The sequence below is a fragment of the Hoplias malabaricus genome, chromosome 4, assembly GCF_029633855.1.
Source record: "Hoplias malabaricus isolate fHopMal1 chromosome 4, fHopMal1.hap1, whole genome shotgun sequence".
NCBI lineage: Eukaryota > Metazoa > Chordata > Actinopteri > Characiformes > Erythrinidae > Hoplias > Hoplias malabaricus.
The window spans coordinates 3180217-3324395 of record NC_089803.1 but is presented as its reverse complement, the minus strand read 5'-3'; the positions used below and the strand labels follow the sequence as shown (position 1 = coordinate 3324395).

The following is a 144179-nucleotide window of genomic DNA, read 5'->3' as shown; positions in this document are numbered from 1 at the left end:
AGTTTTCCTCTGTCTGTACTCCACCAACTACAAACAAACACAAACAAACATCACACACCGCTCTGAACTTTCCTCTGTCTGTACTCCACCAACTACAAACAAACACAAACAAACATCACACACTGCTCTGAGCTTTCCTCTGTCTGTACTCCACCAACTACAAACAAACACAAACAAACATCACACACCGCTCTGAGTTTTCCTCTGTCTGTACTCCACCAACTACAAACAAACACAAACAAACATCACACACCGCTCTGAACTTTCTTCTGTCTGTACTCCACCAACTACAAACAAACACAAACAAACATCACACACCGCTCTGAGTTTTCCTCTGTCTGTACTCCACCAACTACAAACAAACACAAACAAACATCACACACCGCTCTGAGCTTTCCTCTTTCTGTACTCCACCAACTACAAACAAACACAAACAAACATCACACACTGCTCTGAGCTTTCTTCTGTCTGTACTCCACCAACTACAAACAAACATCACACACCGCTCTGAGTTTTCCTCTGTCTGTACTCCACCAACTACAAACAAACACAAACAAACATCACACACCGCTCTGAGCTTTCCTCTTTCTGTACTCCACCAACTACAAACAAACACAAACAAACATCACACACTGCTCTGAGCTTTCTTCTGTCTGTACTCCACCAACTACAAACAAACATCACACACCGCTCTGAGCTTTCTTCTGTCTGTACTCCACCAACTACAAACAAACACAAACAAACATCACACACCGCTCTGAGCTTTCCTCTGTCTGTACTCCACCAACTACAAACAAACACAAACAAACATCACACACTGCTCTGAGCTTTCCTCTGTCTGTACTCCACCAACTACAAACAAACATCACACACCGCTCTGAGCTTTCCTCTGTCTGTACTCCACCAACTACAAACAAACACAAACAAACATCACACACCGCTCTGAGCTTTCCTCTGTCTGTACTCCACCAACTACAAACAAACACAAACAAACATCACACACCGCTCTGAGCTTTCCTCTGTCTGTACTCCACCAACTACAAACAAACACAAACAAACATCACACACCTCTCTGAGCTTTCCTCTGTCTGTACTCTACCAACTACAAACAAACATCACACACTGCTCTGAGCTTTCCTCTGTCTGTACTCCACCAACTACAAACAAACACAAACAAACATCACACACCGCTCTGAGCTTTCCTCTGTCTGTACTCCACCAACTACAAACAAACACAAACAAACATCACACACTGCTCTGAGCTTTCCTCTGTCTGTACTCCACCAACTACAAACAAACACAAACAAACATCACACACCACTCTGAGCTTTCCTCTGTCTGTACTCCACCAACTACAAACAAACACAAACATCACACACCGCTCTGAGCTTTCCTCTGTCTGTACTCCACCAACTACAAACAAACACAAACAAACATCACACACTGCTCTGAGCTTTCTTCTGTCTGTACTCCACCAACTACAAACAAACACAAACAAACATCACACACCGCTCTGAGCTTTCCTCTGTCTGTACTCCACCAACTACAAACAAACACAAACAAACATCACACACCGCTCTGAGCTTTCCTCTGTCTGTACTCCACCAACTACAAACAAACACAAACAAACATCACACACCGCTCTGAGCTTTCCTCTGTCTGTACTCCACCAACTACAAACAAACACAAACAAACATCACACACCGCTCTGAGCTTTCCTCTGTCTGTACTCCACCAACTACAAACAAACACAAACAAACATCACACACCTCTCTGAGCTTTCCTCTGTCTGTACTCCACCAACTACAAACAAACACAAACATCACACACCGCTCTGAGCTTTTCTCTGTCTCTACTCCACCAACTACAAACAAACACAAACAAACATCACACACCGCTCTGAGCTTTCTTCTGTCTGTACTCCACCAACTACAAACAAACACAAACAAACATCACACACCGCTCTGAGCTTTCCTCTGTCTGTACTCCACCAACTACAAACAAACACAAACAAACATCACACACCGCTCTGAGCTTTCCTCTGTCTGTACTCCACCAACTACAAACAAACACAAACAAACATCACACACCGCTCTGAGCTTTTCTCTGTCTGTACTCCACCAACTACAAACAAACACAAACAAACATCACACACCGCTCTGAGCTTTCCTCTGTCTGTACTCCACCAACTACAAACAAACACAAACAAACATCACACACCGCTCTGAGCTTTCCTCTGTCTGTACTCCACCAACTACAAACAAACACAAACAAACATCACACACCGCTCTGAGCTTTCCTCTGTCTGTACTCCACCAACTACAAACAAACACAAACAAACATCACACACCGCTCTGAGCTTTCCTCTGTCTGTACTCCACCAACTACAAACAAACACAAACAAACATCACACACCGCTCTGAGCTTTCCTCTGTCTGTACTCCACCAACTACAAACAAACACAAACAAACATCACACACCGCTCTGAGCTTTCCTCTGTCTGTACTCCACCAACTACAAACAAACACAAACAAACATCACACACCGCTCTGAGCTTTCCTCTGTCTGTACTCCACCAACTACAAACAAACACAAACAAACATCACACACCTCTCTGAGCTTTCCTCTGTCTGTACTCCACCAACTACAAACAAACACAAACAAACAAACATCACACACCGCTCTGAGCTTTCCTCTGTCTCTACTCCACCAACTACAAACAAACACAAACAAACATCACACACCGCTCTGAGCTTTCTTCTGTCTGTACTCCACCAACTACAAACAAACACAAACAAACATCACACACCGCTCTGAGCTTTCCTCTGTCTCTACTCCACCAACTACAAACAAACACAAACATCACACACCACTCTGAGCTTTCCTCTGTCTGTACTCCACCAACTACAAACAAACACAAACAAACATCACACACCGCTCTAAGCTTTCTTCTGTCTGTACTCCACCAACTACAAACAAACATCACACACCGCTCTGAGCTTTCCTCTGTCTGTACTCCACCAACTACAAACAAACACAAACAAACATCACACACCGCTCTGAGCTTTCCTCTGACTGTACTCCACCAACTACAAACAAACACAAACAAACATCACACACCGCTCTGAGCTTTTCTCTGTCTGTACTCCACCAACTACAAACAAACACAAACAAACATCACACACCGCTCTGAGCTTTCCTCTGTCTGTACTCCACCAACTACAAACAAACACAAATAAACATCACACACCGCTCTGAGCTTTCCTCTGACTGTACTCCACCAACTACAAACAAACACAAACAAACATCACACACCGCTCTGAGCTTTCCTCTGTCTGTACTCCACCAACTACAAACCAACACAAACAAACATCACACACCGCTCTGAGCTTTCCTCTGTCTGTACTCCACCAACTACAAACAAACACAAACAAACATCACACACTGCTCTGAGCTTTCCTCTGTCTGTACTCCACCAACTACAAACAAACACAAACAAACATCACACACCGCTCTGAGCTTTCCTCTGTCTGTACTCCACCAACTACAAACAAACACAAACAAACATCACACACTGCTCTGAGCTTTCCTCTGTCTGTACTCCACCAACTACAAACAAACACAAACAAACATCACACACCGCTCTGAGCTTTCCTCTGTCTGTACTCCACCAACTACAAACAAACACAAACAAACATCACACACCGCTCTGAGCTTTCCTCTGTCTGTACTCCACCAACTACAAACAAACACAAATAAACATCACACACCGCTCTGAGCTTTCCTCTGACTGTACTCCACCAACTACAAACAAACACAAACAAACATCACACACCGCTCTGAGCTTTCCTCTGTCTGTACTCCACCAACTACAAACAAACACAAACAAACATCACACACCGCTCTGAGCTTTCCTCTGTCTGTACTCCACCAACTACAAACAAACACAAACAAACATCACACACCGCTCTGAGCTTTCCTCTGTCTGTACTCCACCAACTACAAACAAACACAAACAAACATCACACACTGCTCTGAGCTTTCTTCTGTCTGTACTCCACCAACTACAAACAAACATCACACACCGCTCTGAGCTTTCTTCTGTCTGTACTCCACCAACTACAAACAAACACAAACAAACATCACACACCGCTCTGAGCTTTCTTCTGTCTGTACTCCACCAACTACAAACAAACACAAACAAACATCACACACCGCTCTGAGCTTTCCTCTGACTGTACTCCACCAACTACAAACAAACACAAACAAACATCACACACCGCTCTGAGCTTTCCTCTGTCTGTACTCCACCAACTACAAACAAACACAAACAAACATCACACACCGCTCTGAGCTTTCCTCTGTCTGTACTCCACCAACTACAAACAAACACAAACAAACATCACACACCGCTCTGAGCTTTCCTCTGTCTGTACTCCACCAACTACAAACAAACACAAACAAACATCACACACCGCTCTGAGCTTTCCTCTGTCTGTACTCCACCAACTACAAACAAACACAAACAAATATCACACACCGCTCTGAGCTTTCCTCTGTCTGTACTCCACCAACTACAAACAAACACAAACAAACATCACACACCGCTCTGAGCTTTCTTCTGTCTGTACTCCACCAACTACAAACAAACACAAACAAAAATCACACACTGCTCTGAGCTTTCTTCTGTCTGTACTCCACCAACTACAAACAAACACAAACAAACTAATATCTGGTGACCCATCGTGAGGAACGTGGCCAGCAGTGTGAGATCTGAGGGATTTGAGGACCACTCTGCCGAGTCCAGATGGTGACCAGCACTTCCTCTAAGTGAACTCCAGAGTCTAGTTCTAGCCATGAATGCAACCGTGAGCTCCAGACTGCAGCAGAGATCTCAGAATCCCCTCAGACCTCTAGACCCAGGGAGGGCTCTAACTAGAACAGTCCAAACTGTAACCAGGCGGCTGGGGTAGTGGGACCCGTACGGTGAAGCGGTAGAGTTTACTGAAGCCCAGGAGCAGTTTGTCCATGCTGTGTCTCTGAGAATGTGAAGTGTTTCTATGTTTGTGTGTGTGTGTCAGTGTTAACCACGCTGAGCACTAATCTCGCCAACGTGTGCTAACGGGTTTAGCATCACGCCGCTGTGGCGACAGAAGAAAACATGTCTCACAATATGGTCCACAGATGGAGCAAAAGGAGATCAACACACTCCAGCTGCACAAGACTGAGGCTCTTTTAGTGCCTACAGAGTCAACACGCACACAGCTAACGCTACAGCAGACAACCAGGGACCACCACCACCTTCACCTGCTCTACAACAGTCCACCACCACCACCACCTTCACCTGCTCTACAACAGACCACCACCACCACCTTCACCAGCTCTACAACAGACCACCACCACCTTCACCTGCTCTACAACAGACCACCACCACCACCACCTTCACCTGCTCTACAACAGACCACCACCACCACCACCTTCACCTGCTCTACAACAGACCACCACCACCACCACCTTCACCTGCTCTACAACAGACCACCACCACCACATTCACCTGCTCTATAACAGACCACCACCACCACCACCTTCACCTGCTCTACAACAGACCACCACCACCACCACCTTCACCTGCTCTACAACAGACCACCACCACCACCACCTTCACCTGCTCTACAACAGACCACCACCACCACCTTCACCTGCTCTACAACAGACCACCACCATCACCTTCACATGCTCTACAACAGACCACCACCATCACCTTCACCTGCTCTACAACAGACCACCACCATCACCTTCACCTGCTCTACAACAGACCACCACCACCACCCTCATCTGCTCTACAACAGACCACCACCACCACCCTCATCTGCTCTACAACAGACCACCACCACCTTCACCTGCTCTACAACAGACCACCACCACCACCTTCACCTGCTCTACAACAGACCACCACTACCACCTTCACCTGCTCTACAACAGACCACCACCACTACCACCTTCACCTGCTCTACAACAGACCACCACCACCACCTTCACCTGCTCTACAACAGACCACTACCACCACCTTCACCAGCTCTACAACAGACCACTACCACCACCTTCACCAGCTCTACAACAGACCACCACCACCACCTTCACCAGCTCTACAACAGACCACCACTACCACCACCTTCACCAGCTCTACAACAGACCACCACCTTCACCTGCTCTACAACAAACCACCACCACCCTCATCTGCTCTACAACAGACCACCAACAACAACTTCAGCTGCTCTACAACAGACCACAACCACCACCTTCATCTGCTCTACAACAGACCACCAACAATACCTTCACCTGCTCTACAACAGACCACCACCACCACCTTCACCTGCTCTACAACAGACCACAACCACCACTGCCACCTGCTCTACAACAGACCACAACCACCACTGCCACCTGCTCTACAACAGACCACTACCACCACCACCTACTCTACCACCGACCACCTTCACCTGCTCTACAACAGACCACCACCACCTGCTCTACAACAGACCACCACCACCTGCTCTACAACAGACCACCACCACCAGCTCTACAACAGACCACCACCACCACTGCCACCTGCTCTACAACAGACCACTACCACCACCACAGAAAAACAAATCATGGTCTACTAATCGTTCAACCTACACCAAACAATAAGGCCAGTTTCTTCTGCTCTGGAACCATCTACTGGGTTCTGGAGTCACCCTTACACTTTCTTGGGTTCTGCCCAGCACAAAAGTTCCTGGTCTCAGAGACACGTTTCTCCTGAACATTCAAAGTACTACAGAACCATGTGGAACCCTCATCTGAACAGCCTCACTGAGTTTAGGACTAAGTCTAAACCCTGAGAAAGTGTGACCTCAGGAAATAACATGGTTTGTTTAAAGCTGCTGCACAAAGCTGTGTCCAGTCAGCACTGTGGTGTGTCCAGAGGATAAGGACCGGCTGAACCGAGGACAAACAGATGTTCACAGCTTCAGAAAATAAAAAAAAGACAGCCGCAAGCATCCAGATTTCCTCCAGTTCTCACAGAGCTGCAGATACACAGACGGACACAAAGCTTTCAGGAATTTCTTCACCCGTAACCATGGCGATAAAACAAAGAGTCTGACCAGCAATGACCACGCATCCTCCTCAAAAACCTCTCAGCATAAACACATTTACACGAGCACAGCGCCAGGCTGTCCTTCAACAACCTCCACCAAACTGACCATGCTTCAGACAGCCAGGGCTGCCTGGTGACAGCAGACTGGCCTGAACTGTCAGAACAGCCTTCCCTATTATTTCTGACCGGTCTGAACTGTCAAAACAGTCTTCCCTGTTACTGCTGACCGGTCTGAACTGTCAGAACAGTCTTCCCTGTTACTGCTGACCGGTCTGAACTGTCAGAACAGTCTTCCCTGTTACTGCTGACCGGTCTGAACTGTCAGAACAGTCTTCCCTGTTACTGCTGACCGGTCTGAACTGTCAGAACAGTCTTCCCTGTTACTGCTGACCGGTCTGAACTGTCAGAACAGTCTTCCCTGTTACAGCTGACCGGTCTGAACTGTCAGAACAGTCTTCCCTGTTACAGCTGACCGGTCTGAACTGTCAGAACAGTCTTCCCTGTTACAGCTGACCGGTCTGAACTGTCAGAACAGTCTTCCCTGTTACTGCTGACCGGTCTGAACTGTCAGAACAGTCTTCCCTGTTACTGCTGACCGGTCTGAACTGTCAGAACAGTCTTCCCTGTTACTGCTGACCGGTCTGAACTGTCAGAACAGTCTTCCCTGTTACTGCTGACCGGTCTGAACTGTCAGAACAGTCTTCCCTGTTACTGCTGACTAGTCTGAACTGTCAGAACAGTCTTCCCTGTTACTGCTGACCGGTCTGAACTGTCAGAACAGTCTTCCCTGTTACTGCTGACCGGTCTGAACTGTCAGAACAGTCTTCCCTGTTACTGCTGACCGGTCTGAACTGTCAGAACAGTCTTCCCTGTTACTGCTGACCGGTCTGAACTGTCAGAACAGTCTTCCCTGTTACTGCTGACCGGTCTGAACTGTCAGAACAGTCTTCCCTATTACTGCTGACCGGTCTGAACTGTCAGAACAGTCTTCCCTATTACTGCTGACCAATCTGAACTGTCAGAACAGTCTTCCCTGTTACAGCTGACCGGTCTGAACTGTCAGAACAGTCTTCCCTGTTACTGCTGACCGGTCTGAATTATCAGAACAGTCTTCCCTATTACTGCTGACCGGTCTGAACTGTAGAGAACAGTCTTCCCTATTACTGCTGACCGGTCTGAACTGTCAGAACAGTCTTCCCTGTTACTGCTGACCTGTCTGAACTGTCAGAACAGTCTTCCCTGTTACTGCTGACCAATCTGAACTGTCAGAACAGTCTTCCCTGTTACAGCTGATTGGTCTGAACTGTCAGAACAGTCTTCCCTGTTACTGCTGACCGGTCTGAACTGTAGAGAACAGTCTTCCCTGTTTTAGCTGACCGGTCTGAACTGTCAGAACAGTCTTCCCTGTTACTGCTGACCTGTCTGAACTGTCAGAACAGTTTTCCCTGTTATAGCTGACCAGTCTAAACTGTCAGAACAGTTTTCCCTGTTACAGCTGACCGGTCTGAACTGTCTTTGCTAATACAGCAGACCAGTCTAAACAGTCGGAACAGCCTTTCCTGTTTTAGCTGACCAGCCTGAACCGTCAGAAGACTCTTCCCTGTAAGAACTAACCAGTCTGACCAGACAGAGCAGTGTTCCCTGCTACAGCAGACCGGCCTAAATGGTCAGGAGAGTCTTTGCTGCTACAGCTGACTAGTCTGTTTGGTCAGAACACTCTTTCCTGTTACAGGTGACTGGCTTGAACAGTCAGAAAAGTCTTCCTTGTAAGAACTGACCAGTCTTACTAATTACAGCAGATCAACATATGTTCATTTTGAACTGATCTAGAACAGGCAATAAAAGTCAAAGATCAGTCTGAGCTAAACATGAAGAATCGGTGAAATTCTAGGGTCAGTTTTTCCTCATGTAGAACAGTCCACCAATATCTGGGGTCAATTTTTCCTGATCTATAGGAGTCCATCAGGGTCTAATGTTGGTGTTTCAGATGTAGAGCCATCCATGAATGTCTATGGTCAGTTTATCCTGATCCAGAACAGTCCATAAAGGTCTGGGGTCAGTTTTTTCACAATCTAACAGAGCAAATCTAGAAAAAGTATGTCAAGGTCTAGGGTCTGTTTTTCCTGATTTGCCTGCTCTAAAACACTGTCAGTGTCTAGAGTCAGTTTGACCTAATCTAGAACTGTCCTTTAAATTCTAAAGTAAATGTCTCCTGATCTAGAACTGTTCACTGGGTTCTAGTGTCAGTTTTTCCTAGTCTAGAACAGTCTGTCAAAGTGTATTGTGTGTTTTTTTCTGATCTAGAACAACGGTCTGCCAGGGTCAGATTCAGCTGATCAAGAACGACCCATCTGGGACTAAGTAATTTTTTCCAATCTAGAACAGACTGTCCAGGCCTAGGGGCACTTTTCCTGTTCTTTTTGATCAACAACTAAACCAAAACACTGACTGATGTAAACAGCAGAAATGTTGAATTAATTTCTAAACACAACAGTGCTGACCCTAATCTGGACTGCAGTCCATAACACTTCAAAGAGCAGAGGAACAGCCTCAGGTCCTCTCTGTAATCCACCCCTCCACCCACACTCAAAAAGGACATAGGCGTTTAATCTGTGTCCCGCTGACCAGCTGACTGCCAGCTGACCTGGTTGGCACGGCAACTGGAGATCAGACAACATCTGACCTAAGAGCTGAGGTCAATATTTCCTTAGAAAAAATAACTCCACTTGTGAGCAAACACACACACACTGTGTGTGTTCAGAGCAGACTGGGCTTAGAGCAGAGTCAGTCCAGTGTAACTGGGTTTAGAGCAATGTTAGTCCAGTTTAACTGGGTTTAGATCAGAGTCAGTCCGGTTTAACTGGGTTTAGATCAGAGTCAGTCCGGTTAAACTGGGTTTAGATCAGAGTCAGTCCGGTTAAACTGGGTTTAGATCAGAGTCAGTCCGGTTAAACTGGGTTTAGAGCAGTGTCAGTCCGGTTAAACTGGGTTTAGAGCAGTGTCAGTCCGGTTAAACTGGGTTTAGAGCAGTGTTAGTCCAGTTTAACTGGGTTTAGAGCAGTGTTAGTCCCGTTTAACTGGGTTTAGAGCAGTGTTAGTCCAGTTTAACTGGGTTTAGAACAGAGTCAGTCCCGTTAAACTGGGTTTAGAGCAGAGTCAGTCCAGTGTAACTGGGTTTAGAGCAGAGTCAGCCCTGTGTAACTGGGTTTAGAGCAGAGTTAGCCCTGTGTAACTGGGTTTAGAGCAGAGTTAGCCCTGTGTAACTGGGTTTAGAGCAGAGTTAGCCCTGTGTAACTGGGTTTAGAGCAGAGTTAGCCCTGTGTAACTGGGTTTAGAGCAGAGTTAGCCCTGTGTAACTGGGTTTAGAGCAGAGTCAGTCCCGTTTAACTGGGTTTATAGCAGTGTTAGGCCTGTTTAACTGAGTTTATAGCAGCATTAGCCCTGTTTAACTGGGTTTAGAGCAGTGTTAGTCCCGTATAACTGGGTTTAGAGCAGTGCTAGTCCCGTTTAACTGGGTTTAGAGCAGTGCTAGTCCCGTTTAACTGGGTTTAGAGCAGAGTTAGCCCTGTGTAACTGGGTTTAGAGCAGAGTCAGTCCCGTTTAACTGGGTTTATAGCAGTGTTAGCCCTGTTTAACTGAGTTTATAGCAGTGTTAGCCCTGTTTAACTGGGTTTAGAGCAGTGTTAGTCCCGTTTAACTGGGTTTAGAGCAGAATTAGCCCTGTGTAACTGAGTTTAGAGCAGTGTTAATCCCGTTTAACTGGGTTTAGAGCAGTGTTAGCCCTGTTTAACTGGGTTTATAGCAGTGTTAGTCCCGTTTAACTGGGTTTAGAGCAGTGTTAGTCCCGTTTAACTGGGTTTAGAGCAGTGTTAGCCCCGTTTAACTGGGTTTAGAGCAGTGTTAGCCCCGTTTAACTGGGTTTAGAGCAGTGTTAGCCCCGTTTAACTGGGTTTATAGCAGTGTTAGTCCCGTTTAACTGGGTTTAGAGCAGTGTTAGTCCCGTTTAACTGGGTTTAGAGCAGTGCTAGTCCCGTTTAACTGGGTTTAGAGCAGTGCTAGTCCCGTTTAACTGGGTTTAGAGCAGTGCTAGTCCCGTTTAACTGGGTTTAGAGCAGTGCTAGTCCCGTTTAACTGGGTTTAGAGCAGTGTTAGCCCCGTTTAACTGGGTTTAGAGCAGTGTTAGCCCCGTTTAACTGGGTTTAGAGCAGTGTTAGCCCCGTTTAACTGGGTTTAGAGCAGTGTTAGCCCCGTTTAACTGGGCTTAGAGCAGTGCTAGTCCCGTTTAACTGGGTTTATAGCAGTGTTAGCCCCGTTTAACTGGGTTTAGAGCAGTGTTAGCCCCGTTTAACTGGGTTTAGAGCAGTGTTAGCCCCGTTTAACTGGGTTTATAGCAGTGTTAGCCCTGTTTAACTGGGCTTAGAGCAGAATCAGACCAGTTTAACTGGGTTTATTATTGCTAATAAAATAATGTGAAAATCTCATAGTAAACCACATGACGTTAATTAACGCTAATTGATGTGATTAGCAGCATTAGCTCTGTAGCTTTATGACAACAAAGCTAAAGAACAAGAACATCTCATTCGTTGGTTCATTCCTGGGTTGTGTTGACCCTCCCCCTACTCCTCACTGCTGTTAGCCATGTTCCTGAGCTAGCTAATGCATATTCATTATTTTAATGAGGTGTGTAGGTGGGACATAGTGCATTAGTGCATTAACCAAGTCAGAGGTTAAAACCAATTAGCAGTAATGCCAGAAAGAATAAGAGAGGGAGAAAGAGAGAGGCAGAGAGAGAGAGAGAGAACACAGAGAGATAGAACAGAGAGAGAGAGAGAAAGAACAGAGAGAGAGAGAGAACACAGAGAGAGAGAGAGAGAGAGAACAGAGAAAGGACAGAGAGAGAGAGAGAGAACACAGAGAGAGAGAGAGAGAGAACAGAGAAAGGACAGAGAGAGAGAGAGAGAACACAGAGAGAGAGAGAGAGAGAGAGAGAGAGAGAGAAAGGACAGAGAGAGAGAGAGAGAGAGAGAGAGAGAGAGAGAGAGAGAGAACAGAGAAAGGACAGAGAGAGAGAGAGAGAGAGAGAGAACAGAGAAAGGACAGAGAGAGAGAGAGAGAGAGAGAGAGAGAGAACAGAGAAAGGACAGAGAGAGAGAGAGAGAGAGACCTGCTGTTGTTTATTAAGATGAATACAGAGCTGTGTGACTCAGGGTATTCCTGAGTTATCCAGATCGTTTAATCCTGGAGCTGAGGATGGGCAGTTCTGACGTGCTCAGAGAGGAGCGCTGCTCTTTTTCTGAACGCTTTATAATTAGTGTGTGATTAATAAGGACAGAGCGGGAGCTCAGAGGAGCTCAGGCCCAGATCTTCATCAGCGACCCACTATGCAGCATCTCAGAGTCTACAGCAGTGAGGACTGACCCTGTGACCACTCTCAGACACCGGGCACTACCACGTCCTTCACACAACGGACACCAGGCCACGAGGCAGAAGCACACACAGCAGCTAAGGCTCTCTCTCAGCACTCGATACTGCAGTGAAAACAGAGGATCTCTTAGTAATCCTGGATCCTAATCTTTCTGGAGTGAGGACAGGACTGAGAGGGACAGAGGAGCACAGAGTGGCAGACAGAGAGAGAGAGAGAGAGCGAGAGAGAGAGAGCGAGAGAGACTGTCCTGAAGTTACCACGGTGATTGATTTATTGATCACTCTAAAGATTTAAAAAGTATTTCCAAAAAATGTGTCTAAAATTAACAACCCAGGTTTAAGTTATCCACATGCTCTAAGATAATCTCAGCTCCTGGAGCACTCACACATCCTTCATCTGCTGCAGGAAAATCTCAAGGTTGAAAATCCAGCTACACCAGAAAGTCAAGGTTTAACCGGTTGCAAAAGACAGCACAGAAATATGGCTCTTAGAGATAGATAAGACCTCCGCAAGACCTTGCCGAGGACACCCACAAGACCTGCCGAGGACCTACACAAGACCTGCCGAGGACCTACACAAGACCTGCACAAGACCTGCCGAGGACCTGCACAAGACCTGCCGAGGACCTGCACAAGACCTGCCGAGGAGCTGCACAAGACCTGCCGAGGAGCTGCACAAGACCTGCCGAGGACCTGCACAAGACCTGCCGAGGACCTGCACAAGACCTGCCGAGGACCTGCACAAGACCTGCCGAGGAGCTACCCAAGACCTGCCGAGGACCTGCACAAGACCTGCCGAGGACCTGCACAAGACCTGCCGAGGACCTGCACAAGACCTGCCGAGGACCTGCCCAAGACCTGCCGAGGACCTACGCAAGACCTGCCGAGGACCTCCGCAAGACCTGCCGAGGACGCCCACAAGACCTGCCGAGGACCTCCACAAGACCTGCCGAGGACCTGCACAAGACCTGCCGAGGACCTACGCAAGACCTGCCGAGGACCTCCGCAAGACCTGCCGAGGACCTCCGCAAGACCTGCCGAGGACGCCCACAAGACCTTGCCGAGGACCTGCACAAGACCTGCCGAGGACCTGCACAAGACCTGCCGAGGACCTGCACAAGACCTGCCGAGGACCTGCACAAGACCTGCCGAGGACCTGCACAAGACCTGCCGAGGACCTGCACAAGACCTGCCGAGGACAAGCGCAAGACCAGCTGAGGACCTACACGAGACCTGCCGAGGACAACCGCGAGACCTACCGAGGACAACCGCAAGACCTGCCGAGGACCCCCGCGAGACCTGCCGAGGACCCCCGCGAGACCTGCCGAGGACCCCCGCGAGACCTGCCGAGGACCCCCGCGAGACCTGCCGAGGACCCCCGCGAGACCTGCCGAGGACAACCGCGAGACCTGCCGAGGACAACTGCGAGACCTGCCGAGGACAGACACAAGACCTGCCGAGGACCCCCGCGAGACCTGCCGAGGACAGACACAAGACCTGCCAAGGACCCCCGCAAGACCTGCCTAGGACAACCGCAAGACCTGCCGAGGACACCCACGAGACCCCCACACTCCCTGCTTTAAACCTGCAAAACACCTCCACAATGTCTGCATGTCATCTGCGTCAGAGCTGTAGAAGACTATGTTAGACCTACACACATCCTCTATAAACATCTACACTAGACTGTATACGCCACCACAGCACCACCGCAAGTCAAAGAAAACACCAGACCTGCATAACTCTTTAAAAAAAAGGGACACCAGACACTAGTGACTGAATAACATGCAGAAGAGTGTGATAAACACTGCGGAGTGAGGTGGAGCCGTCAGAAAGGACTCAGCCCCTATAGCCCCTATATATTCAGGTGTTGAACATGGTCCAGAGATATGAGACAGTCCAAAAAATGTTCCAGAGACAGAGGCTGTCGTTCGCTGTGATTTCATATTCAGAGCTGTGAAGAACATTAGCATGAGGCTAGTTCTAATGCTAAAGTAAACAAATCTGGGATTCCAGTTACAGAGCCCCAGGTACTGTGACAGAGACACTGTGGAAATAGGAAATATCAAATAATAACTGCAGCATATAAAGGGTTCACTTCATACATGTTTATCATTTTCAAAACCCTTTAAGACAAAAAAGGGAGGTTGTTTATCGAACACATGTCCCATCAACAGAACAGCAGTGGAAATGGAACAACAGGACAATGACAGCTCCTTCACTGACCAAGAATCTCACTGAAACATTCCGTTCCACCTTAAATTTAAGGTGGAATGGAAAAATCTGAATAAGAAGCTGGTGAATTAGGTGATAAGCACAGTGAGGTCTAATCTTGGGTTCTGATTTAAGCCTCAGTCTAATACATAATCCGCTAAGATTACAGCAATCCAGAAGTCAATGGAAGTCCTCACTAGGCCGGTTAAACCAGAGCACGTGTACATTTCTTAAACGTACACTACACCAGGCTACGTTAATATACAAGTCTATGGAGGTCCTCGTTTGACAAGTTAAACCAGAGAGCGTTTGTGTGTGTTTAAGCCCTGGCTAATAAGTGACATTACAAGGACATCAGTGACACAGAACACCATACAGGTCCCCGTAAGTGCGGTTAGACCAGAACGTGTGTGACTGCATCTCCGCGCTTGTAAGCGCCTGTGAAGTGTGTGTAATCGCGCGTGTGTTTTTGTGTCTACCTTGGCTCTGCCGGTCTCGAGCTTCCTCCTCCTCTCCTCGTCCTCCATAGCCGCTGCTTCATAAACACAATAAATCCCACAGACAAGGAAAAAGGTAAACAAGAAAACAAACAAACGGCACGAGCGCTTAAAAGAGAGAGAGTAGGGTGGGCTTCAAACACCACAGACACCCACTCTCCGCGCACTGCTCGCCGCCATGTCACTTCTCCACGTAAACACGGGACCTGCCGGCGTGACGTCACAAGTGTTGACGTCACACCCTTCTTAAAGGGCTCGAGAAGTGTCTTCCGCTACACAGTGTGTTTCAAAGTTGGCATACACTACATTGCCAAGAGTATTCACTCACTAATAGTAATTGAATTTAGGTGTTCCAGTCACTTTCATGGCCACAGGTGTATAAATCCAAGCACCTAAGAATGCAGATTTCCTCTACAAACATTTATGAAAGAATGAGCCTCTCCCAGGAGCTCTGTGAATTGTGGTGTGGTGCCGTGATAGGATGCCACGTGTGCATTAAGTCCAGTTGTGACATTTCCTTGCTACTAAATATTCCACAGTCAACTCTCAGTGGTAATAAAACACATTGGAAGTAACTGGGAACAACAGCAACTCAGCCACAAAGTGCTAGGCCATGTAAAATAACAGAGCATGTCATTGGATACTGAGGTGCATAGTGCACAGAGGTCACCAACTTTCTGCAGGGTCACTTGCTCCAGACCGTCCAGAAGCTTCATGTGGCCTTCATGTGGCTTAATGACATCACCAAATGCAACGCAAAGCGTCGGATTCAGTGGTTTAAAGCACACCGCCACTGGACTCTAGAGCAACAAATTCTAGTTCTCCATTCGGCCATCCAATGGACGAGTCTGGGTTTAGTGGTTTCTGGTCTGATTGCACTGTGCTGAGGGTAAACTTTGGTGGAGGGAGATTATGGTGTGGGGTTGTTTTTCAGGAGCAGGGCTTGGCTCCTTAGTTCCAGTGAAAGGAACTCTTAAAGCTTCAGCACACCAAGAGAGTTTGGACAATTTCATGGCCCCAACTTTGTGGGAACAGTTTGGAGACGATCCCTTCCTGTTCCAGCATGTCTGTGCACCAGTGCACAAAGCAAGGTCCACAGAGACATGAATGAGCGAGTTTGGTGTGGAAGAACTTGACTGACCTCAACCCGATAGAACACCTCTGGAATGAATTAGAGACTGCTTTCCACAGGATTTAGGGGTGTGATTATGGGAATTTGTGACCATTTTTCCAGAATCTCGTTTGTGAGGTCAGACACTGATGTAGGACGAGGCCTGGCTTGGAGTTGAAGCTGTTAAAGCTGCAAAGCATGGGCAGACACCATAATAAACCCTATGGTTTAAGAATGAAAAGTTGCTCAAGTTCATATGTGGGCGAAGGCAGATGAGTGAATACTTTTGGCAATATAGCATATATAATGTGTGTGTGTTTGTGTGTGTGTGTGTGTGTTCCTGTACCTGTGGCAGCAGGTGATGATGGTGTGTGTGTACGACTGACAGGAGCAGAGCAGCTGATGGTCTGGCAGATCTTCAGTTCGACCCATCTCCTCTTAGACATTTCTCTCTTCTCTCTGCAGGTAAACTCAATTTTACTCACCCATTCACACCTTTGCTCACCCTTTCACAATTTTACACACACGTACTCTGTATCAACACACCTGTGCTCAACCCTTATTCACCTGTATACACCTGTACAGTTGGACTCTCTCCTCCTGCCAGTAAACTCACCTTTACTCACCAGTTCATACCTTTACTCACCTGTACTCTTTACCTCCACCCTTATTCACCTGTATAAACCTGTACATATCTGTACCTCTACCCCCATTGTGTATTAGACAATAATTTGCAGGTAAACTCACCATTCAACATTGATACCTGCACATACCTGTACATGCATACTCCTGTTCACACCTAAACACAGACATCTAACTTATCTTCAGTGTTACTGTTGGTAGGTAAACTCACCTTTACTACATCACACCTGTGCACACCTGTACTACCATTCTCCAATGTGTCTGTACTCCTTTACACATGAATAGCTATAATCTCTTTGACCACAGTACCCATTTCCTCTTTCTGCAGGTAGACTCACTTTTACTAAAGTACACCTGTAAACATGTGCTTTCTCCTATACCTGTATAACTATTTTAATACCAATATCACGCTCATTTACACACACCTGTGCTCGCCTGTATTCCTGTACTCCACTATGCCTGTATACCTATCTGCTCTTGTCTCTTTACAGGTAAACTCACCTGTACTGTTCTCCACTCCTTTGTACACACCTATACATCCCTGCTCTTCTACACCTGTGTCTGTGAGCAGCCTGTACTCACCTGTATGCACTAATACACTAAAGCTTAGACTCTCTACTCTGCAAGTAAACTCACCTGTACACCTCTGCTCTTCTACACCCATGTCTGTGAGAGGCAGGTCCACCTGTACTCACCTGTACACACTAATGCACTAAAGCTTAGACTCTCTACTCTGCAGGTAAACTCACCTGTACACTTCTGCTCTTCTACACCTGTGTCTGTGAGCGGCGGGTCCACCTGTACTCACCTGTACACACTAATACACAAAAGCCTAGACTCTCTACTCTGCAGATAAACTCACCTGTACACCTCTGCTCTTCTACACCTGTGTCTGTTAGCGGCGGGTCCACCTGTACTCACCTGTACACACTAATGCACTAAAGCTTAGACTCTCTACTCTGCAGGTAAACTCACCTGTACTCCTCTGCTCTTCTACACCTGTGTCTGTGAGCGGCAGGTCCACCTGTACTCACCTGTACACACTAATGCACTAAAGCTTAGACTCTCTACTCTGCAGGTAAACTCACCTGTACTCCTCTGCTCTTCTACACCCATGTCTGTGAGCGGCGGGTCCACCTGTACTCACCTGTACACACTAATACACTAAAGCTTAGACTCTCTACTCTGCAGGTAAACTCACCTGTACACTTCTGCTCTTCTACACCTGTGTCTGTGAGCGGCGGGTCCACCTGTACTCACCTGTACACACTAATACACAAAAGCCTAGACTCTCTACTCTGCAGATAAACTCACCTGTACTCCTCTGCTCTTCTACACCTGTGTCTGTGAGCGGCGGGTCCACCTGTACTCAGCTGTACACACTAATACACTAAAGCTTAGACTCTCCACTCTGCAGATAAACTCACCTGTACACTTCTGCTCTTCTACACCTGTGTCTGTGAGCGGCGGGTCCACCTGTACTCACCTGTACACACTAATACACAAAAGCCTAGACTCTCTACTCTGCAGGTAAACTCACCTGTACACCTCTGCTCTTCTACACCTGTGTCTGTGAGCGGCGGGTCCACCTGTACTCACCTGTACACACTAGTACACTAAAGCCTAGACTCTCTACTCTGCAGATAAACTCACCTGTACTCCTCTGCTCTTCTACACTTGTGTCTGTGAGCGGCAGGTCCACCTGTACACACTAATGCACTAAAGCTTAGACTCTCTACTCTGCAGGTAAACTCACCTGTACACCTCTGCTCTTCTACGCCTGTGTCTGTGAGCGGCGGGTCCACCTGTACTCACCTGTACACACTAATACACTAAAGCTTAGACTCTCTACTCTGCAGGTAAACTCACCTGTACACTTCTGCTCTTCTACACCTGTGTCTGTGAGCGGCGGGTCCACCTGTACTCACCTGTACACACTAATACACAAAAGCCTAGACTCTCTACTCTGCAGATAAACTCACCTGTACTCCTCTGCTCTTCTACACCTGTGTCTGTGAGCGGCGGGTCCACCTGTACTCAGCTGTACACACTAATACACTAAAGCTTAGACTCTCCACTCTGCAGATAAACTCACCTGTACACTTCTGCTCTTCTACACCTGTGTCTGTGAGCGGCGGGTCCACCTGTACTCACCTGTACACACTAATACACAAAAGCCTAGACTCTCTACTCTGCAGGTAAACTCACCTGTACACCTCTGCTCTTCTACACCTGTGTCTGTGAGCGGCGGGTCCACCTGTACTCACCTGTACACACTAGTACACTAAAGCCTAGACTCTCTACTCTGCAGATAAACTCACCTGTACTCCTCTGCTCTTCTACACTTGTGTCTGTGAGCGGCAGGTCCACCTGTACACACTAATGCACTAAAGCTTAGACTCTCTACTCTGCAGGTAAACTCACCTGTACACCTCTGCTCTTCTACGCCTGTGTCTGTGAGCGGCGGGTCCACCTGTACTCACCTGTACACACTAATACACTAAAGCTTAGACTCTCTACTCTGCAGGTAAACTCACCTGTACTCCTCTGCTCTTCTACACCCGTGTCTGTGAGTGGCAAGTCCACTTCTACTCACCTGTACACACTAATACACAAAAGCTCTCCACTCTGCAGATAAACTCACCTGTACTCCTGTGCTCTTCTACACCTGTGTCTGTGAGCAGCAGGTCCACCTGGAGACTCATGTGTTTAATTATTGAGGGTCAGAGGGTCGTGTATCAGGGACTGTAACTGAAACCACAACAGACTGCAGACTGAGAGCCCATTTATGCTCCAGCTCACCTGAAGTTTTCCTCTCACTAAAATGTCTGTGTCCTGGTGGGGTCTACACATAGACATAAAGTGTATATTCATGTGTTCGTCTCTGTGAAGGAAAGTCCACTGTCCCCTGAAAGAAACACCAACACACACCAACACCTCTGACATATTTATAATACAGGAGCAATCACTCTCTTAACTTTCACTGACAGATAATGAAGTATAATATAATAAACTGTCCACATGTGTGAGTGACTGGGTGAGTGTGTGACACTGTCCACAGGTGTGTGTGTGTGTGTGTGAGAGAGACTGGGTGAGTGTGTGAAACTGTCAATATGTGTGTGTGTGTGTGTGAGAGAGAGAGACTGGGTGAGTGTGTGAAACTGTCAATATGTGTGTGTGTGTGTGAGAGAGACTGGGTGAGTGTGTGAAACTGTCCACAGGTGTGAGTGTGTGTGAGAGACTGGGTGAGTGTGTGAAACTGTCCACAGGTGTGTGTGTGTGTGAGAGAGACTGGGTGAGTGTGTGAAACTGTCCACAGGTGTGAGTGTGTGTGAGAGACTGGGTGAGTGTGTGACACTGTCCATAGGTGTGTGTGTGTATGTGTGAGAGACTGGGTGAGTGTGTGAAACTGTCCATAGGTGTGTGTGTGTGTGAGAGACTGGGTGAGTGTGTGAAACTGTCCACAGGTGTGAGTGTGTGTGAGAGACTGGGTGAGTGTGTGAAACTGTCCATAGGTGTGTGGGTGTGTGTGTGAGAGACTGGGTGAGTGTGTGACACTGTCCATAGGTGTGTGTGAATGTGTGTGAGAGACTGGGTGAGTGTGTGAAACTGTCCACAGGTGTGTGTGTGTGTGAGTGACTGGGTGAGTGTGTGACACTGTCCACAGGTGTGTGTGTGTGTGTGTGACTGGGGGAGTGTGTGACACTGTCCACAGGTGTGTGTGAATGTGTGTGAGAGACTGGGTGAGTGTGTGAAACTGTCCACAGGTGTGTGTGTGTGTGAGTGACTGGGTGAGTGTGTGACACTGTCCACAGGTGTGTGTGTGTGTGTGTGACTGGGGGAGTGTGTGACACTGTCCACAGGTGTGTGTGTGTGTGTGTGTGTGACTGGGTGAGTGTGTGAAACTGTCCACAGGTGTGAGTGTGTGTGTGTGACTGGGGGAGTGTGTGACACTGTCCACAGGTGTGTGTGTGTGTGTGTGTGTGTGATTGGGTGAGTGTGTGACACTGTCCACAGGTGTGTGTGTGTGTGTGTGAGACTGGGTGAGTGTGTGACACTGTCCATAGGTGTGTGTGTGTGTGAGTGACTGGGTGAGTGTGTGACACTGTCCACAGGTGTGTGTGTGTGTGTGTGAGACTGGGTGAGTGTGTGACACTGTCCACAGGTGTGTGTGTGTGTGTGTGAGACTGGGTGAGTGTGTGACACTGTCCACAGGTGTGTGTGTGTGTGTGAGTGACTGGGTGAGTGTGTGACACTGTCCACAGGTGTGTGTGTGTGTGTGTGAGACTGGGTGAGTGTGTGACACTGTCCACAGGTGTGTGTGTGTGTGTGTGAGACTGGGTGAGTGTGTGACACTGTCCACAGGTGTGTGTGTGTGTGTGAGTGACTGGGTGAGTGTGTGACACTGTCCACAGGTGTGTGTGTGTGTGTGAGTGACTGGGTGAGTGTGTGACACTGTCCACAGGTGTGTGTGTGTGTGTGTGTGAGACTGGGTGAGTGTGTGACACTGTCCATAGGTGTGTGTGTGAGTGACTGGGTGAGTGTGTGAGTGACTGGGTGAGTGTGTGAAACTGTCCACAGGTGTGTGTGTGTGTGTGTGTGAGTGTGAGTGTGTAAGTGACTGGTGGAACTGTACTTGATGGAGCTCCTTCACTCCAGAGAACACGTTTCCACTGCTCCTCAGTCCTCAGAGGAGGATTTACACCCTGGAAGACTAGACAGCGAGCATATATCATTCCACTGTCATAAAAAAGCTGTCACACCACTGACTGTAGACCACTGCTGGTCCACCATCGGAGCACTCAGATTACTGTCCTGTACCGGATAGAACTCATTTATAATCTCCTCAAACAGAGTTTACATTCACAGAGACTTTTATTCTGGAAAACACACTAATACAAATATCACCAACAACTGTGAGAGATATAATAATGAGTGTAAGACTGATATAAAATGATTAAATGATAAAAATGTAGACACTGTGCTGATTTAAATGATTTACTGATCTTATTTATAAACAATAACAAAAAGAACCTAATGAAGGAGAAAAATGTAAATCGGACTGTGAATGGAAAAGTGCTAAAATGTGGCGTTTTGTCTAAAAGTCTGTTTAATCAGCAGCGGTCCGCCCAGAAAACGCTGTGTAAAACACTAGTGGACCTCCAGCTCTGCCCTCAGTGGGTCAACAGTGGTCCGCCGTCTCCTTGCTCTCAGGGGTGTAACAGCGCCCCCTGCTGGACCGAAGTGTACCGAGCTCCGTTCCTATAGAGGGCGCTGTGACTCTCTCAGTCCGGCGCTAAGACCCTGAAGGAGAGACTACTACTGCAGTGGTGAGCAACACAACATTTACAATAAGAGCGCATTTCTAACATCGTTAATGATCAGATAAAGTTTAACCTCAGATAAAAACGTCTCCAGACAGAGCCGGGTTTACAACTGAGTCCTGTTGAAACTCAGATAGGCGGCAAAAATCCACTTCCGAGTCCCTGTTCTCTGTGAACTCCTTTACTTTAAATAAAACATCTAATTATTCCAGTTTAAAACTAGAACCAAAGCCCTGTTATGAGCTGTGACTGTCCCAGTGTGTTTACAGAGCTCATCTTTCTCATTAACATTTCACTGCATAAGTATCAATAATGAACTCATTATTTTATTTACATTATTAATTAATATTCATTATTAATCATTATTACTAATTAATTAATAAATAATAGCATGTGAAATAATCATAAAGATGGGTATTATAGTGATTAGTCAAACAGTGTTGACAAAAGGAATGTGTAAAAACTAATTAACTAACAGTATACTGTTAAATATCTTGAATTATCTTGTCGTTATGATCTTTGTTCATCAATCGAGGGGTGTTCCTTAAAGCAGGATTTCTCAGTTTAGCCAGATACGCTAAACCCAAACTCACACCTGTCCAATGGGAAAAGAGCTGCGGGATGATCCTATTGGACAGATTCAGAGTGATTGCTTGGCAACGTTATGATATCCCAGCTGGTTGCTAAGGTGTTGCTGGGCTGTGTTTGTGGTCTCACAGATCGTCTCTAAGGTAATGCTAAGCTGAGTCCTTTACTGTGGGAACAGACATTCAAATAAAGCTTAATACTAGGATTTAAATCAGATTGAGCAAACCGGTTAAATTTAATCCAGAATTGCTGCAAAATCTAAATACTAGGACTACAAGTGTGGTTTAAAATAACACTAATTAAACCAATCCTTACTTAAATGATTCTGATGATTAGTGGGATGAATCTAATAGAGAAACCTTGAGTTAAACCTAATCCCACACTGAATACGAGGACTGACATGAAGCTAAAAACACTTGTGAAGTAACTTTATCTCAGGCGTCCGTTGTGTACTCGTCTGACACACATTGTTTTGTCTTGTTTTCAGACAGAGGTCCAGAGTGAAGAATGAAGAATGGCTTTCCAGAAGATCTTGTCTTTATTAAAACCCCATCTCAACACAATAAACACATTAAGCTCATTAAAGACGTCAGCGCAGGTGAACAAAGGCTGTCCTCAGATACACGCCTCCGTTGGCCTCCACAGATTCTACAGGTCAGATCATTAACAGTCATTATCAGATTTCCGTCGTTGTTAATTCTGTTATTCCTGTTCAGACACAGGGCAGATTTCCTCTGAAGAAGTGTCATCACTCTGTTTACAGCATCATTCATGCTACATGCTACAAGCTAACACTGCTCTGAATCACCAGGGCTGGGTTTTCAAAAGGTATCTGACGAGGTTAAAGCAGTGCAGTTGGAGTAAACGTGAATGTTGGGTTTTTCAGTACAGACGTTTTTGATTCTGAAGGTTTGGATCTGGATTCTTTGATCCAACTTTAAGCCGGATTAAACACTGCTACTACAACTGGGGGCTTCAGACTTTATGCAGATATCTGGGATACATTTGATACCAAATACTAGGATGATTTGTATCCCACACTGAGAGGTAGATTAAAGCTGGATCAAAAGTGAGAAATGACTTGTAATAAATAAGTTTATTTATCATTCTTTTAAAATTGGTCTCGTATAATATTCTAATTGTATGAGATATTCTGAGGTTTGGGTTTTCATTGGCTGTAGCCCATAATCATTTACATTTAAAAGAAGTAAACACTTGAAATGGATCACTTTGTTTGTAAAGAATATATATTAGTTTCACTTTTTGAATTGAATTACTGAAATAAATTAAATTTCAGATGGTTTTCTAATTTATTGAGACACAACTGTAAATTGTTTGGGATTTATAAAACAAAAAATAAAAGTAGCTTGTGTGAAAATATAACTTGTCCAGCAGGGGGCCACACAGAGGTGTTTAAAAAGCTTTGAAAATCCAGATCTAGAAATGGATCAGCTTTATCCAGTCTGAAAATGCTTTGAAAACCCGGGACAAAATCTGAGACTCATTTCCTCAATCCCTTAAAGGAAATGTGTGATTTGATTATCGGGGAAATCTAGACCAGGTTTATAGGGTTTTGAAAAACCAGCCCCAGCTCATTAAGGAGCTCTGTATCAATGATGCTACATGCTATAAATTAACACTGCTCACACTGTTAGCTTGTTAGCATGTAGCATTATTCAAATTTCTTGAATAAGAAAACGACTTAATTTAATTTCTGTCTTAAAGAAATTCAGCTTACACCTGGAACACCTTTATATGGTCATTTTGCCCAAATACTGTATGTCCACACAACTTTGATGATTCATAATGAATATTAACCACATTCTCCTGGTTCTTCAGCACAACACAGACTTCCACAGCACCCCCTGCAGGCTCTGAGAACCACTCCCTGCTGGAGAACCTCAGGGTTCTGGGCGTGGATCTGAAGATGGCCCGGCAGCGACAGCCTGGGGTTCTGCGTAAAAACCAGACGAATGAGCACGGCTTGGCTGAGTTCCTGAGCCAGAAAGGGGCCAGTCGCGAGGTCATCGCCAGCATCATTTCACGGTTCCCCCGGGCAATCACACGTTCCGAAGAGCACCTGGAGGAACGATGGTGTCTGTGGAGGAACATCTTCCAGAACGACACTGAGATCGTCAAGATCCTAGACCGTTCCCCAGAGTCGTTCTTCCGCTCTAGCGACAACGAGAACCTAGAGAAGAACATCCTGTTCCTGACTTCGCTGGGAATCCTGCCCCAGGACCTTTCCAAACTGCTGACCAAGGCTCCGCGAGTGTTCTCCAACAGTCTGGAGCTGAACAGAACCATGGTGGAACTCCTGCAGAGCGTCTGTGTGAGTCTCGGCGGGCAGGACCACGAGGGCTTCGCCAGGAATATCATCACAAGGAACATCTACGTCCTGATCCGAAGCACCAAGAGGGTAACGGCCAACATCCATTTTCTGCTGGAGGCTCTGAGGCTGAATAAGGATGAGGCCCTGAACCTCTTCCAGGGCCATGGAGCCCAGATCCTGGACCTTTCCCACAACAGTCTCCAGAGAAACTTCAAGAGCCTTCAGAACAAGCTGAAGTCTCTAAGCTGCCGCAGGTCTGACCTGAAGAACCTGGTGCTTAACTACTCCCAGGTTCTATTTGTCTCCCCCGAGACGCTCAATGCTAAGCTCGACTGTCTGCTGCAAGGAGGCATCCACCTTAAATGGGTGGTGGAAAAGCCCAAGGTCCTGGATTTCAGTGTCATCACCTTAAAGCAGCGCCTTGAAGACTTGAATGCACTTGGCTACGACTTTGAAAAAAATGGGATCGCCGTTCTGGACATGAGTAAGAAACGCTTCGAGGCCAAGCTGGACAAACTGCAAGTGTCTGGATGCTGATGACTGGACCTTATTGGACAAAACGCTTGGTGGGAGGGGGATATCGTGAAAATATTGTCTCACAAGAAGACGTTTCCAAATTAGAAAGTAAATATGAAATTATTCCATCACAGACACAAAGCACAGGTGCCACATTTAAAACCTGCCTTAAAATACTGTGTACACACTGATCATAATTCAGTTTAATTTAATCCAATTTACCAGCACTAATTCTCTTATGAAACATGGGGGCGGTAGTGCTGATCCATATCCACAGCGCAGCTTTACACTTGTTCTGAACAGTTTCAAATATGGCAGAAATGCAGATACAAGGTTTGGTTTCGACAGTTTTTTTCTAAAATGCACTGGATGAATGCATGTGTATGTAGTAAATGTACAGCCTACTGTGTTGTCTGTATATAAGTGTAAATAAAGTCAGATGTCTAATTTTTTTTAAGTTTAAACAGTGTTAATGCCTCACATTTTGGCAGTGTTTATATTTTAAATGTGCCAAAATTAAGTGACACGCTCTCTACATATTTTAATATTCGCTGTATTTTAATAATCACTGTTTATGGAGTGTGTACAATATTCATGACACCACGTTCAGGTATTTTGCCCGTAATGAACAGTACACTCCCATATTGAGATGTTCTCTGGGAAGAATATGCCACTTATTTTCAGAAATATTTTTCAGAAATTCAGTGAATCTGGAGGATGGACCTGGGGTGAACTCATAGTCTTGCCCTAGTCTGAGTCTCGAGGGAATAAAGATTTTATATATGTTTCAGCTGAAGGCAGATATTCATCAATAGACAGAAAAGACATGTTGTAAGTTGTAATAATGAACAGTGGTCTAAAAGAGAACTCACGAAACATAAAGACTTTTATTTTAGAAAATCTGCGTTTTAAAAAAAGTTATTTTTTTTCTCTCATATGAACGTTTTTTAAACGTTTGTGTTGTTTTCATGAATAAAGCGTGTTTTTCTAACCGTATTAAGGCCGTTTTTTTAAAATGTAAATAAAATACGAATGAGAAAAGTCTTCACATGGAATATATTAACGGTAGGAACTGAAGCGTCGAGGCGGATGTTCCCGCACGAACAGTTTGGAGTGTGACACGGCCGGAGTGTCAAGCGCGTGGGGAGGAAAATAAAAACAAGAGGTGAGTTTTATTTACATTTATATGAATATTTATACTTATATCTACATGTAAGTCTCTGACTCCACCCAGCGTTACATCTGTATTCACAGTTTCACTCAGAAACATATGGGGTTTAATAAGTTTTAGACTTCATCAGAATTTCTTAGATCTATAAATATTTATTAGAGATTATTAGTGTATTGGTGTATCTCAGGGTTCTGGGAGTGTGTTTCACAGTAGAAAATCTCCATTTAAAATCCTGAAATGAAAAGTGAGGCTCTGGAGCAGCTGCACATAAATAAACTCATTATGCTCAATGCCCAGCTCTGTTGTGTGGAACTGTGGAACTGTGTTCTCTCTTAGGATTTTTATTCTTGCTTTTAATGAACTCTTGAACTCTTTCTTCTGTAAAGCACTTTGAATTGATTTTGTATGAAAGGTGCTCTATAAACAAACTTGCCTTCTCACTGGTGATTATGAGGCAGAACACCAGCAGATCCTCACAGCAATGTTCAAATTTGTTTAGCGTAGAGGAGAGTAGAGTGATGATCAGACTCTCCTCATGAAGACCCTGAATAAGCAGCCGTCTGCAGACTGTCCCACACAGGGATTAAGCCTAGTCCTGAATTGCACAGCATTTTAAATTGGGATTTTCCACCAAAAGGAGAATACAGTCCAGGACTAGGCTTAAGCCATGTCAGAGAAACCAGCCGTGTGTGTGTGTGTACATACATGGACAACTAATGCATCTGAGAAAATCTGGGACCTTTTAAACATGTATTTTAAATTGTGGAGCTCAATACAGAAGCAAGTATACTATGGACTGTGTTGTTGTGACTGTTCCAGGATGGAGTCTGCTGTGGATCAGACTTCAGAAATAACAGAAAACACTGCTGCAACACACACAGAGAAAGGAGAAGCAGCGCTCAAATCACAGTAAGATTCAAACGATTCACCTCTTTGATTGACTGAATCACAGGTTAGACTCAGTGAGTCACATGGGCTTGCACTCTGTAAATACTCAGGTAGTCACATAGACTCAACAATTCGACTCAGTGAATCAACCATTAGACTTTAGACTTTCTATAAACTGAGCTCAACTGAACGGAACTAAACTGAAACAACAGTGTGGCTAACTGAATCAACAGAGTGACTGACTGAGTCAGCAGTGAGGCCCAGTGGCTGAGCAGTGCCTGCTGACCCAGTGAGATTGGGTGTATTTGCAGAAGGCAAGAAGCCCAAGCCTTTAATCGATTCAAGTCCAGTTCCCTGCACTCTGATTCAAACCACATTAGTAAATCTGACTTGTATCTGATCAGAGCATATGACTCAGTTTGAGCAGTCTAATCAGAATGAAACAGCCTTCCAAAAACGGCTACTGTCTGAACACACCAACTGGGTTTGGATTGGGGTTGCCTCTCTGATCAGTTGATGTTGTTTTACTGTTTAGGTATATCACGACCAGAGAGAAGTTTCACCATTTCCTGGAGACTGAAGGCAAGAGTGAGACAGATGGAGAGAAACCTGCAGAAGCACCTACCGAGGGGACGAATGGAGCCTCAGAAGAACCTACAGGTGAACCTGAGTCCAAGAAGAGGAAAATAGAGGATGAGACAGAGGAGAGTAAAAGAGATAAGAAGAAATTTAAAGGCCAGAATAAATCCAGGCCTCACATGAAACCGAACAGCTACGATGACCGCAGACTGTGTCCTTCAGTCACACAGGTAATAATGGTGATATCAGTAATAACATTGCTCATAAAATTATTGACAACAAATTTCACTCTGTCCTTCTCTTATTCAGATTGCCCTCATTAGCTCAGGGCAGGTGTATGGACACCAGATGTTTACTTATAATATTGAGCCTGGAGCTACGAGCCCAGTGTGCCAGACACTCACGTTACAAACACAAGTTTCAGGGTGGGCCCTCTTATTTGCATAGCATATGGTGCTGTTCCACTGCAGGATCCCTACTCGACTCCAGTTTTCTGCCTCTACATCAGGTAAATCTGGTTCTGGAACTGGGTTCTTTATTAGTCCCTGTTCTCTTGGGGTTCCAGGTGAGCAGGAAGGAAGGAACAAACTCTACTGATCTGTCTGAACTGATGACGGAGCTGTGTTCAGTCCCAAACAACAACAACACGGCAATACACCATGAGTAAACACCGCTTAACGTTACCGCTAACATTACCACGTTGTTGTGGTTTCCAAAGCCTGCTGTTCCTGTTAGAGACAGGCGTTTTGAGATGACACAGGATATGTTTCCAACGAACCCTAGTCTCTAGAAGGCAATAGAGGAAAGCCCTCTACTTTAAACAACACCAACCTCAGTATCTTTGAAATCTAGCATTTTTCAGCTGACTGACTTCACCTAGAGTAAGGCTGTGAAACTGGGGCACAATGTTGATAGTGTTGTTTCCCCGCAGGACAGGAAGTGTTTCTATGGTGATAAATGCAAGTTCATCCACGACGTTGCAGACTATATGTCGACCAAACCTGCAGACTTGGGCGAGCGCTGCTTCCTCTACGACACTTTTGGCAGATGCATGTATGGCATCACCTGCAGGTTCTCTGGTGCTCACACAGGACCCAACTTCACCAACCTGGTCAACGAGGAGCTGTATAAAACACACAGACAAAATGAGATGGTACGGAACAACCTGGACAAGGACCTTCAGAGACGACTCCGAAAGAGACAGGTGGCTTTCAGCCGCTCTGAGACTTACCTGAAGAGCATAGGTGCCGCAAAGGGTAAAGGAGGACCGAATGGGAAAAAGGCAGGGTCAGAAAGCAACAACTTACCAGCTGAGGCTGTAAAAGAGGAGAAGCAAGCTGTGTCCGAACAGAAGGATACCGCAGTTGCTGACATGAAAACAGAGGTAAGGCAAAGAGTCATGTTCTGGATCTCTAGCTGTCGATTAAGAGTGTAGCCCAGAGTCGCTAGTCATACAGACAAAACTTGAGTTCAGAAGTCCATAACAATTAGATCCATAGGGTTACAGCTAGAGTCATTGAGTCTGTAAAACAATCTCTAGAACAAAGTTAGAGAAGAACCATTTCCAGCCTGTCCAGTGTTACTGGCTGTAGATTGAAGAGTGGCTAGCCATAAAACCTAGAGTCCGGATTGTAATCCGTCTCTGTAGAGTCTGAGTCAAGTCTCTAAACTATTTCATACACCTAGAAACCACTCTGAACATCATAGTGATAGCCTAGCAACCACTAGGAACTTTATAGTGATAACAACCACTAGGAACACCATAATATTCACCTAGCAACCACTAGGAACACCATAATATTCACCTAGCAACCACTAGGAACACCATACCAACCACATAGAAACCAGTTTAGATTGAGTCCATACTCAGAAGCTAGCTTTAAAGTCTGGGTTTTGTAACATGTCCCTAGCTGTTGAGTCTGAGTCAGGAGTCCATGTAGAAGTAGCTCCCACATACTTCTGAACTGAACAGAGCTGAGCCTATATGATTAAAAAACTGGGAATGTTTGTTAGCTAGCCTGGTCTCTTTTGTGGTCAATCTAATGTTTTCCTCATTGTTGTAGAAACCTTCCAATCGCATGAGTGAATAATAATAAAGAACCCTCCTCCAAACCGCGACCCTACCCTTAATGATTCAGAACTTAAGAGTTAGCCTTGTTCCTGTAATTATTGATTCCCTATACTTTAATATGCAACTTACATGTATGACACATCTGATGGCACTGGAAATCAGTGTTATACATTTTAAAAATTATATTGGACTGAATTTAATTCCTGGTTGTGTGTAAATTGCAGGACGTTAAGACTCAGGCACCTCTTGTAAAGACTGTTGGACCATTAACTGATGCTGACATCATCAGACTGCGCCCGTCTGAGAAGAAACAGGTACAGTGAGTGGATTCTTCCACACCCTGCCGAAAATCACTTTCATTTGCTTCTGTCCAGAGTAGGGCTGGGCAATTCATAAAAAATTAATCGAAATTGACATTCAGAACAATCAACATTGATTATTTTAAGTCTGTTATGTCCCCGCTGTGTTTTCCTGTATTGTCCCTTTAAAACCACGCTGCCAAGGTGTAGTCACGTGATTCTGCCCCCTACCTGCCACATGATGGAGAACCTAAACACTGAGGCCGACCGAGCGATTTGAGCAGCTCGTACCAAACAAAAACACAGCGTCTGTGGTGTGGCCGTGCCGTGTTTTGACTTTAATTATGACGACACTAAACAAAAAGAAGTCAAATGTAAACGCAGTGAAAAAACAGTGTCAGCCAAAGCTCAATCACACACCAAATATAAACAGTGCTCAGAAAACGAGAGAGCAACAAGCTCCCAGTGACATTAGAGAAAACATCCCAGCTTTAACACTGGAGCATATTTACAGCACACGCCTCGTCACTGAACTATGAGGGTCATAAACACAAACACAAAATGAGGGTAAAATGTACCATTAATCATGATATGAATTTGTCCTCATATCGTCCAGCAACACTAGAGCAAGTTTTAAGAATACCACTGCGGTATGCCCTCACCTTGGACATCAGCAACCAGCTAACAACTTTAGATTAAGCCAAGTTTCTTTCCTGTTTGTCAGGACTTCAGGAGCTGAACTGAAGACCTTACACATCAGATTAACTGCCTACATCTTTACGTCCATGTTTTTTAGATCTTAATTGGAACACTGTTCTGACTCAGCATGGGCTCTTTCTGGGGTGTTCCACATCACTGAGTATACAAGTGGACACAGACAATTACGTGAGCTCATGGTGTTTCTTACATTTGCCTGTGACTTGTGTTTTGTGGTGTTTTCTTTCAGGTAGATTTCCGAGATAAACTCTACCTGGCTCCGCTAACCACGGTAAGATCCACTGTGACTGTGGACTGGAGTGTACTTTATTGAGATTAAACTGTTTTACGACTAAAGCTACGTTTCTACGTTACGTTAAGTGTTGCATGGCACAAAACAGTAATGTTTGTTGTTTCTGATATCAACACGATTTATCAGAATGTAAATCAAACACAAAATAAATCCTCAGTGTGTTAATACTGAACACGTCATTGGAACTAGAGAGGAACAAAATACAAAATTCTGGCCGAAACCATCCATCCATCCATCCATCCATTATCTGTAAGCGCTTATCCAGTTCAGGGTCGTGGGGGGTCCAGAGCCTACCTGGAATCATTGGGCGCAAGGCGGGAATACACCCTGGAGGGGACACCAGTCCTTCACAGGGCAGCACAGACACACACACATTCACTCACACCTACGGACACTTTCGAGTCGCCAATCCACCTACCAACGTGTGTTTTTGGACTGTGGGAGGAAACCGGAGCACCCAGAGGAAACCCACGCAGACACGGGGAGAACACACCACACTCCTCACAGACAGTCACCTGGAGCGGGAATCAAACCCACAACCTCCAGGTCCCTGGAGCTGTGTGACTGCGACACTACCTGCTGCGCCACCGTGCCGCCCTTTCTGGCCGAAACCTAACAAAATTAAACATTTGGCCAAAGGCCAAAAACTGAATTCCGTAGTTTTCACAGTATCTCATTTATTTATTTACCGCTGCATAAATTAAATATGCTACATGCATTTTTGTCTGTTTTCAAAGAAAAAAAGACTAAATTGATATTTAATAATATATATTGATCATTTTTAACAACTCAACAGCACAATATACCTTAAAATAAATTAGCAAAAAGAAGTCTTTTGTCTCCCTGTAAAAGTAAAAAAATAAAATAAGCAAAGATTTATTTTAAATAAATTTGTAAAACAAACAAAAACATATATAGAGTATGACCACATTGTATTACATATTATGTAAATGAGTAAAGATACTGGGTTTGTGTGTGTGTGTGTGTGTGTGTGTAGTGCGGTAACCTGCCATTTCGGAGAGTGTGTAAGCGCTTCGGGGCGGATATCACCTGTGGAGAGATGGCCATGTGCACAAACCTGCTCCAGGGTCAGTCCTCAGAGTGGGCCTTGTTAAAGAGACACCACACTGAGGATCTGTTTGGAGTTCAGGTAAACAAACCAACAAATAAACACAAACAAAACACAGACAAACAAGCAGCCGTTCATCCTACAGGAGTATAGCCCCTCCTGTTCAGCCTACAGCAGTTTAGGCCCCGCCCATTCAGCCTACTGCAGTTTAGGCCCCGCCCATTCAGCCTACAGGAGTATAGCCCCTCCCGTTCAGCCTACTGCAGTTTAGGCCCCGCCCATTCAGCCTACAGCAGTTTAGCCCCTCCTGTTCAGCCTACAGCAGTTTAGCCCCTCCTGTTCAGCTTACAGAAGTTTAGGCCCCGCCCATTCAGCCTACAGCAGTTTAGCCCCTCCTGTTCAGCTTACAGAAGTTTAGGCCCCGCCCATTCAGCCTACAGCAGTTTAGCCCCTCCTGTTCAGCTTACAGAAGTTTAGGCCCCGCCCATTCAGCCTACAGCAGTTTAGCCCCTCCTGTTCAGCTTACAGCAGTTTAGGCCCCGCCCATTCAGTCTACAGCAGTTTACCCCCTCCTGTTCAGCCTACAGCAGTTTAGGCCCCGCCCATTCAGCCTACAGCAGTTTAGCCCCTCCTGTTCAGCCTACAGCAGTTTAGCCCCTCCTGTTCAGCCTACAGCAGTTTAGCCCCTCCTGTTCAGCCTACAGCAGTTTAGCCCCTCCTGTTCAGCCTACAGCAGTTTAGCCCCTCCTGTTCAGCCTACAGCAGTTTAGGCCCCGCCCATTCAGCCTACAGCAGTTTAGCCCCTCCTGTTCAGCCTACAGCATTTAGCCCCTCCTGTTCAGCCTACAGCAGTTTAGGCCCCGCCCATTCAGCCTACAGCAGTTTAGCCCCTCCTGTTCAGCCTACAGCAGTTTAGCCCCTCCTGTTCAGCCTACAGCAGTTTAGCCCCTCCTGTTCAGCCTACAGCAGTTTAGCCCCTCCTGTTCAGCTTACAGCAGTTTAGCCCCTCCTGTTCAGCCTACAGCAGTTTAGGCCCCGCCCATTCAGCCTACAGCAGTTTAGCCTCTCCTGTTCAGCCTACAGCAGTTTAGCCCCTCCTGTTCAGCCTACAGCAGTTTAGCCCCTCCTGTTCAGCCTACAGCAGTTTAGGCCCCGCCCATTCAGCCTACAGCAGTTTAGCCTCTCCTGTTCAGCCTACAGCAGTTTAGGCCCCGCCCATTCAGCCTACAGCAGTTTAGCCCCTCCTGTTCAGCCCAAAGTAATTTTTCCTGTCTTATTTAAAAAAAATTTTGCTAGAACAAACACTGTTTTTTTTATTTTTAAGTGTACCATGAGCCCTGACAGTGACTAGATGTTTATATAAACGTTGCGCTGGTGTTTATCCTGCAGCTAGAGGGGTGTTTTCCCGACACGATGACCAGATGTGCCGAACTGCTGAATCAGAACATCGATGTTGACTTTGTGGACATTAACTCCGGCTGCCCCATAGACCTGGTTTATAAGAAGGTAATCACACACACATCTATGGAATAAATCTGAGAGCACTGAAAACGGATTCTGTTCATCAGCCCAGCACACACTGAGGAGAACACTGAAAGTCCAGTTCTGTTTTGTCAGCTATCCTCATTGGTTGGTTACTCTCCTGCTGTGTGACTTCTGGTTCTGGGGGTCTGGAGCATTACATAACTCGATGAGGCTGTAACCATAAATGGGGCAGATTTATTAGAAAACTAATGTTTAAAACATTTTGTCAGATAGTGACAGTACTGTGTAAATGTTGTTACTGGGTTATTGATATATAGGCGGAGCTCTGAAATATATAACGGTAATTTGTGGTTGTTTATGCTGGAGTTGTGTTTAATTTGTGTGGGTGGGTTTGTGTGTGTGTATATATGTGTTGTTTTTTAGGGAGGTGGGTGTGGACTAATGACCAGAATGAATAAATTTGAGCAGATCGTCAGAGGAATGGACTCTGTGAGTGTTGTATATCTCAGTGTTTACTGGTATAATCACGGCTGTACAGTTGTGATGGGGTTTGTGAGGATTTATGGTTATTTCCGGATTTTTCCGCAGGTCCTGGACGTCCCTTTAACAGTAAAAATTCGGACTGGAGTCCAGCAGAACTGCAACATCGCTCACAAACTCATTCCTGAGATGAAGAAATGGGGCGTCTCCCTCATTACGGTGGGTGTGTGTCCAGTACAGTGTCTGTACCGTTTCTGTAAACGAGATTTAGCCAGAGAATTGGCTGTGAGGTAATCAGCATTAAAGTGTATACATTTTAGCGTGGTGACACTTTTTTGTTTTGTGGTGGTTCCCTTGCAACCTTCAGAAATACCAAACAAACATTCAGGCAACGCTATAGCAACCACCCGGGATACCATAGTAACCGACTTGACATTCAAGGGATATCACTTGACCCAGGGATACCATCTACTGTAACTGTCTAAAACCAACTTAAAATCATACCAGCCACCTAGCAACACCATAGCAACCACTTGGGATACAGGAAACCATAACTGTCCTCCAACATCTTAAAAACATAATCACCTAAAAACCCCTTGGAATATCAAAGTAGCATTAGCAACCACACTACTACAGCCAAGCAACCACATAACAACACTTTAGCAACCACATTAACACCACCATAGCAAGCCATATAACACCACCATAGCTACTACATAATAACACCTTAGCAACTGACTGCCAATCGCTTACCGCAAACATTCACAATTTTGCATGATTAAATATGCAAATTTATTAAAATTACAAATTATTAGAAATTAACGGTGTGTGTGTGTGTGTGTGTGTGTGTGTGTGTTTATAGCTCCATGGTCGTTCTAGAGAACAGAGGTACACCAAGATCGCAGACTGGGATTATATCAACACCTGCTCCAAACTCGCTGATCCCATCCCACTGTTTGGTAGGTAATACACACAACACAATACAGTACAGTAGAAATTTGACTACCTGTGTCTTTTCTCTGTTTATCTGAAGGAAACTCTCTTTCATCCAGTTAATTCCTCACTATAGGCTAATAACACAGTCAGAAGGACTGTAGTCATCTGGTGACAGATATAAATAGATCTGAGTGACTTTAGTGTAATTATGAGACGTTGGTTTATTATTTTTAAGGATTTGCCCTAGGGGTAACATGTAAAAATTAAAAAATTAAAAAAATTAGGCCTGATGATGGATCCTTATGAGACACCGCAGGTCAGAGATGCTCGTTTACATTTGTACTTACTAATAGCAGTAAAGTAACTTTACCAGTAAACTGCTCTCCAGTCTCCAGAATGCCCCACCTAGTTCCTCAGTCTGTCCACCCAGGGGACACACAGAGGGCTGTCTCTAAAGCTCTGGACACAGTTTCTGATGCTTAGTTCCCTAATGAAGGTGTTGTGGGTTGGTTTGATACTGGTAGTGCTCATGTAACATACTGCAGCGGGTAATACTCCACTGCCCCCTGCTGGGGAGAATGTGTGGATCTATAATCTCTCTGTTCTCTCTTTTCTTTCTCACTCTGCTTTCTCTCTCTCTCTCTCTCTCTGTAGGTAATGGAGATATTTTATCGTATGAAGATGCTTTGAAAGCCAGAGAGACTGGGGTGTCAGGAATAATGGTGGCAAGGTGTGTGTCTGTGTCAAAACAAACTTTACTCTGAGGATCCAAAATGAAAATTTAAAACTTTTTAATCACAGTGTGTTTGTGTGTGTGTGTGTGTGTGTGTTGTAGAGGAGCTCTGATAAAACCGTGGATCTTCACTGAGATTAAGGAGAGGAGACACTGGGACATTTCCTCGGGAGAGAGACTGGACATCCTTCGGGACTTCACCAATTTCGGCATGGAGCACTGGGGCTCGGACACTCAGGGAGTGGAGAAAACCCGGACCTTCCTCCTGGAGTGGCTCTCCTTCACCTGCAGGTGGAGCTCTATTACTCTACTCCTCTCTTTCACCTGCTGGGGGCGCTCCATTATTCTACTCCTCTCTTTCACCTGCTGGGGGCGCTCTATTATTCTAGTCCTCTCTTTCACCTGCTGGGGGCGCTCTATTATTCTAGTCCTCTCTTTCACCTGCTGGGGGCGCTCTATTATTCTACTCCTCTCTTTCACCTGCTGGGGGCGCTCTATTATTCTAGTCCTCTCTTTCACCTGCTGGGGGCGCTCTATTATTCTACTCCTCTCTTTCACCTGCTGGGGGCGCTCTATTATTCTAGTCCTCTCTTTCACCTGCTGGGGGCGCTCTATTATTCTAGTCCTCTCTTTCACCTGCTGGGGGCGCTCTATTATTCTACTCCTCTCTTTCACCTGCTGGGGGCGCTCTATTATGTAACAGTTCCACATTAAACTGCAGTGGAAGTAATGTGACAATGCAGTATTTGTCCTGGATTTTCACTGTTTCAGGTACATTCCGGTGGGTCTGCTGGAGAGAGTTCCTCAGAAGATAAACGAGCGTCCTCCGTTCTACCTGGGCCGAGATTACCTGGAGACTCTGATGGCCAGTCAGCACGTAGGAGACTGGATCAAAATCAGGTTAAAGCTTTAAACACAGACCACAGCTTTAAACTCAGACTATAAAACAATGAAAACCTCTTATGAACAATGTGACCTGTTGTGGTGGTGAAAATCATTCACTGCACCTTTAATTAGCTCCATCTTCATCACAAGCAGAGTCCTGACCCTCTGTCGAGTTTACACAGGTTTCACTCAGTGAGAGGAGTGTCTACAGATTGTGGAGAGGGATTCAGGATGACAGCTGCTGCACTTTATTCACTGAAATCTGTTTATTTTTCATTTGTTTATTGTTTCTGTTGTTAACCTGCAGTGAGATGCTGCTGGGTCCAGTGCCGAAGAACTTCAGCTTCCTCCCCAAACACAAAGCCAATGCCTACAAGTGAAGGACAGACAGACAGGCAGAGAGACAGACAGACAGATGAGCTGAGTGCTGACGTCAGAAAGAACATATCTCTCTGACGCTCCTGACCCTGTGGTGTGTTCAGAACGACTGATAAATGACTGAACTCTCACTGTAATAAAGATACCTACTTTCAAAACGACACTGTGTTTCTGGTGTGTGTGGTGTGTGGTGTGGTGTGGTGTGGTGGGGGTGTAGTACAGAGGTAAACTTTTAGTAAATTTTTTAAAACATTTGCCAGTTGTGAATTTCACACCCAATCCCCTTTCCAAAAAATGTAACAGGCAGTAGATCAATGACATGATTGAGTTTAAAAATGTGTCTCAGAGAAAGACTGCACTGACAATAATTAAAGAATGACATTTCTCAACTTAAAATAGTAAAGAACCTAGTGATTTTATCATCTATGGCCTATAATATCATTAAAAGGTTCAGAGAATCTAGAGAAATCTCTATATGAAAGAGACAAGGTCCAAGACTAGTTTCTGTCGGTGGTCTTCTAGCCCTCAGACGGCACTGAATTAAACACAGACAGGTTTCTGTAGGAAATCACTGCATGGGTCAGAAACACTCCCCAAACCCACTGTCTGTGAACCCAGTTCATCACCACGTCCACAAACATTGTAAAACCCATAAATGCAGAGTAGAACCCAGATATAAACAGGATCCAGAATCCAAGTTCATTTAAGATACAGTGAAGGGGAAGTGGAAAAAAGTGTCCTGTGTCTGACAAATCACAATCTGATGTTCTGTTTGGAAATCATGGACGCTGCCACCTCCGCTAACGAGGAGTGGGACATGGCCTTGTTTTAAACACAGTCCAAAAGCCAGCATGCGTGATGGTGTTGCGCAGGGTGTGGGGGACTGTCACATCTGTGAAGGCACAGTTAATGCTGACGGATATCTGCAGGGATTGGAGTCACACACTGCCATCCAGACAACATCTTCTTCGTGGAAGGCCTTGTTTATTTCAGTGAGACGAAGCCAGTCCACATTCTGTGTGGGTTACAACAGCACGACTCCACAGTAAAAGAGTCCAGAACTGTCCCCCACTGAACACAACTGGGGCTTTATAACGGAGACCAATTTAAAATGTTGTCTTTGTACTGTGTTCTATTAAATATAAAGTTTAAATGATTCTCACACCACTGCATTTAGTTTGTATTGACATATTTCACAGCGCTCCAACCTGTCTGGAATGGGGTTTTGTGTTGGTGAGGGACAAGGTAGGATATGGTTCATGGTAGATGTAGTTGTGTTAAGGTTAGTTTCAGATCAATTCATTATATTTAGGGTTAGTCTGAAAGGAGCTACTTCTGTAGGCTGGTGAAAGCCGTAAGCATAACTACCACTGACCCAACCTTAAACCACAAGGAAGACACACACACACACACTCAGGCTCCTCCTCCTTCATATAAAAGCCTCAGTCCTGAGTGTCTAGTTCTTTTTTGGAGATGTGCATGTGTTGTGTGGTTGTTGCGATGCTGTTGCTGCAGCAGAGCTTGGAAATTCAGAGCAGCCCCATAGTGCCCCCCGCTGGACACTCCCGCGTATCACAGCAGCTCAGAGAGGGTGAGTACTGCACCTACAACACCATCTACAAGTCCTCACCATCTACTTCTTCACTGACACTGAAAGTCCTGTAATTACTGCAGTAAAACACCACTTAGTGTCCCCAAACAGTCAGAGGACGCTGTGGACATGCAGGGGGGCGTCTCAGATCGAGGACACTGTGATTACTCGGTGATTCACTGGAGAAATATCAGAAAACTAAAATTCACCAGAATGTCACTGAAGTCCATTAATAACAGGGCAGTGCTCACCTCTGCTTGCTCTCATGTTTCATTGTTGTTCCTCAGATGTTTCTCTCACGTCTTTCTGATGTTCCACTGTTGTGCTCCTTTAATGTTCCCCTGATGTCTTGCTTGTGTTTCTCTGACATAACTGTGAAGATTATCTGATATTCCTCTGATCACCTTCTGAGGTTCCTTTGACATTACTCTTATATTTCTTTGATGATTGGCTGATGGTTCTCAGACATTTCTCTGATGTTCCTCGGACGTTCCACCCGTTTCTCTTACATTCGTCTAATCCCTGATGATCACCTCAAGTTTTTCTACTGTTTCTCTGATGTTTTGCAGATGTTTCTCTGACATTTCTCTGATATTCTTTGAAGGTCCTCAGGAGAATGGAGGTGCTAAATATCCGATGGTGGTCTACTGTGACACCGAAAGTCTGATTGTCAGATGGTCTCCAGATCAGGGCTCAGATGTCTTCCTGATGATCAGTAAGAGGACTTTTGTTATGGTTTTAAAATTTTCCTCAACAGTGGGAATCAAGTGCAGGACTCTTCCTTCTCGTCATTTCCTCTGTTTATATTCATATGTACAGCATTTACTCTTGCTTCATTTGAATTAACCGTCCCACCTTAACTGCAGTATTTATATTCATCATCATCTTTTCTTTTCAGGGTCGTGGTAGTCATTATTTTTATTAATTATATGTTAGCTTCAAATGTACAATTTCCAGTCCACCTTAAATAGTGTAGGCATTAAATTCTCATCTTAAATGGTGCAGCATTTGCAATCTGGGTTCATATTCAATTTTCCATCCGTAAAGAATCTGGCAATTAAAAAGGAGAACTGTAACAGCTGTACCATTTAAGGTGGAACAATTTTGTTTTTCCACACTATTGCTATTTTACCATTCCTTTTTAAATTGTGAATTAAGATTAAATTTAATGTGGAATGAAATTGTGGAACAAGAACCTGGACAATAAGAGGCCAGAATATATCAGATGTAGCTTTTAAGGTGGAATGGCAATTTGTAATAAGAAGCTATAATGTAAAATCTGCAGCTCAGTGTGGACTTAAGGTGGACTGGTAAATTAGAAAAGGAAGCCATGTTAGAGAAGATGTTTGCAGGGTTTCTTCTTGTTTCCACACAGCAGTGTTGTTTATATTTCAGTTATCTGTTTTGTTTATTTTTTAAGGCGGCTCTGGGTAGTTATGGCCTTTAGACACTGTACACTAGATATCTGAACAGTGCTGTGAGGATTTGATAGCATTCAACATTCATGTAAACATGAATAAAATCTGTTAGTGATCATCTCTGGATCTCAGTGGAGCTCCATCACTCCAGAGAACACTGTTCCACTGTTCCACTGTTCTACTTCTTTGTACATTTTGATAACATTTAGTACCAGTGACTGTTGGACACATAGTGAATGACAGGAGACACTGAAACTGATATTATGTTGGTATGACACAGACTGATTAAACCCAGGCAGACGCTATCTGTGGCCCTGAGATAAATCCAGTTTTATCATGTAACAAGATCCAAGCTGTGTCACGACCCCCCGTGTCATATCATTGTAATAAACACTCAGTCACACAGAACCCAACATTATAACAACAGCTGAAGTTTCACTCTAAAATCTGTTGTTACTAACAGTCCCTCATAGGTGTTCTGCCACCTTTACATTCCAGCTGACAAAAACAGGCCTTACCAGTAGCTGGAATAAGTCTCTATAGATGGTTATGGTTATTTTCAGTGTTATGTTTAAGACCAGTATTAAGCCAGTATTATATTAAGTTTAGTATCAGCATTATGACTAGGGCCCAGTTTAATATCAGGATTCAATTTAGTATCATGATTAGAACTTGGGTTATTATTAGCAATAATTGATAAATTAACACACATTGGTAGGAGGATTGGCGATTCAGACATGTCCGTAGGTGTGAATGTGTGAGGGTGTGTCGCCCTCCAGGGTGTGTTCCTGCCTTGCACCCAGTGATTCTGGGTAGGCACCGGACCCACCGTCGCCCTGAACTAGATACGGGCTACAGACAATGAATGAATGTTTAAGACCAGTATTCAGACAGTTTGACAGTTTATTAAGTCTAGTATCAGAATTAGAACTGGGACCAGGATTATTATCAGGATTAAGTTAATAACAGGATTAAGACCAGGCTTATTTTTGATAATAAATTTCAGAATTAGGACTCAGACCAAGATTATTATCAAGTTTAAGTTTAGTATAAGAATTAGAATTAAGACCTGGAATATTGTCAGGTTTTAATGTGAGATTTAGGACCAGGATTATTGTCAAGAAAAAGTTTAGAATAAAGATTAGGACTAGGAATAATTATTAAAAAGTCCTCAATCTGTAAACTGCAGTAAAAAGAGGAATCTGTGCGGTGTTAATTCTCCTGAAGATTTATTTAACCCAAAAGCAGAAGATTTTCAGGGTTGTGTTGATGCCTTCATGATGCAGAGTTTGCACTGCACTGTGTGGCTTTAATAGATATTTATTTTAAAAGTGTTTATTGGTAAGTGTTTATTTTCAGAAGGATGCTTGTCCTGAAAGACTGAGTAACAGTGGGACACTGATCTGATCAGGAACAGGCTGTACACTGTCTTATCACCAACCAGAACAACTCAGCATCTTAATTTCAGCCAGACTAAACACTGCAGCGTCTCAGCTATAACACAGAGATAACTCCATCTTCTCTGATCTTTTATTAATCACTAAAAAATATAAACTTTTCAGAATATTACCGCAACAGCTTAACTTCAGCTGGGGCATAAATGTCAGTCTCTGGTTTATAATAATGAGATATTGTAATACTGAAAAAAAATTAACGTAATTAAAGTGTGACTGTGTTTAGAGACAATGATAGCGGGGTAATTAAACTGTGACTGTGTTTAGAGTCGATGATAGCAGGGTAATTAAACTGTGACTGTGTTTAGAGACAATGATAGCGGGGTAATTAAACTGTGACTGTGTTTAGAGTCGATGATAGCAGGGTAATTAAACTGTGACTGTGTTTAGAGACAATGATTGCAGGGTAATTAAACTGTGACTGTGTTTAGAGTCGATGATAGCAGGGTAATTAAACTGTGACTGTGTTTAGAGACAATGATTGCAGGGTAATTAAACTGTGACTGTGTTTAGAGTCGATGATAGCAGGGTAATTAAACTGTGACTGTGTTTAGAGACAATGATTGCAGGGTAATTAAACTGTGACTGTGTTTAGAGTCGATGATAGCAGGGTAATTAAACTGTGACTGTGTTTAGAGACAATGATTGCAGGGTAATTAAACTGTGACTGTGTTTATTTATAATGATAGCAAGGTAATTAAACTGTGAGTGTGTTTAGAGTCGATGATAGCAGGGTAATTAAACTGTGACTGTGTTTAGAGACAATGATTGCAGGGTAATTAAACTGTGACTGTGTTTAGAGACAATGATTGCAGGGTAATTAAACTGTGACTGTGTTTAGAGTCGATGATAGCAGGGTAATTAAACTGTGACTGTGTTTAGAGACAATGATTGCAGGGTAATTAAACTGTGACTGTGTTTAGAGTCGATGATAGCAGGGTAATTAAACTGTGACTGTGTTTAGAGACAATGATTGCAGGGTAATTAAACTGTGACTGTGTTTAGAGTCGATGATAGCAGGGTAATTAAACTGTGACTGTGTTTAGAGACAATGATAGCAGGGTAATTAAACTGTGACTGTGTTTAGAGTCGATGATAGCAGGGTAATTAAACTGTGACTGTGTTTAGAGTCGATGATAGCAGGGTAATTAAACTGTGACTGTGTTTAGAGACAATGATAGCAGGGTAATTAAACTGTGACTGTGTTTAGAGTCGATGATAGCAGGGTAATTGCACTGTGACTGTGTTTAGAGTCGATGATAGCAGGGTAATTAAACTGTGACTGTGTTTAGAGACAATGATTGCAGGGTAATTAAACTGTGACTGTGTTTAGAGACAATGATAGCAGGGTAATTAAACTGTGACTGTGTTTAGAGACAATGATAGCAGGGTAATTAAACTGTGACTGTGTTTAGAGACAATGATAGCAGGGTAATTAAACTGTGACTGTGTTTAGAGTCGATGATAGCAGGGTAATTAAACTGTGACTGTGTTTAGAGACAATGATAGAAGGGTAATTAAACTGTGACTGTGTTTATAGATGATGATAGCAGGGTAATTAAACTGTGACTGTGTTTAGAGACAATGATAGCAGGGTAATTAAACTGTGACTGTGTTTAGAGTCGATGATAGCAGGGTAATTAAACTGTGACTGTGTTTAGAGACAATGATAGAAGGGTAATTAAACTGTGACTGTGTTTATAGATGATGATAGCAGGGTAATTAAACTGTGACTGTGTTTAGAGACAATGATAGCAGGGTAATTAAACTGTGACTGTTTTTAGAGTCGATGATAGCAGGGTAATTAAATTGTGACTGTGTTTAGAGACAATGATTGCAGGGTAATTAAACTGTGACTGTGTTTAGAGACAATGATAGCAGGGTAATTAAACTGTGACTGTTTAGAGTCGATGATAGCAGGGTAATTAAACTGTGACTGTGTTTAGAGACAATGATAGCAGGGTAATTAAACTGTGACTGTGTTTAGAGTCGATGATAGCAGGGTAATTAAACTGTGACTGTGTTTAGAGACAATGATTGCAGGGTAATTAAACTGTGACTGTGTTTAGAGACAATGATAGCAGGGTAATTAAACTGTGACTGTGTTTAGAGACAATGATTGCAAGGTAATTAAACTGTGACTGTGTTTAGAGACAATGATTGCAGGGTAATTAAACTGTGACTGTGTTTAGAGTCGATGATAGCAGGGTAATTAAACTGTGACTGTGTTTAGAGACAATGATTGCAGGGTAATTAAACTGTGACTGTGTTTAGAGTCGATGATAGCAGGGTAATTAAACTGTGACTGTGTTTATATATAATGATAGCAGGGTAATTAAACTGTGACTGTGTTTATATATAATGATAGCAGGGTAATTAAACTGTGACTGTGTTTATAGATAATGACGGTGGGATAATTAAACTGTGACTGTGTTTAGAGTCGATGATAGCAGGGTAATTAAACTGAGTGTGTTTAGAGTCGATGATAGCAGGGTAATTAAACTGTGACTGTGTTTAGAGTCGATGATAGCAGGGTAATTAAACTGTGACTGTGTTTATAGATAATGACGGTGGGATAATTAAACTGTGAGTGTGTTTAGAGACGATGACAGCGGGGTAATTAAACTGTGATTGTGTTTATAGATGATGATAGTGGGGTAATTAAATCATGTCTGTATTCACAGATGATAATGAAGGGGTTGAGATGGAGAGGCTGTTGATGCTGTGCAGTTATGAAGAGCTGAATTCCAGATCTCTGTTCAAGATTTTTCTTAAAAAATGCTTCCTGTACCATTGGGTAAGAATGCCCTTAATTTAATCCTTAATTTAAATCTTTCCAGGGTTTCTCCTAATCAATCAGCAACCTTTCACTGTTCTCAGGTGTCAGTACTGAGGGGTAATAAAGGGTCTGCATAGAGCTAAGTTATTTCACTGTGTCTGTTCTAACATTTGTTTGTTTTACGATCTGGTACAGAAGTTTAAATAAAAAAAATGTGTGTAGTTGATCAAAGATACCTCCACAGCTGTCTTTTCACTGTCAGATGAACAGCTCAACACTGTGGGTCTGAAAGGAAGTGGAACTGGAGAGAAGATACCCACAATGAGCAATGGTAATAGACTCAAAAAGAAAACTGAAAAAATGCTAGTGTTTCACAGATGAAAACAGGCAAGTAAAAAGGGTGTAGTGCATCACAGTGGTGCAGCAGGTAGTGTCTCTGTCACACAGTTCTAGGGTCCTGGGGTTGTGGGTTCAAGCCCTGCTCTGGGTGACTCTCTGTGAGGAGTGTGGTGTGTTCTCCCTGTGTTTCCGTATGGGTTTCCTCTGGGTGCTCCGGTTTCCTCCCACTGTCCAAAAAACACACATTGGTAGGTGGATTGACGACTCAAAGGTGTCCTTAGGAGTGTGAATGAATTTGTGTCGCTCTGTGAAGGACTGGTGCCCGCTCCAGGGTGTGTTCCCACCTTGTGCTCAGTGATTCCAGCTCCAGACCCAGCACGACGTTGAACAGGATATGTGCTTACAGACAATGAATGAATGACAAGGGTGCACATACTGAAAATAATTATATTTGGATAGGCTTCTTTGTAAATATAATTGAACTAAATTGTAAATTAGAATAAAACCTTGTATTAGAATAGTACCTTGACTGAGACTGTATTAATGCTGTGAACCTTGGGGTGCGGTAAAATGACTGTAACTGTATTAACATGGTCAAATGCATGGTGCTTTAAATGTGACTGTATTAACATGGTGAACCATGCAGTGTGGCAAGGTAAATCTGTATGTATTAACAATTATATGTTCTTATGTTGAAACTCTGTGTTGCCACCATTCCTGGCCAGGTCTCCCTTGTAAAAGAGATCTATGATCACCCTGGTTAAATAAAGGTAAAAAAATTAATAAAAAAATGTGGTCTGCTGTTCTCAGATTATCCAGAAGAGGGCATACACTGTGAGATTGTTCTACTCAGACAGTGACGGTGTCCAGAAGAGTACAGCTCTAAGAACCTGTCCATCGTCTGCAGCTGGTGATCATCTGCAGCTTCCTTCAGTCTACAGTGGAAGTGAACACATCACTGTGAAACAAACAGCTAACGGTCGCAATCCACTTCTGTTTGGAGGTCAGGGAAACATCATGTTCCATACAATGATTTTCTCAGACATTAAGGCCGTTAATCATGCGTAGGGTATAGGCTTGTCTCCTAAGGAAGCTTTCACTAGATATTAGAACATTGCTGTAAGGACTTGATGGAATTTATCCACATAATCATTAGTGAGATCACATACTAATGGATTCTGAATCACAAACCCAACTCCAGCTGGACCCAGTGTTACTGGATGGAGCTCAGTCACTCCAGAGAATGCATTTCCACTGCTCCACAACCAAATACTGTAGGGTCTTTACTTCTCACACTCCTCATTCTTCTATTCCACTACTGGCAATGGACAGACATCAACTTATGCTCATTCATTCTCTCTGTTTTCCTGAGATAGATACAACTGCTGCTCAGGGACCCAGCATGACACAACGGAGAACCGAAGATCACCTGTTTATCAAAGTGAAACAGCCCAGGATGGAGGTACTGGCAACCCATCTAATTAGTCAGTCAGTTTGGCATCAGAAAGCAATATATGTGTAATGAAAAAAATGACATTGAACCAACTTAATTACATTGAACCATGACAAAATCTATACTCTGCATATAAATTATCCCTGGCAGTGAACTCAAACACTCTAGCAGTGAGCAGCCACCTCAATTCTTGTGTAGCAGCCTTGGTCAAGGGCACTTCAGGTGTGGAGGTAGAGGGAGGGCAAATTGCTGTTCCTCCCATTTTTCCTGCAAGTCCCGGGCATCAGTCTTTATAAAGCTATTGGTCCCAAGCCTGCTTCTCTGATCTTATTGTCATGGCTGACCCTTTTCGTATTCTTCATCTTGTATTAGAGGTTGTAAAACCTGCTGAAACTATATGGTATTCAGGGCTGTAAAATACTTCCTACATTATTTCATTTTTAAATGTTCAGTTATAATGTGATCTGCAGACATATCTAGTGCCTCTCACTGATCTGCATTTTACCTGAGCATGGAATCTAACCTCTAATCATTGATTCTTATTGATCTGTGTTTTACCCAAGCAGGGAACTGACTCTTAGTCATCAATCTTTACTGTGCATTAGCCAAGCAGGGATTAGAACCCTAGTTGTTAGTTCTTAATGTTCTGTACTTTCCGCAAGCAGGGAATCAACCCCTATTAAACAGTTTTCATTAAAACATGCTTTTCCTGAATCGGGAATTGAAATCTTGTCACCAGTTTGTAACACGTGTAAGCTACAACTGTGTAAGCTACAACATGCCATGGTAATATACAAGACCATTGTAGGCAACCAGCTTGTCTCCTCAGTCCTCATCTGAGCAAACTTCAAAAGCTCAGCCACCACTGGTCAGTTAGTTCTAATAACACCCATGACTTTGTGTTGGGAAAATTCCAACAGAAGCATGCCTCTATGACATTTTCCCAGTTTCAGAGTGAGTCCAGCATTCTCTAGCCATGAGACAACTCTCAAGTCCAGAAGATGCCAAAAGTTGTGTTCATTACAGTGTGAAATGTCTGAATGGCATGACTTTGAATTGTTTTAAAGGCAAAGATAACTATTTTAATAAAAAATCACTTTTTTACACAATTCTTATTATATTCCCTCTCCATGCACTGCTCTGCAGTCAGTTTGCGATGGAAACCAGTCTAATGTGTTTACGAAGCCCCAGTGTCTGTAAATGGAAAAAAAACTGGTCTTGGCCCAGTGTGCTAGGCATTTTCATTCCTTCTGCTCACGGCAAACATCCAAATGTTGCAAATCAGGAACCGAAAAAATCGTTCCCTACTCAATGGGTGGGTAATAAGTGAGCGTGTATTCACAGATCTACCACTGCTCTTGTAGTTTCTTCTAACCACTTTATTACACTCCTTACTCTAGCTGCAGCTGATAAATTATCATTTATTTACATCTAGCTACCTGACCTTTACTTTATGAGTAAATGTGTCTTTTATAATACATTATCGCATTATTACACAATTATTACTGAACCATAATGCATAGTGTTACTATGTTTTTATTTAAATGTTCTAATTTGATAGCTCTACAAAATAGAAAGAGCTGCTTTAAGTACTGTAATCAAAAGGAGGTAACAATAAAGAAACTGGGTTTAAGACTGAAAGGTTGAATCCCAGTGCCAGCAGAAAAACAAAAATTGGGCATGTAAAGGAAGAGTATTTCCTCCTCCCTCAAATCTACATCTGTAGTGCCCTTGAGCAACCCCAACTGCTTCAATTTGGCTGCCAGCTGCTCTGTGTATGTGTGTGTGTGTGTGTTCACTGTACCATATGTGTTAGATGTGGAGGCATTTGGTTTTACCTCTCTACAGTGTCAAAGAAAGCATGTAAATGCACATCAGGTCTTAACTCCAGCACTGAGAAGGATTGGATTGGTAAATTATTGGTCATGGGGTAAAAATAGTTTTCTCCTGAAGTTGTGACAAATATCTTGTTATAATATATTGTTGGTGAAGTTGGTTGTTTCTCTCCTTCAGGATAAAACTTTAACAACCCCAGCTGACAGTAGAACCATAAGGACAGGGGGCCCTGTTTCATCCACTCCAGGGTATGCTGAAGCTCTACATGAAACACAAGAACCTACTGGATCAACATCTACTCCAATGTCAAGTACAAAAAATATTGCTTCTACAGTGACATTTACTACAGCTTCTGAAACAAGTGCTGGTGCAGAAATCTCCACAGTTGGTGCAACAAACTCAACAGATACAAGAACCTCAACAGCAGGGTCCTCTATCTTCAAAACTCCTGGGCATGTGGAACAATTACCTGAGACATCAGTTGATGAGACGTGGGGCTTTAAATTCACCCAGTCAAACCCTTATAGGCCAGTATTAGCAATACCTACACAGAGCATAGAAAATATCAAGAAAGACACTGTTAAGGATACACCAGTACAAACTTCTCTAGTTTACCCTAAAGGATACATTGACGAACTACCTGACCAACCAATATATGAGCTTTGGGGTTTTATTACAATCCCATCAGAACCTTATCAGCCACCTAAAACATTAACCACTGACTCGACTGCGAAGTCAACACAAATATATGTATGCGATACTACAAATTCTATAACTCCCACAACTCCTGAAACACCATCTACTGCAGCTGAATTGACTGCAGAATCAACACCAGCACTGAATAATAAAGCTGAATCCACTGCTGAATCAACACCAGCACTGACTACTACAGCTGAATCCACTGCTGAATCAACACCAGCACTGACTACTACAGCTGAATCCACTGCAGAAACAACACCAGCTCTGACTACTACAGCTGAATCCACTGCAGGAACAACACCAGCACTGACTACTACAGCTGAATCCACTGCTGAATCAACACCAGCACTGACTACTACAGCTGAATCCACTGCTGAATCAACACCAGCACTGACTACTACAGCTGAATCCACTGCAGGAACAACACCAGCACTGACTACTACAGCTGAATCCACTGCTCAATCAACACCAGCACTGACGAATACAGCTGAATCCACTGCTGAATCAACACCAGCACTGACTAATACAGCTGAATCCACTGCAGAAACAACACCAGTACCAACTACGACAGCTGAATCCACTGCAGTAACAACACCAACACTGACTACTACAAATAAATCCACTGCAGAAACAACAAAAGTACCGATTACTACAGCTGAATCCACTGCAGTAACAACACCAGTACTGACTACTACAGCTGACTCCACCACAAAAACAACACGAGCACTTAAGTCTACAGCTGAATCTACTGCAGGAACAACACCACCACTGACTACTACAGCTGAATCCACTGTAGGAGGAATTCCAGCACTGACTACTAGAGCTGAATCAACTGCAGTAACAACACGAGCACTTAAAACTACAGCTGAATCCACCACAGAAACAACACGAGCACTTAATACTACAGCTAAATCCACTGCAGAACTCACACTGACAATGACTACTACAGCTGAATCCACTGCAGGAACAACACCAGCTCTGACTACTACAGCTGAATCCACTGCAGAAACAACACCAGTACCAACTACCACAGCTGAATCCACTGCAGTAACAACACCAACACTGACTACTACAAATAAATCCACTGCAGAAACAACAACAGTAGCAATTACTACAGATGAATCCACTGCAGTAACAACACCAGTACTGACTACTACAGCTGAATACACTGCAGTAACAACACCAGTACTGACTACTAAAGCTGTCTCCACCACAAAAACAACACGAGCACTTAAGTCTACAGCTGAATCTACTGCAGGAACAACACCACCACTGACTACTACAGCTGAATTCACTGTAGGAGGAATTCCAGCACTGACTACTACAGCTGAATCTACTGCAGAAACAACACGTGAATATAAGACTACAGCTGAATCCTCTGCAGAAGCAATGCCAGCACTGATTACTACAGCTGAATCCACTGCAGGAGCAATACCAGCACTGACTACTACGAATAAATCCACTGCAGTAACAACATCAATATTAACTACTACAAATAAATCCACTGCAGAAACAACACCAGCAATGAGAACTACAGCTGAATCCACTGCAGGAACAACACCAGCTCTAACTACTACAGCTGAATCCACTGCAGTAACAACACGAGAACTTAAAACTACAGCTGAATCCACCACAGAAACAACACGAGCACTTAATACTACAGCTAAATCCACTGCAGAAATCACACTGATACTGACTACTACAGCTGTATCAACTGCAGGAACAACACCAGCACTGAATACTACAGGTGAATCCACTGTAGGAGGAATTCCAGCACTGACTACTACAGCTGAATCTACTGCAGAAACAACACGATCACTTAAGAGTACAGCTGAATCCACTGCAGGAGCAATGCCAGAACTGACTACTAAAGCAGAAATCACTGCAGTAACAACACCAACACGGAATACTACATATAAATCCACTGAAGGAACAACACCAGTACCGAATACTACAACTGAATCCACTTCAGGAGCAATGCCCGCACTGACAACTACAGCTGAATCCACTGCAGAAATAAGACTAGCATTCACAACTACAGCTGAAGCCACTGCAGAAACAACACGAGCACTTAAGACTACAACTGAATCTGCTGCAGGAACAACACCACCACTGACTACTACAGCTGAATCCACTGCAGGAACAACACAAGCACTCAATAATACAGCTGAATCCACTGCAGGAATAACACTACCATTGAAAATTACAGCTGAATCAACTGTAGGAGGAATGCCACCACTGAATACTACAGCTGAATCTACAGCAGGAACAACCCAAGCACTTAATACTACAGCTGAATCCACTGCAGGAACAACAGTAGCATTAACAACTACTGCTGAATCCACTTCAGAAAAAACACGAGCATTTAAAACTACAGGTGAATCCACTGCAGGAGCAATGCCAGCACTAACTAACACACCTAAACTCAATGCAGTAACAACACCAACACTGACTACTACAGATAAATCCACCTCAGGAACAATACCTGTACCGATTACTACATCTGAATCCACTGCAGGAGCAATGCCAGCACTAAATACTATAACTGAATCAACTGTAGAAGCAATGCCAGCACTGACTACTACAGCTGAATCTACAGCAGGAACAACACAAGCACTTGATACTACAGCTGAATCCACTGCAGAAGCAATGCCAGCACTGAAAACTACAGCTGAATCCACTGCAGGGACAACAACAGTACCGACAACCACAGCTGAATCCACTGCAGAAATAACAACAGCATGGCCTACTACAGCTGAATCCACTGCAGAAATCGCACTAGCATTGACAACTACAACTGAATCCAATGCAGGACCAGTGCCAGCAACGAATAATACAGCTGAATCCACTGCAGAAGCAATGCCAGCACTGATTACTACAGCTGAATCTACTGCAGGAACAACACAAACACTGACTACTACAGCTGAATCCACTGCAGGAACAACACCAGTACCAACTACTACAGCTGAATCCACTGCAGGAATAATGCAAGCACTGACTACTATAGCTGAATCCACTGCAGGAACAACACCAGTACCAACTACTACAGCTGAATCCACTGCAGAAGCAATGCCAGCACTGAAAACTACAGCTGAATCCACTGCAGGGACAACAACAGTACCGACAACCACAGCTGAATCCACTGCAGAAATAACAACAGCATGGCCTACTACAGCTGAATCCACTGCAGAAATCGCACTCGCATTGACAACTACAGCTGAATCCAATGCAGGACCAGTGTCAGCAACGAATAAAACAGCTGAATCCACTGCAGAAGCAATGCCAGCACTGATTACTACAGCTGAATCTACTGCAGGAACAACACAAACACTGACTACTACAGCTGAATCCACTGCAGGAACAACACCAGTACCAACTACTACAGCTGAATCCACTGCAGGAGTAATGCAAGCACTGACTACTATAGCTGAATCCACTGCAGGAACAACAACAGTACCAACTACTACAGCTGAATCCACTGCAGGGGTAATGCAAGCACTGACTACTACAGCTGAATCCACTGCAGGAACAAATCAAGCACCGACTACTACAGCTGAATCCACTGCAAAAATAGCACTAGCATTGACAACTACAGCTGAATCCACTGCAGGAACAACACTAGTACCAACTACTACAGCTGAATCCACTGCAGGAGCAATGCCAGCACTGATTACTACAGCTGAATCCAGTGCAGGAACAAAACCAGCACTGACAACTACAGCTGAATCCACCGCAGGACCAATGCCAGCACTTACTAATACAGCTGAATCCACTGCAGGAGCAATGCCAGCACTGATTACTACAACTGAATCCACTGCAGGAGCAATGCCAGCACTGACTAACGCAGCTGAGTTCACAGCAGTAACAACACCAACACTGACTACTAGAGATAAATCCAACTCAGGAACAACACCTGTACTGATTACTACGATTGAATCCACTGCAGCAGCAATGCCAGCACTGAAAACTACACCTGAATCAACTCTAGGAGGAATGTCAGCACTTACTACTACAGCTGAATCTATTGCAGGAACAACACAAGCACTTAATACTACCGATGAATCCACTGCAGGAAAAACACAACCACTGACTACTACAGCTGAATCCACTGAAGGAACAACGTCAACACTGACTACTACAGGTGAATCCACTTTAGGACCAATGCAAGCACTGATTACTACAGTTGAATCCACTGCAGGAACAAAACCAGCACTGACTACTACATCTGAATCCACTGCAGGAACAAAACCAGCACTGACTACTACAGCTAAATCCACTGCAGGACCAATGCCAGCACTAACTAATACAGCTGAATCCACTGCAGGAACAATGCCAGCACTGATTACTACAGCTGAATCCATTGCAGGAGCAATGCCAGCACTGACTAACGCAACTGAACTCACTGCAGTAACAACACCAAGACTGACTACTACAGATAAATCCACCTCAGGAACAAAACCTGTACCAATTACGACAGCTGAATCTACAGCAGGAAAAACACAAACACTTAATACTAAAGCTGAATCCACTGTAGGAGCAATGCCAGCACTGAATACAATAGCACAAGCATTGACAACTACAGCTGAATCTATTGCAGCAACAAGACCAGCAATGGCTACTACAGTTGAATCCACTCCAGGAACAACACCAACACTGACTACTACAGGTGAATCCACTGCAGGAGCAATGCCAGCACTGAAAACAACAACAGAATCCACTGCAGGAGCAATGCCAGCACTAATTACTACAGCTGAATCCACTGCTAGAACAAAACCAGCACTGACTACTACAGCTGAATCCACTGCAGAAATAGCACTAGCATTGACATCTACAGCTGAATCCACTGCAGGAACAACACCAGTACCAACTACTACAGCTGAATCCACTGCGGGAGCAATGCCAGCGCTGACTACAACAGCTGAATCCACTGCAGGACCAATGCCAGCACTCATTACTACAGCTGAATCCACTGCAGGAACAAAACCAGCACTGCCTACTACAGCTGAATCCACTGCAGGAACAAAACCAGCACTGATTACTACAGCTGAATCCACTGCAGAAATAACACTAGCATTGACAACTACAGCTGAATCCACAACAGGAGCAATGCCAGCACTGATTACTACAGCTGAATCCACTGCAAGAGCAATGCCAGCACTGACTAATGCAGCTGAACTCACTGCAGTAACAACACCAACACTGACTACTACAGATAAATCCTCCTCAGAAACAACACCAGTACCAACTACTACAGATGAATCCACTGCAGGAGCAATGCCAGCACTGAATACTACAGCTGAATCTACTGTAGGAGGAATGCCAACATTTACTGCTACAGCTGAATCTACAGCAGGAACAACACAAGCACTTAATACTACCGATGAATCCACTGCAGGAACAACACAACCACTGACTACTACAGCTGAATCCACTGAAGGAACAACGCCAACACTGACTACTACAGGTGAATCCACTTTAGGACCAATGCAAGCACTGATTACTACAGTTGAATCCACTGCAAGAACAAAACCAGCACTGACTACTACATCTGAATCCACTGCAGGAACAAAACCAGCACTGACTACTACAGCTGAATCCACTGCAGATACACCACTAGCATTGACAATTACAGCTAAATCCACTGCAGGACCAATGCCAGCACTAACTAATACAGCTGAATCCACTGCAGGAACAATGCCAGCACTGATTACTACAGCTGAATCCATTGCAGGAGCAATGCCAGCACTGACTAACGCAACTGAACTCACTGCACTAACAACACCAAGACTGACTACTACAGATAAATCCACCTCAGGATTAAAACCTGTACCAATTACGACAGCTGAATCCACAGCAGGAAAAACACAAACACTTAATACTAAAGCTGAATCCACTGTAGGAGCAATGCTAGCACTGATTAGTACAGCTGAATCCACTACAGAAACAGCACAAGCATTGACAACTACAGCTGAATCTATTGCAGCAACAAGACCAGCAATGGCTACTACAGTTGAATCCACTCCAGGAACAACACCAACACTGACTACTACAGGTGAATCCACTGCAGGAGCAATGCCAGCACTGAAAACAACAACAGAATCCACTGCAGGAGCAATGCCAGCACTAATTACTACAGCTGAATCCACTGCAAGAACAAAACCAGCACTGACTACTACAGCTGAATCCACTGCAGAAATAACACTAGCATTGACATCTACAGCTGAATCCACTGCAGGAACAACACCAGTACAAACTACTACAGCTGAATCCACTGCGGGAGCAATGCCAGCGCTGACAACAAAAGCTGAATCCACTGCAGGACCAATGCCAGCACTCATTACTACAGCTGAATCCACTGCAGGAACAAAACCAGCACTGATTACTACAGCTGAATCCACTGCAGAAATAACACTAGCATTGACAACTACAGCTGAATCCACAACAGGAGCAATGCCAGCACTGATTACTACAGCTGAATCCACTGCAAGAGCAATGCCAGCACTGACTAATGCAGCTGAACTCACTGCAGTAACAACACCAACACTGACTACTACAGATAAATCCTCCTCAGAAACAACACCAGTACCAACTACTACAGCTGAATCCACTGCAGGAGCAATGCCAGCACTGAATACTACAGCTGAATCAACTGTAGGAGGAATGCCAGCATTTACTGCTACAGCTGAATCTACAGCAGGAACAACACAAACACTTAATACTACAGATGAATCCACTGCAGGAACAACATCACCACTGACAACTAGAGTTGAATCCACTGCAGGAACAACACCAACACTGACTACTACAGGGGAATCCACTGTAGGAACAACACCAGCACTGACTACTACAGCTGAATCCACTGCAGAAATAGCACTAGCATTGACATCTACAGCTGAATCCACTGCAGGAACAACACCAGCACCAACTACTACAGCTGAATCCACTGCAGGAGCAATGCCAGCACTGACTAATACAGCTGAATCCACTGCAGGAGCAATGCCAGCACTGATTACTACAGCTGAATTCACTGCAAGAACAAAACCAGCACTGACTACTACAGCTGAATCCACTGCAGGAACAAAACCAGCACTGACTACTACAGCTGAATCCACTGGAGAAATAACACTAGCATTGACATCTACAGCTGAACCCACTGCAGGAACAATGCAAGCACTGACTAATACAGCTGAGTCCACTGCAGGAGCAATGCCAGTACTGATTACTACAGCTGAATCCACTGCAAGATCAATGCCAGCACTGAATAACGCAGTTGAACTCACTGCAGTAACTACAACAACACTGACTACTACAGATAAATCCACCTCAGGAACAACACCAATGCCAGCTACTACAGCTGAATCTACACCAAGAACAACACAAGCACTTAATATTGCAGCTGAATCCACTGCAGAAATAACACTAACACTGACAAATACAGCTGAATCTAGTGCAGAAACAACAGCATCACTGACATCTACAGCTGAATCCACTGCAGGAACAACACCAACACTGATTACTACAGCTGAATCCACTGTAGGAGCAATGCAAGGACTGACTACAACAAATGAATCTACTTCAGAAACAACACGAGCAATGCCAGCACCGATTACTATAGCTGAAACCACTGCCGGACCAAAACCAGCACTGACATCTACAGCTGAATCCACTGCAGAAATAGCACTAGCATTGACAACTACAGCTGAATCCACTGCAGGAAAAACACCAGTACCAACTACTACAGCTGAATCCACTGCAGGAACAAAACCAGCACTGAATACTACAGCTGAATCCACTGCAGGAACAAAACCAGCATTGACCACTACAGCTGAATCCACTGCAGAAATAGCACTAGCATTGACAACTACAGCTGAACCCACTGCAGGACCAATGCCAGCACTGACTAATACAGCTGAATCCACTGAAGGAGCAATGCCAGCATTGACTAACGCAGCTGAACTCACTGCAGTAACAACACCAACACTGATTACTACAGATAAATCCACCTCAGGAACAACACCTGTACTGGTTACTACAGCTGAATCCACTGCAGGAGCAATGCCAGCACTGAACACTACAGCTGAATCAACTGTAGGAGGAATGCAAGCACTTACTACTACAGCTGAATCAACAACAGGAACAACACAAGCACTTAATACTACAGCTGAATCCACCGCAGGAGTAATGACAGCACTGACTACTATAGCTGAATCCACTGCAGGAGCAATGCCAGCACTGATTACTATAGCTGAAACCACTGCCGGACCAAAACCAGCAGTGACATCTACAGCTGAATCCACTGCAGAAATAGCACTAGCATTGACAACTACAGCTGAATCCACTGCAGGAAAAACACCAGTACCAAATACTACAGCTGAATCCACTTCAGGAACAAAACCAGCACTGAATACTACAGCTGAATCCACTGCAGGAACAAAACCAGCATTGACCACTACAGCTGAATCCACTGCAGAAATAGCACTAGCATTGACAACTACAGCTGAACCCCCTGCAGGACCAATGCCAGTACCAACTACTACAGCTGAATCCACTGCAGAAACAAAACCAGCACTGACTACTACAGCTGAATCCACTGCAGGAACAAAACCAGCATTGACCACTACAGCTGAATCCACTGCAGAAATAGCACTAGCATTGACAACTACAGCTGAACCCCCTGCAGGACCAATGCCAGCACTGACAAATACAGGTGAATCCACTGGAGGAGCAATGCCAGCATTGACTAACGCAGCTGAACTCAATGCAGTAACAACACCAACACTGATTACTACAGATAAATCCACCTCAGGAACAACACCTGTACTGGTTACTACAGCTGAATCCACTGCAGGAGCAATGCCAGCACTGAACACTACAGCTGAATCAACTGTAGAAGGAATGCCAGCACTTATTACTACAGCTGAATCAACAACAGGAACAACACAAGCACTTAATACTACAGATGAATCCACTGCAGAAGCAATGCCAGCACTGACTACTACAGGTGAATCCACTGCTGAAACAACACCAGCACGGACTACCACAACTGAATCCACTGCAGAAACAGCAACAGCACGGCCTACTACAGCTGAATGCACCGCAGGAGTAATGAAAGCACTGACTACTATAGCTGAATCCACTGCAGGAGCAATGCCAGCACTGACTAATACACCTGAATCCACTGCCGGACCAAAACCAGCACTGACTACTACAGCTGAAGCCACTGCAGAAATAGCACTAGCATTGACATCTACAGCTGAATCCACTGCAGGAACAATACCATCACTGACTACTACAGGTGAATCCACTCTTGGAGCAATGCAAGCACTGACTACAACAGATGAATCCACTTCAGAAACAACACGAGCACTTAATACTACAGCTGAATCCACTGCAGGAGCAATGCCAGCACTGATTACTATAGCTGAAACCACTGCCGGACCAAAACCAGCAGTGACATCTACAGCTGAATCCACTGCAGAAAAAGCACTAGCATTGACAACTACAGCTGAATCCACTGCAGGAAAAACACCAGTACCAAATACTACAGCTGAATCCACTGCAGGAACAAAACCAGCACTGAATACTACAGCTGAATCCACTGCAGGAACAAAACCAGCACTGACCACTACAGCTGAATCCACTGCAGAAATAGCACTAGCATTGACAACTACAGCTGAACCCCCTGCAGGACCAATGCCAGCACTGACAAATACAGCTGAATCCACTGGAGGAGCAATGCCAGCATTGACTAACGCAGCTGAACTCACTGCAGTAACAACACCAACACTGACTACTACAGATGAATCCACCTCAGGAACAACACCTGTACTGATTACTACAGCTGAATCCACTGGAGGAGCAATGCAAGCACTGAATACTACAGCTGAATCAACTGTAGAAGGAATTCCAGCACTGACTACTACAGCTGAATCTACAGCAGTAACCACACAAGCACTTAATACTAAAGATGAATCCACTGCAGGAACAACACTAGCACTTAATAATACAGCCGAATCTACTGCAGAAGCAATGCTAGCACTGACTACTACAGCTGAATCCACTGCAGGGACAACAACAGTACCGACTACCACAGCAGAACCCACTGCTGAAACAACAACAGCACAGCCTACTACAGCTGAATCCACTGCAGGAAAAACACCAGTACCAACTACTACAGCTGAATCCACTGCAGGAGCAATGCCAGCACTGGTTACTACAGCTGAATCCACTGCAGGAACAAAACCAGCACTGACTACTACAGCTGAAGCCACTGCAGGAACAAAACCAGCACTGACTACTACAGCTGAATCAACAACAGGAACAACACAAGCACTTAATACTTCAACTGAATCCACTGCAGAAGCAATGCCAGCACTGACTACTACAGGTGATTCCACTGCTGAAACAACACCAGCACGGACTACCACAACTGAATCCCCTGCAGAAACAACAACAGCACGGCCTACTACAGCTGAATCCACCGCAGGAGTAATGACAGCACTGACTACTATAGCTGAATCCACTGCAGGAGCAATGCCAGCACTGATTACTATAGCTGAAACCACTGCCGGACCAAAACCAGCACTGACATCTACAGCTGAATCCACTGCAGAAATAGCATTAGCATTGACAACTACAGCTGAATCCACTGCAGGAAAAACACCAGTACCAACTACTACAGCTGAATCCACTGCAGGAACAAAACCAGCACTGAATACTACAGCTGAATCCACTGCAGGAACAAAACCAGCACTGACAACTACAACTGAATCCACTGCAGGACCAATGCCAGCACTGGCTACTACAGCTGAATCCACTGAAGGAACAAAACCAGCACTGACTACTACAGCTGAATCCACTGCAGGAACAAAACCAGCATTGACCACTACAGCTGAATCCACTGCAGAAATAGCACTAGCATTGACAACTACAGCTGAACCCACTGCAGGACCAATGCCAGCACTGACTAATACAGCTGAATCCACTGCAGGAGCAATGCCAGCATTGACTAACGCAGCTGAACTCACTGCCGTAACAACACCAACACTGACTACTACAGATAAATCCACCTCAGGAACAACACCTGAACCGATAACTACAGCTGAATCAACTGTAGGAGGAATTCCAGCACTGACTACTAAAGATGAATCCACTGCAGGAACAACACGAGCACTTAATAATACAGCTGAATCTACTGCAGAAGCAAAGCCAGCACTGACTACTACAGCTGAATCCACTGCAGGGACAACAACAGTACCGACTACCACAGCAGAATCCACTGCTAAAACAACAACAGCACAGCCTACTACAGCTGAATCCACTGCAGGAGCAATGCCAGCACTGACTAATACAGCTGAATCCACTGCCGGACCAAAACCAGCACTGACTACTACAGCTGAATCCACTGCACAAATAGCACTAGCATTGACAACTACAGCTGAATCCACTGCAGGAAAAATACCAGCACTGACTACTACAGCTGAATCCACTGCAGGAACAAAACCAGCACTGACTACTACAGCTGAATCATCAACAGGAACAACACAAGCACTTAATACTTCAACTGAATCCACTGCAGAAGCAATGCCAGCACTGACTACTACAGGTGATTCCACTGCTGAAACAACACCAGTACGGACTGCCACAACTGAATCCCCTGCAGAAACAACAACAGCACGGCCTACTACACCTGAATCCACCGCAGGAGTAATGACAGCACTGACTACTATAGCTGAATCCACTGCAGGAGCAATGCCAGCACTGACTAATTCAGCTGAATCCACTGCAGGAGCAATGCCAGCACTGATTACTACAGCTGAAACCACTGCCAGACCAAAGCCAGCATTGATTACTACAGCTGAATCCACTGCAGAAATAGTACTAGCATTGACAACTACAGCTGAATCCACTGCAGGAAAAACACCAGTACCAACTACTACAGCTGAATCCACTGCAGGAGCAATGCCAGCACTGATTACTACAGCTGAATCCACTGCAGGAACAAAACCAGAACATACTACTACAACTGAATCCACTGCAGAAGTAGCACTAGCATTTACAACTACAGCTGAATCCACTGCAGGAAAAACACCAGTACCAACTACTACAGCTGAGTCTACTGCAGGAGCAATGCCAGCACTGATTACTACAGCTGAATCCACTGCAGGAACAAAACCAGCACTGACTAATACAGCTGAATCCACTGCAGGAGCAATGCCAGCATTGACTAACGCAGCTGAACTCACTGCAGTAACAACACCAACACTGACTACTACAGATAAATCCACCTCAGGAACAACACCTGTACCGATTACTACAGCTGAATCCACTGCAGACGCAATTCCAGCAATGAATACTACAGCTGAATCAACTGTAGGAGGAATGCCAACACTTACTACCACAGCTGAATCAACAACAGGAACAACACAAGCACTTAATGCTACAACTGAATACACTGCAGAAATAGAACTAGCATTGACTACTACAGCTCAATCCACTGCAGGACCAATGCCAGCACTGATTAATACAGTTGAATCCACTGCAGAAACAACAACAGCACGGCCTACTACAGCTGAATCCACCGCAGGAGTAAAGCCAGCACTGACTACTACGTCTGAATCCACTGCAGAAATAGAACTAGCACTGACTACTACAGCTCAATCCACTGCAGGACCAATGCCAGCACTGATTAATACAGTTGAATCCACTGCAGGAGCAACGCCAGCACTGATTACTACAGCTGAATCCACTGCAGGAGCAATGCCAGCACTGATTACTACAGCTGAATCCACTGCAGGAACAATACCAGCACTGAACAATACACCTGAATCCACTGCAGGAACAAAACCAGCAGTGACTACTACAGCTGAATCCACTGCAGGAGCAATGCCAGCAATGACTACAACAGCTGAATCCACAACAGGAGCAATTCCAGCACTCACTACTACATCTGAATCCACTGCAGGACCAAAACCAACACTGACTACTACAGCTGAATCCACTGCAGAAATAGCACTAGCATTGACAACTACAGCTGAATCCACTGCAGGAGCAATGCCAGCACTGACTAGCGCAGCTGAACTCACTGCAGTAACAACACCAACACTGACTACTAGAGATAAATTCACTTCAGGAACAACACCTGTATCGATTACTACAGCTGAATCCACTGCAGGAGCAATGCCAGCACTGAATACTACAGCTGAATCTACAGCAGAAACAACAAAAGCACTTAATATTACTAATGAATCCACTGTAGGAACAACACAAGCACTTAATTCTACAGCTGAATCCACTGCAGAAGCAATGCCAGCACTGACTACTATAGCTGAATCCACTGCAGGAGCAATGCCAGCACTGATTACTACAGCTGAATCCACTGCAGGAACAAAACCAGCAGTGACTACTACAGCTGAATACACTGCAGGAACAACACCAGTACCAACTACTACAGCTGAATCCACTGCAGGAGTAATGCCATTACTGACTACAACAGCTGAATCCACTGCAGGAGCAAAACCAACACTGACTACTACAGCTGAATCTACAGCAGAAACAACACAAGCACTTAATATTACTAATGAATCCACTGTAGGAACAACACAAGCACTTAATTCTACAGCTGAATCCACTGCAGAAGCAATGCCAGCACTGACTACTACAGCTGAATCCACTGCAGGAGCAATGCCAGCAGTGACTACAACAGCTGAATCCACTGCAGGACCAAAACCAACACTGACTACTACAGGTGAATCCACTGCTGAAACAACACCAGCACGGACTAGCACAACTGAATCCACTGCAGAAACAACAACAGCATGGCCTACTACAGCTGAATTCACTGCAGGAGTAAAGCCAGCACTGACTACTACATCTGAATCCACTGCAGGAACAAAACCAGAACTGACTAAAACAGCTGAATCCACTGCAGAAATAGAACTAGCATTGACATCTACAGCTCAATCCACTGCCGGACCAATGCCAGCACTGATAAATACAGTTGAATCCACTGCAGGAGCAATGCCAGCACTGATTACTACAGCTGAATCCACTGCAGGAGCAATGCCAGCAGTGAATAACGCAGCTGAAGTCACTGCAGTGACAACATCAACACCAACTACTACAGATAAATCCACTTCAAGAACAACACCTGTACCGATTACTACAGCTGAATCCACTGCAGGACCAATGCCAGCACTGAATACTACAGCTGAATCAATTGTAGGAGAAATGCCAGCACTTACTACTACAGCAGAATCTACAGCAGGAACAACTCAAGAACTTAATATTACTAATGAATCCACTGTAGGAACAACACAAGCACTTAATTCTACAGCTGAATCCACTGCAGGAGCAATGCCAGCACTGATTACTACAGCTGAATCCACTGCAGGAGCAATGCCAGCACTGATTACTACAGCTGAATCCACTGCAGGAACAAAACCAGCAGTGACTAATACAGCTGAATACACTGCAGGAACAACACCAGTACCAACTACTACAGCTGAATCCATTGCAGGAGTAATGCCATTACTGACTACTACAGCTGAATCCACTGCAGGAGCAATGCCAGCAATGACTACAACAGCTGAATCCACTGCAGGACCAAAACCAACACTGACTACTACAGCTGAATCTACTGCAGAAATAGCACTAGCATTGACAACTACAGCTGAATCCACTGCAGTACCAATGCCAGCACTGACGAATACAGCTGAATTCACTGCAGGAGTAATACCAGCACTGACTACTACAGCTGAATCTACTGCACGAGAAAAGCCAGCACTGACTACAGCAGCTGAATCCACTGCAGGAGTAATGCCATTACTGACTACTACAGCTGAATCCACTGCAGGAGCAATGCCAGCACTGACTAGTACATCTGAATCCACTGAAGAAACAAGACCAGCACTGATGATAACCACTGATTCCACTGCAGAAATAGCACTAGCATTGACAACTACAGCTGAATCCACTGCAGGAACAAAACCAACACTGACGACTAGAGATAACTCCACTTCAGGAACAACACCTGTACTGATTACTACAGCTGAATCCACTGCAGGAGCAATGCCAGCACTGAATACTACAGCTGAATCAACTGTAGGAGAAATGCCAGCACTTACTACTACAGCTGAATCTACAGCAGGAACAACACAAGCACTTAATATTACTAATGAATCCACTGTAGGAACAACACAAGCAATTAATTCTACAGCTGAATCCACTGCAGAAGCAATGCCAGCACTGACTCCTATAGCTGAATCCACTCCAGGAGCAATGGCAGCACTGATTACTACAGCTGAATCCACTGCAGGAACAAAACCAGCAGTGACTACTACAGCTGAATTCACTGGAGGAACAACACCAGTACCAACTACTACAGCTGAATCCACTGCAGGAGAAATGCCAGCACTGACTACTACAGCTGAATCCACTGCAGGAGCAATGCCAGCAATGACTACAACAGCTGAATCCACGGCAGGAGTAATGCCAGCACTGACTACTACATCTGAATCCACTGCAGGAACAACACCAACACTGACTAGTACAGGTGAATCCACTGTAGGAGCAATGCAAGCACTGAATACTACAGCTGAATCCACTTCAGAAACAACACGAGCACTTAATACAACAGCTGAATCCACTGCATCAGCAATGCCAGCACTGACTACTACAGCTGAATTCACTGCAGGAGCAATGACAGCACTGAAAACTACAGCTGAATCAACTGTAGGAGGAATGCCTGGGCTGACTACTACAGCTGAATACACTGCAGGAACAACACCACCACTGACTACTACAGCTGAATCCACTGCAGGAGCAATTCTAGCACCGATTACTACAGCTGAGTTCACTGCAAAAACAACACTAGCACTTAATACTACAGCTGAATCCATTGTAGAAGCAATGCCAGCACTGACTACCACAGATGAAACCACAGCAGGGACAAAAACAGTACCAACTACCACAGCAGAATCCACTGCAGAAACAACAACAGTGCGGCCTACTACAGCTGAATCCACTGCAGGAGCAATGCCAGCACTGACTACTACAGCTGAATCAACTGCAGGAGCAATGCCAGCACTGACTACTACAGCTGAATCCACTGCAGGAACAATACCAACACTGACTACTACAGATGACTCCACTGCAGGAACAACAACAGTAACGGTTACTACAGCTGAACCTACTGCAGGAGAAATGCCAGCACTGACAACTACAGCTGAGTACACTGCAAGAGGAATGCCATCACTGACTACTACAGCTGAATCCACCGCAAAAACAATAGGAGCACTTACTACTACAGCTGAATCTACAGCAGGAACAACACAAGCACTTAATATTACTAATGAATCCACTGTAGGAACAACACAAGCAATTAATTCTACAGCTGAATCCACTGCAGGAGCAATGCCAGCACTGATTACTACAGCTGAATCCACTGCAGGAACAAAACCAGCACTGACTAATACAGCTGAATCCACTGCAGGAGCAATGCCAGCATTGACTAACGCAGCTGAACTCACTGCAGTAACAACACCAACACTAACTACTACAGATAAATCCACCTCAGGAACAACACCTGTACCGATTACTACAGCTGAATCCACTGCAGGAGCAATGCCAGCACTGAATACTACAGCTGAATCAATTGTAGGAGAAATGCCAGCACTTACTACTACAGCTGAATCTACTGCAGAAATAGTACTAGCATTGACAACTACAGCTGAATCCACTGCAGGAAAAACACCAGTACCAACTACTACAGCTGAATCCACTGCAGGAGCAATGCCAGCACTGATTACTACAGCTGAATCCACTGCAGGAACAAAACCAGCACTGACTAACGCAGCTAAACTCACTGCAGTAACAACACCAACACTGACTACTACAGATAAATCCACCTCAGGAACAACACCTGTACCGATTACTACAGCTGAATCCACTGCAGACGCAATTCCAGCAATGAATACTACAGCTGAATCAACTGTAGGAGGAATGCCAACACTTACTACCACAGCTGAATCAACAACAGGAACAACACAAGCACTTAATGCTACAACTGAATACACTGCAGAAATAGAACTAGCATTGACTACTACAGCTCAATCCACTGCAGGACCAATGCCAGCACTGATTAATACAGTTGAATCCACTGCAGAAACAACAACAGCACGGCCTACTACAGCTGAATCCACCGCAGGAGTAAAGCCAGCACTGACTACTACGTCTGAATCAACTGCAGAAATAGAACTAGCACTGACTACTACAGCTCAATCCACTGCAGGACCAATGCCAGCACTGATTAATACAGTTGAATCCACTGCAGGAGCAACGCCAGCACTGATTACTACAGCTGAATCCACTGCAGGAGCAATGCCAGCACTGATTACTACAGCTGAATCCACTGCAGGAACAATACCAGCACTGAACAATACACCTGAATCCACTGCAGGAACAAAACCAGCAGTGACTACTACAGCTGAATCCACTGCAGGAGCAATGCCAGCAATGACTACAACAGCTGAATCCACAACAGGAGCAATTCCAGCACTCACTACTACATCTGAATCCACTGCAGGACCAAAACCAACACTGACTACTACAGCTGAATCCACTGCAGAAATAGCACTAGCATTGACAACTACAGCTGAATCCACTGCAGGAGCAATGCCAGCACTGACTAGCGCAGCTGAACTCACTGCAGTAACAACACCAACACTGACTACTAGAGATAAATTCACTTCAGGAACAACACCTGTATCGATTACTACAGCTGAATCCACTGCAGGAGCAATGCCAGCACTGAATACTACAGCTGAATCTACAGCAGAAACAACAAAAGCACTTAATATTACTAATGAATCCACTGTAGGAACAACACAAGCACTTAATTCTACAGCTGAATCCACTGCAGAAGCAATGCCAGCACTGACTACTATAGCTGAATCCACTGCAGGAGCAATGCCAGCACTGATTACTACAGCTGAATCCACTGCAGGAACAAAACCAGCAGTGACTACTACAGCTGAATACACTGCAGGAACAACACCAGTACCAACTACTACAGCTGAATCCACTGCAGGAGTAATGCCATTACTGACTACTACAGCTGAATCCACTGCAGGAGCAATGCCAGCAGTGACTACAACAGCTGAATCCACTGCAGGACCAAAACCAACACTGACTACTACAGGTGAATCCACTGCTGAAACAACACCAGCACGGACTAGCACAACTGAATCCACTGCAGAAACAACAACAGCATGGCCTACTACAGCTGAATTCACTGCAGGAGTAAAGCCAGCACTGACTACTACATCTGAATCCACTGCAGGAACAAAACCAGAACTGACTACAACAGCTGAATCCACTGCAGAAATAGAACTAGCATTGACATCTACAGCTCAATCCACTGCCGGACCAATGCCAGCACTGATAAATACAGTTGAATCCACTGCAGGAGCAATGCCAGCACTGATTACTACAGCTGAATCCACTGCAGGAGCAATGCCAGCAGTGAATAACGCAGCTGAAGTCACTGCAGTGACAACATCAACACCAACTACTACAGATAAATCCACTTCAAGAACAACACCTGTACCGATTACTACAGCTGAATCCACTGCAGGACCAATGCCAGCACTGAATACTACAGCTGAATCAATTGTAGGAGAAATGCCAGCACTTACTACTACAGCAGAATCTACAGCAGGAACAACTCAAGAACTTAATATTACTAATGAATCCACTGTAGGAACAACACAAGCACTTAATTCTACAGCTGAATCCACTGCAGGAGCAATGCCAGCACTGATTACTACAGCTGAATCCACTGCAGGAGCAATGCCAGCACTGATTACTACAGCTGAATCCACTGCAGGAACAAAACCAGCAGTGACTAATACAGCTGAATACACTGCAGGAACAACACCAGTACCAACTACTACAGCTGAATCCATTGCAGGAGTAATGCCATTACTGACTACTACAGCTGAATCCACTGCAGGAGCAATGCCAGCAATGACTACAACAGCTGAATCCACTGCAGGACCAAAACCAACACTGACTACTACAGCTGAATCTACTGCAGAAATAGCACTAGCATTGACAACTACAGCTGAATCCACTGCAGTACCAATGCCAGCACTGACGAATACAGCTGAATTCACTGCAGGAGTAATACCAGCACTGACTACTACAGCTGAATCTACTGCACGAGAAAAGCCAAAACTGACTACAGCAGCTGAATCCACTGCAGGAGTAATGCCATTACTGACTACTACAGCTGAATCCACTGCAGGAGCAATGCCAGCACTGACTAGTACATCTGAATCCACTGAAGAAACAAGACCAGCACTGATGATAACCACTGATTCCACTGCAGAAATAGCACTAGCATTGACAACTACAGCTGAATCCACTGCAGGAACAAAACCAACACTGACGACTAGAGATAAGTCCACTTCAGGAACAACACCTGTACTGATTACTACAGCTGAATCCACTGCAGGAGCAATGCCAGCACTGAATACTACAGCTGAATCAACTGTAGGAGAAATGCCAGCACTTACTACTACAGCTGAATCTACAGCAGGAACAACACAAGCACTTAATATTACTAATGAATCCACTGTAGGAACAACACAAGCAATTAATTCTACAGCTGAATCCACTGCAGAAGCAATGCCAGCACTGACTCCTATAGCTGAATCCACTCCAGGAGCAATGGCAGCACTGATTACTACAGCTGAATCCACTGCAGGAACAAAACCAGCAGTGACTACTACAGCTGAATTCACTGGAGGAACAACACCAGTACCAACTACTACAGCTGAATCCACTGCAGGAGAAATGCCAGCACTGACTACTACAGCTGAATCCACTGCAGGAGCAATGCCAGCAATGACTACAACAGCTGAATCCACGGCAGGAGTAATGCCAGCACTGACTACTACATCTGAATCCACTGCAGGAACAACACCAACACTGACTAGTACAGGTGAATCCACTGTAGGAGCAATGCAAGCACTGAATACTACAGCTGAATCCACTTCAGAAACAACACGAGCACTTAATACAACAGCTGAATCCACTGCATCAGCAATGCCAGCACTGACTACTACAGCTGAATTCACTGCAGGAGCAATGACAGCACTGAAAACTACAGCTGAATCAACTGTAGGAGGAATGCCTGGGCTGACTACTACAGCTGAATCCACTGCAGGAACAACACCACAACTGACTACTACAGCTGAATCCACTGCAGGAGCAATTCTAGCACCGATTACTACAGCTGAGTTCACTGCAAAAACAACACTAGCACTTAATACTACAGCTGATTCCATTGTAGAAGCAATGCCAGCACTGACTACCACAGATGAAACCACAGCAGGGACAAAAACAGTACCAACTACCACAGCGGAATCCACTGCAGAAACAACAACAGTGCGGCCTACTACAGCTGAATCCACTGCAGGAGCAATGCCAGCACTGACTACTACAGCTGAATCAACTGCAGGAGCAATGCCAGCACTGACTACTACAGCTGAATCCACTGCAGGAACAATACCAACACTGACTACTACAGATGACTCCACTGCAGGAACAACAACAGTAACGGTTACTACAGCTGAACCTACTGCAGGAGAAATGCCAGCACTGACAACTACAGCTGAGTACACTGCAAGAGGAATGCCATCACTGACTACTACAGCTGAATCCACCGCAAAAACAATAGGAGCACTTAATACTACAGCTGAATCCACTGCAGGAATAACACCACCACTGTCTTATTCAGCTGAACACACTGCAGGAACAACACCAGTGGTGTTTACTAAAGCTGAATCCACTACAGGAGCAATACCAGCACTGACTACTACAGCTGAATCCACTGCAGGCGTAATGCTAGCACTGATTACTACAGCTGAATCCACTGCAGGTACAATCCCAGCACTGACTACTACAGCTGAATCCACTGCAAGAGCAACACCAGCACTGACTGCTACAACTGAATCCACTGCAGGAACAACACCAGCACTGACTACTACAGCTGAATCCACTGCAGGAGGAATGCCAGCACTGACTACTAGATCTGAATCCAATGCAGGAGCAATGTCAGCACTGACTACTACAGCTGAATCCACTGCAGGAGGAATGCTAGTACTGACTACTACAGCTGATTCTACTGGAGGAACAACACAAGCACTTACAACTACAGCTGAATCTGCTGCAGGAAGAACACCAACACTGACAACTACAGGTGACTCCACTGCAGGAACAACACCAGTACAGATTACAACAGCTGAATCCATTGCAGTAGCAATGCCGGCACTGACAACTACACCTGAATCCACTGCAGAAATAACACTAGCATTGACAACTACAATTGAATCCACTGCAGGAACAACACGAATGCCAACAACTACAGCTGAATCCACTGCAGGAGAAATGTCAGCACTGATTACCACAGCTGAATCCACTGCAGAAACAACACGAGCACTTAATACTATAGCTGATTCAACTGCAGGAGCAATGCCAGCACTGACAACTACAGCTGAATCCACAGCAGCAGCAATGCCAGCACTGACTACTACAGCTGATTCCACTGCAGAAGCAATGCCGACACTGCATACTACAGCTGAATCCACTGCAGGAGCAATGCCAGCACTGAAAACTACAACTGAATCTACTGTAGCAGGATTGCCATCACTGACTACTACAGCTGAATCCATTGCAGGAGAAATTCCAACACTGACTACTACAGCTGAATCCATTGCAGGAGCAATGCCAGCACTGAATACTACAGCTGAATCCACTGCCGGAACAACACCAGCACTGCCTACTACAGATGAATCCACTGTAGGAGCAATACCAGCACTGTCTACTATAGCTAAATTTATTGCAGGAACAACACGAGCACTTAAGACTACAGCTGAATCCATGGCAGGAGGAACGCCAGCACTGACAACTACAGCTAAATCCACTGCAGAAAGAATGCCAGCACTTACAACTACAGCAGAGTCCACTGCAGCAGCAATGCCAGCACTGACTACTACAGCTGAATCCACTGCAGGACGAATGCCAGCACTGACTGCTACAGCTGAATCCACTGCAGGAACAACACCAACAATGACTACTACAGATGAATCTACTGCAGGGACAACCCCAGTACTGCTTACTACAGCTGAATCCACTGCAGGAGGAATGCCAGTACTTACTACTACAGCTGAATCCACTGCAGGAGCAATACCAGCACTGACTACCACAGCTGAATCCACTGCAGGGACAACAATAGTACCGACTACCACAGCTGAATCCACTGCAGGGACAACAACAGTACTGACAACCACAGCTGAATCCACAGCAGGAGCAATGCCAGCACTGACAACCACAGCTGAATCCACAGCAGGAGCAATGCCAGCACTGACTACTACAGCTGAACCTACTGCAGGAACAATGCCAGCACTGGCTACTACAGCTGAATCCACTGCAGAAACAACACCAGAAATGATTACTGCAGCTGAATCTACTGCAGGAGCAATGCCAGCACTGACCTCTACAGCTGAATCCACTGTAGGAGCAATGCCATCACTGACAACTACAGCTGAATCAACTGTAAGAGGAATGCCATCAATGACTACTACAGCTGAATCCACCACAAAAACAACACAAGCACTTAATCATACAGCTGAATCCACTGCAGGAACAACACCAGCACTGAATGCTGCACCTGAATCCACTGCAGAAATAATACTAGCATTGACAACTACAGCTGAATCCACTGCAGAAATAACACTAGCATTGACAACTACAGCTGAATCCACTGCAGGAACAACACCAGTATCAACTAATACAGTTAAATCCACTGAAGGAGGAATTCCAGTACTGATTACTACAGCTGAATCCACTGCAGGAGCAATGCCAGCACTGACTACTACAACTGAATCCACCGCAGAAACAGCACCAGGAATGATTACTACAGCTGAATCTACTGCAGGAGCAATGCCAGCACTGACCACTACAGCTGAATCCACTGTAGGAGGAATGCCATCACAGACTACTACAGCTGAATCAATCACAGATACAACACGAGCATTTAATACTACAGCTGAATCCACTGCCGGGACAACCCCAGTACCGATTACTACAGCTGAATCTACAGCAAGAGGAATGCCATCAATGACTACTACAGCTGAATCCACTGCAGAAACAACACCAGTACTAATTACTACACCTGAATCCACTGCAGGAGGAATGCTAGCACTGACTACTACAGCTGAACCTACTGCAGGAACAAAAGGAACACTTAATACTTCAGCTGAATACACTGCAGGAGCAATGCCAGCACTGGCTACTACAGCTGAATCCACTGCAGAAACAACACTAGAAATGATTACTGCAGCTGAATCCACTGTAGGAGCAATGCCATCACTGACATCAACAGCTGAATCAACTGTAAGAGGAATGCCATCAATGACTACTACAGCTGAATCCACCACAAAAACAACACAAGCACTTAATAATACAGCTGAATCCACTGCAGGAACAACACCAGCACTGAATGCTGCACCTGAATCCACTGCAGAAATAATACTAGCATTGACAACTACAGCTGAATCCACTGCAGAAATAACACTAGCATTGACAACTACAGCTGAATCCACTGCAGGAACAACACCAGTATCAACTAATACAGTTGAATCCACTGAAGGAGGAATTCCAGCAGTGACTACTACAGCTGAATCTACTGCAGGAACAACACCAAAACTGACTACTACAGATGAATCCACTGCCGGAATAACCCCAGTACTGATTACTACAGCTGAATCCACTGCAGGAGCAATGCCAGCACTGACTACTACAACTGAATCCTCCGCAGAAACAGCACCAGGAATGATTACTACAGCTGAATCTACTGCAGGAGCAATGCCAGCACTGACCACTACAGCTGAATCCACTGTAGGAGGAATGCCATCACAGACTACTACAGCTGAATCAACCACAGATACAACACGAGCATTTAATACTACAGCTGAATCCACTGCCGGAACAACCCCAGTACCGATTACTACAGCTGAATCTACAGCAAGAGGAATGCCATCAATGACTACTACAGCTGAATCCACTGCAGGAACAACACCAGCACTGAATACTACATCTGAATCAACTGCAGAAATAACACTAGCATTGACAACTACAGCTGAATCCACTGCAGGAACAACACCAGTATCAACTAATACAGCTGAATCCACTGGAGGAGGAATTCCAGCACTGACTACTATTGCTGAATCCAATGCAGGAACAATGTCAGCACTGACTACTATAGCTGAATCCACTGCAGAAACAGCACGAGCACTTAAAAATACAGCTGAATCCACTACAGAAGCAGTACCAGCATTGATTACTACAGCTGAATCCACTGCAGGAACAACACCAGCAGTGACTACTACAGATGAATCCACTGTAGGAGGAATACCAGCACCGTATACTACAGCTGAATCCACTGCAGGAACAACACGAGCACTTAAGACTACAGCTGAATCCACTGCAAGAGTAATGCCAGCACTGATTACTACAGCTGAATCCACTGCAGGAGGAATGCCAGTACTGACTACTACAGATGAATCCACTGCCGGAACAACCCCAGTACCGATTACTACACCTGAATCCACTGCAGGAGCAATGCCAGCACTGACTACTACAGCTGAATCCACTTCTGGAAAAACCCCAATTCCGATTACGACAGCTGAATCCACTGCAGAAGGAATGCCGGCACTGACTACTACAGCTGAGTCTAATGCAGGAACAAGAGGAACACTTAATACTACAGCTGAATCCACTGCAGGAGCAATGCCAGCACTAACTACTACAGCCCAATCCACTGCAGGAGCAATGGCAGCACTGACTACTACAGCTGAATCCACTGCAGAAACAACAACAGCACCGAATACTACAGCTGAATACACTGCAGAAACAATGCCTGCACTGAATACTACAGCTCAATCCATTGCACTAGGAATGCCAGCACTGATTACAAAAGCTGAATCCACTGCAAGAGCAATGCCAGCACTCACTACTACAGCTGAATCCACCGCAGAAACAACATCAGCACTGACTACCACAGCTGATTCCAGTACAGAAGCAACAACAGCAGCGCATACTACAGCTGGATCCACTGCAAGAGCAATGCCAGCACTCACAACTACAGCTGAATCCACTGCAGGAACAACACCATTACTGAATACTACAGATGAATCCACTGCAGGAACAACAGAAACAACAATAGCAACGCATACTACAGCTGAATCCACTGCAGGAGCAATGCCAGCACTGACTACTACAGCTCAATTCACTGCAGTAGGAATACCAGCACTGACTGCTACAGCTGAATCTACTGCAGGAACAACAGGGACACTTAATACTACTGCTGAATCCACTGCAAGAGCAATGCCAGCACTCACTACTACAGCTGAATCCACTGCAGGAGCAATGCCAGCACTGACTACTACAGCTGAATCCACTGCAGGATTAACACCATCACTGACTACTACAGCTGAATCCACGACAGAAACAACACAAGCACTTGACACCACAGTTGAATCCACTGCAGGAACAACAACACCACTGACTACTACAGCTGAATTCATTGTAGGAGGAATGCCAGGGCTGACTACTACAGCTGAATCCACTGAAGGAGGAATGCCAGCACTGACTACTACAGCTGAATCCACTGCAGGAGCAATGCCAGCACTAATTACTATAGCTAAATCCACAGCAGGAAAAACACCAGCAGTGACTACTACACCTGAATCCACTGCGGAAATAACACTAGCATTGACAACTACAGCTGAATCCAATGCAGGAACAACACCACTACCCACTAATACAGCTGAATACACTGCAGGAGGAATTCCAGCATTGACTACTACAGCTGAATCCACTGCAGGAGCAATGCCAGCACTGACTAGTACAGCTGAATCCACTGCAGGAACAACACCAACACTGCCTACTACAGAAGAATCCACTGCAGGAGCAATGCCAACACTGACTTCTACAGCTGAATCCATTAAACAAAACACACCAACACTGACTACTACAGCTGAATCCACTGCAGAAATAACACCAGCACTGACTACCACAGCTGATTCCAGTACAGAAGCAACAACAGCAGCGCATACTACAGCTGGATCCACTGCAGAAGGAATGCCAGCACTGAATACTACAGCTGAATCCACTGCACTAGGAATGCCAGCACTGACTACTACAGCTGAATCCACTGCAAGAGCAATGCCAGCACTCACAACTACAGCTGAATCCACTGCAGGAACAACACCATTACTGAATACTACAGATGAATCCACTGCAGGAACAACAGAAACAACAATAGCAACGCATACTACAGCTGAATCCACTGCAGGAGCAATGCCAGCACTGACTACTACAGCTCAATTCACTGCAGTAGGAATACCAGCACTGACTGCTACAGCTGAATCTACTGCAGGAACAACAGGGACACTTAATACTACTGCTGAATCCACTGCAAGAGCAATGCCAGCACTCACTACTACAGCTGAATCCACTGCAGGAGCAATGCCAGCACTGACTACTACAGCTGAATCCACTGCAGGAACAACACCATCACTGACTACTACAGCTGAATCCACGACAGAAACAACACAAGCACTTGACACCACAGTTGAATCCACTGCAGGAACAACAACACCACTGACTACTACAGCTGAATTCATTGTAGGAGGAATGCCAGGGCTGACTACTACAGCTGAATCCACTGCAGGAGAAATGCCAGCCCTAATTACTATAGCTAAATCCACAGCAGGAAAAACACCAGCAGTGACTACTACACCTGAATCCACTGCGGAAATAACACTAGCATTGACAACTACAGCTGAATCCAATGCAGGAACAACACCACTACCCACTAATACAGCTGAATACACTGCAGGAGGAATTCCAGCATTGACTACTACAGCTGAATCCACTGCAGGAGCAATGCCAGCACTGACTAGTACAGCTGAATCCACTACAGGAACAACACCAACACTGCCTACTACAGAAGAATCCACTGCAGGAGCAATGCCAACACTGACTTCTACAGCTGAATCCATTGAACAAAACACACCAACACTGACTACTACAGCTGAATCCACTGCAGAAATAACACCAGCACTGTTTACAACAGCTGAATCCACTGCAGGAACAACACCACTACTTACTACTACAGCTAGATCCACTGCAGGAATTGCAACAGCATTATCTACCAGAGTTGATTCCACTGCAGGAGCAATGCAAGCACTGATTACTACAGCTGATTCCATTGCAGGAACAACACCACCGCTTACTGCTAAAGCTGAATTTACTGCAAAAACAACACAAGTACTTACTACTACAGCTCAATCTACTGCAGGAACAGCACCAGAACTGACTACAACAGCTGAATACACTGCAGGAACAACACCAATACTGGCTACTACAGCTGAATTCACTGTAGGAACAACACCAGCATTGACTACAGCAGTTGAATTCACTGCAGGAACAGCACCAAGACTGGCTACTACAGCTGAATCCACTGTACAAACAACACCAACACTGGCTACTACAGATGAATCCTCTGCAGGACCAAAAGAAGCATTTACTACTACAACTGAATCCACTGTAGAAACAACACCAAGACTGATGACTACAGCTGAATCCACTTCAGGAACTACACCAACACTGACTTCTAGAGATGAATCCACTTCAGGAACAATGCCAGCATTGACTACTACAACTGATTACACTGTACGAACCACACCAACACTAGCTTCTACAGCTGAATCCATAGCAGGATCAACACCAACACTGACTACTACAGCTGACTCCACTGTAGGAGCAATGCCAGCATTTACTACTACAGCTGATTCCACTGTACGAACAACAACAACACTGGCTACTACAGCTGAATTCACTGCAGGAACAACACCAAAACTGACTTCTACAAATGAATCAACTGCAGGAGCAATGCCAGCACTGACTACTACAACTGATTCCTTTGCAGAAACAACACAACTGCTTACTACTAAAGCTGAATCCACTGCAAAACGAACACAAGCACTTATTACTACAGCTGGATCCACTGCAGGAACAGCACCAACACTGACTACTACAGCTGAATCCACTGTACGACCAACACCAACACTGACTACAACAGCTCAATCCACTGTACGAACAATGCCAACACTGACTACTATAGCTGAGTCCACTGCAGGAACAACACCACAGCTGAATCCTACAGTTGACAGGGAATCTGCAGGGAAAACAACACAAGCACTGCCGACTACAGCTGAATCCACTGCAGAAACAACGCCAGCACTGACTTCAACAGCTGAATATACCGCAGGAACAACACCAACACTAGCTACTACAGCTGAATCCACTGTAGGAACAACACCAACACTGACTACAACAGCTGAATATACTGCAGGAACAACACCAACACTGGGTACTACATCTGAATCCACTGTAGGAACAACACCAACACTGACTACTACAGCTGAATATACTGCAGGAACAACACCAACACTGGCTACTACAGCTGAATCCACTGTAGGAACAACAGCAACACTGGCTACTACAGCTGAATCCACTGTAGGAACAACACCAAAACTGGCTACTACAGCTGAATATACTGCAGGAACAACACCAACATTGACTACTACAGCTGAATCCACTGTAGGAACAACACCAACACTGATTACTACAGCTGAATATACTGCAGGAACAACACAAACATTGGCTACTACAGCTGAATCCACTGTAGGAACAACACCAACACTGACTACTACAGCTGAATATACTGCAGGAACAACACCAACACTGGTTACTACAGCTGAATCCACTGTAGGAACAACACCAACACTGGCTACTACAGCTGAATATACTGCAGGAACAACACCTACACTGGCTACTACAGCTGAATCCATTGTAGGAGCAACACCGACACTGACTACTACAGCTGAATATACTGCAGGAACAACACCAACACTGGGTACTACAGCTGAATACACTGTAGGAACAACACAAACACTGGCTACTACAGCTGAATATACTGCAGGAACAACACCAACACTGGCTACTACAGCTGAATCCACTGTAGAAACAACACCAGTACTGGCTATTGCAGCTGAATATACTGCAGGAACAACACCAACATGGACTACTACAGCTGAATCCACTGTAGGAACAACACCTACACTGGTTACTACATCCGAATCCACTGTAGGAACAACACCAACACTGACTACTACAGCTGAATATACTGCAGGAACAAAACTAGCATTGACTACTACAGCTGAATTCACTGCAGGAACAACACCAACACTGACTAGTACAGCTGAATCCACTTCAGGAACAACACCAACAGTGGCTACTACAGGTGAATCCACTGCAGGAACAACACTGTCACTGACAACTACAGCTGAATCCACTGCAGGAACAACACTGTCACTGACTACTACAGCTGAATCCACTGCAGGAACAACACTAGCATTGACTACTACAGCTGAATCAATCGCAGGAACAACACAAAAACAGATTACAACAGCTGAATCCACTGCAAGAGCAACACTAACACTGACTACTACAACTGAATCCACTGCAGGAACAACACCAGCACTGACTATTACAGCTGAATCCACAGCAGGAACAACACCAACATAGACAACTACAGCTGAATCCACTGCAGAAACAATCACACACGCACACACACACACACAGAGAACACACAACTTTAAACAAATGAAACTCCACTGATACAACACACACACACACACACACACACAGAAATCACAACTTTAAACCAACGGCACAACACACACACCAGCACTGCTCCAGCTGAATCCACAACTACAGCTGAATCCACTGCAGAAACAATACAAACACTGACTACTACAGCTTTATCCAATGCAGGAGCAATGCCAGCACTGACTACTACAGCTGAAACCACTGCAGGAGCAATGCCAGCACTGACTACTACAGCTGAATCCACTGCAGGAAAAACACCAAAACTGACTACTACAGATGAATCCACTGCCGGAACAACCCCAGTACCGATTAGTACAGCTGAATCCAATGCAGGAGGAAAGCCAACACTGACTACTACAGCTGAATCTACTGCAGGAATAACAGGAACATTTAATACTACAGCTGAATCCACTGCAGGGGCAATGCCAGCACTGACTACCACAGCTGAATCCACTGCAGGGACAACAACAGTACCGACTACCACAGCTGAATCCACTACAGAAACAAAACCAGCACTGACTAACACAGCTGAATCCACTGCAGGAGCAATGCTAGCAGTGACTACTATGGCTGAATCTACTGCAGGAACAACAGGACCACTTAATACTACAGCTGAATTCACTGCAGGAGCAATGCAGCTGAATCCACTGCAGGAGCAATGCCAGCACTGATTACTACAGATTAATCCACTGCAGGAAAAACCCCAGTACCGATTACTACAGCTGAATCCATGGCAGAAGGAATGCCGGCATTGACTACTACAGCTAAATCTACTGCAGGAACAACAGGGACACTTAATACTACAGCTGAATCCACTGCAAGAGCAATGCCAGCACTCACTACTACAGCTGAATCCACTGCAGTAACAACACCACTACTGAATACTACAGATGAATTTACTACAGGAACAACCCCAGTATCGATTACTACACCTGAATCCACTGCAGAAGGAATGCTGCACTGACTACTACAGCTGAATCTACTGCAGGAACAACAGGGACATTTAATACTACAGCTGAAACCACTGCAGGAGCAATGCCAGAACTAACTACTACAGCCCAATCCACTGCAGGAGCAATGCCAGCACTGACTACTACAGCTGAATCCACCGCAGAAACAACAACAGCACCGCATACTACAGCTGAATCCACTGCAGAAGCAATGCCAGCACTGACTACTACAGCCCAATCCACTGCACGAACAACACCAACACTGACTGCTACAGCTGAATCAACAGCAGGAACAACACCAGCACTGACTTCAACAGCTGAACATACTGCAGGAACAACACCAATATTGGCTACTACAGCTGAATCCACTGTAGGAACAACACCAACACTGACTACTACAGCTGAATATACTGCAGGAACAACACCAACACTGGCTACTACAGCTGAATCCACTGTAGGAACAACACCAACACTGACTACTACAGCTGAACATACTGCAGGAACAACACCAACATTGGCTACTACAGCTGAATCCACTGTAAGAAAAACACCAACTCTGACTACTACAGCTGAGTCCACTGTAGGAGCAACAACAACACTGACTACTACAGCTGAATCCACTGCAGGAACAAATGTAGCATTGACTGCTACAGCTGAATTCACTGGAGGAACAACACCAACACTGACTAGTACAGCTGAGTCCACTTCAGCAACACCAGCACTGACAACTACAGAAGACTCCTATGCAGGAACAACACCAGCACTGACTACTACAGCTGAATCCACTGCAGGAACAACACCAACAGTGGCTACTACAGTTGAATCCACTGCAGGAACAACACTATCACTGACTACTACAGCTGAAACCACTGCAGGAACAAAACTAGCACTGACTACTACAGCTGAATATACTGCAGGAACAACACCAACATTGGCTACTACAGCTGAATCCACTGTAAGAACAACACCAACTCTGACTACTACAGCTGAGTCCACTGTAGGAGCAACAACAACACTGACTACTACAGCTGAATCCACTGCAGGAACAAATGTAGCATTGACTGCTACAGCTGAATTCACTGGAGGAACAACACCAACACTGACTAGTACAGCTGAGTCCACTTCAGCAACACCAGCACTGACAACTACAGAAGACTCCTATGCAGGAACAACACCAGCACTGACTACTACAGCTGAATCCACTGCAGGAACAACACCAACAGTGGCTACTACAGTTGAATCCACTGCAGGAACAACACTATCACTGACTACTACAGCTGAATCCACTGCATGAACAAAACTAGCACTGACTACTACAGCTGAAACCACTGCAGGAACAACACAAAAACAGAGTACTACAGCTGAATCCACTGCAAGAGCAACACCAGCACTGACTGCTACAACTGAATCCACTGCAGGAACAACACCAGCACTGACTATTACAGCTGAATCCCCTGCAGGAACAACACCAACACAGACAACTACAGCTGAATCCACTGCAGAAACAACCACACACACACACACACACACACACACACAGAAAGAGAGAGAGAGAGAGAACACAGAACTTTAAACAGACGAAACTTCACTGATACAACACACTCACTCTCACACTGAGCACTACAGCTGAATCCAATGCAGGAACAACACCAACACTGACTAGTACAACTCATTCTATTGCACTGCAGGAACTGCAGACTACTGCAGCTGAAATATGTAGTAAAAACACCACAACTTGGTGAATCCACTGCAGCAGCAACAAAAGCACAGACTAATACAAGTGACTCCCATCATGGAATAACACCAACATGGAGTACAGCTGAAACCATTTCAGAAACAACACCAGAATTCTTACAGAGAATCCACTGCAGAAACATCAGCAACACTGACTACTACAGCTGAATGCACTGCAGGAACAACACCACCACTGAGTAATACAGCTTAAACCATTGCAGGAACTGCATCAGCAATAACTACTACAGCTGAAATTACTACAGGTAGAACACCAGCACTGACTACTATAGATGAATCCACTGCAGGAACAGTACCAACACTGACTACTATGTTTAATTTCACTGCAGGAACAACACCAGCACCTACTTCTACAGCTGTATCTACTGAAGCAACAACACCAGCACTGAATACTACATTGGAATCCACTGGAGGAACAACATCAACAACAATTACCACAGCTGAATCTGCTGCAGTAGTAACAGCAATATTGAAGAGTAAACCTGAATACAATCCAGGAACAATATCATTAGTAACTACTACAGCTTAATCCACTGCAGAAACAATACCAGGTGAGTCCTCCAGACTTCTGCCTTTCTGTGACTTCTGCATTTGGCGGCATCTAAGCTTGAGATGTCCTCTGGATTATAGCCTATATCAAGTATCTTAAGATAGTGCTTTATGACTTGGGGTCATTGTCAAGCTGCAAAGATAAAATTGGGACCAGTCCTCCCTGATGGGACTTCATGGTGGAGTATTATCTGCCATATTTCTTATGAGTAAAGAGGGCATTCATTTTGACCCAGTCATTAACTCCATATTTCACCAGAAATTAAATCACCAACCCACAGGGAACCTTCACATGTGTCACTGTTGAAGTAAAAGGCTGATCTATGCAGCCCTCGCCAGCCTTTTAGTGGACAAACTGCCTTTATTTTGAGCCATAAATTCTAAGTTTTGACTCATCTGTCCAAAGCACTGACTGCTACTGTACTGCTGACTAGGCCTTGTGTTTTTGTTCATGAGGAAGTCATTTGTTTTTTTTTTTCTCCCTCTGAGCCATGGGTTTTTCAATGCAGCTCTTCCATGAACACCACTTCTGACAAGACATCCCAGGACAGTGTATTAGAGTACCAGTTTCCAGTGGCTTTTGCCTCTTCTGGGCTAAGATCCATGCTGGACATCTGATTTCAAAGAGAAGTAAACCTGAGGTATTTCATGTCTAAACAAGTTTTCACAACTAAAATCTCTGAAACTACAAACACAGACTACTACAGCTGAAGCCAATGCAGAAAGAACAAGTAAGACCAAATCTGCAAAATCTGGTTTTAAATCCCCAGCTGAAACAATCAGTAATGCAAAACGTTTTTCTATGTTTTCTACAGTTTCATGTGAAAGAAAGAATCCAGAGGATGCATCAATGGAGCATTTGTCCACTGCAAGAACATCATCTCAACAACACAAGCTCCCCACTTACACAACCTTTAAATTAGGAGAAGGTGTCTTTCATATTACAACTGTTATACCTCCTGAAATTAGCACAGAGTGTTAAAAACCACTTCCACAGACTCAACAACAGTAACAACAATATCAAACATCAGTATAGCAAATGCATTGACTTCAGGAACAACAACTGAGCCTATAACAACCACTACACCAGCTGCAAAAAAAAAAAAAAAAAACATCAATACATGCAAGAAGCACATTGACCAGTTCTACTGCAGCTTCCTTCACAGCAACAAATATTACATTATAAAAGAACTGCTTACACTCCAACTGCTGTAACACATGAAATATGAACCACTGCAATAAACTCATCAACAACATCAACGACACAAACTGCAACTACTGCCAATTTATCCTTTGCATTAAAGACAATACAATCTACAACAACAACTACAGTACCAGTCAAATGTTTGGACACATCTCATTAGTGATTGGTGGAATAGAGCTGGTCACTGTATAGAACTGTGTACCAGCCCCTACCTGTACACAACCCAAGTCACGGTCTCAGACACATAAGGAAGGGAGCGGTTCTACAAATTAACTCTCGACGAGACCACAGCTGTTCACTGAAAACCGTTCCAGGTGATGACCTCATGAAGCTGACTGAGAGAAAATGTGTGAAGCTGTCATCAAAGCAACAGGGGGCTACTGTGAAGAGTCTAAAGTATAAAACATATTCTGGTTTGTTTAACACTTTTTTGTTTACTACATAATTCCATATGTTTTCCTTCATAGTAAAAGCCACTGAATGAGAAGATGTACAAATTTTTGACTGATGCTGTACATTCACAGCATGTGGAAAACACCCCAAAACAAAGGAACACCCCACCCTGCCACCCCCCTGAGTGGTGTGTCCAAACCTTTGCAAGAAAAGCCACAAAAACAACAATCTTGTCAATAGCTGCAACAATCTCATCAACAAACACATCAGCATATATTCTTCAGCTTCCTTCACTGCAACAACATTTAAATTAGAATGAGGTTCTCCTTCAACTACATCAAGTGTTATAACTCCTGCATCAAACCATCTGTGATGAGCTTGGGCCCAAAGAACTCATTAGAAGTTCCAAATATATTTGATATATGAGTTTCTATGCATTTCTTAATGCAGTGGCAGACTCAGTTAAGTAATAACAGATTTTTGAGGTCCTCTCAAACCCATGTGGCTATATATAGAGAGATCAAAACTGGTGTCCAGCTTTATACGAAATGGACTGGTATTTATCAAGATTTACATGATATCACAATATCGAGCATGTTATATGACAATAGGTATACATTATTAGCAATCTTGCAAAATTTTATGTTTGAACTGATTTCCAATTCTCTCATGAAGTTTCGCATAAAGTGATATGCAAAAACTGTTTAGAGTTGGTGAATGTGTCTTTTATATTATTTATATTCATCTGGGTATAGTGGTGATCACTCTTATTTTGGTCCTTTGCACCTGTTTTACAGGCATCAGGTAATTTTTTTTTCTTATACACTGCTGGTCAACAGTTTGGACAGATCTTCTCATTAGTCATTGGCAGAAAAGGGCTATGCACTATAGAACTGTTTACCAGCCTTACCTTTCTATGAAGTGGTCACAAACTTAAGGTGGAAGCCTAAATAAAATGGCTGATTTTCTTCATTCATTCATTCATTCATTCATTATTTTAACCGCTTATACAGTTCAGGGTCGCAGTGGGTCCAGAGCCTACCTGGAATCATTGGGCGTAAGGCGGGAACACACCCTGGAGGGGGCGCCAGTCTTTTGGCTGATTTTAATAATGAGGAATTTTTTTAAAGGTGGCTGGCAAAATATAATGCGAGATTTTTAAATGTGGTATTTATTTTAATGTGACCATTTCAGAGAAGTGGTTATTTGGTTAAAATATCAATCTGTAATATAATTTATATACTTGGTCATAAAATGTCCAGGGTATATAGTCATGGCTTAAGGAGACAGGCTAGATTGAACACTAACATCGCTGAGAGCTGTGCTAGAGCAGTATATTCTCTTTGAAAAGTGCATATTCCTATGTAAATATGTTGATTGTGGCACATTCTTTTGGCGATTATGTTACAGAGTTCTTAAACTCATCTCTTGCTTGTTCGTTTAGTTTTCCTCAAACTGGCACCTGCTCGAGCTTCAGGTCAGGGGTGGAGGGAGTCAGCTCTCTCCACTGTTTTGAAATATAGTTCTGATGTCAGTATTTGTGTCAGTATTAAAGACTGCTCCTTTAAGGTGGAAGTTTAAATAAAATGGTTGACTTTTTTAAGGTGCCAGTCAAAAAATATTGGCTGTTTTTAAAGGTTTTAACATTTGTTTGAAATGGTCATTTATTTAAAATGGAAGTCCAAATATAATTATTGAACTGCTGGTCCTCCCAGCCAAGCAAGCTATTCTCCACAACATCAGCATCAAGCTAGAGTCCCTATCAGTGGCTCCCACCAAGGCTGTAAGAAACCTAGGTGTCATGGTTGATGACCAGCTGACCTTCGCAGATCACGTTACCGCTGTAGCTCGATCGTGCCGCTTCTCCCTATTCAACATAAGGAAGATTAGGCCATACCTAACTCAACATACAACACAGCTCCTCATTCAGACGTTAGTAATCTCCCGTCTAGACTATTGCAACGCCCTCCTGACAGGTCTTCCGGCCTGTGCTGTGAGACCACTACAGATGCTCCAGAATGCTGCAGCACGCCTGGTCTTCAACCAGCCTAAAAGAGCACATGTCACGCCCCTATTAGCTGAGCTGCATTGGCTACCCTTAGCTGCTCGCATCAAATTTAAATCACTAATGATGGCCTTCAGAGTATTCACTGGCTCTGCTCCCATCTCCCTCAATAGACTCTTAAAACCATACGTTAGCGCCCGCCCTCTCCGTTCCTCAAAGGAGCACCAACTAACACGACCAACCCCCCGTACAGGTCAGTCGAGGCTATTCTCATCTCTGGTACCACGCTGGTGGAACGAGCTTCCAAGCACCATCAGAGCAACAGGAACCCTCTCCGCATTCAAGAAATCCTTGAAAACCCAGCTCTTCCGAGAGTATCTCTTGCACTGAATGTCTTTCTTTAATGCACTTATTACTTCCTGCGTATTGCACTCAGTGTAAGGTAATTTGTATAAATTGTGCTGTAGTTCGAATGTTAGATCCTCTTTTGTAAGTCGCATTAGATAAAAGCGTCTGCCAAATGCATAAATGTAATTACCTTTTTTTAAGGTGGCATTCAATATATCTTGGCAGACTTTTAATGTTTTAAAAATGTTTAAAACTTATTTTAATTGGTCATTTATTTAATGTGGATGTCTAAATGAAATGGCCATTTTTTAACATGGATTTTTTTTATGTGGTAGTCAAAACATGGGCATTCTTTTTAAGATTTTAAGAGTTGTTTGAAATGGTCATCTACTGAAGATAGGACTCAAAATCAAATACATTTATATAAATGTCATTTTTTTATGTGGCATTGAAAATATTTGGCGGTCTTTTTAAGGACATAAGGGTTATTTGAAGTGGTCATTTATTAAAAGTTATATTTTAAATAAAAAGACTGTGTTTTTAAGGTCTAATGTTTTAAGGAGGATTTAAATATATATTTGCAGTCTTTTTAAAGATAGCAAACTGAACTGAAAAAAATTATGAAACTAAAATAAAAAGGGATCTGAATCTGAAAACACAAAATCTGCAACTGAATATTTCAAATAAGACTTCAAATATCAAAATATATAAGAAAAAATATATATAGTGAAAAATGAAAATGATTATTTAGTCAAAAGAATTTTGAATCATAATTCTGTTTAAAATGTAAAAGATCATCCTACACTTATTTTAATTTTGAAATCATTGTTGTATTTTTCAAAGTTCAATTTCAAGATATGAACTTTCAGATTTTTTTATATAGCTCCATAGTATTCTGAATAAGAATGAGGCCAGATTTACAAACATTAAGAAAGGTTCTCCATAGAAATTTCAGTATGTAGTTCATAAGAAGTAGTTCATAGGACTGTTTTCAAATAAAATTAGTGAAACTTGTTAGAAAACTAAACTGACTCATGCATCTGTCTGTGTGTGTGTGAGGGGGGTCTGCATCAGCTGACCTGAATAACATTGATTTATTTTTTTATAATATATTTATACCCCACTGCACTCCATCGCCATCACAGAGCCCTTGCATCATGTGCTGAACCCAGGTGCTTACAGAACCCATATATAAACCTCACTGTGGGGTCAGAGATGTCTTGCAGTACAACAGATTTAAAGAAGCTTTCACAATAAAGTCTGGATATATGTGGTCTCTGGCATTTAATTATTTTGGTAAAGACTCTGAAATTATATGTAAGCAAGTGTATTTATACAATTGCTTACACATTGGCAAGGACAAATAATGAAATGCTACTGAAGCTCCTGTTTGTTAAATGAATAAATTGTTAAATTGCCAATACGTCTTGTTTCTTCAAACTTCAATCATCCATTTTCATGGGCACAACCCACACACTCGGCTCTACTGCTCGTCCAACAAAAACATGTCCCTTACAAACCATTGAAAAGGGAAATTAACAGGAATTTCCAATGGTATAAAATGTATTGCCAAAAAGTAATGTTACAATAAATAAATAATAATGTATATATATGAGGTCAATTTTAAACCAAAGTGTCTGGAACTGATTTACATCGGCACCTGTTTTAATTAGTGTACATGAATAACATACAATATTTACATAAATATTATTGTAAATATTATACTGGAGTGGCTGTGACCAATAACGTTTGTGTTAAGTTAATCTAAATATAACACATGTATATAGTATACCCATAGTCCGATACTTATATAAATATGATTGTAAATATCGAACCGGAGCGGCCGGGACCGTTTCACCGGTGCCCCTGTTGCCGCAGCGACGGTTGTGTTGTGTTGTGCTGCGCCAGCGCTGTTAGGGTCGGTGTGCAGTGCGCATGCGCGAGAGCTGAAAGTTTGAGGCAGCAGTTAGCCGCGGAGCTACAGACTTCGGAGAGAAGAAGGAGAAATGGCGCATTACAGAGTGAGTGACCAGGTTTAAAAACGTGTACGAGTCTCGACGGGAGGTTTAGACTTTAACGTTGTAGAACACCGCCCGTTTCTGTGGTTAAAAGACCGAATATCCCCCTCGTTAGCCGCCAGCAGAGTGGTTTGCGCTGTTAGTGTTCAGTAGGGTCCTCGTTACTGAGGGTTTGGGCTTAAACTCGGGCTTGCTCTTGGTTTTTCTCTGCTATGTTTAGTCTAAACAGAGTTCGGGGATTGGTCAAGTTGGGGGTTTATGATCCACAAAGCCTTGTTTTAAAGTTTTTAAAAGGCCTAAAATCTCTCTCGCTCACACTTATGTTCTCCCCTCACTGTCCACTGTAGCTCTACGGTTAACTAGTGTAGTCCGTCTGTTGTTTTTATAAAGGTCCTCCTCGCTTTGCCCCTGCTCCTGAAATGCCAGCACCCCCACAGAGCAGGTGTGAGTTGGTTGATGAACCATTGCTGTGAATGTTAAACGCGTGTAGTATTGGAACGAGTGGATCAGACACAGCAGTGCTGCTGGAGTGTCTAAAGCCCTCAGTGCCACTCAGAAACATCCAGCCGACAGCGTCCTGTGATGAGCTACTCTCCCTGAATTCAGTGTGAGTGAGTGTCTAACAGAGTGGACACAGTTTGGGGTTTTATAGTAGTTAAAATATACGCTACATTAGCCCCATCCCCCAGTTCTAACTCAAACTCATCCCCTAATGAACCAGCTGTAACTCGCCTGAGCCTGAGCTTCAGTCCTTGCTACTCCAGACTCAGCACTGCAGAAACTGCGCTGTGTCATGTGTGGAGGAGGGTAGGAATGATTGCGTGTCTGCTGCAGTAAGAGTTAATCAAACTGCTCCTAAGGGACTGCGGTAGAGCTGGGCGATGAGATCAGAAATGTTATCGCGGTATGTTTTTCTGTTCTGATCAATCTTGATGTTTATCACAATATTAACAGATGTCTGTAATAACACTGTGACAAGGGACATTCTTCTAAAATATGGACTGAACACATCAAACGTTCATTACTATACTCTCATTATCATCGTCGTTGCCTGGTTTAGGGTCGCGGTGGGTCCGGAGCCAACCGGAATCACTCAGGAGCGTTTATTTAAGAGGAACAGTCTGATCTATGGTGTCGGATCCAATTAAAAACTCGCGAGCAGAAAAATAATTTGACATGATAAAATTAAACCACATCAGGCGACGAACGGTGCAGTCGCAAACGGGGGAAACACTTCCCAGGAGGAAAATACACTTTGAGTGAAGAAAAACCCAGATTCTTCCTGTGCGTGAGGAAAGGTGTAACTGGGAATAGAAAAGAAGGTTCATCGAGCTCGATTACCCAAAGCTTATCGTCGTTATTAATCACCAGGGCGGGGCGGTGTATCGATATATTAAAGTATATCGGGATAGAACAGAGTGGGATATGGAGTGAGGCTGTATTGTTTTATATCGATATTTGAAGTTCTTTAAGTCTAATCTTGTTCTCTCATTGAGTCTGTGCTCAACACAGAGGAGTCCGTCGATCTAAAGAAGAACAGCGGTTCAGTTATATGTAAATGGTTCCGATTTGATCTGTCTGCAGGGAAATGCCGAAAGGAGGTAGTATCAAAATGCTGGAGTACTCCCAGTCTATTTCACCACTTACAACAGCAGCACACACTTCTGTACGAAGCTGTTAAACTCCGAGGTGCTGCTGCTACTGTTCTGCAGCGTTCACGTCCCAGTACAGTTCCCTAAACCAGTTCAGACAGCACTCGTTCGCTTCATTAGCTAACGCTGTGCCTTACGAAAAGAAAAGTACGGAGCGGCGGTGGTTTACTACAGAGCAGAGATATGCTCCGTGTCTCAACAGAAAAAGGGCTCCAAAAAGCTGATTAAAACTCCTGACCCATGATAACAATCGTCCAGTCGTAATTTCTTTGCACGAGAAGCGCTGCCTAAAGTGTACATTAGTCAGACACGTCCGACAGACCCTTTCCAACCGGCTCACAGGAGTAAAACAGTTTGCCTTGACGACAGATACATGGTGAACTCGCACCCGTGAGCCGTATTTGAGCGTCACTATCCACTTTATTGAAGACTGGGAGATTAAAGTGTGTGTCTGCAGACCAGTTATTTCCCAGAATTCCGCACTGGGAGCACTGGGAGACACCCAATGGAAACCTTTGTCGTAAACCTGGACATTTGATTTCCATTTGAGTTTGGAGAGATGGGTTTGAGAGAACTCATAAAACTGAATCTTCTGTTTATAAAACATTCTTTCACATTATTTTTTTACAACATACATAATATCGCATCGTATATCGCCATTCAGCTGAAATACATCGGGATATGATTTATCTTTTTGTCCATATCGCCCAGCCCTATTAATCACAAAACATATCAGTGTAATTTTATCGCCCAGCACTAGACTGCAGTCAGGGGGCCTCATCCCTCCTGATACAAGAGGGAGATCAGAGAGTCCAGAGAACACACAGAGAACCTGTAGTTTACTGCTGTTCCTGCGCCTGTTTAGCGCAGCGACACTGTGCTGTGTTTGATCAGTGGGGTGTTTTTATATTTTCATTTCTACATTATTATACACATTTTTAATATGTTTGTGAGCTTCTAATCTTGTTCAGTGTTGTCTGCTGGCCTTCACGTGTCATCTGAGGATTCCGCAAAAACACCCAATCATTCCCATTGGTCTTATGCTGAATTATGTTTGTATCTAAATCGTGGTGAAGAAGAGAGACCTGTGTTTCTGCTCTTCACTCTGGAGCCTGCACATGTCTCTCACTGAATCTGATTGCTTTCAGCGTATGGTAATAAACTCTGAACTGAATGAAATACATAAAATGAATATGAAGAAAGATAAAAATGATTAAATTAATGACAAATATTAAATAAATGGAGAATAAAGCGGTTCACTCGGGCGAAGGGTCCCCTGATTCCTCCCCTCGTATGAGGTTTACTTAGGAAGCACGACGTGTTAAAGAGTAAATAAGCACATTCAGGGGCCTCGTTGGGTTCGGTGTGGTCTGTGTATTCACGCAGGGAGTGTGTGGGGGAGGGGGGGGGGTAGGAGGGGTGTAAACTGAGGAGAGTGGAGCGGCAGGGTTGTGATCTCTCTGTGTGTTGTGTGTTGTCAGGCCTCAGAGTCGAAGCGCGAACAGTTCAGGAGATACCTGGAGAAGGCCGGAGTCCTGGACAGTCTCACCAGCGGTGAACAGACCCTCACTTACACAGCACACAGTGGTGGACTCGCTCCCTGTGACCTTTACCAGCTCAGTCTGAGTTTGAGAGAATATCAGAAAATGGAAAACTGGGTGTAAAGGTTTTTGTATTTATTTGGGTTGTTTCTTTAGTTTTCCACTCCGACTCTCAGGAAAAATGGAAAGACAAAACTCTTTTATTTTTTTTCTTCTATATATACATATTGTAATGACAGTGGCGGACTGCACCATCAGAGCAGGGGAGACGGACCCGGTTACCTCTCTGTATGTAACCCCTAATACACATCAAGGGCTGACATCACACACTTACACACACACAGAGAGCAGCAGAGTCTGCGTTTACTCGCCCTGCGTGGGCACTTCATTTGCGCTGAGGTTGTTCTCTGCACATTTACGTTGCAGTTTACAGTAGAAGATTAGTCTAAATTTATATTACACACACAACAGAAACGTACATGACAGGGGTTATAAAACAGTGTCTGTGGGTAATGTTGGCCCTTGGTGAGTAGGAGGGCGTTGGTCTCTGTGCAGGGGACTGTCGGGGGTTAATGTACAGTGAGTTACAGCGGTACGGTCTCCTCCGCTCTGACGGTACAGTCCACCACTTTCATTAGGAGACGCAGAAAATCATTTAAAGAGACATTTTTTATATTTAAACGAGCCCTAGGTAATATTTCGGGGGTTTTTTTGTCCTAGAGCTCCCTCTAGTGTAATTTATTTCTACACCACTGTATTGAAATCAGTGGGGAGGAAGAGGGAGGGGATGTGGTTTCCTGCCCTTTAGCAAAAGTCACATAGTACAGTTTCTGCAGTGCTGAGTCCAGAGGAGAGGGACTGCAGGTCATTGAAGCATCACAATGATTTTGAAGCTGTAATAATGTTGTAAAAATATTACATAGTGTTAATTTAAATGGAGTTCAGATTGAGGAGCAGGAATGAAACGTTAGAAAACGAAAAAACGAATTAAATACAATTTTAATAAAGAGAGTGAAAATATGGGATAATAAAGTTTTACCCTCAGTTTTCTCTGATCAGATTCACCCTGAAACAGTCAAAAAACTGAACTGATAAACGTCACAGGACTGGACTCCCTCTGTTACACTGTACACAGTGATGTTTGTGTTCTGAATTTAAACTAATACACACACACACTCACACTCTCACTCTCACACACACACACACACACCAAGGCATTGACTACTGAGCTGGTCACCAGTTCAGTCCAATTACAGTAAAATTTCTTCTTCCTCAACATCCACGGCTGTAGTGCCCCTGAGCAAGGCATCGTCGTCCAATGGCTCCATTCTCTACAAGGTGGAGGGTGATAGTGGTCCATTGATGTGTTTTAACTCTCTCTCTCTCTCTGTGTTTTTGGAACAGTGTTGGTGGCATTGTACGAGGAGACAGAGAAACCCAACAACGCTCTGGAGTATCCTTTATTCATCCTTTGTTAATCCAGCCATAACATTACAGTCACCTCACCTGTCCACTCTCAGCACCACAGTAGCACTCTGTAGTTACAGACTGTAGTGCACCTGTAGCTCTGCATACATTTTTACTCCTCTTCCCCCCTGTTCCTCAGCGCTCAGGACCCCCACAGAGCAGGTGTGATGTGATGGTGGATCATTCTCAGCGCTGCAGTGACACTGACGTGGTGGTGGTGTGTTAGTGTGTGTTGTGCTGGTGTAGAGTGGATCAGACACAGCAGTGCTGCTGGAGTTTTTAAACCCTGTGTCCACTCTCTGTCCACTCTGTGAGACACTCCTCCCTCGTTGGTCCACCTTGTAGATGTAAAGTCAGTAGCTCATCTGTCGCTGCACAGGCTCCTTAAGATTCCAGAATGTAATTGCTACAGATTTTAAGGTGGAACAAAGTTGAATTAAAAACTTGGAAATGTAGCTACTGCAGCAGCTGAGGTGGAATGGGAAATTCTGTTTATGGAATGGCTGCAGTATTGGTGGACTGCAAAACAAGTGGTGTAACGTGGAATGGAGCTGGACGATAATTTATATCACAATGTAGTTCTAAATTTAGGTTGGTACCAAATAATTCTGATATTGATATGAACAATACAAAAGCCACAGAAAAAACTGCCCATGACATCATGATAATTAAATATTGTCCAGCCCTAATGGTGTTCCACACTAATAGTCCGAGTTGTGTGCCATGTAGCGCTGTTATGTCCCTCTCCCATTAGCTTTGATCCTTTAACAGAGCTGTGTCAGGTTCATCAAACAGAACCTGGGCCCAGGTATGGACTCGGCAGAGTCTGAGTCCCTACGAACGGAACTCAGGGAACTCCAGCAGAAACACAACCTGCTCCTGAAGGAGAACAAGGAGCTCAGGAACAGGGTAAGAGCTAACGAATATACCAGGGACGGGGCCAAAGCTAACATTAGTGATCCAGGACCAGAGCATGAGCGAATGCTAACATGCCGTGAAACAGGAAGGGAACCAATGCTAATACATTGGGAACAAGGTGAAAGCTTAGTCTGATACCTTAGGAATAAGGTGAGACTTAATGCTAGCACAATAGGAACTGGGGTAATGGAAGCAGATTTAGCTCTGATGCTAAAGCCATGGAAACAGGGTTGAAGCTAATGCTGAAATTATATACAGGGTGAGCACTAATACATTGAGGACAGGTCAGTCAAATCTAATGCTCCAGGAGCAGGGTAACCCCCCCACTCCCCATCCCCCGTTCACACTAGCAGGCTACACTCTACTTGCTTCGCTTCAAATTTGTCTCCTGTGTTATGGTGCAGACAAGGTCCAAACTTCACAGGTCACCAGAGACACAAAACAGTGTCTGGTTCTTTATACTTTAAATTTTTCTTTAAATTGCCCCTGTGTCTGTGCTAAGTGCATCATATAAAATGGGAAAAGAAGAAAGAGGCGACGAGCCTCTCTTCAATGTTTAAAACCACACTGTTATGAACAGGAACGCAAAGTTAATAAAGTTCAGAGCACAATCTGGGGATGTTGGCTGCCGCATTTGTGATTGGTCTGAAGAATATTTTGGAGCCAAGCATTAAAGGTGCCGTTCACGATTGTCATCAAAAAAACACTTTTAAATAAAATACAATTTTGAAGATGCTCTGCAGTCGGTTTGCTCTGGAAACTGCTCTAATGTGTTTACGAAGCCCCAGTGTCTGTAAATGGGTAAAAAAACAAAGTGTCTGGGTCCGGTGCTAGGCTTTCTCTCTCTCTGCTCACGGCAGAGAAACGCCATCTGGAGGTTTTTAGACAACGGAGAGACTCCAAACGCTGAAAAGCACCAACCGAGATGTGGATGTTGCTCTATTCCTGCTCCATAGGGGGGTAACACTGACTTATTTTTGCTGTTTCAGATCACTTAAGGTGGAAATATTTCCAAAGCCAGGGTGACAGCTAACTGCATTAGCAACAGTGCTACAAAACTAAACAGCTCGAGTTACACGAGTTTCTTTGGGAATTCAAACAGTGAATAAACACTTACAGATCAGTCACCAACAAAATACAGTCACTTCTTACTCAAACACATTGTTCCACCTTAAATGTAAACATCCCAGAGAGGACTGAGTTTCCCCACAATCATTGACATCCCCTTTAATAATGTTGCTTCACTGCATTGTAACGCGTTAGCATAAAGTTGAGAAAATCTAAACTTGGCTTGTCTCTCATCACAAAAGATAAATGCTCTCCCAGAGCAAACGACTGTTCACTGGTCGCTCTGTGGCCTGCTGGTGTGAACACACACTCAGAGCTAATGATAACCTAGAAACTGGGTGAGTGCTAACTCTATTGAGACCATAGTGAGAAGTAAAGATAATACTCAAGTCTCTCCCTCTCCCTCTCTCTCCCCCCAGCTGTTGCAGTATGAACCAGCTGTTGAGGACGGCGGGGCAGAATGACGATAGTTTCTCCTGTAGTCTGGATACAGTGGAGATATTTGTGTTGTGATTGTTTACGTTCTGTTGTTTATGTTGTAGTTTGTGGAGATACTCTTCTGTGAGAGAGTGAGTTTATTTCTTTAAGTGTATATATATATATATACGTTCCTGTTTAAATTAAAGACCTGAGTCCAACACCAGGAGGTTTTGGACAGTTCCAGCTGCTTCCTGGAGGAATAAAGCCTTACATCCCTCTGTTGAAGACAGCTCAACTTGTCTCTGTCCTCTTACTGTCTCCCTACCAATAGCTTTACAACTACAGGGGTTAGACAATAAAAGTGAAACACCTGTCATTGTAGTGTGGGAGGTGTCATGGCTAAATTGGAGCAGCCTGGTGGACAAACTTCATTAACTCCACATTGCACCAGTAAGACCATGTGCATCCAATGGTTCAAACACTGTGTCCTGAAGGCGGTGCCGTGTATCAGGACGACAATGCACCAATACACACAGCGAGACTGGGGAAAGATTGGTTTGATGAACATGAAAGTGAAGTTGAACATCTCCCATGGCCTGCACAGTCACCAGATCTAAATATTATTGAGCCACTTTGGGGTGTTTTGGAGGAGCGAGTCAGGAAACGTTTTCCTCCACCAGCATCACGTAGAGACCTGGCCACTATCCTGCAAGAAGAATGGCTTCAAATCCCTCTGACCACTGTGCAGGACTTGTATATGTCATTCCCAAGATGAACTGACGCTGTATCGGCCGCAAAAGGAGGCCCTACACCACACTAATACATTACTGTGGTCTAAAACCAGGTGTTTCACTTTCATTGTCCAACCCCTGTAGATTCCCTTTGGGCTTATTGTGTCCAGCGTTGGGAGGGGTACTTATAAAATTGTTTATTTCATAGAATACCAAGTACATGCCCTAAAATGTTTTTTGTAATATATTCTGTTACATTACTTAATACAAATAATGTATTCTGAATACTCTGGAATACTTATGATATATCCTAATATTTCCTTACATTTAAATCAGTGTGAACACAGTGGGTACACCGTTACTTTAGAAGAATATTCAGTTGTGTTTTACTGTAACAACTAGGTGAATGTATTAGTTTTCATGAACATTGACCACATTTATTGTAAAGAATTGAAGACTAGAAGAGCCAAAATATCTTCAATGATTCGTCTGTAAAAAAGAAAGAATGTTTAGTAAAACATAATATATTCTTTTTTTTTGTATAGAATTTACAGCACAGTTTAAGGCAGTTCTGAGGGCTTGAATATAAACTGCTACACAATTTAAGGTGGACCATAGCAGCAGGTTTAGAAAACTGGTTCGTATACGCATTGACATTAAAAACTACACAAAACAACTAAACCATCACATTTAATAGTGTTTACAAGAGCTTTCCTGCTTTCAGGCAGTAGCCAGACACCAAAAATAACTTAATTCTAAAAGATGCTTCTATGAAAAAGGAAAAAAAAAGCCTCAGAACACTGCTAAAAGCAGCAGTGTTAATATAATTCTTGCTATAATTGCAAATGTTTTATTCACATTTATGCCTGAAGCTTTGCTAAAGCCCACACTTGAGCAGCATTTCCCCGCAGCTGAGCGGTAATGACCGACTGACTAATGGAAATACTCCGTAGTGGAAAAAGAGAATTTGAAAATGTGTGTTCATACATTAATGTGATCCATTTCTCCAGTGTAGCTGTATTCTGGATACTGTCTTTGTTTCATTGACTGTAATACAATAGTTACTTATGATTTGTATGATAAATACATATCGCTGTTACATGTATAGTGTTACTCCCCAGCGCTAAACAAGCCTGAGCTAAATCAGAGAACTGACCAAAGATCTGAGGGGTATACTCTAAAGCAGGATTTCTCCGTTTAGCCAGATAAGCCCAAAATCAAGCCTGTCCAGTCTTTCAACACTGTCACTGTCTACTGTTAGCTAAATAACTAAAGCTGCACGTTGTCCAATAGGAATGGGTCTCTGTTCTTTCCCTATTGGACAGACTGTACATCAGGTGCATTCCTTAACTTTAGGCTTAATTTATCTGGCTAAACTGTGAAAACCTGCTTTGTGTAATACAGTTTTTGACTTAGCCAGCCAACTTAAGCCTAAAGTTGAGGAATGTGTCAACATCTTTTGCTATCGGATTGACTTTAGGCTTAATTTATCTGGTCAAACTCTTTAAAATACCATTTTTGTGCTTTCTGAGTTAGTTAGATAACTTGATCCCAAAGGTGAGGTCCACTAGGAATGTCCTTCAGATATTTTGCAACGGGTATTCTTAGACATATGTTATTAGGCTAAATGGGTTATACACTCCCTTCTTGTTAGCCAGATAATTTAAGTCCAAATTTGAGGATTGTCCGATAAGAAGGGTGCTCAGTTCTTTTGCTATCAGACAGGCTTGACTTTTGGCTTAAACTATCTGGCTAAACGGCTTTGTGCCACGTGTTCCAGATGCAGAAGGTCATTCTGATCTTATGCCTGCAGGGGGCAGTGTCGAGGATTTCTGTAAGTTTATGTAATATGATGCCACTCAGCTCACCAATACATTTCTGAAGTTGGATGATTAGTTCTAACGCACCAGTTCATTCCAGAACACTATTCCACTGCTCCACAGCCCAGCGCTGGTCATCATTAACCATCAATCAGAGCAATCACAACTCACCCTCTCTGCAACACACTGCTCAATAACCAGATTGGTGGCACCGTTGTGCAATTACTGCCTGCAGCGAGGGGACGGGGTGGGCACGTTTACAGAGCCGCTTGGTTCCATGTGATTGGTTTCCCTCATCCTGCAGGGCATCAGTGAGGGGACGTAACTGTCCTCAGCTCCATCTCCACTGTCTGTACTCGGTCTCTGATGCTGTGGTCACACTGGACTGTGGTCATTGAAATAACCCCATTCACTTTAATGGACTTGATGCAGATTTCCAAGGTAAATATATTTACAGTAACATCTCACTTAGTTTTGTTCTGGAAATAGAAGTTTGGCCTAAAAACTATGTAGATTCAAAAACCGTGGAAAAGTTTATTGTAACCACATGTTAGCAGTGCATTTTCTACAACACAGTCTGAGCTGATTATAAATTTGCCTGAGGATAGCAAGTTAGCCATATTCTTAGCCAACCATATGATATATGGCTGACGTTTAGCATCTTAAATCTTCTGGTCCCACCCTTTTTCTTAAAGCAATCCAAACTGCAAATGTCCACTTATGTCTGTGAAATTCTATTCAGGTCAATGACATTTACTACGACAGGCACATTTCACAAATTATAGGCAAATAAATTTGGCCTGAAAACTTGCATCAGGTTCATCTTTGCTCTGACTGAGTGTCCTATGACCCTCTCTGTACTGTCTCTGCTCTGTCTGAGCCAACATGCAGCAGTGCTGACTGCTAAAGTTCAGAAATTGGATTTTTTAAATAAATGCAGAGCAAACAAATCTTCCCTCTGAAAAAGAAATGCTCACATCTGCTCTTTCAACACCATTCATTCGTTCATTGTCTGTAACCCTCAGGGTTGCAGTGGGTCCTGAGCCTACCTGGAATCATTGGGTGCAAGGTGGGAACAGACACTGGAGGGGGCGTCAGTCCCACACACACACACCTACTGACAGATTTGATTCACCAATCCATCTACCAACGTGTGTTTTTGGATCGTGGGAGGAGGAATCCGGAGCACCCGGAGGAAACCCATGCAGACACAGGGAGAGCACACCACACTCCTCACAGACAGTCACCCGGAGGAAACCCATGCAGACACAGAGAGAACACACCACACTCCTCACAAACAGTCACCCGGAGGAAACCCACGCAGACACAGGGAGAGCACACCACACTCCTCACAGACAGTCACCCGGAGGAAACCCATGCAGACACAGGAAGAACACACCACACTCCTCACAAACAGTCACCCGGAGGAAACCCATGCAGACACAGAGAGAACACACCACACTCCTCACAAACAGTCACCCGGAGGAAACCCATGCAGACACAGGGAGAGCACACCACACTCCTCACAGACAGTCACCCGGAGGAAACCCATGCAGACACAGAGAGAACACACCACACTCCTCACAAACAGTCACCCGGAGGAAACCCACGCAGACACAGGGAGAACACACCACACTCCTCACAGACAGTCACCCGGAGGAAACCCATGCAGACACAGAGAGAACACACCACACTCCTCACAAACAGTCACCCGGAGGAAACCCACACAGACACAGGGAGAACACACCACACTCCTCACAGACAGTCACCCGGAGGAAACCCATGCAGACACAGGAAGAACACACCACACTCAATGGAGGACAGTTTACGGTCACACAGCCACACCTATTTCACCACTTGCAAAATCCCAGTGTGACCAGGGCTTACTGCTACGTTCACACAGCAGGTTCAAATTCCCTTCAGCTGTTCACACTGTCCTTGTAATGTGAATTATATCCAGAATCTGAACACACCAAATTTTTTAAACCTGTACATGCCAAAGAACAGTGCTTAATGCTCGCTGACCATAGGGAAGGGTCTGTGATCCATCTCATGTTACTATTTCGAATCTCTAATATGGGCTTGACACCCAATAATGAATAACAATATTATGCAGATCACTCAGCTTGTGATCTGTGACTTCACAGAATGAAACAGCAGGTGTTTTGTGGTTTAATGAAGCATACTTTAATACTCTAAACATCTGAGTATTTCTTTTCTGAGCCTCCCAGCTGTTCTGTCTGATTATGGGACCAGGTCTCCAATAATAAAAACTTACAAAGGAAAAGAAAGGAGTAAAACACCTTCAGGAGTTTAAGTATGTCCAAGTTTTGGAAGTTCAAGTTTGGAGCTCCATTTCCTCATGTCTCTGTCTAAAATAAACACAAGGCTAACTTTGAGAAAACATCCCAGATTTATTTTCAGGAGTATCTCTTGTTCTTGGCTGAAAGGAGAAAATTTAAAGACAAAAGGAGCAAAGATTGTAAAATAAGTCTAAAGCTTCAAGAAAACGAAAAAGGAGCCTTCTTTCTATAGCTGTGAACGTGAATTTGATGGCAGTCTGACAGAGGAACAGCAGCAATGTGTTACAGACACACATTTCTTTAGTTTTTACCCAGCCAGCACACTTCAGTAGGGTCTACATGGGTAGAACATAAGGTAGCTTATGTAAGTTGAGCACATGCTAATAGTGGCACCCTGGTGGACTGCCTTTATCACATAAATATGGGCAATCAGATAAATGAATTTGAACCTGACCTGGTTCCATCATTGACCCTGGGGTCATTAACCCATAGACAAGACTTGATATTCAGCTGGTCCCACACCTGTGTGCTGTCTGAGTAAGAACAAATTTAGGATAAATGAAATATTTGTAAGTCTGGCCACAGTGAGACCTGTGAAAAATGATTAACAGTTTTCTGATATAGTCTGGAGATACAAAGTAATGATACTTTTACTGATACGTTCATTAAAGCAGGGGTTTTCAACATCTTTTGGACGTAGGCCACCTTCATTGCGTGTACTTTCAACCTGCCACCATCCCCATCAACCATTAAAACCAATCAAATCCATTATTTAAAACCTAGCTGGATAGTGTGTATTAATATATGTTTCAGGCAGTAGTACCAGTGGTTGAAGTACATAGCAATCATTTACAGCCAATCAGATGCTAGATTTTCTATGTCAATCTCATTCTATTAGCCAATCAACAACAGGAGCTGTTTATCATTCTCCACTCCAGCACCTTGTCTGAACAGTTCTTCCAAATGACAGCAGTAACCAGCCAAAGTCTAGTGGGAGAAAGTTTAAAATGTAGTAACCTCATGCTCATTCAAACCAGTACCTGCCACACGCCCTCTCCCCACATGTTGAAAACCCCTGCATTAAGGTATAGATGTAGGTTGATGTATTAATATACCTTCTAAGCTCCTGTGCTATGAAAAAATCTCTTAAGATTATTGCTTCCACAACGACTTCGGTAACGACTTTACTAGTCACAGACTTGTTCAGATCTGCAGGTCCGTGGGTGCTCTCCTGCTGCTGGTGCTGCTTGTCTGTGAATTTCTGCGGTTTGTGGAGAGAGCAGGACTTTGTTGAGACTCTGAGCTCCGGTCGGCTGCAGAGTCCGGACTTTGTGGCCGACTGAATCTCCTGGAGTCTGGTTTCTGGAAGGGCTTTCCCGGGGCCGCAGGAAGTCCAACTCGGGGCCGGATCCCTGCAGCTGTAGAGCTGCTGCAGGACTCTGCACTGTCTGAGACGTTTCCTTCCATCACTGTGCTGCAGTTCCATGGACCGCTGACTTTCCGGGGTCTCCGAGTGGCTCCTGCGGGACAGGTAGTGGGACAGGAGGTGGAATCATTCACTGGAAGTGTTGGGTACTCTGAACTCTCAGTCTCCAGCTCCTGTGAATCCTCCTCAAGAAGTTGCTCAGGGTGGTCTGGACGAGAGCGAACTTCATTTCTGGTGTTGTTGGAGTTACTGTTGTGCTCAGTGGGACTTGGGACACTATCCTTGCCTTCTTTCTGAAGTTCTAATCCAGGTCTTCCTCCGGTTTGACCTTGGACAGGCAGGAAAGCAGAAGACCCGCTGATTAGGTGAGGGTAAGCAGGTCCATTGGCTTGTTTCTCGAGAAGCAGGGTGTAGCCACTCGGCGCTGTTGGGATCGTGGCCTTGCGTCCTTGGCTGATGCACACTTGGTGGACCACTGAGTTTTTTTTGGACTTGGCACCATAGCAATCGTCCAAGTCTTCCTTCAAGTGCGGGTAGTAGTTCAGGATTCCCTTCTTGATTTTCTTGTACCCGAGGTGCAGGATCTCCAGCAAGCTTAGAAAGAGGGAGACCGCAGCAATGACTTGCATGAAGACCATGAAGACGCTTTTCTCAGTTGGACGAGACACGAAACAGTCCACGATATTCGGGCAGGGCTCTCGCTCACATTTGTACAGTGTCTGCAGCTGATTCCCATACAGCAGCTGCTGACCCAGCATGAATCCCACCTCCACCACTGAACGGGTCACAATGTGGGCGATGTAGGTCCTGAGAAGTGAACCCCTGAGTGGTGCCTTGTTCAGTTTGCCTTGTTCCAGCTGCCTCATCTCCCTCTCGATTCTTTTGCGAGCCTCTGCTTGTTCTGAGTCCAGAGCCTCCAGCTCCCGTCGTAGTGCCACCTTCTTGCAATGACGCTCCTTTTCCAGGGCTCTGAGCTGGTAGATGGCATGGCCCATATAGACAAGTGATGGTGAGGAGACAAAGATGACCTATTGTGATACAGAATTAGATTAGCATAGGTTAGTAAAAACACTTTCTCTTACAACCCCTTAACCCTTAGTAGACAGTTTTGTATAGATTTTTTCTCATCGGTTTCTCTCATTTGCACTCTCTCTCTCTCTCTCTCTCTCTCTCTCTCTCTATTCCAGCAAGTTCACCCCTCCACCACAATCTTTACTGTATTCAGCTTGTAATAAAGCATCAGTAAATTCCAAACTTTGCTTTGTTTCTGTATAAGAACAAAAATGATGAATGTTAATATAAAAGCAGTGTGTGTTCCATCCCATGTGCTTTTTAAAATTATGATGTTTCAGTATCTACTTTGTCTATTCTCGTAAAACCAAAACAAACAGAGCACAAAGCTTGTACTTTCAACTGAAATTGACTTTATTTAGACACATCTCGTCACAAGGTCTGAGTACACCGGCATGATCTGCGACTCCTAATGTTTAAGATCTAGGGTTTGACCAGGTAAGCGTGAAGTAGAAACATCAGAGCACTAGATAAGATTCTTGTTGGTAACGTGATGATAACCAAATTAAAGAAGAGTGACCTGGAGGACCCAGTAACGTATGAGGGAGATGGGGAAGGCTCGATCGTAGCACACATTGCGGCAGCCTGGCTCCTTGGTGTTACAGATGAAGTCTGCCTGCTCGTCGTTCCACACGTCCTCAGCTGCTACGCCCAACACCAACATCCGGAAGATGAAGAGGATGGTCAGCCAGATCTTCCCCACCATGGTGGAGTGGATATGAACCTCCTCAAGGATCCCACCCAGGAAGTTCCAGTCTCCCATCCTCACTCAGACAGTGGGGCAGCAATCGCTACAGAGACAAGATCACTGACCATAAAACAACTGGAGACGTGATCTTCCTTGGAAAATCATGACATCTTCGAAGATCAAAGATACATTTTCACTTTTAAGATACAATTTCAATATGTCCTGCATTAAATTTTTACATGTCCTTTTCATTTTTACAGCAATAAAAAACTCCCTGAGTTTTCCCTGGATAATGCTCCCTGAGTTCTCTGAATGAAGTAGTGGCTTTAATAGAGAAGCAGGGCATGAGGACATGTTATGTTTGAAAGTCTCTGCTATTGTGTCCTGTGTGAAACAACATGCTTCCAAACCAGTCTGGTTCTGAGTTTGTTACTGGATCCTGTGAACTTTGAGGTTTTCAGAGCAATAAAGCTAACACGTGTATGCACTAAGATGACATCACACTAAAAGTCTACTATTACTTAATGGTATTTTAAACCAACGGCAGCTTCTCAAACATTGAGGAGGTTTCCAGCCACATTATATCACGTCTGTGCATAGCAATATTAGCTTGTTAGCATATAAAAATATTAATATTTGTACTCTTTAATGACCTCATAATCCAAAGTATTCACTGACATTTGGAAGAAAAATTACACAATAAATAGAATCTGGTTTGGGAGCATGTTGTTTCACAGATTTTCAAGCTCCCCATTCATTTTTATTCACAGGGAAATCCAGCCACAATGAGCATTCAGCCACACCCACAACACCTTATGTGGACTTCAGTGGTCTTTTGCAACAGGAACAGGGACATCTTCAGCTATCAATGTTTAACATGATTGTCTTACTGGTAAATGGGGCTTGGAGTTCACTGGGCTTCATGTTGAACATATGGTCTTCCATTCTCCAAATAAAAGCCTTTGAGTTTAAAAAAAAAATAAAAAAAATAAGCAGGTCACTGACCACCTCAGAACACAGATGATTTTAAAAATTTAAATATTTTATTAATAACAATCTATGTATTACCTACATATCAGGAAAAGTCTGCCATTGTGTAAACTGTAGTGAAACAGGACTCTGTGCTGTGTGTATTCTCACAATTTAATGACAAAAGAACAATAAAAAGATTAGTAATAGAATGTTGTCTCTAAACAACTCGACTGTTTCTGTTCTTTGAGAGTTTTATATTAAATAAAGAAACATCACAGAAGAGATTCCTGTTTTAATGCAGTTTACACAAGGCCAGACACAAGGTTTGTATAAATGTAGTACACCATTTCTCTCCAATTAAAAATCTCTGTGTTTGTAGGTATTTAGTTTACTACATCATTTGAACCCAGCAGCTGTCCTTCACACTGTGTGTATATTTCATGGTGAATGGACCAATAGAAACACTCCAAAATTACTCTGAATATAATCTATTTACATTGAATTCCATTAAAAGTCAAGAAGATTTCTTCCTTCTGTTTTGGAGTTACTGTTTTGGAGAAACATATTTTCCATTGGACAGCGATAATGAAATAATGCGCAGTCACTGTGAGAAACAATTTTTCATGGAATACTAGGGTTAGGGCAAAGGTCCTACAGGCGAAGGACAACATCTGCTTGTAATAATCATAACCCTAAACATACTTTACTCCAAAAAGTTTTGGAGCATTTCGATTGTTCCCTTTAGAATTTAAACTTTAACAGTGTGTAAAGACCACTGGTAATTAAAAGATCTGACACGGAGAAATCAAGGTTTTGTTTACACTGAAAATAAAGAGCCGCATTCCTCCTTTTATTTCACTCTGAGATTACATCATATTTCTGCAGCAATAAAGAGCTCTTAACTGACACAGTTTCTGTTTAATCCAATCTCTTACCTTGTGTCTGACTGAAATAATCGTAATGATCTGAATAAACAGTGCAGTTCTGATCCACTCCCAGTGGAACCAGGCATCGTGGAGAAAACTGAGAGTGATAAAAAGAAATTAAACAAAAAAAAACTGAGAATTTATGAAAAAATGGAAAATAATAATAGAAATAATAAGAAAAATAAAGAAATTGAGAGAAATAAAAAGAGAAATTAGACAAAACTGAGAAATAAAGATAAAAAAACTGAGCTGAAGCTCATTCACTCAGAAACACAGCACTGACCAGTTCAGCTCTAATTTATACTCAGCTTAAAGAGATCAATACGGTTCACTTTATGTGTGTGTGTATGCACCAGGTTTCACTCACATTGTGGGGACTAAAAGCTGATTAGTGTTGATTTCAGAGAGAGAAGCTGATTCCTCAACTGCACTCAGTTCTGTGCTTTTCTCTACTTCACCACACAAAAGATTAATGAACCAGAAAAGACAGAGGTCACATGTAGTTCAGCTCCGGTCAATAAAGGACAGTTTGTTTTCAAGGGATGGACCTTAAAGTAGGTAAACTCACTCATAATAAAATGTGTACTCATATTTTTGAGCTAGTGTGAATGTTCTGGAGTTATGAGGGTGAAATATAGCCTAAGACGGTTGTTCATTACATTAAGTAGCAGATTCTTCAAAACACTGACTTTAATCTTCATTCCACCTTAACCACAGCAGCAATTACACTGATGTAACATCAGATCTTTTAAGATGTACGCACTGAGATGTTTAACTGCACCCAGCTTGATCCTAATTTCACCAGGCCCTAAACAAAGAGTCACTTATGCATCACAGTTGGGTTCTACTCAGTGGTTCCTCCTCTTGAGCTGAGGGAGATTCTGGGTTCCTCTCAGTGGGTGATGCTATTGCTCTGAGGGTGGCTTCTGAAATTGTGTTCCTTTAGAATTGATTCCTTTAGAATCAGAATCAGTTCATTTTGCCAAGTATGTTGGATATACAAGGAATTTGTCTTGGTGAGTGCACACACAAAACACAGAGTGATATTAGATCATGTGCAGATGACAATATGTCATATCTATGTAAGTCCTGCACACATACAATAACGTGCTATAAAAACTATTATATACAGGCTTTAACAGAATTATGAAACAGGAACAGCATTTAAACAGTGTACTGTTGTGCAGGTATGCAGATATACAAGGTGTAGGTTCTGAGTTGTAGGTTCTCAGGTTCAAGTTAATCAGAACAAGAGGTAAAACCAAGGCATATTCCATTTCAGTCTTGGTTTCACACTTTTTTTCTCACGAGGGTTCTTCATTGGAGTTTCGGTTCCTCTCAGTGGTTCTGAAGAACGTTCTCTTTTTGACTTTTGGTTTCCCTCAGTGTTCTTGGTTCTTCCTGAAAGGGGCTTTTAAATTTCCTTGGAGAGAATAAAGTGGTGAAGAACACATGTGAAACAGATAATAATGAATCAGTTCTAAAACCACAGAGGTCTATTGGCGTTTGTTTGTTATGCAGAGATAAAGAAACAAACACAATCACATGCAGAGAGAGTTTTCTCTGTCGGCCGAAACTCTTTGATCGATACCGATGTCAATCGGTCACGTCCGATTTCACACATGAGATCTCTCTCTCTCTCTCTAGCTCTCTCTCTCTCTCTCTCTCTCTCTCTCTAGCTCTAATCAAGTTACAGTTCTGACCAATCGCCCGCGGTTTATACCACCCTCTGTTACGATCAATAACACACACATGGCATTTACACTTACACCCGGGACTTTGTTACACAACACAACACACACTGCTACAACACAGACTCTACTGTAAATACACACACACACAATACACACACTACAGTGTCCAATCAGATACACACCAGTGTCTACAACCAGGGCTCTGTTAAAAAACACACACCGCCATAACATACACACTACAGTACTCACACAATATATAAACTACAGCACCATAGATCACTACAGATCCAAATTGCTGGTTCAAATGCAATGCTACTTTAAATCTACTGCCACATTAAATCCAGTGCTACCATAAATTACTCATTAATTTATTCACAGTCTGTAACTCTTATCCAGTTTAGGGCTGTGGTGGGTCCAGAGTCTACATGAAATCACTGGGTTCAAGGCAGGAATACACCCTGGAGTTTCCTTCACAGGGTGACACACACAAACACACACATTCACTCAGTTTTTGGGCTGTTGGAGGAAACCGAAGCACCAGGAGGAAACCCACGCAGACACAGGGAGAACACACCACACTCCTCACAGACAGTCACCCGGAGGAAACCCACGCAGACACAGAGAGAACACACCACACTCCTCACAGACAGTCACCCGGAGGAAACCCACGCAGACACAGAGAGAACACACCACACTCCTCACAGACAGTCACCCGGAGGAAACCCACGCAGACACAGAGAGAACACACCACACTCCTCACAGACAGTCAACCAGAGGAAACCCACGCAGACACAGAGAGAACACACCACACTCCTCACAGACAGTCAACCAGAGGAAACCCACGCAGACACAGAGAGAACACACCACACTCCTCACAGACAGTCAACCAGAGGAAACCCACGCAGACACAGGGAGAACACACCACACTCCTCACAGACAGTCACCCGGAGGAAACCCACACAGACACAGGGAGAACACACCACACTCCTCACAGACAGTCACCCGGAGGAAACCCACACAGACACAGAGAGAACACACCACACTCCTCACAGACAGTCACCCGGAGGAAACCCACACAGACACAGAGAGAACACACCACACTCCTCACAGACAGTCAACCAGAGGAAACCCACGCAGACACAGAGAGAACACACCACACTCCTCACAGACAGTCAACCAGAGGAAACCCACGCAGACACAGGGAGAACACACCACACTCCTCACAGACAGTCACCCGGAGGAAACCCACACAGACACAGGGAGAACACACCACACTCCTCACAGACAGTCAACCAGAGGAAACCCACGCAGACACAGAGAGAACACACCACACTCCTCACAGACAGTCACCCGGAGGAAACCCACACAGACACAGGGAGAACACACCACACTCCTCACAGACAGTCACCCGGAGGAAACCCACACAGACACAGAGAGAACACACCACACTCCTCACAGACAGTCAACCAGAGGAAACCCACGCAGACACAGAGAGAACACACCACACTCCTCACAGACAGTCAACCAGAGGAAACCCACGCAGACACAGAGAGAACACACCACACTCCTCACAGACAGTCAACCAGAGGAAACCCACACAGACACAGGGAGAACACACCACACTCCTCACAGACAGTCACCCGGAGGAAACCCACGCAGACACAGGGAGAACACACCACACTCCTCACAGACAGTCACCCGGAGGAAACCCACACGGACACAGAGAGAACACACCACACTCCTCACAGACAGTCAACCAGAGGAAACCCACGCAGACACAGGGAGAACACACCACACTCCTCACAGACAGTCACCCGGAGGAAACCCGTGCAGACACAGGGAGAGCACACCACACTCCTCACAGACAGTCACCCGGAGGAAACCCACACAGACACAGGGAGAACACACCACACTCCTCACAGACAGTCACCCGGAGGAAACCCACACAGACACAGAGAGAACACACCACACTCCTCACAGACAGTCAACCAGAGGAAACCCGTGCAGACACAGGGAGAACACACCACACTCCTCACAGACAGTCACCCAGAGGAAACCCACACAGACACAGAGAGAACACACCACACTCCTCACAGACAGTCAACCAGAGGAAACCCGTGCAGACACAGGGAGAACACACCACACTCCTCACAGACAGTCACCCGGAGGAAACCCACGCAGACACAGGGAGAACACACCACACTCCTCACAGACAGTCACCCGGAGGAAACCCACACAGACACAGGGAGAACACACCACACTCCTCACAGACAGTCACCCGGAGGAAACCCACACAGACACAGGGAGAACTCACCACACTCCTCACAGACAGTCACCCGGAGGAAACCCACACAGACACAGGGAGAACACACCACACTCCTCACAGACAGTCACCCAGAGGAAACCCACACAGACACAGAGAGAACACACCACACTCCTCACAGACAGTCAACCAGAGGAAACCCGTGCAGACACAGGGAGAACACACCACACTCCTCACAGACAGTCACCCGGAGGAAACCCACGCAGACACAGGGAGAACACACCACACTCCTCACAGACAGTCACCCGGAGGAAACCCACGCAGACACAGAGAGAACACACCACACTCCTCACAGACAGTCAACCAGAGGAAACCCGTGCAGACACAGGGAGAACACACCACACTCCTCACAGACAGTCACCCGGAGGAAACCCACGCAGACACAGGGAGAACACACCACACTTCTCACAGACAGTTCTATGGATCATTTCCCCTGAAATTTAAAGCAAAATCTGTTTGTTTGTTTTTTGTTTTTTTTTTGTTTGTGACATTTTTAGGCGTGAGGGTTTATAATAAATTAAGCTGGAAACCACACTGTGGAGATTTTGTGAAACACATATGAAACACAATTCTAGTGTTTATCCTACAGAAGAAACCTTAGAACTGCCAACAGACTTCAACATGAGTCAACAAAGTGTACATCTTAATAATTACTGATCTGACCTTAATACTGCAAAAAATAGTCCATGAGGCAGAACATAATTCAAATCAGACTGTTAAAAAAAACCAGAGGAAAAATGGAGTGTTATGCTGTGGGGACTGATCCCACTCTGGTGGACTGCTGCCACTGGGTGACCTTAGGCTCATGTGCAGCTGCTCCAGGGCCTCCTGATTTCATTTCATGCTTTTCTACAGAGATTATATGGATGGTGATGGCAGCTTGGCCAGCATATGTTTTCATCACCTGAAAGTTTGAAGAATACCAGGAATTTGCATTATCTCATGACTTGTATTTTTACAGCAGTGACACATGGCAAATAATTTTATCCAAACAACAATGAAATTGTTAAATCTACTGACAATATTTTATATATTTCATTATAAGATTAGTCAATAAAATTATTTGAATAAATATTTAAACTGTTTCTATGTGTGTTTTTGCTTGAATTAAAGCCTTGCTCTCAGTCCTGTCCCTGAAGTGCCACTGCCCCGCAGGACGAGGTGTTCCCTCTGCGCTAAGCGTTTGTTAATCAGTGCACTAGTGGTATCAGGTGTGGTTGGGACAGTCAATGTTCAGAGCAGGAGCAGGACTGAGCAATGTGGCTTAAAGCCTTAGACCAAGAAAAAGTGGCAGATAATTTGTATAAATCATTTCCAACACATACAACGCTCTAGAAATGGATTAACGTGATCTTATAAAGATTTGACTCTGATATAATATGATAATAACTTTAATTTCTAATGGGTTCTTTGTCTCATGATTATAGCTGAACCCTTAATGTTTGTAGAGCCGTTTTCAGAGAGAATCCTCAAAGACACTGATGTCTTTCATTTGCACAGAATCATCTTTAATAAAGAACACGTGAAGGTACTTCAGCCTTGAAATGAATGAATATGATTTCAAATGATCATCACTCAGTTTTGAGAATTCAGATCAAAAAGCTGAAAGGTATTCTGTAAGAATTTCCCACTGAGCATGATGTAAAAACATAATAAAAGTCCTCTTACCCATCATTAAGCTCTGATCTGGAGAAAATCTGACAATACGACTCTCAGTGTCACCGTAGATTGGCTCCTCCCGAGAACCTTCCCAGAACATCAAAGAAACATCAGACAAAAGTAAGAGGAATATTAGAGGAATGTCTGCGAAAGCAGAGAGAAAAACACAAACACCATCAAAGAACTGGCAGAAAAACATCAGAGACATTTCAAAGACACATTAAAGTCCTCACCCTGTCAGAGCCACTGTGCTCTGTGGGAGTGTCCAGTGGGCGGCGCTCTGGGCCCGGTCTGAATGTGGAGGAAGTGACTGTGTAATGAACTTTTGTACACATCTCAGATGTATGAATATTAATATAATATATTCATAAAATAAATATGGGTTCTGCGATACATTAATAATTATTACATTTATTGTCTGTCATTTATCAGCCACAAATAAACTCAGAAATATTATTATTATTATTATTATTATTATGAAACAGGACAGGAACTGCTGTACTTCACAGTAAAAGTCTTTAATTTGTATATTCTTTAGCAAACAATTAATGATTAACAATAATACATTCCCTAGGGACAAGGGGCTCAACAATTTATTTATAAACTGTAATAAACAAATAAACCAATGCATTCATCATGTGCTGTCTTTTAACATCAGTTAAAGATTACATTGTTTTTGTTGAAACAAAGCCTTTTATCTCCATGTTTAACCTTTTGGACATAATGTGGGGGGAAAAAAATCATACTCTTCATAAAGTGTTAACATTTCATAAAAAATGAATTAATGGAAATGCAACAAAGTTAATTGTAATTAAATATTTAATAAAAACAAAACATCCCTAAATTTCAGATTTGTTCTTTATGCTGTAAATGTATGTTCAGGGCGATATAACAGTGAATATGTGCATTCTAAAAGAAAGGTGTGGATTATAAATTAATAGACTACGTTTAAATTCAAATTTCACCGAAACCTGGAAGAACTTTTCAAACGATCATTCAGTCTTCGTTTCATTCTCAGACTTAAATTTGACCTTCAAAATGCTGAACTTTAATTCATTTCCTGAATTCATTTTGTGAAATCTGAACACACACTGGGTGCAGTCAGAACAAACTGGAGAGTTTAAGTAAATTTGTATTTAATTGTTTTATACAAATATTTTTTATTAATTATGAACCACTTAAACACAAATGAAATATCAATGAAGCTAAAGTCCAGACTGGATCCTGAGGAAATCACCTGCCACTGAATATTCACCTAAAACATCTTATATCTAATAGATTTAATCAGAAAAGTGCCTTAGTGTCTCGACAATATGACTCATTTTCTCTAAATGTTATTATTAATCTCAGAATAGATACTCTTTAATGATTGGCTAAGGCCCATAAATGACCTATTGCCCCAGAATTATGTCTGAAAGAAGAAGCTCTCTAAAAGCAGACACAGCACCTGGACATAGTTACTTTGTCAAAATATTGCCATTGTCTTCTCAAATATAAATGTAGTATATTGTAATATTGACAGATATTCCCCCCAACCATGAATTTAGTATCTTATTATAATGGGCTTTTATTTTTTATAAAATATTCACAGAATGGTAACTTTGCCTCACAATAACCTTTTTATCACAAAACATTATGTCAAATATAATGGCTTACTTTTTAAAATAACTTTGAAAATTGACCTCATCATAGAGGTCCTGTCTTGTCTAAGCACTGTATCCAGTTCAGTGCGGTGGTGGGTCTGGTGATTTGTTTTTATGATTTGTGAAGTAATCATTTTAAAGTGGGATTTTTAAATATTTGTTTATTAAAATCCCCTGTTTGTTATTGTGGGCTTTATGTTGTTGTCGTGTGGTGCCCCTGAATCTCACACCAAGCCCTGCACTGGCCCCCTCCTGCCTTTCAGGAAGTGTAGTGACTCCATACCGTTATCTGCACACACCACGACATCAAACAGACAATATCTACTTTAACCCTTTATTCCCTGAACAAGATTAGTTTGAGATACTAAGTCTATAGAGTTCTCCATAAGATAAAGTTATATGTTATTTATAATCCATAAGGAGAATTTAGGATCAAGCTCTTCTGCTTTTCCTCACTAGAGTCGCAGATCCAGCTTTGAGAGTCTGGAGAGAGAGAGAGAGAGAGAATTACAGAATCCATTTAAAACTAGATAATTAAAACACTTAAACATCTCTTTGAATGATTAAATTGATCCATTTCCCATTTCATATTTCAAACACTTACAGTTTCACACTGGAATTATGAGGCTAATGTTTTCTATGACGTGACGTACTCTACTAGGATCAAGCTGATCATGATCTAAACAGTGGAAGGAGCCAGGTCTGTTCTGGTGTTGGTGAATGTTATGTATAATTCAGTATCTGTGTAGAAACACTGATACACTGGAGCACTGTTTCCTTCAGGGCATGTATCTACACCAGAGCTATGGGTTCGTAGTGAAACTCCAGTGGGTTCAGGGCTAAATTCTGAAGATAATGAATAAGTGTAACACGGTAAAAGAGAACGGAGTGATCCTGACCTCCACCATGTCGTCCCCCTGTATCTCCCGAGTGTGGCTGAGTTTTTCGGTCTCTATAATAACCCTCCCATCAACCATTTGAGCCGTCGCCTGGAGAGGTGATCACAAAGGAGATCAGTACATAAACAACACACACAAACACACACACACAGACGAGCCATCACCTAGTGACCTGAACACAGAGACATCAACAGATATTAAAACATTAAAAAAAGCAGGGTGTGTGATCATAGATTATGGAAACAGTTTGAGTTGAAGTCCTGGAATCCCTGAGAGCGGTGCTGAGGAAGTATTTCCTCTTTGAGAAGTGCCAGTCCTCCAATCACAGTACAGTCCAAACCCACCGGGTTGCTAGTTACTGAAATGTAGTGTCCTTCAGCCATTGAGGGACCAAGTGAACAGAGATAATGTTAGATTTTACCTAAGCCTCAGCACTCTTCTAAAAACCTCCACGAGCAGAGATGGAGTAAAACGAGAGGAAACACTGGCTGTGTGTCAAGTCACTTCTGAAATAAATATAGAAGTACAGACGCCTATGTATAGATTAAAGGAGTTAACGCCACAGCTTGTGTGTTTTTACATAAAGAAAGTGAGCGGTAGTAAGGTGTAAGGATTAAGCATTTTATATGAAGACCAACATAAATATATAACAGCTCTGTCTAGAGCATTTCATAAAAGTAAAGGCTTGTAAATGCAGAGAAGATGGTGGCTATTCGTTCATTGTTTAGTTTTCTCCAGCATTTGGAAGCGATTTAGTGAAATGATGAGCTCTTTTCTGTGTAAATATGTTGAATATGGCACATTCTTTTTAGCTGTTACGGTCCAACGTTCTTAAACTTGTATTATGTATGTTTAGTTTTCCTCAATCTGGCAACCTAACCAAGCTTCCCATTCAGAACACTTGGTGTCAGCATTACAGACTGCTCCATTAAAACAGTGTACTGGCAATTCAGATACACTTCAGCAAATATAAACACACACTGACGAGCAGAGTTCTAGTGTTCAGTACAAATAACAGGAGTGTGTGTGTGTGTGTGTGTTACTCACTTTACACTTAGCTCCATTGAAGGTGCAGAACTCAGCCTCCTGTCCGATGCTGAAGCTATTGGTGTTTGTGCGGAGTGGGGTCTTCACTGATATTTCGAAGTGGTCTCCATTTTGTTTGATGATGGTGACGGGTTTAGCGTCCTTCATCATCTTCTTCATCATATCTGGAGCATCTGGAACAACATCTCATTTTAACACTTTATTTCACTCGTTACACTCGTCAAATTCAGTACCGAATATTTAAATATCTGAAATGTAATGAACAATGATAATGATCTTAGTTATTACCATAACGCTGGTACAATTTAAAAATGATTACTGTTATTTAACAAATGTATGATTTATAATTTAATGATAAATATAGACATCAAAATTACAATAAAATAATAATGTTGTAATAAATGTTAATAATTAATAATCTCAGGGTTTAAATACCATTTACATTATTCTGTCTCTGCTGGTTGTAAAATATCTAAGTCTTAATTATTCATTAATTAATTCATTGTCTGTAACCCTTATACAGTTCATGTTCGCGGTGGGTCCGGAGCCTACCTGGAATCACTGTGCACAAGGTAGGAACACACCCTGGAGGGGGCGCCAGTCCTTCACAGGGCGACACACACGCATATTCACTCACACCTACAGACACTTTGAGTCTCCAATCCACCTACCAATGTGTGTTTTTGGAGCGTGGAAGGAAACCGGAGCACCCGGAGGAAACCCACACAGACACAGGGGGAACACACCACACTTCTCACAGACAGTCACCCGGAGGAAACCCACGCAGACACAGGGAGAACGCACCACACTCCTCACAGACAGTCACCCGGAGGAAACCCACGCAGACACAGGGAGAACACACCACACTTCTCACAGACAGTCACCCGGAGGAAACCCACGCAGACACAGGGAGAACACACCACACTACTCACAGACAGTCACCCGGAGGAAACCCACGCAGACACAGGGAGAACACACCACACTCCTCACAGACAGTCACCCAGAACAGGAATCGAACCCACAACCTCCAGGACCCTGGAGCTGTGTGACTGTGACACTACCTGCTGCACCACTGTGCCGTTTGTTTAATTTTATACAATGCAATTTTCTATATTAGACTTTGTTTTAGAATTAAACCTTTAAAAATTTAAACATTTGTTCATTTAACCAATAAAGAAACCCCTACCTTGTGGCCACTTTATTGGAAACCCCTCTGTAAGTGTAGCTGAGTGTAAAGCAGGTCTAACACAGAGCTGTGGGAAGAACTCACCGACAGCTTTGAGGAACTCCTCAGGATCAGTCTGCTCATACAGCTCCCAGGTTCCACTGAAGTCCACAGCCATCCTGTCCTCGTCTCAGCGTCCACACTCTCTGAGAGATGAGATACTGTCTCTGGGAGAGATGTGAGGGCAGTAAACACTGCTCTGGCCACAGTGGGGTTTCTGAGAGTGATGTGTTACGATGAGTGTGTTTAATTGGCTCCGTGGGGACTCTCCTGTTTCATCAGCTCAGCTGTGTCTCTGCAACAAGACTCGGCTCCAAACCCCAAACTTAACGACCATCACTGTTTTACGTTTAGTCTATTCCTGTATGTACAGTACACTTTATATTATCCTCTTTTCTGCTGTCAACACTGTGGAGTTAAACATATGTAGTGGTGCTGGGCACGCGAGCGTGTGTGTGTGTGCGCGTGTGTGTGTGTGGAGACATGTTTACTTCAAATAAAATGTAGTGAAAATATTCATTCATTCTTTACATTTATTTGGAACAGAAGAAACATAACGATACATTTAATAAAAATAGTAATACATATAACGTACATAATTATTATTATTAATAAAAACACTTTGTTATTAAATAGAAAACTGAATAGCACTTCATGGTAATTCACAGGTCATTTACTGTCTGCAGAGTGTTTAGAGAGTGTAAAGTGTTTATATGTTTATATATGTTTAAAATCACATCAGATAACTCCATATGACTCTGTTATGAAATATTCAGAGCCTATGACACATGGATTATTAAATAATAAGATCATTGTTTACAAAACACAGGACATTATTAAGACTGATGCTTACAGAGTTCATTGTTATCTGTTGAATGCTGTGACAGTGAGTGAAGGGATAAAGGACAATGGACAGTGTTTGGGTTCTCCACTAGAAGAAGGAACTAAACATATGTGCCTCATCATAGACTAAAAGGGCGGGGCTAATCTGATGTAGACTGAAATGTTGGGGCTAACCTGATGTAGACTTAAAGGACAGTGCTAATCTGATGTAGACTGAAAGGGTGGGGCTAACCTGATGTAGACTTAAAGGACAGGGCTAATCCAATGTAGACTGAAAGGGTGGGGCTAACCTGATATAGACTTAAAAAACAGGGCTAATCCAATGTAGACTGAAAGTGTGGGGCTAACCTGATGTAGACTGAAAGGGTGGGGCTAGCCTGATGTAGACCTAAAGGACATGGCTAATCTGATGTAGACTGAAAGGGTGGTGCTAACCTGATGTAAACTTAAAGGACAGGGCTAATCCAATGTAGACTGAAAGTGTGGGGCTAACCTGATGTAGACTGAAAGGGTGGGGCTAGCCTGATGTAGACCTAAAGGACATGACTAATCTGATGTAGACTGAAAGGGTGGGGCTAACCTGATGTAGACTTAAAGGACAGGGCTAATCCAATGTAGACTGAAAGGGTGGAGCTAACCTGATGTAGACTTAAAAGACAAGGCTAATCTGATGTAGACTGAAAGGATGGGGCTAACCTGATGTAGACTGAAAAGACAGGGCTAATCTGATGTAGACTGAAAGGGTGGAGCTAATCTGATGTAGACTGAAAGGGTAGGGCTAACCTGAGGTAGACTTAAAGGCGGGGCTAATCTGATATAAACGTAAAGGGTGGGGATAACCTCATATAGACTGAAAGGATGGGGCTAACCTGTTGTAAAGTGAAAGGGCGGGGCTAACCTGCTGTTTATTAGAAAGGTGTGTCTAACCTGCTGTAAATAGAAAGAGCTGGGCTAAACTGTTGGGGACTGAATGGTCAGGGCTAACCTGAGGCTGGATAAATGGGTGGGGCTAAAGTGCACTAGGACCTGGAAGTCCTTATATGGTAATAGTGCAGACTGCAGAGGGGAATGTAGTGTTTTACACTCTCTCCCTGTGTTCCTCCTTTTCCTCATTCATTTTCTTGGGAGCACAGTCACTCACACAGCGAATGGGTTTCTGCTGGTCCATGTCCAGAAAGAAACTCACACTGAGTTTACGATCTTTCATCCTCTGAGTCTTACGAGCGCCCCCTAGAGCCTGTGGCACTTCATTCACTCGCTCAACTGAGTCTAGTACCAGTTCCATGCTGAGAGCAGGTTCTGCTCTGGGATCAGACATGATCATCTGGCCGACTGGGAGAAAAACACGTAAAAACTATAAATTATTCTGAAAAAATCTCTGTCTTCTTGGTGTACATCAATAATTTAACAATATTTATGTATAAAGGAATAAAGTAAATACATGAATGAATAAATAAACTGATACAAACTGCATTTCTACAAAAGCTGGTAATTTACTTAAACCTTTAAAAGAAAAGATTTTCAGTGTTTTCAATAAAAATCTTACTCCTGTTTGTTAATATACAAAAAAATATAGAACTTAATGCCTTCAACACATGAGAAGTTGGGACGGAGCAAACTTAGTAAAAAATGAATAGAAAATTCAGGTCCCAGTTTTCTGTAAAAACAACACTATAAACGGGTGTTTAGTGTAAAGGCCAAGGGTGTAAGCCGCTGCTGAATGGATTGTGCTGTGATGGACACAGACATATGGGTTCAGGAGAAATTTAGAAAACCACTGTCGCTGCACACTGTCCACACCTGCATCAAGAAATGAATCCTGAAACTTTTACACAATGAGGACAATTATATTCGTTTTGTGTAGAAACACAGGCACATTTTCTGTGCCTGAAGTAATCAGAATGGGTCAAAAACAGTGTAAAATTTATACCCAAATGTACATTCCAAAGATTAAACAAACCATCAAGATTTTTAGCATTGAAAAGTGCAAAAATAAGCATCTGTGAGGGCATGGGGTAGGGCATCACTGCCCATGCTGGGTGTCTGCAGATTTGTTTATGCAGAAGTATTTTGGAGAGATGTGTGCTGCCACAATTTTTGCCACAAACCAGGAATTCAGAAGGATGATGTCAGCCCTCATTCTGTGTGTGCTCCAACATCATTTCTTCATAGGTAGTCTTCTATGGTCACCATGACGAGGAGAATCAGGTAACAGTGACCATGGACTGTTGAACTCTGAAGTCTTGTTTACAGAAAAAACTATGGGCCAAAATTCCACTCGCAAAACTGTCACTATTGCTAAAGTCACCCTAGTCCCAGCAAGGTTTTATATGAGTGATCAGATTTGTTCATATTTAACAAACAGAATTAATTTAATCACAGACAGCACTGAATATCTTTTCTTTGTCCTTTTGTCAATTAGATGAAGGCTGAAGTGAATAAACAGATTTCAGTTTCAATTGCACATTTAATAAGAGTCCCAAATTGGAATTACAGTTTGTAAACAGATAATTTGCAGTGTTTTGTTTTCTTTACCGGACTCAAACTCTGTTCTCCTCAGTGTGGAAGAGTCCTGAACATCAGCTGGAACAGTCAGATAGTGACTCATCTGAAACACACACACACACACACACACACACACACACACATATACATTACTGTTAGGGTATTATCTGTGTGGTATAAGATGATGCATCTGAGCAGAATAATCTGAGAGGCATAATCTCAGATATTCTCTGAGGGGAATTCTCCGAGGGATAGTCTCTGAGGGTTATTCTCTGAGGGGTAGTCTCTGAGGGATAGTCTCTGAGGGATAGTCTCTGAGGGATAGTCTCTGAGGGGTAGTCTCTGAGGGGTAGTCTCTGAGGGATAGTCTCGGAGGAGGAGTCTCTGAGGCATAGTCTCTGAGGGGTAGTCTCTGAGGGATAGTCTCTGAGGAATAGTCTCTGGGGGGGTAGTCTCTGAGGGATAGTCTCTGAGGGGTAGTCTCTGAGGGGTAGTCTCTGAGGCATAGTTTCTGAGGGGTAGTCTCTGAGGGGTAGTCTCTGAGGGATAGTCTCTGAGGAATAGTCTCTGGGGGGGTAGTCTCTGAGGGATAGTCTCCGTGGGATAGTCTCTGGGGGGTAGTCTCTGAGCAGTAGTCTCTGAGGGATAGTCTCTGAGGGGTAGTCTCTGAGGGATAGTCTCTGAGGAGTAGTCTCTGAGGGGTAGTCTCTGAGGGGTAGTCTCTGAGCGGTAGTATCTGAGGGGATAGTCTCTGGGGGGGGTAGTCTCTGAGGGATAGTCTCTGAGGGGTAGTCTCTGAGGGGTAGTCTCTGAGGCATAGTTTCTGAGGGGTAGTCTCTGAGGGGTAGTCTCTGAGGGATAGTCTCTGAGGAATAGTCTCTGGGGGGGTAGTCTCTGAGGGATAGTCTCCGTGGGATAGTCTCTGGGGGGTAGTCTCTGAGCAGTAGTCTCTGAGGGATAGTCTCTGAGGGGTAGTCTCTGAGGGATAGTCTCTGAGGAGTAGTCTCTGAGGGGTAGTCTCTGAGGGGTAGTCTCTGAGCGGTAGTATCTGAGGGGATAGTCTCTGGGGGGGGTAGTCTCTGAGGGGATAGTCTCTGAGGGGTAGTCTCTGAGGCATAGTCTCTGGAGGGTAGTTTCTGAGGGATAGTCTCTGAGCAGTAGTATCTGAGGGGGTAGTCTCTGGGGGGTAGTCTCTGAGGGGTATTCTCTGAGGGATAGTCTGTGAGGGATGGTCGCTGAGCAGTAGTATCTGAGGGGGTAGTCTCCGGGGGGGTAGTCTCTGAAGGGTATACTCTGAGGAGTAGTCTCTAAGGGGTACACTCTGAGCGGTAGGCTGTTAGGGGTATTCTCTGAGGGGTAGTCTCTGAGGTGTATTCTCTGAGGGGTAGTCTCTGGGGATATTATCAGAGGGGTATAACATTTTGGTGGTGTTTCTTGTGCCTCTTACCCTCCTCCCCATCTCTATTCTCTGTCTTCTGAATTTTGCTTCATTCCAGTCGTATTCTTCACCCTCCAACCCTAGAGTGTGTCGACTATAGGAACTGAGCTTCTCACACAAACACACACACACACAGTCGATGTTGCACATGGACTTTCATTACAACTCAAACTGAAACAGTGAACTCAGACCAGTGTAAGAGATGACACTACAGCAGCTGCATTATGACTTCCTGCAGCTTTGCGTGTGTGTGTGTGTGTGTGTTTGTGTGTGATTGTTTGTTTACCCTCTGTTGGGTTTTCTGCAAGTTATTTCTGAGAATTTTCCGTATTGCTTCTTCGCGTTCTTTAGAAATCATTGCTGCTCTCCCCTGCCTATGAGACTGGGCTCTGTTAAAAAATCAACAAACAAACAAACAAATAAGCAAAAACCAATAAACAAACAACACACAAACAAACAAATAGATATAAAAAACAGAGTAAACTACATTTACTACATTGTTAGAACCTCTATTTCTTATTTTGTAATTGCTGATGTTGTTTTGCTGAAACCTTACAAATCTTCCCTCTGGACAGATGTTAAGCTGTCTTAACCAGTTTAAATGAGCTAGCTAGCTATAGAGTGATAGCTTACATTAGTGTTAATTCAATTACAGTAAACTCTTCAGAATAAAAGTGTCAATGCTAGAGTCACAAATAAGATCAGATTAGCCCTAGTGATGCTAATTCACTTTTTCACTCTTTTTCACTCTTTCTCTCTCTCTCTCTCTCTCTCTCTCTCTCTATCTATCTATCTATCTCTCTATCTCTCTATCTATCTATCTCTCTCTCTCTCTCTCTCTCTCTCTTTCTTTCTCTCTCTTTATTTCTCTATTTTTGTATGTCTTTGTTATTTTGTTTCTTTTAGTTTATTTCTGTTAGTTTGTTCTCTCCTTTATCTCTCTCACTCTGTGAGAACTGTGTGCTCTGATTGGCTGAAGGTCATGTGCTTGTTTATGTTTCAGTGTTGTTGTTGGAAAACTGGAATACATTCCAGACAGATGCAGAACCTGAAGATACTGACACAGGAAGTGTCTCCGGAAATGAAAACTATGAAAACATGAAGAATAAGCGTTTGAACGAGAACCCATTTAAAGATGAAGATTCTGATGGTTTCTACTGATTTAGGTTCAGTAAACTAAGGAACTATCCAATACACAACTTTTACACAGGTCTTATCTTACTTTTGATTTTGCCAAACTGTCACTCCTACATATAACCTAATTTTCCTTTATAAAACTTACTAAACTCATTATAACTATTACTATAGCCCTATCACTTTTACATTTTGGTTTGTGTCTCATAGAAAATCACCTCGCTGTAGAGGTGTTATAGGAAAAAATCACTTGAATTGGACAGGGTTTAAAAACTCAGGCAGCACTGCTGTGTCTGATCCACTCACCCATTTTACATTGTGTGTCTGTCCGAGCTCATTCATCTAATTAAATTCTGTCACTGAGGTGACAGAATCCAGTCTCTTTATATGGGCAGGTCTCACCCATACTGCTGCAGTGCTGTTTTCAAGTGAATGGTGATGATATTGTGAGTAATTTAAGTGTCAGTACTTACAGCAGTGAAGCACTAGAGGGCAGTGATGGGGTCAGTCTGGCTGCTGATCCACGCTCGGCCACTAGGAGCGCCTGCTCGAGCTCCAGTTTATTACAGAAAGAAATGAGCTGAGGTTCCTGAGACCGTTCTCCAGCGATTAACCACCTCTTCAGGTAACCTCTGTTAAACCTGTCCAATCTAAAACAGAGAAAATCTTATCAAAATCACATTCTCACATTGTGAAACACTTCAGACCATCTGTATTAAACCTGTCTGATCTAAAACAAAAAGAAAATCTAATCAAAATCACACTCTCACATTGTGAAACACTCCAGACACTGTCCATTAAACCTGTCTGATCTAAAATAAAGAGAAAATCTAATCAAAATCATACTCTCACATTCTGAAGCACTTCAGACCATCTCCATTAAACCTGTCTGATCTAAAACAGATAGAATATCTAATTCAAATCACAATCTCACATTCTGAAGCGCTTCAGACCATCTCCATTAAACCTGTCTGATCTAAAACAAAGAGAAAATCTAATCCAAACTATTCTACTACTCTCACATTCTGAAACACCAATTACAAAAACACAAATAAATGTCAGACATTAGCTGTCTGTCTGATCAAGGCTACGTTTATGTCAGTGGGTTACCTACTTGTCCTTCCAGTGATGGTGACCATATTGACCACAAATTCCTTCTATTCCCAACAGCACATGCTCCAGAAACTACAGGAAAACAGAAATATTGTATAGCAATACAGTATATATTGTACTGTATATGTGTATAGCAATGTATGCAATATAAGCTAACAGGCCAAAGTCATGGGATAGCCTGTGGGTAAATTCATTATAAAGTGGCATTCCTTTAGTGGACATCTTGGGAATGTCCATACCTGCATAAGTCGTGATGTGTTTTCTAGTGAGTGTGGTGGAACCCTGGACAGTGCACTCATGGCAAGGTGATATGAATTATAAGAGTTTGAACGAGGTATGATTGTGGTTGCCATGACAGACAATACATTTCTGCAAATCCTGCAGGTCAATGTAGCATTATTTGGCTTCCATGGGATATAGGGTGCTGAAGGTCCACCAGCATGCCTGGGGATCCATGGCTTCATGGGATCTAACACAAACACATACCCAACCATCAGCTGAGAATTATAAGTACTCATCAGACCATGTCTCATTTTGCCAGTCCTCTAAGGCCACTTAGCAACCCCATGAGCTCAGGTCACTGTGTCCAGTATCGTGGTGTTAACAGAGGCACATAGTTGGATCTTCAGTTCCCATATTTCCTGGAAGATAAAGAGCATTGCACTGACCTGTGGTGTGTGAAAATTCTAGCATGCTAAATATTAATCACCTCTGGACTATCCGCTGTAGATATAGTGCCTTCTGTTATGTATTCCTGGTCTGTCATTTATTGCTAAATGATAAATGCATGCACAAATTTGGAAATGTAATGTCCCATTTGTCTGCTCCCATTATCACGCCTCAATCAAACCTGTCACATCACCTTGCACTGAACACACTGACCAGTGTTCACCCTTTCTCACAAGATAACATACACAGCCCTCCCATGACCTGCGGCAAGTCAATTTATGTATTTTATATATTTCCTGGCCTATATGCCATTTCCTCTTGGCATCTGCTGAGTAATAAAGTTGCACTGATTTTGATCTTCTTTGACATTACAAACAACAATAACAGGTTCCGTTATTTTTACTCAGTGAAGCTACTGGTGTAAGTTTCTCACTTGGGTGTGTATCTCTTCATTTATGGTAAACTTGGTCCGTTTCCTCTTCTTCACAGCGAGAAGGTCCACTAGGGGACGGATGGTCATTCCCTGCAGAGAAACGACCACAGTCTGTTTGTTTACACTGTAAATACAGTTACCTTAGGGACATGTTCCTTACACTGGAGTATTCTCATGGTCTCCTCATGTTTGCATGCATTGTGAAAAAAAAATGTTTTAAGGAATTAACACACGTATCAATGTTTAATTTGTGAAACATTAATAGAGTAAAAGGTCACAAGATTCAGGATATTTTTAGATTATTCACTGATTTTAAAAATTAAATAGAAGTACTCAGTTATAAAATCAGATATAAAATGTATTCAGTATATAATTGTCAAAATAACATATATTATTAAAAGTAGTGCAGTATTTAAATTTTATTCAGAGGGAAACACCACACTGTCATAAAATTTCTGGAATATGTTGCTGGCATCAAATTCAAATTAAACAATAAACTTAATCAGTGTCAACATTTAAAACATAATCTTTGTACCATTTTCAAATAAATACAGTGTTTAAATGATTTGCACATCGTGTCATTTTGTATTTGTTTACATTTTCCTCATCATTCCAGTTTTTCTAGAAATGGGATTTTGTAATAAAATGATTGATTAAATCAGTTCTAAGAACTGAACTTTCATAGAAAGTTAAATGTGTTCAGTTGGTCAGATTTATAAAGTTAAAGAATGATTTGGATCATGTTTAAACAGTACCTTGTTCTGTGATGCCTCTCTGTAGTAATCATCTTTTAAACACTGACCTGAACAAACACGGTGAAGAAGACGACAGTGATGACAGCAGTCAGGAACATGTCCTTCATGGGGAAGTGCTTATCAGACAAAAGGAAGGCCAGAGAAAAGGCAATTGCCCCTCGCAGGCCACTGTAGGCCAGGATAAACTGGTCTTTACCCGTCAGCTTCACTGTACGGAACTTATTGATGACGAAAGTCAGCCCCACCACTCCTAATAAACATAATTAAACACTTTATTAGAAGATCAACACTGCTTTATTTACACAGATACATATCTCATTAAAACACCCTGATCACTTTGAGTTTGCTGGTTTGTATGAAATTTTAGGCAGAGTCTATGTGGTTTTTGTACTCCAAATTGTTGCTAGGGCTTCTAGGTGGTAGCTAAGCTATGTCTGGTGGTTGCCTGATATTTGGTAGGAGGTCCCTATGCTTTGGTACAACCAAGTTGTTGATAAAGAGGTGCTAGATGTTGTCACTCAGGATCTTTTTAGGTTTTCTCTTCTTAATTGCGATGTGATTTTTATGAAAGTTATCCTCACCAATGATGCGTGAGACAAGGCAGAGGACGATGGTGGTGATGACAAACGTCCAGTTCCAGAGGTGAAGTCCATCCACAGTGGACACCCCGAGGAAGATGAAGATCAGCGTCTCACTCATGCTGCTCCACATCTTCAGAAAGTACTTTATGGTGGTGTAGGACTTGTGGGAAATGTTGGCCTCCACATACGGACGCATCAACACTCCACATGCTATCAACCTACAGAAAGAGGGACAGGACAATGCTGTCTTCAATAAATCAAGTGGCCCTTCTGTCAACATGGTACAATAAATATAGGCAAATTCTGCCTTGTCTGGATCTACCATGTCTTGCCTTGCCATGCCTGCCTTGACTTGCTTTGGAATGTCATTTTGTCTTGATTCACTTGCCTTACCTTGTTTTGTCTTGCCTTATCTTGTCTTGGCCTGGTTTGCCTTACCTTAGCTGCTTGTCTTGACTTGCGTTGTCTGCTTTGCCTTGTCTGTCTTACCATGCTTAGCCTTTCCTTGCCTTGTCTGTCTAGACCTATCTTACCTGCTTGTCTCAGCTTGACTTCTCTGCCCAGATATATGTTGCCTGCTTGTCTAGCTATCCCTTGCCTTTTCTGTCTATCTCTCTGTCAGTCTGTCTGCCATGGTTGTAGTGTAAAGTGGACTCACGCCATGATGCCAGAGAGGTGAAAGCCCTCAGCAGAGAGGTAGGCAATGTAACTGTAGAGGAAGACAAACAGAGGCTCAATGACGCGAGTGTGGGAGGTGAAACGAGAGGTGAAGGCTGCCAGGAGTCCAAATACGGCCCCCACCAAAACCCCACCCAACGCCACTATGAGGAAACACAACACTCCCAGGACCACATCACCAAGAGTCACCTCACCCAGAGTCGCAAACTCCTCAAAGAGGTGATACAGCACCTGGACAACAAACGAACAACACAATAAAATACAACACAACTAGAGTCATCTTACACAGAGTCACAAACTCTGCCCACCACAGTGTTGTACTCACCACAGTGACAGCATCATTCAGGAGTGACTCTCCAAAGACCAGGGTGTGCAGGAGCTCATTAATGTGGATCTCCTCGAAGACAGCGAGGACAGAGACAGGATCCACTGCAGAAATGATGGAACCGAACAGGAGACAATCCAGCAGGTTCACACGAATCACTGCCACCTTACACACGCCGTACAGAGCCAGGCCCAGGAACATGGTGTTCCACAAGGTGCCTAGAACCGCAAAGACCATGATGCTGCCCAAGTTCTCGTAGAAGGGCCGCAGTGGCAGGAAGTAGCCGGCGTCCAGGATGATGGGTGGCAGCAGAACCAGGAAGAAGAGCTTAGAGTCCAGAAATCGTAGGGTCTCCCCCAGTAGTTTTATCAGAGCCCCCACGAATAACCCCACCCCAATTAGAACACAGCTCTCAGGAACCACGCTGGAGAACCCAGGGAGCATGTGGAACCCTGAGAGAGAGAGAGAGGTTGCAGGTACTCACTAAAACAATAGAGAACTTTGTTGACCTCTTTAAAGCTTGTAGAAGATCAGTCATTTTCTTCTTATGGAATCTATTAGACATTAGACCTAGGGGCCTGGATGGATACCCAATTTAGTTTATAGAAAACAATGTAAATAATAACTATAATAAATAACCATGTGTATATATATATATATAATACAATCACAAATGCTATACATTTGTTTTTGCCTTTTCTTTTCTTTTCTAAAATACATGTCACATTACATTTACAAATGGCTCTGTCTTACTTCACCAAATGGGGCAGGGGTTTTCTTCCTTTTAAAAACAAGTTTAGTTCAAAATCTCTGACACATCCAGGTGTCTAGGGGTCACTGTATGAAAGTGACTACAATTACAGGAAATTAGCATTATGGAGGAGCACAGTTAGTATTACATGTTACAATGTTGTTGTTGTATGTTTACATTCTGTGTGTGTGTGTGTGTGTGTGTGTGTGTGTGTTAGGGTGGAGTTCAGCCTGTGTGGAGGGATCTAACTACCACACACACACTCTGTTACCTCTGATAGGACACAGACACGTGCACACGCACACCCCACATACCGACCACGCACACACACATTTGTACATGTCTCTGTTCCTATTCTAAAATAGTAACTTCTTATTTACTAAATAATTCATTAATTAGAGTTTCTGTAAGTACTCAATAAATAACAAATAAATGCATATTAAAATGTGCAGAATATAATGATAATAATAATAATAATAATAATAATAATGATAATGATAATAACGATAATAAATATTTAACTAATTGTACACAAGCATATTTGAATAATAAATGTGGAAATGATATTTTGCTTATAATATTAGAACTATGTATCCCTTGAGGTTGTGTCCGTATGAAAGATATACTGAGTTCATAGTTTTGTGCTTAGTTTAATTATAAATAACACACTTTAAACGAAGCGCAGTGTGATATAAACTACCCTCCGGCAAATGACCTTCTGAAGGAAAATGACTTCAGTGAATATCTCTAATATTTCTCGTTATGAGATTGTTGGGAGGATATTACAAGATTTTACAGTTTGTTCAGATATTGTTATTTACCTCTTAATTACACTGATTAATCTGTATTTAATGTATGAATTGAATTAGACTGATAATTAATAATAATAATGTGTTGATAATTAATGGCCTAGACTGATAATTAATGTATCGGCTGAAAAACATTCAGTTATATATTGTTTTTCTTGATGAAATCGATTAAATCTTACATCTAATACTGGATTTAAGAGCCTTTCACTTGCAGGGTGTAACTGACCACTTTAAGGAGCTTTTAAAGGAGTAATATCTTCCTTTAAAGACCTCAGTAATCAGAATGTATTACTGTGCCCTACATTCTTCTGTAGCTCAGAACGTTAAATGATCACACTCTACAGATGTCTGTGTGTGTTCTCTGGCTGTTTGCCATGATTACAATCACTGGAAATGATGGGAACACTATTTTGTATTTAGACAGACAGACACACACACACACACACACACACACACACACACACACAAACACAACTGCTTTAATTTAACCCAGGTAGGCTCTGGACCCACCTCTGGACCCTGAACTGGATAAGCAGTTACAGATAATGAATGAATGAATGTTTTTAAGTGGGAGAGTACACCTCTCAGTGTTGTTAGAGTGCTGTTGTGGGTTTTAAGGTGGTAATGATGCTTCACTCAAATAGTGTCAGTTTTATCAGAAAAGAGAGTGCCACATGAACCCCCTCAGAAGTCGGACACATCAAAATTTTCAATGCAGCACAAACTTTGCGACATAAACCCAGCAGAGCAGTCCATCAGCAGTAAAATCTCATTTAATATGCAGCTTGTACTTGTGGTGTGAACACGTTGTTGTGCTGTGTGTGTGTTCAGAAACACTCATCGGAATATGCTGATATTAACAAGATATAATAAAAAAGTTTTTTTTTCAACACAAACCACCAGACAACAAAATGGTAACCACACAAAGTACCTACCAAAAGTGGTCCTGGGAACCACAAAACTGTTTTTAAGAGTCAGGAGGTAGTTTCCTCCAAGGTCCGACTTGATCTTTAAAGCAGCATTTGTGGTTACTATGCTTTTTGGTAGGTATTCTGTGTGGTTACTATTTTGTTGCTAAGTGGTTGCTAAGGTGTCCCAGGTGATGGTTAGGGTGTTACTAAATGGTTGAACTGCTGACTCTAGGCAAAGCTGCTTCTAAGGTACGTAAGGTGGTAGCTGGGTTGTTATTAATGTGTTAATAAGTGGTATCAAATCTACTCAATATTTTCCTAGTGGGCTGCTCTGGTGTGGATAAGTGCGTTTTTTATGTATCTAATGTGGTTGCTAAGGCATTTCCAGGTGGTTGTCATGCTAGAGTAGAGCTATGGTATTTTATTTAATTTTCAGAGGTATCAAATAAAGTTTTGAGGACACTGGTAGAGTACTCTTTCTGTGGTGATACAAGAGGTGTGCACAAATATTTAGCCACATATTTTCATCACTCATAAGGTATCACCTTCCCTCGACTGTAACCAACGTAACTTTAAAAAGACAACCATGTGTCACAATGAGGAGATGAAATAGTAAGTAACTCTGAAGATTGTTACCAGTAAAAAAGTCCAGAAGCTAGGTTCTGTGATAACTGTGACCAATTTTGGAGTGAAATATATTGCCTTTTAGATGATGTCTTTTTCAGAGGTCACCAACATAAGAGCACTGAACCACAATCTGCAGCTTTTTCAATGGCAGGGTTTAATCTGAGAAAAATGTATGTAATACATATATAATTCATTTTAAGTGTGCTGTTTTATAAAACCTGAAGCCCCTCCCCTTGTCCCTCATAGCCACACCCCCTCCACACTCACCCAGTTTAATTAGAGAGGCCAGAAGGATCCAAAGTGAGATCTCGAAGGGTCCCTGTAAGGTACTGAACTGGACACTGAGAAAGGGGAAAATGCGGCTGTGAGTTTGAGAGTGTCCAGGGGGCTCTGTTGGTGTTGGGTTGTCTCCAGGGGTCTCTGAAGTATCTGTTTGCGAATCTCCATCATGTACAGCTCCAACATCACTGCCCGGAGAAACAGAACAGGACGCCAACAGCAGCAGAACTGACCATAACCACCACCTCAGTCCCATATTGTGCTGTAAACACAGAGCTGTAACTGTCCAGTCAACTGTAATGCTGGTGTTTACACACTGAGACCCAGAGTGTCCACGTGACGGAGCTCCAGATCCACCACGGCCTTCAGCCAGATGAAGTGGTTAGAGAAAATGATTGAATGAATGAATAAATGAATGAATGTGTAAATACATCAGTTTGACTCCTCTGTAATGTAGAGTAAATGGTAAACACAGCTGAGTTACACCGACCCTGTGGGTGTGGTTTAGAATTACAGCTTCTACCAACCTCACCAAAGAGTCATTTTCAACCTTCAAAAGCCACCCAGATATATCCTTGAGTCCAGAAATATATTCATAAGTCCAGAAATTTCCTCAGAACTCCAGAAAAACACATCAGAACTCCAGAAAAACACCAGCTCCAACTCCTGAATTCACCCAGAGCTTATGACTTCAGTCCAGTTTCAGAGAGTTTCCTTTCTGCTCAGAGCAGGGGCTCCTCTCTCTCTCTCTCTCTCTCTCTCTCTCTCTCTCTCTCTCTCTCTCACACACACACACACACACACACACACACACACACACACACACACACACACACACAGACCCACACACACATACAGACACACCCTCTCACACTCTTTCAAAGAATTTTGGAATGCACAAAAATAAAAATGAAAAACAAAAATAGTAACCACAAGAACAATAATAATCACAATGACAATAATAATAATAATAATAAGAAGAAGAAGAAGAAGAAGAAGAAAAAGAACTGAATTAAAAAAAAAAAACACCACAATATCACAGCTATAATCTGAGCCAGAACCAGAGCTGTTCAAAGCGGTGAGGTCTCAAACTTGTGTAGGGTGTTTTTATTAAAGTCTCTATGGGGAAACTAGGCTGAGGAGAGGAACACAAACAGGATTTCTCTGTCAGGTAACTTAAGCCCAAAGTTGAGGACTGTCCAACACTTTTCTGTAAGTTTTCCAAACCTGGAAAACATGTGTAACACAGTGATTTTAATATTTATTGTATATTTTATTTCATTAATGGCGTATCTGCTGTATCTGTCTGAATGAAACACGTTTCTTTAGATGTGGTGTTGTGTCCTGAAATCAGTCAGATCACACACATGTTCCTGCCACAGTCAGGCTCCAGACTCACTGTCACCCTGACAACGAGGCACTCATCACAGAAGATGAATGAGTGAAGGTCAAATACTACATCATGAATATGATAATGACACTTTACCCAAAGTGACCAGCTGGGGGCGACATTGCTGCACTCAGAACGCATGGCATCCAATTTTTATCCAATGAAATGATACAGGTCTAAATTCTTCATGTGTTCATAAGTTCATTCACTGTCTCACAACTGTCTCGCCTTCTTCTCCATCTTCCTCTTCTCCATTTTACCAGGCTGTAGCAGAGAAGTGAACAGGAGATCATTCACACCCACTGCCCTCACACTGCACAGCTCCTCTTCACTGTGCCGGGACATTACTGCACACTGAGTCACTATAGGACAGGCTCACTGAGCTGCAGCACACTGTACATCTGTCTTCTCATATCACTGAGGCCTGCCACTGTGTCTGTACAGTGTACATAGTGTACCTATGCACTAGTATAGAGAGGGGGGAGAGCTCAATCCAGGAACCTGTAAAAAAGACAAAGTAAACAAGTTAAAAACTATGTACAGATGTAAATACTCACCTGTGAAGTAGGAGTAAGATGTGCATTTAATATTTATCAACAGTTATATTGTTGTGCATGAAAGGTGGCGCTAGAGGGCATAGACAGGAGGAGGGAAGACCCACGGCTAAAGTAAGATTGTGGGGTGTCTATGAGACGCTGCAGTCTCTGAGAGTAATTGTCTGCTGTTAGTCAGTGAAGTAGATGGGGATGGGATACTGACAAACCAATCTATCTAATTACTACGCTAGCATGACCAGGAAGGGGCGCTGCTGTTCAGAAAAACGGGATCAAACAGAGGGCAGAACACTCAGAATGAGGAATATTAGAGATATTCCATAGATTAAGGGTTTCTATGTATAAGAACTCACTTCTTTGCAGTGTAGGACACTAGAGCAGAAGCAAGAGAAAAAGTGAGTGGCAGATTTGGGTGAAGGCTATTACCCACAATGCACTGTGATCCTGTGACATTTCACACTTAAACCACTCTTCTCTTTTTCTGTGTGATGTGTACTCTCACTGTGAGAGGGAACGGCCGCTGTGTCCCACTTCTGTGTTCTACTCTATGCTCTAAATTCTTATAAAATATAAATTAACATTTTAGATCAGTGCTGGATACTCAGAGCATAACATAACTAGATAAAGCGCATCATACACACATATGTGATACTCAGACTTCAAACAAAATCCACACCACCAAGAGCCACGCCCTCCTGAGGCAGCGCTGTGTTTGTGTTCACAGTGAAACAGTGGCGCTGAGCATGCATTAACGGTGCCAGTGGGGCCAGGTACCGCCTTAGTCACCAGGGAGGCCAGTGTGGACTTTTAAGGGTAAGGTAGGACTGTAGGTGTTATGGGCTTAATTCAGTGAAACACTGACAAGGGGAGGTGCCTACCTGATGACCCCTGTGAAGTGCTAGTTATGCAGTGGGTGGTTTAGGTACTCAATGGGTACTCAATGTGATTGGCTCAATGAGTAGCTGTAGATGTTAAGGGTAGCTGGTTGCTGATTGGATCATAAACGGACACAGCAACCTTAGGGTGTAGCTGTCAGATTGGAACAATTGAAATTGTGGGGCTGCTGGGTGGAAGAGAGTGGGGGTTTGTATTGTATTGTATTGTACTTCAGTGTCCAAATACAAAACCCATTTTACAGAAAAGTTGGGACAAGTTACTCAAGTTAAAACTCACAAACACAGAGAAGAGACCAGATATAAACATGATCCAGAAACACCTCCTCTGAGCCCAAGCTCATTTAAGACACACTGAGGGAAGTGGAAAAGTGTCCTGTGTTTGACAAATCCTTGTTTATTTCAGTGAGACGAGGCCAGTCCATTTTCCCCCGTGTCTGCGTGGGTTTCCTCTGGGTGCTCCGGTTTCCTCCCACAGTCCAAAAACACACGTTGGTAGGTGGATTGGCGACTCAAAAGTGTCCGTAGGTGTGAGTGAATGTGTGTGAGTGTGTGCGTCTCCCTGTGAAGGACTGGCGCCCCCTCCAGGGTGTGTTCCTGCCTTGTGCCCAATGATTCCAGGTAGGCTCTGGACCCACCGCGACCCTGAATTGGAGAAGGGTTACAGATAATGAATGAATGAATGAATGAATGAGGCCAGTCCATGTTCTGCACAAATTACAACAGCATGGCTCCTTAGTAAAAGAGTTTGGGAGCTAAACTTGTCCAGACCTGTCCCCCCACTGAAAACATGTGGGGCTTAATGAAACACAAACACTTTAACGGAGCCTGAGCTGTTGAGCAGCTGAATTCCTGTAACAAGCTGGACTCAGAAAACAGTTCAATTTCAGAACTACAGCGACTGGTCTCCTCAGTTCCTAAACGCTCACAGAGTGCTGTAAAAGGGGAGCTGAGGAACACAGTGGAAAACACCACACTATCACAGCTTTTACTGGAACATGTTGCTGCCATCAAATCCAAAACGGCAAATATTCTTTGTTTTTGTTTTTTTTGTTTGTTTTTTTTTTTTTCAGAAAATATGCTTTGAGTTCTGATGAATGTTGATGGAGGAACTGGAGGCAGGTTGAAAGCTGGGAGTTTATTGGGGCTCGAATCAAAATCAACATCAGAGTAAACACAGCAATGCAATGCAAGAAAAGAAAAATGGAACACATAAAAAAGGAACAGATAAAAAATAGGGAAACAACAAATTTCGAGCATCACCCCACCCCCAGGATTAAAGGAGCTTTCAATAAAGACCTGCAGATCACACTCTGTGTGTGTGGACACTCCTCTGTTTGTATGAAAATAAGAGGAGTTCACTACGTTTGCACCATCCGCTGAACCTTCATCTGATCAGAGGCACTCACTTCTCACACAAACACACACACACACACTTCTCACACACAGCTTTAAGTTGAGAAGTTGGCATTGGGCAATGCAACTACTTCAACGTTCGACAGATGGTTGACCTGCTGAAGATCCTGATACACCTGCATGATGACCAGCTTATTCACTCCTGCATACACCTGAGAGAGAGAGAGAGAGAGAGAGAGAGAGACAGATGAGGATGTGTAGTTGATGACAGTGAAGTTCAGTTCCCAGCTAAGGCAGGATCACCAATGTTCACCAATAAATGTCCTCACAAGGCTCTTAACTCTACATCTGTCCACGTCTAACATCTGTCTACAGAATAATTATCCGTCTATAAAACAACAGAGTAATGACACCACACTGTCAACTTCCATACCGCTTTATATCAGCGGTTTATAAGAACCCTGCAGACCAGGGCCGTGTTATAATGGTAGTATTCTTATGAACAGATGGTTTATAAGGTGTTTAGTGTGTAATTAGAGCTCGGTATCAGCCGCTCTCCAGGCTTCGGTCCAACATTAGAAAGCTTTACATACACATTATATCACGATGTAAATGATTCTTATGAAAATGTTGTTTATTACCGTACACTAACATTATTTTTTAATCTGGGTTGCGACTATTTGATGGTTCATGAACCAAAGGAAAGGGGGAAAATGGTCACAGTGCTAGAGCTTAGCTAGAACCTTTGGCTAGAACATCCCTACGGCTTGTTCTTGTTTTTCGTGGGATTACATATTCATAACTAACGCACAATCTGTAATCTACGGAAGCCCAGAAGGCCATGATGAAAATATGAAAGTTGTTTATTTTTTCAGTTGATAAAAACATATTTCTAGCATCACTTATATACATTTTTGATTTCTTCTTCAATTTTTTTCTACTGGTGAAGTGAGCCCAAAGTGTATTTAAAGGAATAATACACTAAATAGTGTATTATACCAGTTTTGACCAGCATTTTTTGCTTACCCCTCACATTCTCATTGAAATGGGAAATGTTTTTCCGAGGAGCTAGGTGCTAAGAATTAGCCTGCTGTTCCAACTTTGGCCAGCAGTTCAACTCCCACGCATTTGTTCCCCTTTTTAAATAAGACATGAGGGCTAAGACAAAGATGTTTTTGATGGCAAAAATTGTAAAAGTGATGCTAGAAATATAGCTCCAGCTGTTTTCACTCTGTATAAGAAGCAGAAAATGTAAAAATAATATGGAGCATGCTTTCTTTTTCCATAGTAATCACATTTAAATATTAATAAACACACCTTGATTCTGTAGTTCACTCCTGCAACAACCTGTGTTTGGTACGTCAGGGCCTCGAAATGAGAAAAATTCTCTCCAGTCTTCTTTGTCACTTCGGGCTCCATCTGAAACACAGAATTAAAAATGTATTAACAACAACATCATAAACAAAAACCACAGCACTGAGGCAGAATAAGAGCTCCTTAAACACACACAGTTTGGAGTTAATACACAGACCTTCTTCACTGTTGGTCGAGTGAAGTTTGCATTGTTTTTCATTTAAATACATTAACTCTTTAACTCGTGCTCTGTGTCTGAACGTAGACGCTCCTTTATTCTGAGGGAGTTCAGCTGCTTTTAGCTGCAACCACCGTGGACTCTTTATAAAACACCATCTGGGTCACTGTGGGGCAGCTGCACTTGAACTTACAGTCACCATATTCAGTGCAAAACATGGGCTGGAGGAGTTTAGCGGTGACTTCCTATGAATCCTGACTGCAGAACCTATTATAAATACATTCTGGAGGTGTAATATGCCACAATTTTTCTTAAACCATTATAATTATAATTATAAAATAAGAGTATACAACATCATACACTCAAGGTCCACAGAGTTTCAGGCAGAGCCCAGAGTCACGGTCTGACATGTTTACAGTGTTCTTATGAGCAGAACACATAAGGGGGTGGAGCCTGTGAAGTGTGTGCAGGAGATACAGCATGATCACTGGGACATCACTTAGCCAAGCTGTGTACTGGGGGCAGGATAATATTCAGGGAATGTCCAAGACACACACAGCTCCTCCAGGTAAAGTCCAGATCAGTTCTGGGATACTGAGCTGGTGGTTATATATTCTTCATTGGTTGTTTTTCTGCTTGTACCAGATTTGGATTCAGACTGGATCTGAGACAAAGCACCACACATTTTATGAGTCAATAATCCACTAGAACACATGAATGGGATTTTATTCTGGATCCAGGCCCGGCAGGACACTTACAGAAAACAACTAAATCAAATAAAAGACTGAGTATATTCACCTTCTTGCAGATCTCTTTCACACGTTCGTTAGCATTCTCCCATTCTGACCATCCTCCTGGAATTGACATTTTTGGAGCACATTCTGCAAAAGCAAAAATAACAAAAACGAGTAGAAGGCAGAAGCGAGACGCCATGGTGCTGAAGAGAGTCTTTCAGGAGGAGTGCCGCCTCTGAGTGAGTTGAACGTAGTTTTGAGAGTGAGTTTAACCTGCTGTAAGCCTGCTGTATTTATACCTGAATCTTCATTATTAACACATTCATCACTCAGCACAGGAACCAATCAGAAATGACGCCACACCCTGAGGCAATAATAATGAGGTCATGCCTCAGTTCTTGTAAAACATGTTCCTCCAGCTCTTTGGAAGAATTCTTTCATGTTTGGTGACTTTACTTTTACACATGTTTAATGTTACTGCCACTGCTCTATGATCCTAAAAGAACAATGGAAAGAACTATTGTCTGTATGTTTTACTTCCCAGATGTGTTCATTGATTTTATTGAAGTGTGTTTGTGTAGGTTTTAGAATGTAAAGTAAAAGTAAAGTAATGAGGGTTGAGGTTATATTTTCCAGGACGTAATGAGTAAAAGAATCTCATTACAAGTTTAGTTAAGTATTGAGTAATCTGTAATGTAATTGAGTATTGATTGCCATGCTTTGTATAGCTCTGTGGTCTTGTCTTCTACTCCTGGTACCACAGCTGGTCCAGAAAATTCAGCTGCTAAACCTCACACTGCTTTGCTCACGGCCCATCACCAGCAGGAGCCCCACACAGCTTCATCAGATGATAGGAGTGAGGAAAAGTGATGTTTCACAGGTCCTGGCTGCTGCAGTGATGATGTCAGCAGTAACATCAATAAAAACAAGTTTGGACGTTTGGTGCCTGTAATCTCTCCCATTCCAGTACTTATCAGAAAGAGAAAGAACAGGGAGTTCAGGTCAGATTCTGTGAATGTAGCCAATCTACAGCAAATAAAATGTGAGACAGAGATTCTGAGGCAAAGTGCACGAGTTACTGAGTTAGCTCTAAATATCAGATCTCTCACAAACAAATCACACTTAATTAATGACTTTATTACAGCACATGGGCTTGGTTTTATACTTTTAACGCTAAATGAATGTAGTGCTGCAACTGTTTTAATGGAGTTGGTTCCTCCAGATTTTCATTGTTTGAATGTATCTTGTGCCAGTAGAAAAGGTGGAGGTCTAGCTGCTCTGTTCCATGGTTCTTTTCAGTGCAAGCAGTTATCATTTGGTGATTTCACAACATTTGAGAATCTGTGTGTAGTTCTGAAAGGGACACCACAGATGTCACTAGTAACTGTCTACAGGCCTCTGAAGTACAGTGCTAATTTTATTGATGAATTTACAGAGATGCTGATATCTTTTATTTCTACTGAGAATAGAAATATATTTTAACAATCCCAAGGACTGTTTTGCCAAGAATGCCTAAATAAATAAATCTCTTTTTTTTTTGAAGAAAAAAAACGTATCTTTAAAGTCTGTGAGTGTGTGTACTCTCTGTGTTGTGTGTGTGTAGCATGTGTTTGCCGTGTCTGTGTGTTGTTCCAGTGTGTACGTGTTTTTTGTGAAGGTACGTGTGTATTCTGTTTGAGAAGTGTGTAATGTGTGTCAGAGTTAAATTGATTTCATACACAAAGGCCATTCAAAGAGCATTATCAGAGGGGACAGAGAACACGCAACAGAAGATGAATGGATTACGGGACACTTTTCTAAACAGAAAAAAAAAACAGGTTATATAAAAAATAATCAACTTTCTTTAGAGTTGATCACTACAGAACCCTTTAAACTTCAGATTCGCTCAAGAACAGTGCATAGAGAGCTTCATGGAATGGGTTTCAATGACAGAGCAGCTACATCACCAAGTCGAACACAAATCGTTGAATGCAAAATGCAAAGTTTAGAAGCAAAGAAACTGAAGAAAACAGATATTGTGTCACTGCCTTTATCACCTGACCCAGAGGGGCCTACCTCATTGCTGCTTTAAATTTGAAGACAGCGAAAGGTTCCAGAGATAATGACATGGAGCCACAAAGCACTGGCAAAGTTGTGTAATGCTACAAAAAAACACAAATGGGATCAGTGACAAGGCTGTGCATATAAACAGTGTTTCAGAAGTAAAGATGGGGAGGGGTTCAATGCGCTATGAAAGACTGCACTGACAAACAGTGAAATAATTCAAGAATGGCGTTTCTCAACTTAAAATAGTGAAGAACTTGGGAGTTTTCATTATCTACAGCCCATAATATCATCAAAAGATTCAGAGAATCCAGAGAAATCTCTAATGAGAAACAAGGCACAAAATTAGTGTCTGGCTGTGGACTTCTAGCCCTCAGACAGCACTGAATTAAACACAGACAGGTTTCTGTAGGCAATGCATGGGTGAGAAACACTCCCCAAACCCACTGTCTGTGGAGCCATTTCATCACCTCATCCACAAACACACAGTAAATGCAGAGTTAATTTATATCAGTAGTTTGATCAGAGGAAGATGGATCCCATTTATACGTCTTGGTTCTGATCCACACTGTTATCTGTTCTGGTACCAATTCTGTGTAGCTGCTTTGTGACAGCAGTTGCAAAAAGCATTTAGATACATTTTTAATGATTGATTGATTAAACCTATGTCAGCAGATCCCCATAAACATGTCAATAAACAAGCAGTACACAAAACTGACAAACATTTAAATACACTACGGTCAGCATAGCAGAGAGAAAAATATATTTGGTATAGTGATATGTTATAAAATGCACGTTATAACAGTGACCAGGCAGCATTGCGACAAATCCACTGTTCAGACTGAGATCAGGGTGATTAATAATTCCTTTTGCTTTCTGGGCCACAGGGAGCCAAGGCTTCACTGTCTGACCCCAATAATCTTTGAACAAATGTTTACAGTGTCATTAAGACCGTGCCTGCCCTTCACAGACAGCCCATTAAACCAGCGAATGAAAGAAAATCTTAAAAGGCTTTCAATAAATGACTGATAAATATTACATAACATAGTCTCAGACATGAAAGGCATTCTAATTCCTCAGTAAACACATTCTTTGTTGAACCCTCGTAACAATCACCCTTGTGTTTGCATCAGACTTATTCTGTGCGTCAAATGCATTTCTCAAGCACTTGTACGTGTCAATAAGTGAATGGCACTAGCGTTTGATTCATTTCCAAATTAGAGTTTGATTTCTCTCCAATCTGCTTAAAGTCAGTAATTCAGGACAAGCTCAACTGTGACCCAACGTAGCCCTGAAGAAGAGACAGTATGGCTATAACATCGGAGACTTGTACATGATAACTCTCTTCTCAAAAAGTCCTGCAACAGTCTGATTACAAGTAATAGCAGCGGGGACAAGACACGACCCCAAGGCGAACCTATGCTTGAAACTTTGGCATAGTCCAGTTACCCAAACTTGCTGAATTCTTCCTATCAAAGAATCTAAAAGCGACAGCAGACGCTGGTCAGATGACAAGGCAGTATCTTATTAAAAGCTGAAGAGAAATCAGCAAGTAAGATTTTGTTTCTCCAGGTGTCTATAGACTCTATCAGGGATGAAGAGTTTCTACACTGTTGGCGGTTTGATAGACAGACTGCAGGGGGTCTGGATTTCTATCAATTAGAGAGACAATCCTTTCTTTAAATGATCTTGTCAACTGTTCAAATCTCAGTAAAATTAAACATTGCCCCAAATATCAGATTGCCTTTAGAATGCTTTTCCCAGGTTAATTTCCCCCTGCTTTCCCAGGAACCTACTAACCCCCATATATTTCCCCTCCTGCCTTGTTTTCTTTCTCCTCTCTCTCTCTCTCTCTGTATTGATATGCCCTGTTCCTGCTGCTCTCCCTGGATAGGCCTTCTTCCTATATGTGTCCCGATTGAGAGCTTTGCCTTTTCTCTCCTGCAGGATCAAGCTAGGTCCATCTACTAAGTGCTTTAGCCTAAAAGGACTTTACACTGGTTTTTGGAATCACTGACCACCCCCTGCTCCCTGTCACATCTTTGTAACTTATATTTCACCTTCATATTACTATAATTCATGACCCCTATCAGTTTCACTGCTGTGTTGTTGTGTGTTGTGTCTGCTATGTCGGCCCGAGGAGGAAGGGTTCTTTGCTTCCTCTCTGTGTTTCTTATATCCTATTTCCCACGGCATACTTCAGAAACAACAACAATGAACTTGAGTTTTATGTGTAATTTATTTAGTGAAAATAAAGGAAACAAGGGCAATACATATTCTATAAATAAACAGTGAAAAATACAAGTGTTATATTGCTCTAATATAAATCTATAAATAAATTAGTTTCAAAATTAGGTTGCTTCATTTACAAATACATTGGCACAGCACGTAGTCTCTCTGTCACAGCTCCAGGGACCTGGTGTGTTCTCTCTGTGTCCACGTGGGTTTCCTCCGGGTGACTGTCTGTGAGGAGTGTGGTGTGTTCTCTCTGTGTCTGCGTGGGTTTCCTCTGGGTGACTGTGAGGAGTGTGGTGTGTTCTCTCTGTGTCTGTGTAGGTTTCCTCCGGGTCACTGTCTGTGAGGAGTGTGGTGTGTTCTCCCTGTGTCTGCGTGGGTTTCCTCCAGGTGACTGTCTGTGAGGAGTGTGGTGTGTTCTCTCTCTGTGTCCACGTGGGTTTCCTCCGGGTGACTGTCTGTGAGGAGTGTAGTGTGTTCTCTCTGTGTCTGCGTGGGTTTCCTCCGGGTGACTGTCTGTGAGGAGTGTGGTGTGTTCTCCCTGTGTCTGCATGGGTTTCCTCCAGGTGACTGTCTGTGAGGAGTGTGATGTGTTCTCCATGTGTCTGCGTGGGTTTCCTCCGGGTGACTGTCTGTGAGGAGTGTGGTGTGTTCTCTCTGTGTCTGTGTGGGTTTCCTCCGGGTGACTGTCTGTGAGGAGTGTGGTGTGTTTTCTCTGTGTCTGCGTGGGTTTCCTCTGGGTGATTGTGAGGAGTGTGGTGTGTTCTCTCTGTGTCTGTGTAGGTTTCCTCCGGGTCACTGTCTGTGAGGAGTGTGGTGTGTTCTCCCTGTGTCTGCGTGGGTTTCCTCCAGGTGACTGTCTGTGAGGAGTGTGGTGTGTTCTCTCTGTGTCCACGTGGGTTTCCTCCGGGTGACTGTCTGTGAGGAGTGTAGTGTGTTCTCTCTGTGTCTGCGTGGGTTTCCTCCGGGTGACTGTCTGTGAGGAGTGTGGTGTGTTCTCCCTGTGTCTGCGTGGGTTTCCTCCAGGTGACTGTCTGTGAGGAGTGTGATGTGTTCTCCATGTGTCTGCGTGGGTTTCCTCCGGGTGACTGTCTGTGAGGAGTGTGGTGTGTTCTCTCTGTGTCTGTGTGGGTTTCCTCCGGGTGACTGTCTGTGAGGAGTGTGGTGTGTTTTCTCTGTGTCTGCGTGGGTTTCCTCTGGGCGTTCCGGTTTCCTCTCATGCTCCAAAAACACATGTTGGTAGGTGGATTGTTCACTCAAAAGTGTCCGTATGTGTGAGTGAATGTGTATGTGTGTGTAGTGTAGGCTCTGGACCCACTGTGACCCTGAACTGGATAAGGGTTACGAAAGGGAATGAATGAATGAATGAATGAATGAATGTATTTTGTGCAGTATTCAACACTCATGGTTCAGTACACTCCAGATTAGTTAAACCACTTTAAATGTTACACAGTGAATTTCAGGTTCTTTTTTGCATTACTCAACACCTGTACTTAATATCCATAATCATATTCTCCCTTCTCTTACTCTACACACCATACACTTACATTTACTCCTCCATACTCTTACACCATTCTCATAATCCACACTCACAATCCCTGCTCATCCTTCATATCCCAGATAGCACAGACATGTGGGCCGAATCCGTCTCACTGTTGGCACTTACAGCACAGTTATGGCACAGGTGAGTATTGTGTGGGCTGGATATGGTCCAGATGTCAAGAGCTGGACTGGGCTGGGGTTATGCTACGTGTTGTGTTGGCCAAATGTCAATATCTGATCCATATAGGGTAGAGGCAGCTAGACTTTGTGCTGAGCCAACATTGATATTCTAGGCCAAATGTGGGCCATAAGGGAACTGCAGATGTGCCAAATTTGGGCCTAATATTCTTTGCTATCTGGGATTTTACTCCATTCATCATACTCATACTCCACCCTCCATACTCATACTACATTCATCATACACGTATTCCATTCTCTGTAGTCGTCCTCATACTCTTATTCCACTCTCATATATTATTGTATGCATTTCATACCTTTCTTGTGAACATTGCTCATTTCCAGCCTCCTGTTCTATAGTATATAGTCTAGTGTAGTCTTGTCTATACTGAAACTCCTACTCCACTGCTCACGCTCCATTCTCCTACTCCATACCCTGTACTCCCCCACAGTCTTCATCATGGTTCTCCGGCTCCAGTAGTGTGGCCTGGCTCTTCAGGTCTGTACCATGGTTCTTCTGGGTTTTAGCATGGTGTGCTTCTGTCCATCTGTAGTGTGACTGTCTAGGTGTTAGCATTGGCCTAAAGACCCACTAGCGCATGGTTTTGTGTTGTTCTGTGGGTCCTTAGAGTGGTTTCTGTTGGAAAGATTGTTGACCCATCTGTTTGGCGCTGTAAATCGACATGCTCACCCCCATTACTGCCATTGCTGTGGCAATGTGGTTCACGGCTCCAAACTTCGCCTGCACCTGTACATCACCTGACATCTGTCTCTACAGAGAGAGAGAGAGAGAGAGAGAGAGTCATGTGTGCACTGTGAATATGTCATAGAAGGCTGTGTCTGTCCATGCAAACAAGAAACCACATCTACATTCAGTGCAAGAGACCCCCACAGGCACATCCCACAGGTCAGTGCAGCATCCTTTATCTCAAAGAGGATACAGGAGCAGAAGAGTCACCAGAGCGCCTCTGTTAACCCAACATCAGACACAACGCCTCACCTGAGCTCCTGAGGCTGCTAACCCAACCCTAGAGGACTGGCAATGTGTGGAGTGGGCCGATGAGTACCAGTCGTGTCTGGCTGATTGTAGAGTTTGTGTGTTTACACACTGCTATCCCACGATGTTGGCATGTCAAATGCCACAAAAAAAAGAAAAAACATAATTGGATGGTATTTGCTGTGTATTTCCTGAATTAACCCTTTTGTTTCAAACTTTAACAGTGGATCTAATACGGTACCGGTCAAGTTTAAACACTGTGAGGGTTGTCTTAAATTAAAACAGCTATACATTATTATCGTTACACTTATATAGCGCCTTTCTAGACACCCAAGGACGCTTTACAATGTACACTGCTCAGAATGCTCAATTCACACACACTGGCGAGAAGCGGCAGCCAAACGCGCACAGCGTACTCTCAACCAGAAACGACCGTCCACCTGGAGGACTGCATCGGGCACTAGGGTTTAACCCAGGACAGAGCGCCAATCCATATCTGGGCTCACACATACAGACATTCACTCACACACCAGGACAGTTATTAGAGAAGCCAATTCACCTACCCTCCATGTTTTTGGACTGTGGGAGGAAACCGAAGCCCCCGGAGGAAACCCACGCAGACACGGGGAGAACATGGAAACTCCACCCAGATGGGACTTGAACCCAAGATCCCAGCGCTGGGAGGCGAACGTGCTAACCACCAAGCCACCGTGCCGCCCATACATCACAGACATGTATATTTGTATTTTACAGAAAGTATCAGGCATTCTCTGGTGTTTCTAGAAGTGTTATGTGTGTTCTTTGGTTCTTTAATCTGTTCTTTTATGTTGAATAAATGAGGCTTATTTTCACCTTTAGATTGAACATAACATTCAGGACAGTTATGTTATACTCTAAGGAGTTCTCTCCTTCCCTACATCCTTGTTCGCTATCTGTCCTCTCCTCTCTCATCACCCCTTCTTTCATGCAATGTCCCTTTGGCAGCTCTTTCCTCCCTCCCTCCATCTCTCTCTGAAATATGATTATT

General features: G+C 43.5%; 11 protein-coding genes and 1 long non-coding RNA gene across 14 annotated transcripts in view; 8 read left to right on the top strand and 4 right to left on the bottom strand.

Annotated features, from left to right (window-relative positions):
• akap9 (A kinase (PRKA) anchor protein 9) overlaps positions 1 to 15447 on the bottom strand; it is a 124150-nt gene extending 108703 nt beyond the window's left edge. For all 3 annotated transcript variants that reach the window (XM_066669879.1, XM_066669881.1, XM_066669880.1), the window contains exon 1: positions 15250 to 15447. In XM_066669879.1, coding sequence (XP_066525976.1) covers positions 15250 to 15297 — 48 coding nt within the window. In that variant the 5' untranslated portion in view covers positions 15298 to 15447. The remainder of the gene's footprint in view (positions 1 to 15249) is intronic.
• A 6786-nt stretch (positions 15448 to 22233) lies between these two features.
• LOC136695334 (transcription termination factor 1, mitochondrial) lies at positions 22234 to 26629 on the top strand. Its single transcript, XM_066669364.1, has 3 exons — positions 22234 to 22350; positions 23420 to 23586; positions 24772 to 26629. The coding sequence occupies exons 2-3, from the start codon at positions 23447 to 23449 to the stop codon at positions 25799 to 25801; spliced, it is 1170 nt and encodes a 389-aa protein (XP_066525461.1). The 5' UTR covers positions 22234 to 22350; positions 23420 to 23446; the 3' UTR covers positions 25802 to 26629.
• Positions 26630 to 26831: 202 nt separating this feature from the next.
• dus3l (dihydrouridine synthase 3-like (S. cerevisiae)) lies at positions 26832 to 37918 on the top strand. Its single transcript, XM_066668938.1, has 15 exons — positions 26832 to 26945; positions 27771 to 27860; positions 28375 to 28648; positions 29350 to 29802; positions 30714 to 30803; positions 31735 to 31776; positions 32795 to 32947; positions 34256 to 34372; positions 34775 to 34840; positions 34940 to 35050; positions 35694 to 35790; positions 36422 to 36497; positions 36603 to 36791; positions 37272 to 37400; positions 37693 to 37918. Exons 2-15 carry the CDS (start codon positions 27772 to 27774, stop codon positions 37763 to 37765), a joined length of 1959 nt encoding a protein of 652 aa, XP_066525035.1. The 5' UTR covers positions 26832 to 26945; position 27771; the 3' UTR covers positions 37766 to 37918.
• A 16025-nt stretch (positions 37919 to 53943) lies between these two features.
• Positions 53944 to 55627, top strand: LOC136694091 (spore coat protein SP65-like). The gene is made up of 2 exons (XM_066667459.1): positions 53944 to 54639; positions 55568 to 55627. The coding sequence occupies exons 1-2, from the start codon at positions 53944 to 53946 to the stop codon at positions 55625 to 55627; spliced, it is 756 nt and encodes a 251-aa protein (XP_066523556.1).
• A 15704-nt stretch (positions 55628 to 71331) lies between these two features.
• LOC136694090 (uncharacterized) lies at positions 71332 to 74116 on the top strand. Its single transcript, XM_066667458.1, has 2 exons — positions 71332 to 72219; positions 74084 to 74116. Exons 1-2 carry the CDS (start codon positions 71332 to 71334, stop codon positions 74114 to 74116), a joined length of 921 nt encoding a protein of 306 aa, XP_066523555.1.
• Positions 74117 to 74994: 878 nt separating this feature from the next.
• LOC136694089 (mucin-22-like) lies at positions 74995 to 77494 on the top strand. Its single transcript, XM_066667457.1, has 4 exons — positions 74995 to 75487; positions 75605 to 76592; positions 77178 to 77262; positions 77393 to 77494. The coding sequence occupies exons 1-4, from the start codon at positions 74995 to 74997 to the stop codon at positions 77492 to 77494; spliced, it is 1668 nt and encodes a 555-aa protein (XP_066523554.1).
• Positions 77495 to 77565: 71 nt separating this feature from the next.
• On the top strand, positions 77566 to 81381 carry LOC136694087 (mucin-22-like). The gene is made up of 3 exons (XM_066667456.1): positions 77566 to 78769; positions 80798 to 80930; positions 81012 to 81381. The coding sequence occupies exons 1-3, from the start codon at positions 77566 to 77568 to the stop codon at positions 81379 to 81381; spliced, it is 1707 nt and encodes a 568-aa protein (XP_066523553.1).
• Positions 81382 to 82177: 796 nt separating this feature from the next.
• LOC136693708 (uncharacterized) lies at positions 82178 to 84583 on the top strand. The gene is made up of 3 exons (XR_010802094.1): positions 82178 to 82390; positions 82878 to 83119; positions 83204 to 84583. It is a non-coding gene; the product is annotated as an uncharacterized lncRNA (long non-coding RNA).
• A 3630-nt stretch (positions 84584 to 88213) lies between these two features.
• On the top strand, positions 88214 to 95815 carry mycbp (MYC binding protein). Its single transcript, XM_066669570.1, has 5 exons — positions 88214 to 88359; positions 91490 to 91562; positions 92954 to 93002; positions 93799 to 93925; positions 95422 to 95815. The coding sequence occupies exons 1-5, from the start codon at positions 88345 to 88347 to the stop codon at positions 95464 to 95466; spliced, it is 309 nt and encodes a 102-aa protein (XP_066525667.1). The 5' UTR covers positions 88214 to 88344; the 3' UTR covers positions 95467 to 95815.
• Positions 95816 to 101479: 5664 nt separating this feature from the next.
• On the bottom strand, positions 101480 to 103536 carry LOC136694702 (gap junction alpha-9 protein-like). The gene is made up of 2 exons (XM_066668468.1): positions 103294 to 103536; positions 101480 to 102730 (listed from the first exon to the last, which is right to left on the bottom strand). The coding sequence occupies exons 1-2, from the start codon at positions 103534 to 103536 to the stop codon at positions 101480 to 101482; spliced, it is 1494 nt and encodes a 497-aa protein (XP_066524565.1).
• A 9574-nt stretch (positions 103537 to 113110) lies between these two features.
• On the bottom strand, positions 113111 to 115967 carry fabp10b (fatty acid binding protein 10b, liver basic). The gene is made up of 4 exons (XM_066667455.1): positions 115895 to 115967; positions 114625 to 114797; positions 113578 to 113667; positions 113111 to 113161 (listed from the first exon to the last, which is right to left on the bottom strand). Exons 1-4 carry the CDS (start codon positions 115965 to 115967, stop codon positions 113111 to 113113), a joined length of 387 nt encoding a protein of 128 aa, XP_066523552.1.
• Positions 115968 to 116456: 489 nt separating this feature from the next.
• slc9a1b (solute carrier family 9 member A1b) lies at positions 116457 to 129977 on the bottom strand. The gene is made up of 12 exons (XM_066667884.1): positions 129689 to 129977; positions 126324 to 126775; positions 125979 to 126229; positions 125321 to 125538; positions 124787 to 124989; positions 123985 to 124074; positions 122884 to 122954; positions 122243 to 122419; positions 120922 to 121024; positions 120645 to 120743; positions 119228 to 119300; positions 116457 to 118024 (listed from the first exon to the last, which is right to left on the bottom strand). The coding sequence occupies exons 1-12, from the start codon at positions 129954 to 129956 to the stop codon at positions 117771 to 117773; spliced, it is 2259 nt and encodes a 752-aa protein (XP_066523981.1). The 5' UTR covers positions 129957 to 129977; the 3' UTR covers positions 116457 to 117770.
• Between the last annotated feature and the right edge of the window lie 14202 nt (positions 129978 to 144179).

Coding starts and splice junctions, on each gene's coding strand:
- LOC136695334 (XM_066669364.1), top strand. CDS start 23,447: ATGGCTTTCCAGAAGATCTTGTCTTTATTAAAACCCCATCTCAACACA. Junction 23,587..24,771: donor GGCCTCCACAGATTCTACAG/GTCAGATCATTA, acceptor CTGGTTCTTCAG/CACAACACAGACTTCCACAG.
- dus3l (XM_066668938.1), top strand. CDS start 27,772: ATGGAGTCTGCTGTGGATCAGACTTCAGAAATAACAGAAAACACTGCT. Junction 32,948..34,255: donor AGGATCTGTTTGGAGTTCAG/GTAAACAAACCA, acceptor TTTATCCTGCAG/CTAGAGGGGTGTTTTCCCGA. Junction 34,373..34,774: donor TAGACCTGGTTTATAAGAAG/GTAATCACACAC, acceptor GTTGTTTTTTAG/GGAGGTGGGTGTGGACTAAT.
- LOC136694091 (XM_066667459.1), top strand. CDS start 53,944: ATGGCTACTACAGTTGAATCCACTCCAGGAACAACACCAACACTGACT. Junction 54,640..55,567: donor ATACTACAGCTGAATCTACT/GTAGGAGGAATG, acceptor AATCCACTGCAG/GAACAACACCAGTACAAACT.
- LOC136694090 (XM_066667458.1), top strand. CDS start 71,332: ATGCCAGCACTTACAACTACAGCAGAGTCCACTGCAGCAGCAATGCCA. Junction 72,220..74,083: donor CCACTGAAGGAGGAATTCCA/GTACTGATTACT, acceptor CGATTACGACAG/CTGAATCCACTGCAGAAGGA.
- LOC136694089 (XM_066667457.1), top strand. CDS start 74,995: ATGCCAGGGCTGACTACTACAGCTGAATCCACTGAAGGAGGAATGCCA. Junction 76,593..77,177: donor ACTACAGCTAGATCCACTGC/AGGAATTGCAAC, acceptor AGCTGAATCCAT/AGCAGGATCAACACCAACAC. Junction 77,263..77,392: donor CTACTACAGCTGATTCCACT/GTACGAACAACA, acceptor ATTCCTTTGCAG/AAACAACACAACTGCTTACT.
- LOC136694087 (XM_066667456.1), top strand. CDS start 77,566: ATGCCAACACTGACTACTATAGCTGAGTCCACTGCAGGAACAACACCA. Junction 78,770..80,797: donor ACCAACAGTGGCTACTACAG/GTGAATCCACTG, acceptor AGTCCACTTCAG/CAACACCAGCACTGACAACT. Junction 80,931..81,011: donor TCCACTGCAGGAACAACACT/ATCACTGACTAC, acceptor TGCAGGAACAAC/ACCAACATTGGCTACTACAG.
- mycbp (XM_066669570.1), top strand. Junction 91,563..92,953: donor CCTGGACAGTCTCACCAGCG/GTGAACAGACCC, acceptor TTTTTGGAACAG/TGTTGGTGGCATTGTACGAG. Junction 93,003..93,798: donor AAACCCAACAACGCTCTGGA/GTATCCTTTATT, acceptor GAGCTGTGTCAG/GTTCATCAAACAGAACCTGG.
- LOC136694702 (XM_066668468.1), bottom strand. CDS start 103,536: ATGGGAGACTGGAACTTCCTGGGTGGGATCCTTGAGGAGGTTCATATC. Junction 102,731..103,293: donor TACGTTACTGGGTCCTCCAG/GTCACTCTTCTT, acceptor GTATCACAATAG/GTCATCTTTGTCTCCTCACC.
- fabp10b (XM_066667455.1), bottom strand. CDS start 115,967: ATGGCTGTGGACTTCAGTGGAACCTGGGAGCTGTATGAGCAGACTGAT. Junction 113,668..114,624: donor TCAATGGAGCTAAGTGTAAA/GTGAGTAACACA, acceptor TCACCTCTCCAG/GCGACGGCTCAAATGGTTGA. Junction 113,162..113,577: donor AGGGGGACGACATGGTGGAG/GTCAGGATCACT, acceptor CTCTCTCTCCAG/ACTCTCAAAGCTGGATCTGC.
- slc9a1b (XM_066667884.1), bottom strand. CDS start 129,956: ATGGGACTGAGGTGGTGGTTATGGTCAGTTCTGCTGCTGTTGGCGTCC. Junction 121,025..122,242: donor CCCTCTAGTGCTTCACTGCT/GTAAGTACTGAC, acceptor ATTTTTTAACAG/AGCCCAGTCTCATAGGCAGG. Junction 120,744..120,921: donor TGCAGAAAACCCAACAGAGG/GTAAACAAACAA, acceptor TTGTGTGAGAAG/CTCAGTTCCTATAGTCGACA.